Here is a 142,617-nt window from a genome sequence, read left to right on the forward strand (position 1 = left end):
CCTTCGTACAACAAAGGAGGTGGTGTGGTCAGGTAGCATAGTCGCCCCTAAGCACCCACTAGGGTGTGACGTGTATGGACGGACAGGAGGGAGGGGGATGGTGGAAGCATACTATGCTCACCATACTCTGGGAAAAGTAATATACTCTGCTGATTCCAACACGAAGATGTCCAGGAATTGATGGACCGAGCATTAACTATTAATCTCTCGTCCTCGTGGCCACTGGAGAAACCTCAAAATCAATTTCCCCGGCCTTATTCCTAAATGTCTTGCCTGTGTGGTCATCATTGACCACTTTTCCTGACTGTTCTGCCACCATGGCTGCCCACATCTTCGCTTCTGAGGTTGTCCCTCGCTGGGGCGTGTGTCGACAACTCAACTCTGACCAGGGCACGCATTTTACGAGCACGGTTATGAAACTCGCTTGTCTCCTTCTGGGTGTGAAGCGACGTTTTCACATCCCATACCATCTTCAGAGTAGTGGCCTGGTGGAACGTGCTAATCGCACTTTTAAGGAAAGCCTGACCTCTCCTCACCACCGGGAAGTCTGGACTGTTGCTCTCCCAGCTGTCCTTTTATAAACTGCATGCCTCCCTGTCACATCAGACTCCGCTCTCTCCTTATGAGCTCATGACGGGCCGTACAATGCAACTTCCTGCTGATCTTTGGGGCCCTACAACTCCTCTGCCCCATTTAAAGACTACCTCCATGACTATGCCCGTGCCCTCTCTACGCACCTCTTTTCCCTTCTTCAAGATACTCGGGACCAACTATGTATTCGTGATCTAGAATCCTCTCTTTCTTCTCCCTCCCTCCCTCCCTCCCCCTGGGAGCCTTGTTGTGGTTAACACCCTCACACGGTCCTTCTCACTACAGCCTCGTCTGTCTGTGTGGACGGCAGGGGAAGGCGGGGGGGTGCTGGGGGTGCTGGAAGCACTGGTCTCAAACCAACAGCACAGCAACAGTTAGCATATTCTCTCCCCTCTGAAACCTATATATGTCAGAATGCTTCCTGTAAGTGGCTTTAGCAATTGTTCTATCATTGGCATCACACACGCATACTGCACACGCTTCTGCCCATATACCACATCCCATAGCCACACGGAGGCCTTTAACTCATCCGTCCCCGCCACCAATGGCACATATTGGATTTGTGGCCTCAGAGCCTATTGGGTCCTTCCAGCAAATTTCACAGGTTGTTGCTATTTGGAACATGTACTGCATATCCTGCCTTACGCAACATCTCCACGTTCCCAGGCATCCCTGTCATCCACCTGTTAAGATGAGGAGTCCTATGTGACTAACTCTGTCCTTGTCTATAATTAATGCTGTCTGTACTTGACGTTCTTTATATAAAAATAGGAAAAACAAATATCCAGAATGTCTGCACCATATAAGGAGTAGTATTATGTGTTATGATAATGGACAAATTCCTGGTCTGCCCTGCAACTAGATCTGTAACGCTGTAATATGTCCTAAGGAGACTTACATGTCTGAAGAGATTGGAAGAGATTCCGTTGCGTCATGTACTATATCATATAAATGTGATCATATTCTTCTGAGCTGCTTTTATTGGCAATAAACTTCTATGTTCACATACTTTTGGTTCATCGGACTGACTTATTGGGAAAATCCATACTCAGATAAGAGTTGGATTCAACAGTGGGGCAATGCTCCAAGGAGGGGCAATACTATGTAGGCTGTGAACTCGCAGCTCTCCATTTTTGAAAGCATCTAGACCAATCATGGATCAATTATGTGAGCTCACATTGTGAGTTTTAGAAAGGGAAGTCAATGGATGCCTGGGGCTTAAATCATTTAGGATGAAATTGTTTCTCAGATGCTATTGGGACACACAAGCTAAACGCTTCATCTGTCATGGATACAAATTAAACTGTAGAACATTCCTGGGTCTGTGTGTCAGTTGGAAGCTTCTGAAATGATAACATATCTGCGTTTGCACAACATGCCTCCTGTTATTCAGGTATCAGTCTGGTCGTGTGGTATCAAAGATTTACTCACAAGGATACTGCCCACTTCAGAAAAATAAACCCTGACCTGGTACAACAGGGACTCGTGCTCTTTGAAATAAATATCTGGCGAGAAAAAGACAGGTGACCCTTAATGAGCTCCTGCAGCAGGTTATGCAAATGAAAATCAGATTCCAAATATTCAATATCCAAGGCAGTGACAAGCAGACACAAACGTGGATCATATCTATGACCTCCCCTTACAAAACAAGCATAGATTTGTCAAACACCATAAGAGATGTATGATCCTACACACACACCTGTACTGAAGAGTCACTACACACACACACCTTCATCGATGAGGGCAACAATTAAAAAGGAAACAGAGCTACATATGCTGGACACAGAGTCCTACCGAAGGCTCTGACGAGAACAGACTGAAGCCATAATCTCTGACCTCTGTTATGAGCTGATGTCATGTAAGATTCACACATCTACCAATGCATGTAAGGAAGCCCAAAATACAGGAAGCACTGCTGTGAAGAGGAAGTGTGAGACTCTCAGTCCACACAGACGCATCGCAGACATGGAGGGTCTCGGCAGAGCTGCAGTGTGGCTCCTGCTCTCTCTCCTCACCCTGGGGACACACGGACAGTCAGGTAAGGGACAGGGATCTCCACCAATCAGGGGACACGGACACATGCAGTGTAGAGGCCGGGTCACAGGGAGGGAGGGAGGGAATCGTATCTGTGTGAATTTGACACCGGAAAGGACAAAACCTAGTCAGTGAACTTGAAGACTGGCACAGGGAAGGAATTGTTGTGTTTAAATTTATTCTGTATTTAAAGTCATCCAAATTCACACAATGGCTGAAAGAAAATGAGGTGTGTGATTTTGACATGGACACAATATAAAATAAATAAAAACAACTGCAATACTTGACGAATGGTGTTACAAAGAGCATAACTATATATTTTGAGAAGGATCTTGAATGATCAGACTTTACTCACCTGCCCTGTTTGTTTGTGTAAAGTGTTTTACAAATGCACTGAAAAGGGAGGCCTGATCTGAAGCTGTGCTGAGCAGATCACTGAACACCACCGCTGCAGAGGAAGGCTGTGAACTCATTACAGTAGCACTGTAGGGCAAACAGATATAGCATACTGTGCACTACATATGGACTTGTGTCTTTACTGATCAATGCATTTTATTGTGTAGTTTTGATCATTATTCCCCTTGAAGTAATTAAAAGCATTATTATCATTAGTAGTACTGCTAGTTGTTGTAGTTGATGTTGTGGTGATTATCATGCAGAGTAAAGGGAAGTTGGCATTAACAGGCCAAGATCACAAGGCTGTGAGTGCTCAACCAGAAGCGGCTCAGGGACGGCAGAGATGTGCTTTCACTGCTGCTGGAGTCAAGCGGGTGCAATGCAAAGCTAAAAATCACATCAAAACTGACATACAATGCATTCTGTTACACATCGATCTGATTGAGTCCATTTCACTGACCGCTCGCCTGCAATCCCTGTCTGTGGGGCGATGTGCAAGCCTCGCTTTCACCCCAGTTTCTTTGCTTTCGATTATTTTTTCGTTACGAGTTTTGGCGCTGTTTTGCCATGAGGGCGGGATTTACAGGGAGGCTTGGATCATGGCTCTACATTGGTCCAGTAGGTTTGAGTGACGGTTCTTCCTAACAAATTTTGCTTTTGGTATAATTTTTTTTATACATTTTGTTTCGATTGTTTATTTTTTGATCTCAACATCAATTTTTTCTCAACTTTTTTTTTGGTTACAATATTTTTAGTTTTGAATTAATTATTTATGGCGCTAATTTGAGCCCATAGTGTTTGACGAGAAGATTCTGCGCAGAACATGTGATCTGTACGTCATCACACATCACTGGATCTGCGCAGAATCGACAGCGCCTCGACAGAAGAGTTCGCCCAGGCCTCCTCGGTGTTGGGGATGTGCAGCTTGTGAACTGAGGTGACATTAATGTGAGCTAAATTGTGAGAGATGTGCCATTATTTCCCGACCCTATCTAATCCTCCCACACAGAAGTTTAAAAATGACATGAGTCCAGTGGTGGGCGGTAGTACCGGTACCAGCGATACCTGAATGTAGCGGTTCTGATAGAGTGGACTGGCCCTGCAGTCGCGGTACCACCGGGAGACGAACAGGCCATCTTGCATTGCGTGTGCAGTCTGAAAAACTGAAGCATCAAGTCGAGCGACCAACATGTTCCTTAACTTGTAAAACAACAACAACAAAGTAATGCTACCTGTTTGATTTGGGATTATTGTGGTTTCTTGTGCACTGAAGAGGGCCGGACAGAAAGCCAACATGCAGAGAATTATATTCAGACAAAAGAAGGCAATTCAATTTGTTCAAGCAATGATCAGATTGACTTTCGGACCTGTTTGCAGAAGTCAAACAGCACACTACCACTAGCATGATACATATTATTTCCCCTTTCCCATAGGTGTAGCTTACGGTGTAATGTGTGGGGACTAGACCCCTAATTTTTTTATTTGTGATTTTGCTGACTAAAATTTTGCAATTCATTATTTGTTAGTTCTCTTAATTCTGTATTGTGCAGTTTGCTTTCTCAATTGCTGTGTCAGAATAAGAAAGTTATTTATTTACACACTATTTCTTGAAAAAACCAAAACTGTAAAACATGTTATGATTCGTTGTTTTAATGGAATATTAATACGAGTAAAAGGATTTCAAAATTACCAGGATCTCAATTTGTTTTATTACTGTTCTGCTAGTTATTTTTTCTAGTGGTATCCTGCTAGTATCGCGATTAGTAAAATTAGTAAAATTGGTATCTTTGAGCAAAATTGTGGCATCGCCCACCACATGAGTCAACTCAGTTGTGATCAAAGAAAGGGCCAGGACTGTCCTTGCATCGTGGCAAACACAAAGGCAGGATTGGCTGTGATATGATGGAAAGCTGTGTGCTGTTCTGCATGTAGAGCACTCGGGTCTATACCAAAACCCAAGCCCTTTCAAGTTGCTACAGACACTATTGAAATTATTATTATTATTATTTTTATTTCTTGGCAGACGCCCTTATCCAGGGCGACTTACAACATAAGTGCAAAACAAAATGCAAAAATACAGAGAAGTACAAGGCATCAATTACAAATTCAATTTGGCTAAAACAGCAATTCAAAATACATTTTACAAATTCCAATTTACAATTTACACAAGTACAGTAAGACTTCCCTGGACGGTGAAAGCTAATTGCTGTCAAGATGTAGGGTTACAGGCGAGGGCTACGGGAAAGGGAGCAAGGAGGAGAACAATCAAGAACGCGAGGAGCATAATAAGCTGAAGTGCTGTCTAGCAGGGATGGGATTTATTGAAGGATTTAAAAAATATATTTTTCAATAAACCTTTCTTTAAAAAATGCACTAGTGTACATGTATTGATTTATGTCATGTAGCTTTTGTCACAATGTAGTGATAATATTTTGGGCTAGTAATGTTTTAGTTTGGCTAGTAAAAATTTCAGGGCAAAAATCCTTCAGTTGCAGCCCTGTTTCTATTATTAGTTGAAGAATTTGGATACTTTAGTTAACTTTGTGATAATCACAGTGTTATCTTAACTGCTGTGGTAGCCTAGTCTTATGCTAGTTGTCAGTTGATTACATTGAGTAATATTTCATGCTGTCTTTCAGTGTAGCTGTATAAACAAATGCATTAAGATGTTATTAACATGTGAATTCTCTGTCAACTCAAATGCCGCCGTATCCAGCCTTTACTTTAGAGCAGATTCCATGGTGTCTTATGTACACATTGTCTTGTTTTCCAGTTTCACACTGTTTCTTGTAAATAAACCCTGTGGACATGAAGATCGAATTTACGGATTATTATGTGAAGGCGTTTATCTTGCTGTCAGAATATGCACAGAAATGCATACGGAGGACAGTCCTGGAGGGGACAGAGAGAGAGATGGGGAGGCAGGGTGAAGACTCTGTATAGGAAAGTTGAAGAAAGTGTTTTGTGATAATTATATAATGTTTTATATTAACACTAGCATTAGAAGTACCTTGTATACAGACTGAGCAGATTAACTTTAGCAGGCTAAGCAAAAGGTCAACAAGATTCATTTGTTAGAAACTCCTGTCAGCAATAAAAGATCACACAGTGCCGAACTAGCCTACAGCTGTTTTGTTGAAAATCTGTTTGTGACTTAATTGTTTCTCCAGATAGGCAGGAACTGTTTCTGTTAATGAGCGATTGACACTAGGTAAATGACGACCGTGGGATCACATCTTCCTAGTGCACATCAAAGACAGACATCTGCTTTTTGGATCCATCACCTCTTCACGGGAGGACAGATCGTAAACGGACCCGGAATTGTACCTTCTGATTGGATGAACGACCATAAGATTTCACGTCACTTTCCTATAAAGCTGCACTCATGTTTGCAAACATTAAGTTCTCACTGTAGGAATTTTCCTGACGTGGGGCTTCCAAGCCGGCTTGATTAAAGTTCTATTTGCTTTATCTCGACGACTTCTCCACTTATTTCAGAGACGGTTCTACACAGGGTGGGGCAGAGAAAGAGGGAGATAAAGGGAGATACAGGGAGTCAGGGGGGCAAAGACAGAGTGGTGGGGTGAGAAAGTGGAAATGAGGAAAGATAGACAGATGAAGCCAGAGAGAATAAGAGAGAGAGGAGGTTAGAGTGAAAAGAAAGTGATAGCAAAGGTAACAGGGCAACAGAGAGAGAGAGAGCAGAACATGTATGACTATGTAAAGGGATACCCATTCACTCCATCAATTACTCCTTCATTCAATCAATTCCTCTCTCACTCTCTCATTCACTCCATCACTCATTTACTCCCTCACTCCCTCAGGGTATTAATATCTGCCTGAACAGATACTGAGGCAGAGCTGGCTGTTAGACAGTAGTCTGGTGTTGTGTGGGTGTCAGTGCAGTAATGATGTTCATCTCCACACTTTGTCTCCACAGGGCCAGTGAAATACACTGCAGCAGTGGGAGGACAGGTACTCCTGCACTGTGGGACCTCAAGACTTCCTTCACACAATGAGAGAGTGCAGTGGACAGTCACTAAGGGTGGTGCTGATTTCACTGTAGTGACCAGAGATGAGAATGGAGCTGTAAATAAAGGTGTTACTGATCCACAGAACAGATTCTCACTGCTCAGTGACGCCTCCCTTCTGATCACTGCTCTTCAGCATGGAGACGCTAGACAGTACAGCTGTAACCAGAAGCATGTGGCAGATCTGGAGGTGGTGAGAGGTGAGCAGTTAAACATGATCTCTCTCTCAGTGCGTGTGATCAGGCACTGTTGTCTGTGTGGTGTTGTGAAGTTGGCCCTCCAATTCTACACTGATGCTTCTCCAATGGAAGGGTGTCACATGTGGGGTCGGGACACAAGATTTCTCCACCAAAACTTTTGATCCAGAATTCCTGATTCACCAAGATGGCCAACCTGTAATACAGTGTACAGTTGTGTTAATCCTGAACAGTGTTATTAGATGATCCATTAGATATTGTTCCTTAAACTTCGCTTATTTACCATAGAAAGCAAAAGAGAGTTAGTCCAGTTCAGTCACCTGGAAAACTTCACCTTCAGTGTTCAGCAATCTCAGACATATATACAATAATTAAGTGGATTACACATTGAACAATTTAAATATATATCAAATATTTCAAATATTATAAATATACCACAAATTTGGGCAATTTTGATGTTTGAATAATATAAGCATCATACTTGCAACCATACATTAAAGACATATGGTTGTGCTATATAGGGTTTTGTTTGTGATGTCCAGTGTGTCTCATTAGTCTGTATCAGCCTCTCTGTGACCCTGAGCCCCTGTTTCCCCAGAGAGAGTCTCAGTGCCTGAGGGGAACCGTCTCTTCCTGAACTGTAGTGTCCCTCCTCCAGCAGAGGGCAGCACAGTGCTGTGGACACACATGGTTGCTGGAGGCAGCAAAGAAATCATAAAGGTGACAAAGGTGACATTAAAATATAATGGAAATAAACCTGCAACCACACTGAATTACCACCAGTTTCCTGATGGCTCTCTATCCATTAATAAAGTCCAGCCAGTGGAAGCTGGGCAGTTCTACTGTGATGGTCAGCATGTGGCAGATGTGGAGGTGCTGACAGGTAAGAGTGTGGATGATCAACCACTGACTATCAGTGTGTATTAATGAGTGGAAACAGAGACAAGGATAAACCAGTCAGTCAGTGAATGTGTTAGTCAGGGTTAGCACTCTTACACTGAAGGGCTGTGAAATGTCAATGCCTGTGTTGCACATATATATATATATATATATATATAGTCTGTATTATACTGAACTATACACTGTGCTATACATTTGTGTTTGATGATTACTGTGATGTTTATTTTCCTTGCATATAAAACACAGTGTGACGTATTGTGTTTCACTCATCCTCCATCCTGTTCTAACAGCATCTCAGAGCCCAGACTCCTCCAGAATGAAAACTCAGCTTCACTGGGTCTGTGGTCCATCAGTGGACAGGAGCCCGATGGTCTCAGTGTGCGCTCAGCCCTGCTTGGTTCAGCCCTGTTCACTCACTGCAGAGCCTCGGCCTCTTCACCTGCTGGGAATCAGGCAGCTGCGCCCAGGCCTTGTGTGTCTGCAGTGTTGGGGTATCTGATCACTGGCTTGTTCATCTGTTGACTTCTCCACAGGTCCAGCTCACTACACTGTGTCAGAGGGGAGAACAGTACTGCTGCCCTGTAATATCTCTCAGCCTCCTATACCCAGTGAGAGAGTCCAGTGGACATTCAGTAAGAGTGGCTCCAACTCCGAGACAATCCTGACCAGAGACGAGAAGGGAACTGAAAAGAAACCTGGTCAAGATCACAGGTTCAGCCTATTGTTCCCTCCTACTGACCTCACCCTGGTGATCAGAGCTGTCCAGCCCACAGACTCTGGGCAGTACCTGTGTAACACTGAACATGCTGCCCATTTACAGGTGATAAAGGGTGAGTCGTATAATATTTAATTTCTCTTCTCATCCTGTTTCTCTTCCTGGTATAGAAAGTTAACAGTTCAGAGTTGATTTCTGATCCCCATCCTCCTTCAACACTACAGTCTGTTCTCGAACTACTTCTCCTCCTATGAAGGAGATCAGGTACAGCATTGTAATTGAATTGAACAGTTCAGTCTGCATTGCCTCTAGGAGGATACAGACCAGAGAGCTGTGTGTGTTCCTGAATACGCCTCTCAATGAGGGTTGAACCACGGCTCACTGAGCCTCACAGGCTACGGGTTCGATCTCATCATAGTTTGGCCAAGAAAAAACTCTGCCATTGAACTATCTTCATTAAAGCCCCAGTCTCAGTACTGTCAGACATGTGAGCGGTTAAAAACAGTGTGTGTGTGTGTTTCTCTGTACAGGTTTTTGTGATTTATGGGGCCATTCTTTAGGTTACAAACTGGTAATTACAAGGTTATTATGCTATAAATGTGACTTGTGGGGACTTTGTCTAGAGTCCCCATGAGTCAAAAAAAAAAAACACACTAAATGATGTTTTATTGAAAATGTAAAAATTCATAAAGTTTTTGTGAGGGTTAGGTTTAGGGGATAGAATCTATAGTTTGTACAGTATAAAGATCATTGTCTATGGAGAGTCCCCATAATGATAGCAAAACAAATGTGTGTTGTGTGTGTGTGTGTGTGTGTTTCTCTGTTCAGTGTGTGTGTGTGTGTGTGTGTGTGTGTGTGTTTCTCTGTTCAGTGTGTGTGTGTGTGTGTGTGTGTGTATGTGTGAGAGTGTTTGTTCAGTGTGTGTGTGTGTGTGTGTGTGTTTCTCTGTTCAGTGTGTGTGTGTGTGTGTGTGTGTATGTGTGAGAGTGTTTGTTCAGTGTGTGTGTGTGTGTGTGTGTGTGTGAGAGTGTTTGTTCAGTGTGTGTGTGTCTGTGTGTGTGTGTGTTTCTCTGTTCAGTGTGTGTGTGTGTTTCTCTGTTCAGTGTGTGTGTGTGTGTGTGTGTGTGTGTGTGTGTTTCTCTGTTCAGTGTGTGTGTGTGTGTGTGTGTGTGTTTCTCTGTTCAGTGTGTGTGTGTGTGTGTGTGTGTGTATGTGTGAGAGTGTTTGTTCAGTGTGTGTGTGTGTGTGTGTTTCTCTGTTCAGTGTGTGTGTGTGTGTGTGTGTGTGTGTGTGTGTTTCTCTGTTCAGTGTGTGTGTGTGTGTGTGTGTGTGTGTATGTGTGAGAGTGTTTGTTCAGTGTGTGTGTGTGTGTGTGTGTGTGTTTCTCTGTTCAGTGTGTGTGTGTGTGTGTGTATGTGTGAGAGTGTTTGTTCAGTGTGTGTGTGTGTGTGTGTGTGTGTGTGAGAGTGTTTGTTCAGTGTGTGTGTGTCTGTGTGTGTGTGTGTTTCTCTGTTCAGTGTGTGTGTGTGTTTCTCTGTTCAGTGTGTGTGTGTGTGTGTGTGTGTTTCTCTGTTCAGTGTGTGTGTGTGTGTGTGTGTGTGTGTGTGTGTGTTTCTCTGTTCAGTGTGTGTGTGTGTGTGTGTGTGTGTGAGAGTGTTTGTTCAGTGTGTGTGTGTGTGTGTGTGTGTGTGAGAGTGTTTGTTCAGTGTGTGTGTGTGTGTGTGTGTGTGTGTGTGAGAGTGTTTGTTCAGTGTGTGTGTGTGTGTGTGTGTGTGTGTGTATGTGTGAGAGTGTTTGTTCAGTGTGTGTGTGTGTGTGTGTGTGAGAGTGTTTGTTCAGTGTGTGTGTGTGTGTGTGTGTGTGTGTGTGTGTGAGAGTGTTTGTTCAGTGTGTGTGTGTGTGTGTGTGTGTGTGTGTGTGTTTCTCTGTTCAGTGTGTGTGTGTGTGTGTGTGTGTGTTTCTCTGTTCAGTGTGTGTGTGTGTGTGTGTGTGTGTATGTGTGAGAGTGTTTGTTCAGTGTGTGTGTGTGTGTGTGTTTCTCTGTTCAGTGTGTGTGTGTGTGTGTGTGTGTGTGTGTGTGTTTCTCTGTTCAGTGTGTGTGTGTGTGTGTGTATGTGTGAGAGTGTTTGTTCAGTGTGTGTGTGTGTGTGTGTGTGTGAGAGTGTTTGTTCAGTGTGTGTGTGTGTGTGTGTGTGTGTGTGTGTGTGTGTGTGTGTGTGTGTGTGTGGCACAGGCTTGCACTCTTGACCTCATTCCTCTGTGATTCTGCTCTCAGGGAGTCCTGGACACAGCAGCACACAGAAGACTCCCACAGCAGGTACTGAGAGCGTTTACATAACAACTTCATTCTCTCTCTGAATGCAGACAATGTCTCTTTGGCGAGTCCGACTTATTCACAGACCTGCTGGTGCTGCGATAATAGAAATGCTGTCATTGCCCCAGCGACAGGCTACGAGCTAGAGTTTAAAGTAGCGCAAGCCTAAGTGTTTCGTTTTATTTTAACCTTTAATGCCTTACTGACAGACCAGCAGACGTGCAGAAGCTACAACCCAATTCTGACACCTACAGGCAGATTAATATAAAGGAAATGCTTTTCCTGCAGCAGCTGCCTGTCTCTGCTTCCTGTACTTCACAACACACTGACCTCCAGGCAGCAGTGCTCTTGTATTGGGGTGTCATGTAAGCTGCTACCTGTTTGAATCCACTAAGTGCTTATTTTCAGAGAAAGAGCGAGTCTTAAAAAAAGGCAAAACAATCTGTGGTTTGGATGACAGAGCTGCACATAAAATGCCAGCTGGTCAACGGCACAGGCTCAGACACGTTTCTGAAACCCCACCCTGATGACCAGAGCTGGACAGCCAGTTGTCTCGGGGCGGCACCGGCATCTTAAGGCACATGCTGCCTGGTCTCAGGCTCAGAGGGTTGAATCTCATCTCATACATCCAGACCTGAATTTAAACTTGTACACCCCTAAGTCATGGCAATAACTCCAGTTCTCCTCAAGGCTGACTGCTGCCAGGCCTGGGTGATCAAAGACCAACAGGGCTCCCACGGATGAATACACAGCAGCACCCCCTTGTGGCCCTCAGGGCACCGCGCTCCTCTGTGTAAACGAGTGAGAGAAGAAGCCCCCCCTCGAGTCAGTGGACCTGATTAACAGCAGCCACTCTGACCTGAGCAGCTCTGCGTGTCCACACGGATAAAACCATCTCAGCAGCTGCAATTCAGACAGTCAGTCCTAATGGACAACTCTAATGTGCCTGTGCTCTATTCCTGCTCTCCTGCAGCGACTCCAGGGAGTGAGGACAGCAGCTCTGTCTCTGCGTCCCTTTTCCACACCGTCTACACCTCCTTCATCGCCTGTGGCCTGGCTGCCATGATCTCTGCGGTGATTGTGACCGAGATCAAGAGCCGACAGAGGGGAGAGAGCCAGAGGGAGCCTGGGGAGCTGCCATAGGGACACGGACATTAAACATCTACTTCTCATTGCAAATCTCTAGAATAAATTGATAGGAATACAGGAGGATGTCCTAGCAGTGTCTGAGGGATCTGGTCTCAGTGTCCCTGCAGGTCAAGGCTCCTCAACTCCAGTCCCTCAGAAGTCCAGTCTAGCAGGTTTTAGTGTCCATTTTAAACAACACCACTACAGAGTCAGTGTTTTACCCTGGAAATAGTGGGAGAGCAAACCATGAGTTCATGGAGAAACTGAGGAGGAATGAAAACCTGAACATCCTGCAATAATCAAGGACTGAAGTTCATTCTAATTATGTTTTGCGTTGTTTTCATGCTTTCACTCTTTTGTGTATGTTTTTTACAATGTGTGTCTCTTTTGTAGCAGGAAATATGTCAATATTATGAGTCATAGAGACAAAACTCTGCAGCCTGCTTTCAAATTTGTGTTTTGATCATTGTCTCCCATTGACGCAGCCTGGTCTCGTTCTCTCTTTCTCTCTCTCTCTCTCTCACACACACACACACACACACATAGTCTAAACCACTATCATTGTCCTGCAGTCCTCCTCTTTCTTTTTCCCTCTCTTCTGTACCAAAATAACTCCTTCAATCTCTCCTTCTCTTTCTCCTGTAACTCCAAAACTATGTCAAGCTCTCCTCTCTTCCCCTGCCTCAGTCTTCTGCACTCTCACATCACATCACTAGAGGGCCGTGTGAACTGAGTTAATATTACATCTGCTTTCACAGAGAGGTTGAACCTGAGCTCTGTTCCCTTCCAGTTCGTTCCTTTGGCTCGTTTATGACATCACTGGGAAATACACCTTTGTTGGAAATCAATAGCTACACATCCAGATGCTCTGTAGCAGAAATCATGAAAACAGTTCCTCATAGCATGACTTGAGATCACAGAGACAAGAAGGTAGTACAGTCAGTGTGTGTCCAGGTGTATATATACAGTACAATACAGTCAGTGTGTGACTCTAGGTGTATATATACAGTACAGTACAGTCAGTGTGTGACTCCAGGTGTATATATACAGTAAAGTCAGTGTATGTCTCCAGGTGTATATATATAGTACAGTACAGTCAGTGTGTCTCCAGGTGTATATATACAGTACAGTACAGTCAGTGTGTGTCCAGGTGTATATATACAGTACAGTCAGTGTGTGTCCAGGTGTATATATACAGTACAATACAGTCAGTGTGTGACTCTAGGTGTATATATACAGTACAGTCAGTGTGTGTCCAGGTGTATATATACAGTACAGTACAGTCAGTGTGTGTCTCAGGTGTATATATACAGTACAGTCAGTGTGTCTCCAGGTGTATATATACAGTACAGTACAGTCAGTGTGTGTCTCAGGTGTATATATACAGTACAGTACAGTCAGTGTGTGACTCTAGGTGTATATATACAGTACAGTACAGTCAGTGTGTCTCCAGGTGTATATATACAGTACAGTACAGTCAGTGTGTGTCTCAGGTGTATATATACAGTACAGTACAGTCAGTGTGTGACTTGATTAGGCATCAATTGATTAGCTTTATTTTTTATTTTAAGCAACACATTTATTTCCCCCTCTAATAATATATCAAATGTATGTATTTAGTTTTAATGGAGAATTACCAGGTTCTACATATCACAAAATGTAGATCTTAAATTATTAAATGTAATTTACTTAAAGGAAACTCCACTGAAATTGCAAATTTTCTCGGGTTATTCTGTAAGTAGAAACGCATTCCGTTAGTTTTTCACGTCCAGCTCATACTATGTACCAGATACCAGAGATCGAGAAATATGCCGTGATGTCACGGGGGCGCTAGCTCTGGAGCTGCTTTGCTGAGAGTCAAAGGGGGAGATCAGAAAAGTCATGAAAATAATTAAAAATTAACATTTTAGACACGTTCAATGGTCCCATCACCATATTTTTATTCTAGATTTCTCAATACTATTATCATAAGATATTACTACCTTTTTAGACCTTAATCTCCAGAGTTCCCTTAATTGAATAAGCACCTAATTAATGAAGAACTAGAAATGTGTGCATATGTGATGGCCTGTGAATTTAACTAGATTGAGGGTGTCCGGGCTCAGGGTGGAGCACATTGCCCCCTTACATTAGTACACTGTGAACCTGTGCTCTACGAGTCTTAGAAATCCACCCCCCGAGTTCTTCATTCCTTTAAATGGGATTCACCATTCTGTTCAGCAAACCTACTGGAGTCCTCTCCTTGTTCACATCGTACATCAGGAGGGAATCCATTTAAAAGCAAACTCAAGAAAAGCGGCTTGCTTGTTGGCCCCTCCAGGATGAGACTGGAAGACCAAGGTTATAAATGAACTCACTCTCACACAGGTTAGAGACCCAAGCACATAAAAACACACAGAACAAATATTACAATATTCATCTGTATTCATTAGAAGACTCTAAATTAGGAAATGCTTAATTTTAACTTTTTGTTTTTTTATTTTGGAAATGAAGCATATAAACATCGGACCTGAAAGGCAATACAATCAATATATAGTTTGTGACAGAATTGGCCCTGTTTAAGTAATTTATGAGCAATAAAATGCACAAACTCACCACATTCCTGGAGTAACTCTGTCAAGAGAAACACACACACCCGAACTGCTGTGAACGGCTTCATTTCACGCTAGCTGCGCAACAGACCCAGGCAGGAGCTCTCTTGTTGTGCTGACAGTGAGGGCGCTTTTGCCATTCTGTCACTTGGAGATGTTTGATAGGAGTCTAGAAAGTGTATCATCAAAGGATTGGGTGTAACTTTCTTTGCTTACAGTGGATGGTATTTGCTTTGGAGGACATAAGCGTGGATCGTGTTGTGAGCAAGTTGTTTTTGCTGTTTTAACAAACGCTAATCTGCTACTGAAACACAGCAAACACAGATAAAAACCAGATTATACACAATGACAAACTCGTTAATGATGTAAGTAAACAGATGTGTGACATGCAAGAATTGTTAATCTGCCAGTAAATTTCAACCAATAGCCAACATATAAACGCAACATGTAAAGTGTTGGTCCCATGTTTCATGAGCTGAAATGAAAGATCCCAGACATTCTCCATACGCAGTTTGGAGGGAGTTTGTTCCAGTTCCAGCAACTTCGCACAGCCATTGAAGATTTGCGGGACAACATTCGGCAGGACACGATCCACAGCCTGACGTGTTGTGCTGCACAATATATATATATATATTCTTCTGACCTATAGATTCACAGTACTGCTCTGTCAGCTGGAATGTCCACCTGTTTTAGAATGTATAGGACATGAGATTCCTGTCTGAGAATCTATGGGGTTTCAGTGCAATGGAGGGCCAAGATGGGAGCTATGAATGGGAAATAGGCCTTATCAGGGCAGTAAGATCCAGTATTCATAGAAATCCTCTTTTAAAATGGTTTCTTAGTTTACCATTTTTTTTCTCCTATGGAGGCTAGTTTTCCATATCTGGTCTTTGCCACCATCTTCCTACTAAAATAAAACTGTAATTCATTAAATATTCACAAGAACAGTATTTTCTAAGACTCTTTTCTGCCCTTCTTGTTCCTCTGGGTCTCTTTGTCCCATAAATTATGCCTATGGAGGCCTGTATTTCTCATATGTACTGGTACTTCTGGTAAATAAACAACAAGGCATGTACTTATTGTTTATGAGTAACTGAAATGGTTAAAAAAATGATAATGAATGTAATACATATGCACACATTTCAAGGATGGAAATGGAAACCAGCTAAATTAGTAGAGTAGCAAGTCTCCAATCTACATTTGTGTCCATCCGGGTGATGGAGGGATGAACCAAACCCATCTGCAAACCTGCATGACTCAGCCATGAACCGTGTTCAGCTCCTTCCCCCTCGTGATGAAAGCAAATAACGGAAGCAAATACCTGAAATCACTCCTTCTTGACAGCTCTGCCAACTGTAAACACCATAACCAAGCAACGGTCCACTGGGCACACTGACCACACAAAGACCTGGCGTGGTTTAAAAACCGGGATCTGAGCTTTACACACATGGGCTCAAATGATGAAATTATATCTTCTGAATTCAGCTTCCAAGAGCGAACCTATACTCCCAACTCGACTGAAAGAGAGAATGAGTATCGCTTTTCGTAACTTGAACTCAGCAGTAATGGAAGTCGGTGTCCAGTAAGGAAGTGAAGTGAATGACTACAGATGAAACCTTTTGTCCCCAAGAAAGCAATGCTCACTTCAAACCCCATGCACTTGGTAAAGAATGCCACTGTACACCGAATAGGAGATGTGAAAAAGCACAAAGAATAATCTTGCACCTCTTGTACCTCCTGGAATCAGTACATGTACCACAATCAGAGGCGATATCTCTACTGTGTCTGTTTGCTATAGAGATTGTTTACCAACATATCAATAAGGTTCTGTACAGTTTGCTTTAGCATTAGTTATCTGTAACACATTGACAGTCAGTCTGTTTGAGCAGCATTTTTATTTCTTCATACACAAGGTTTATGTTAGTCCTGCTAAACCACTTGTCCAAAGCCAGTTTATCACCAGGTTAGATCCTGAAAATCAAATCATGTTTGATATTGGATATCATATTTTTAACACTGTTTTAAATGGACATGCAATAAAGGACAACATCACAGCAGAGCAATGTAAATGGTATTAGCTGAAGCTCAAGTCATTGTAAGGTAAAAAATATTTGTAATAGAAAGTGAAAGTTAGGAGTAAGATCTTTGTTCAAGAGAGTGTTATTATTTAGAGAGTGCCTCACATACACACGTCCAATACATCTGGAACAAAAGCATTCTCCAAGAAGTTGGGATGCACCGATATCAACATTCTGGGCCGATACTGATAGCCGATATTCATATAACACAATTGGTCAATAACGATGCCGATATTTTGCCTGACGAGAGCAGTCTGTTTGTGTTATCAAAGCCTTGCCTACTTTTATAAATGGAGGAGATTGGCCACATAAAAAAAGATTGACAAGCATTTCCTGCAATGTGATTGGCTGCATAAAAACAATGGCCAGTTTCTCCTCCCACATTCCATGGTGTTCAGGTCTGCAGCTACACCCTTCTCCACACAGCCGGCGTTCAGCGTAACCAGGCACATTCAACGCATATAAACAAAGCTATGGCACTTAATTACCATGTCAGCTTGTGCATGCCATTCATATTTTGTTAAAGGCACACAAGTAGAGAAAATCGGATGCTTATTTAGACGCAATAGAAGCAGCACTATCAGTCAGAAATATCAGTGACTTTAAAGCAATCGACCGATAGCCGATACTGTACAGTTTTGCCAATATCAGCTGATACCAATAGGGGGCCGATATATCGGTGTATCCATATCAAGAAGCATAATCAGTCATAAGTACATTGTGTATAAAAGGTGAATCACACGGATGAATGCTAAAGATTAGCGCGAGAGTGTTTCTCACTTCCCAGATCATTATGTCCAGAGGCAATGCTACCACACACTGACCAGCAGCTTCACCAAACACTGACGACAGCAGCTCCTAAACCTCGGATAAGTCCGTGGTCTCCAGCACTGCCGCCTGCGTGGGGGGCCGCTGGGCAGTGGACGTGTTCCTGGGGACCTCCTTGGGGACCTCCAGTCTGTCTCGTTTGCTCCTCTGGGAGGGCAGTGCGGTCCTCCGTCCCGTGCGCTGTGAGGTCGGGGCCACCTCCGGGCCAGAGCTCTCGGGTGCCTTCTCCCCGGCCGGGTCTCCTCCACTGCGGGTCCCCGGCCGTGCCTTGCCGCTGCGGCTCTTCTCTGGCACGGGGCTGGGTGGCTCCACGGGGATGATCAGGACGCTGCTCTCGGGCTGCTCGAGCTGCGGCTTTGTCACGATCTGCGTGTCCTTCCACCGCCGCGCGCCGGACTTGGTGTTGTACTCATAGACCTTGCCTGTGACTGAGAGTGAACGATGTGAGTGTGCGGGCTCTGGGTCATACTGTTAGTACAGACTGGTTGGTCATGTTCATTATGAGACATAGTAGTGTTGTTTGTGCTTACCAGGATCGACAGCTTCTCCATCAAAGACTGTGTTGATCTTGGTCATTTCCTGGAAGAGCAAGAACAGACATCATCAGTGGCTTTAAGGGATTTGAAATTGGCCAACAGTTTGAAAGCATCTACCACCCAGATAGAGCAACTTACCATCACAAGTTCTTTCTTGTGATTATTATCTAAAAAATATAAAATAATAGTGAGTGAATGAATGAATTCATGTTCAATCATATCATAAATCATAATAAAAATGTAAAAGTAAATGTTTAATAGGAGTACCTGTATCAGAGATCCTGTAAAAAAATGAAAATAATTCACATTATTATCTGTAGTATACATAATATTCTGATGAATAAGAAGCCAAGCACTAACTTTAACAAGGGAGCAGAGACTGATCCCAGACTGAAAACGTGGCCACAGTTCAGACACACAAACAGATTTTGCCGGTTTAAGGTGTACAATCAAGCGAGCGACATTCAACCAAACTCACAGCGGTTCCTTATATTTCTGAGCCCTGGGCAGGCAGCAGCTGCAGTCCTTGGTTGACAGATATCTTCCCAGGCGATACAGCAAGTATCCCAGAAGTCCGAGCAAGAGCATGGCGCCCAGAGCAATGATGAAAGGGACATACCAGGCCGTGGGGGAATAGACGTTCTCTTTCCTGGTGACGTATGTTATATGTGGCTAAAAAAACAAATTGTGCATTAATTGGCCAGTGCTTCCAGTGCTTTCATCTAAAAGTAATTTCTCCACACGTGTCACCTGCCCAAATTGCTGATGGAGTGCATTTGTGGTGTTGAATCGTTATAAGTAATTGTATCAGACTTGCAAGGCATGAGCAACATTTGATCATCAAAGTAGGTGAAAACAAAGCTGTGAAAATGAAAAAACTCTTGACTGTGGAAGTTCTCTCCAAAGATGATAGTAAGTACAGAGGTGGATACTTACAGCTGTGGTAGTTATAACTGTGGTCAGATATGGGTTCACAACTTGGATATTGATTATGATTGTACCCGTCTGCACCAGTCCTTTTGGCTGCGAGGCTCCCGCTAGCAGATTATCATCAGTTATTAAAACAGTGAGTTTGTAGGCCCAGAGTTTGTCCAGCCCACTACTGTAGTCAAACGCCTCTTTTAGTACCAGTCTCGTGATGTTCGTTCCAGCCGTGGGAGTAAAGCTAAAGTGGTTGTTCACATTACTATTGCCTACAAAAAAAAAGGAAAATAATGAGTTTAAAGTAGCGCAGATTGAACGAGGTTTGTTGGAAACATTTGATTTATTTTACAGCTGAAGTGGATCAGATCTGAGCCATAATTCTCAAGCAGGATACGTCACAAATTAATCTAAAAATGTACCAAAACATATTAAGAAAATCTTATTTAAAGTGATTTGGGGTGGAAGTTCGGTTGCATGTATTATGGGTCAGAACTCAGTTGGCCTGGTCTTGGCTTCTAACTCAAATGCCAAGATCCCATGAGGTAAATTTACCATGGTAGACTCATGTCAGGGCAATCGCTCAGGCGTTTGGAGAAATTCAGTATTTCTTGTTAAGATCTTTCAGAATAGATAACCAAAAACATTCTGCTCTAATGGACCAGATTTCACTGAGGTGAACAAGTGACTTCCTTCACCTGATCAATACCTTTCAGGTGTTCCCACTATAGAAATCATGTAGGGTGACCAATAAGACTAACTGGCACAGGGTTGCAGACCACTACTTCCCAGACATTGACCCACAGGACCTTGTATTGAGTATCTGAAGGCTTGAGGAGGCGAGTCCAGGTCTGTGCAAGTCATCATGTAGTCCTGTATGGTCGTGCCGGGGTAGAGGTTCATGGGAATGATCAAGATGGTGCCATTGGGCGAGCACAGTGGCGGATTGACGTTCTGTTGTATGATATTAACTGTTACCTTCAAAACAAGAACACAAACAAACAGGCCACACAGGTTTACCAAGGGCTTTACATAACGGCAGATTTATTTTCCAGTGCGTTAATTTCAAATGAGATGAAAGTGATGCGGTGGCCATTCACCTATTCACAGTTATAAGAGCATCAGAACATAAGAAAGGTTACAATTGAAAGGAGGCCATTTGCCCCATCATGCTCGTTTGGTGTCCATGAATAACTAAGTGATCCAAGGATCCTATCCAGATCCAAGGATACTATCCAGTTTGTTGGGTACATAGAGGAAGTTGGACCAGACCTCCTCTATGCTCTTGCTAGATTGTATGGAGAGAGAAGGGGTACTAGGGGGGGTACTATTGCTTCCATCCCAGGGATTCACTCTGAGGGAAAAAATCATGAGGGGCCCACTCTTCCTATTGTGGCTCTCGCATTGTTTTACAGCCTTGCCAAGCCTGCAGCAAAAGGTAACAATCCTTGCAAATATCCCAAACCTATAAACACTCTGGGTATCTGCTTAACTAAACAAGCCTGTGGTTCAGCTGGCCTCCCTGTCAGCTGTGCATACGTACCGTAGCGGTGCCGGTAAGGGGATTGATGGGGTCCCCGTCCACCGCCTGTACGACCAGGACGTATTGCTGCGTCACTTCGTAGTCCGGTTGCACCAAGAGCTGTATGGAGCCTGATTTTGGATTGATCCAAAATATGTTGCTGTAACCAAGCATGCTTCCCCCCGCTATGAAGGAGTACCTTATCCCCACGATGGGAAAGTCCCTGTCAGTTGCATTCACCACGCCAATGCTGGCTCCAGCTGCCAAAACAATAATGTTAAATACGCAGCAAGAAAACAAGAGCAAATGAAAGCTTTTAACTGAGCAGTGCTGCTGTGGCACAGCGCTCACACCCCCAATGTGGGAATGTACCAGAATGCACTAGAGAATGGCTCAGTCCATACACAGCAAGCAACATTTCAACCCAGGTCTGGTCCAGAAATATTTGTTAAAGACATATATTTAAAACCTCACTGCACTGGGTAAACAACAAAAATGTGCAGCTCTTAATGGGTAAGTAAAGGATAAAGTAAACTTCCTTCTAGACCTGGGGTCTCACACTCTGACCGAGGAGGCTGCAGTGCTTTCTGGCTTTGTTCCAGACAAGTTCCCAGTTACTGAATTGGTTCTATTAGCTGATGAACTGAATGAAAGTAACACTTCTCTAAAGACTGCAAATGGTGTTACAGGCGATTGCACCTCGATTTAAAACAATACTTAAATATCAGAACTATTTCAGCTTGTTTTTAGAGCATAACATAGTATCCAATGTGGCTAACTGATAAAAAGAAAAGAGAGATTAAATACTTTGAAGTCCACTATCAACAGCTTCCCAGAATGCACCAGATAATTGCTCAGTCAACCAGAGGACACCGCAGGAACTGATTCCAGATGGTCAGGGCTGCTTGAAGGGGCTCATGGTCTAGCCTTGCCAATCTGTGAAGCAGGGCAGTTTACGAATACAGATTACTTACGTCCGCTCGATTCATGTACAGGGAAAACATAGGAAGTCGGGTGGAAGACAGGAGGAAACTCGTTCACGGGGATGGTTGTCACATAAATATACACTGTACCTGCAGATGACAAAATGTCACAGGATGACGTATACTGAAAACACCTAGAGTGGATGAAACCCTCCCGCCTGCAACTAGCTGAAGGAGCCACATACCGGTCATATAAGGAGAAGCTGTGTCTTCAGCAACAACAGCCAGGCTGTATTCGTTGCCCACGTACAGATTATTAGGGTCCTCGAAGTCGAGATTGCCCTTTAACTGTGGAGGGAAATGAACAGCGTCAATAAGAGCACACATGCAAGGACTTCTATAGTGCCTTCTGAAGAGCAACGCACTGGGCTGCAGTAAAACTGAAGCCCAGAAATAAAGATATTAACTCCAGTTCTCTCTGGACCACTTCCATTGACATTATTATTACAGTCTTTATCATCACAGACACACACACATATAATACACCTGTAAGCCCATTTACCACAATGTTCCTGGATCCCAGCGGTTCCAGGGCAAACATATTATTGCAGTTCAGGCAGGACAGGCTTTTGAATGTGAAATTGTTGTACACAGGGTCCACGTCTATATCTTGGCATGTCACTGAGGCAATGAGAGCACCTGTCACTTCTGTCTCCGGTACCTGCACTCTACAGAAAAGAGCCCCCACCCCCAAAGAGAGAGACTTATAGATACAATATTGTTTTGTAACAGAAGAGACAATGGACAACACTGCACAGTGTCTAAGGTGTTCTGAGCTTATTTCTACAGTAGGAGCTGTGGCGGTCTGTATGTTGTTTAATTCCTTGCCCCCTCCAAGTCTACCAAGTGGTGAACTACAGGGTGTCTTGCTGGATGTCATGCTGACTCCTCGCTCTTATCGCATACTATTATCTCCGTCAGGTGCATTTAGAGGAGTGATATTTCCTGAGTGACACTGCCAGGGCAGGCCGATCTGATAAAACCAAAGTACGCAGGACTTCAAAATCATAATCTTTGATTCAAGTCTCAACATGCCGCTTGGTGATGGCAGGTCCGGAGACAGGTCACACACGCACACATACACACCCCACAGTCAGGAAGAGGCAGGGTACACTATTTGTCTTTGCACATTCTAGATTACATAATGGCTGATAGTAAAATATTGAGTTGTGTGGAAAATCCTGTTCGCTGTATCTAAGCTACTCAACACCTGAACCACACATGAACCACACCGAAACCTCAAGTGCGTGGATTTATCCATATCGAGAAAACAAACACGATAATGAAACGGTGGTCAATAATAACAGTACCTCAGGGCCCCAGGGTGACAGATGGGCGGGTTGTCGTTCATGTCGGTCACGTTGAAGGTGATTGTGATGGAGCTGGAATGCAGGCCCGTGGGGCTGTCCCTCACGGTCACCTGCACATCGACCAGCGGGCTGTCCCTCAGAGGCTTCGAATCACGGTCCATCCGCATCACCACGTAAATGGCACCCGTGTCTGGAACACAAGTGGACAGTCACTGCGGGAGATCCTGGTGGCAAAGCAGGCAGGGCGACAGCGAGAAGACCTTCACAGGGACTTCTGTTTGTGCCCTTGCTTCCTGACTCTTTGCTGAGGTTTCTCTGGGCATGGATTGCTTGTTTTGGCACCTCAGTGAGTTGACCAAGTGGCGGCCGATTTTCTTTTTTCTAATCCATGATTGGATGAATTGAAAGAATGAATAACGGAGCCGGGCTTCAACAGGCACAGTGTCTGCTCTTCTCTGTAACCATCAGGAAGCTGGAGAAATGAGTCTTCAGTAATCTTTGCATACTTTTGATCCTTTTCAGCACCATTAGCACAGTGTTTAAAAACCGAATAACACTGACATACTGGCTTTGTCAACTGAGTGCATGAGACCCCGAAACCACTGCCACCCACACAAACTAAACCTGACACAGACACCCAGCAAACAGAGGTCCTTACATTTGTTGATGGCAAAGTACTCGTTGGGACTCAGACTGTAGAGGAGATAACCGATATAATTAAAGCCATCTGGGTCGACAGCGGTGATATTAGCAGCCACCGTCCCGGGAGGCAACTCCTCTGCAATCTTGTACATTCTCGAGGTACTGGAAAGAAGGAGACGAAAACCAGGCATTATTACTGCAGAGAATTCAAAAGATGCCACAGATTCTTAAACGGTAAGGAAAAACCTCTTTGCTACGCAAATCTGTGAAACATCTGTGGCATTAGTTCCCAGGAGATCTGTTCGCTTTTGATTTTCTGCTTCTGTTGACAAGACAGCGTCCTGTCAGAGTGGGTGAGCAGAATTATCAGTTCTATAACATCACAAATCAGCAAATCAGTCCTGCATAACCTTCTTCCACACAGAGGCCTGCACAGGTTGCATCCCCTTGTCTAATGTTAAATGGTTCAAGAGGTATTGGGCTCTCTTTGTCATTGATTAAAGCAGATTTCAGATTATTGTGATGAACGGTTCTTGGAACTCTGAAAGTTCACAACAATAGGTTTGATATAAATGACATCGCATGGGATGGGAAAAGGTTTGGATATTAGTATTAGATGTTCAGTTTTACATTACATATGTAATGTAATAATAGCTATGAGTATTGGGGTGTATGCAAGGTGGAAACCGGGAGAGAAACAAAATGAAGACCACAGTAATGTAAAAAAGTAAACTTACATGTTAAACACGGGTTTGGCATCATTTGTGTTGACAATGTAGACCATGAAAGTAGTGTTCACCACATTAACTCCATCACTCACAGAGATCTGAAAAGTATAGCTGCAAGCCAAGCAAATACAGCTGTCAACAATACAGCAGAGCATGATACATACATGACGGATTCTGTCTAACACTGATAATAATTTAAAGGACTCTTCAGGCAGGTGTATATGATTTAACCCTGAACAGACATTCACCTGTTACTGATGTCTGTGCAATGTACATTACATTTTCGTTATTCAGTCATTCATTTTTGCTTGGATTGGATGGGACCAACCCTAATATATATACCAGCCATGCATTACCCTTTCTAATCCAGTTGGCAGAGGGAAAGGTCTTTGGAGTTGTTCATATGCTCTGTGACGTCTGGAACTGGCAATAATTTAGTTTATTTAGGCCCAGCCCACATCACAACTTTGACTTACTAGGCACCTTGTAAATACAAATGTGAGTCCTATGGCATTTTGATTTATGAGTAGTAGAAAGTGGCTTCTGACAATACATTAAAACACGGTGGAAGTTTTAGTTGAAGTTTGCGATTTGTAGGTAGGCCAAAGTTTTGATTTGGTCTGGCCCTTGACCTGCGATGGCTGTAATATCTAAACGGTAAGATGATTAGGATAGGTATCAACCAAACTAGTTTTTTAACTTTTTTCTATTGTGATTTCTTCCCATCTAAAAAACAAACTATGGAATTAATACGTGATCAACACTCTTCCCTTGATTAATCACTTCCCTCTGTCACAACTACGACTAATATGGAATGATTTAACATTTGTTTATACAACAATATTTTAAATTTACACCCCAGATATTACATTTGCAATGACAGACTCAATAGAATCCGTGTTTTACCTCTGAGGGCCTGTTTCATAATCAAAAGTTTCTTTTGACAAGATGTATCCAGTCGCAGAGTCAATGATGAAGGCTGGATGTGCTGGTGTCATTGTAAACTGAAATTAACAATTCAAATTAAACTTAATATATAACAGAAACATTGTGTTTCCAGAGATGAACCCTCTGCAGTGTGTTGAGCCCCCTTCCCGTGTCTACACACTGCAGGTGAGGAATCAGGGCTGCTGACCTTGTTGCCAGGATGTGGAAATATTCTGATATCTGCCGTAAACGAGAGTACCTTGAAAAATGTACCATAGGTTATTTAACATGATTTTACAGCAGCTTTACTGCAGTTTTACAACAACTTCTCTGCTCTGATCATATTTTGCTAATGGTGGGTGTAATTCCTGAATGAACTGGCACTCTTCCACGATTCTGGATGTGTTTTTATAATCGATTATCTGCAATTTAACAAGAACAATGACTTCCTCGCCTTGTATGAATCAAATAAACATTATAAAAATGGTATTCCTTACCATTGCTGTCAAATACAAAAACAACAAAAAAACTGGTAGCATTTTTAAGATAAATAATCTGAAACGTTCCTCATACAAAACAATGCAAGACTTACAGTGAGAGGTTTGTTTTCAGGGTCAAAAACCATTTGCTGAAATACAGGTCCAGGTGGGGCACCCTCTGGGATGTAAGCTGTTAAATTTAAACATTTAAAATATGAATTTTAGTGTAATTGCAGTTCAGAAAGGTTACATCGGCTCAAAAGGTCTCTGGTGAGTGACGGGTTCCTGCAAATACAAACTATAATAATAATATGATAAGAACATAATAATGCTCTATATGGAGATAAAGTACAAATCACTGTGACATAAAACCCAAACAAATCCAAAAACTGAGAAACAGACCCTGCTGGCTAAACTCTGTGAGCATGCAGGTGTGTGTGAAGGCCATCCTATGCAGTTTATAGAGAGTGCCAAAGCCCAGTGAAGTGTACAGAAGAGCAAACACAGATATGGGCATGGTCTTCATCCACCGCTGTGCAACAGGCATGCAGCTACACAATCAACCACAAAGGCTGCGTTCACAGGTGTGCCAAACATTGTGTTTAAAGCGACATTGAACTGGATTACAACAGCGGACAAGTCCTTCTCATTCCTGTCCATTTAAGCAGGACATTTGGCACAACTGACACTCGCACATAAACACAACCAATCGCCACTTTATTCACTATATAGAACCCAGGAAGTCCCAGAACCAGCCAAACACTTTTATATGAACACCTACTCTGACTCTGTATAAATCTCTGGTTTTACTTATAATACAATCCATTGTCTTTAAGCTCATAAATAAACACCCTGTACTTTTTACGCATTATCATAATTTTCCCTTTTTTCTAAATCTCTACAAATGTTTTGGAATTCGTCTTTATTATTATTTTTATAAAATTGCATTTAGTTTCCCCTTTACCTGAGAGTCATTCATTTCTATCTTATACAGCTGATCACTGAAAATCAACCTTCGTATTATTTTCCATTTTCCGACCAAGACAAAGAATGCGTTTCTGTGTCATATGGTGAGGGTGGCGCCATCAAACAATGTATAATGAAATCAACACATGAAATCGTTGGAGAGAAATGCCAGTCACTGCTGACCTATGATTGGCTGGTTGTCCCAGAAGACTGGCGGCTCGTCCACATCGGTGAGATAGACAGTGAGAATCTGCAGGTTTCTGTCTCCATTGCTGTCCATAGCAAGTATTGGCAAACTGAAGACGTTTGGTCCTGTCTCAAAGTCAAGAGTTGGGTTGCCAGAGACTGTCACCTGAAATATACATAAATAGAGATGATGAACTAAAATCACACAACATTTTCAATGAGTGCTTTAAGGTTAAGGTATTTAATATCTGCTGTGTATTACATGGCATTTACATGGTTGGAGGATTCAATGTCCAGCTGTTCTTCTGATGCCTTAAACCTATAACCAAGTGTAACTCTGTGACCAACTGTATTTGAAGGGACTGTGGTTTCAACTTGAATGCAATAAGGATGCTAGGTAAAGAAAAATACATTCATTTTAATTAAGGGTTGCTGCACAATAGTTAGTATAATTACATATTTTTAAACCCGACTGCTTGCCCAAGCCTGCAAAATTAATCTTTCCGTAATATATATGGATTTTCGTTTGCTGTTACCTAGTGATCATTGTCTTTTTATAACAAAAACAAAAACCAAGAATGCAAAAAAACAACCTGCACGTACCTTGCTTCAAACCCGCCTTCAGAGATATTTAGATCATGATTTAATGACACACTTCCTCTCAATATATAAGAAAACGGCCCTGACAAAAGATTGGTTATATTTATACACATTGGACACAATATATTCAGGGCAATGTATATTTATTCTTACCACACCGTGTGCTCCCTGGATTGAGACTTGAAAAGCCGTGGTGAGAGGATTGGAGTTCACTATCTCTACTTTTATGCTTTGAGGTGTTGGAGAGGAATTCACCCCGAATGTGAACACATGTGTCCCACTGACTTTGTTCTCCGACACATTCACTGTGTTTGGCAAATTGGTAAACCAAATGGCTCCTCTTGTACCTTAGACATAGAAAAATAGATTTACATTATTACACGTTTTGTTGTTGTTATATAAAAGCCATATTTCATATGGTTTTATTAAGTCTGATGTTCAGTGACAATCAGTATGCCTTTCAGCACATGTTTTAGGATTACAATATTTAAAACTATTTCCTATATATATATATAAACATTGAAAAACACAAAATTAGTTTAAATCTCAAAGTGACTAGATTTTAACAGTCTCTTCCATGACGCAGGCTCGTGTAATAAAAGTACCTTAAATTATTATTAAGTGTCAATGACTCTAATTTATTGACTGAGACAAAGATACATAATCTGAAATCAAATGCCCTAACTGAAACAGAATTGACCAGTGAAACACAATACAAAAGATGCATAAACAACCATATTACCTTGTATAGCGCCAAAGCCTAATAGCAGATATAAGAAAAATAACTGTGTGTGATCCATTTTGAAGTCACTAACTATATGTGCATTTCCCCCTGGTATTTTCCGCATTGGAGCACTGTGCGCTCCTGTTCATGGAGAAAAGGTGCCGGAGTCACTCCCCCTGCGTTTCTACGGCACCTGTTTGTGTTGCCCTTACTGAGTATCTGCGGAGCGTTCGTGTTGCGCAGATATCCGCAGGGCTGCGCTGATCCACCAATAGGATCGCTGGGAATCCGCATATCTGCGCAGAACTGCGGGAATCTGCGCTACAAGAACTCGACCGCAGAATCGGCCCTTGTGCGTCACGTCACACCTACAGCTTGGCACGCTGTCTCAGCTCCCCGGTCCCGGGTGCGTGAGCTTGACCGCAGATGAGTTTAATTGCTGTGAGGTAGAATACAAATGTATGGTATTGATAATGTTCTGTTTCTCAACACTGTCGGGAATTAATCTGATGCACTTTCAAATGAATTTAAATTGATCAGTTCAAAAACCTGCCGGCACTCCAGATACTCTCAGTGATGTATGATCGATATTGTGCTGCACTGACAGCAGAAGCACAACATGCATATGATGCAGAGCTGCCACTGGGCCAGTGCTGCTGGACTGCTGTGATTGAATAAACACTTTCAGATTAGAAAGGTCGTGTTTGCTCTCGCCTTGGAAACCTAGTTCTCGGAGATGCCGTGGCCTCTCAGGGCCACACAGCGCTCAGATGCCACTGCTGGAGAAACTATTGACTGTAGTCACGTCATAAAAATGTCTTGGAAAACAAATACTAGCAGTCATCATTCGAGGCAGCAATAGTATAATATAAGTAAGGAGTGGTCTGTAATCGTATGTAAAAGTAAGTAGGTTAGAAACTAGTATAACAGCAGGTATGTTCATGCTTATGATAACATGTTACTATAAGTATGTGTAAGTATTATTATTATTGATCATACAACTGAAAGAGCCCCAATTAATCCCTTTATAAAATGAAAATACAAGACCATATGATATGAATATGATAAAAATGTGGTAAAAACATTGTAGAAACATAGTAACATGATAAAAAACATGGTATAGTATACACACGAACATATCACAGACCATATGGGCCAACATCTGTAAAAACTCTGTCCCATACAACATGCACCCCCCCGTCCCGTCTCCGTCCCCTAAGGACTCATTTGGCCTCTACAACAACTTTAATGAATGACTGATTGATTAACACTAATGACTGATACACTAAAACATTATTGTCTACATACACTACTATGACTATACAGATCATGACGGTCATATACATCACTAACATAGTAGCATGGCATTGGTCTCTATCCATTTCAAGCATCCATGTCTCTACAGCTCCTCCATAACTCCCTTTCTCTCTATCCCATTCATGTAGGCTTCAATGTTGTAGCAGTGAAAATAAACACATTGCAATAATCAATTCTGTATACTTGCAGTTTGACATCAACACAGATTGTGGCTACTGTTGAATCTTAATTAGAGCCATCCACTTCAACTGCATCCATTGACTCAAAAGGCAGTGAATTAACTCAATTGCGCATGCTATGTGGACTCAAACCATATGCAATTAAATATCGACAGCAAAGTTTTAACAGGAATGCAGAGAATATATCACAGGCTGATTTAGAGGTATTTAAACCCAGATTTATTTTTCACAGGCTGGAGACGATAGTGCGCAACTTATTACAAAGTAATACGATTTAAATGAAAGTAATACTTGTATTAAAGTGGTCGTTCTCTGAAACACTTCCATATTTACATTGGACTTTTTAACTTAATTCATATTAATATCAAACCACTGTGATTATCTAAACTGAATAACGGCAGTTCAGTGACATCTAGTGACCATTCATGGCATAACACAGAGGTACCCAAAGTGCAGTGTTTTACTTCGTACAGGATGTCAGCAGGTTTCAGTTTTCAATTCACTTGACAACCGAAATTACATACAGAAAGTAGCAAAGTCTGCGGATCTGGCGGATACGTGAAAAGGTGGACAACCATGTTATAATTACAGAATCGCGAATTGCTTTGGTCGGAGGATTATGTTGGTGCTCTACGTCTTATTTGGCTGTTATTGACATATTGAAAAGCTCGATTTTAAAAAGACTGCAGGGGTTTTCCCCAAGGTTTTAATTAAGGTGTAGAAGAAATGCATATATGAGTTCAGACAGTACAGGGGATCCTTGACTCTCCCGTGCGATGCACCGATTTTAAGTGCATTTCCTACAACACTCATTAAACAACGCCATAATAATGAACGCATGGCAGTGTATGACATATGGTAATTAAAATGATCATTTCCAAGAACTTGCAAACGACTTCCTGCATATTTGAAAGCAGTAAAACGAGAGTGCGAGCAGCAGCAGCAGCATGTGCGCCTCCGTCCCCCACACTGACAGCGCCGCTGCCCACACTTCCGGCAACAGCGGTGGCCACGCCCCCTCGCCTCGTCACGGCAGACGAGCGGCGCCGGAATTGACCGAACGTGACGTCAGGCGCTTCGCCAGTCCCGTGTCGCTGGCTGCCGAAGGAAAGGGGTGAAAAAAAAGAAAAGCAAAAAGCAAAGCAAAAAAAAAAGCAAAAAAAAAAAAGCAGCAACAAGAAGGAAGAGCAATGGCGACACTGGATCGCAGGCTGCCCAGTCCGGATGCGTTCCTGTGCAAACCCTGGTCCGCCTTTATCGACGCAGCCAAATCACACTGCTCCGACAGTAAGCGCCCGACATAATAAAGCTCGTTTTCCACGCAGACTCATTCAAAGTGCACCGCGGAGAGAGTGGCCACCGCTGTCCTCCATGCTGCTCTCTTCCTCATAAACACACAGGCAGGCAGGCAGGCAGGCAGCCGCACAGGGGCTGGGCGCACTCGGGCTGCAGTCGCGACAGTGGCGGCGACACTGACCCCGTCCGGCACCCGTGTGCGAGTTGCGTGCGCACCTGTGTGGGCCAGGTACCCCAGCCGGCTGCAGGTCCGGAGGAGGAGTGCGTCCGGCGCTGGGGCGGGGGGTGAATCACACCACACACCTCTGACTGTGCTTTCTTTGCGTTTGTCCGCAGATGTGGAGGTGGAGGAGACGGGCAAAGAGGTTGGCACAGGCAGGGAGGTGATGAGACTCGGCAAGGAAGGTAAGTTTGGCGGCTGCAGACAGGGAGTCTGGTGCAATGCTGTGCTGTGGTGGCATGGGGTTATCAGGACCCCGGCACACTTCTGCAACTCTCTATACGTCCCCAGTTTGAGTTCACCTGCCTGGGCCAACTGTGACTGGATGCCACAGCTGGATCTGCATCTGTCCAGGGGGTGGGTCTTCGCTCTTCTGCACTGCCCCCCGTGTGAGCTGTGGTGTTAGCTGGGCTGGTGGCCCGAGGGAGTAACAGGTTGTCCCAAAGAAAAGTCTGGTTTCAAAAAACAAAACGAGACAGATGCATAGACAGACGTGTAGGTGTAGGTGTACCGTAGTCTGAATTCGCTGTCGGCGTGTGAGTCTCGCCACTGCCTTATGTGAGAAACTTTGTCAGGTTTTAAAATCAGATGACGCCCATTGTTGGCGCGGTGGAGGTTTTAGTTTGCCCCTGCAGGACTGGCCCGGATTACACGGGTCTCCTACAGCAACAGCGCTGTTCTCTCTGGACACAGACGGAGACCCGGCGCCCCCACAGGACCGGGGAGCGGCCAGGACTCCGCACACCTCCCTGCCCGGGTGCTCGGTGGCCCGGAAGGAGAGAGACCCGTGGGGTGGCGCCGCCTCTGTGCCCGTCCGTCGCGGCTGCTGGACGACCCGGACCTTCACCGAAGGAGTCGTGTGTCTCGCCGCTTTCCCGCTTGAATGCCTGGACTCTGGACACAACGAGGGGTGGCTTCTGTGCTCAGTAACACCGGGCCTGGCCCAGACGGGTTTCCTCTGCCCTCTACACGCCGCAAGGCCTCTGTTTCGGTTCTGGGAATCCTGGATGTGGGTTTAGGAATATCTGCCGTGGACACAGGACTGCCCTCGATCGGCCTCAAAACCAGGATATTAAACGTGTGGCAGGATCACGTCAGTCCCACACGGGGGCCCCGGACTTCTGTCAAGTCTTCGGACGTGTTCGGCACCGATCTCTGACGCTTTCTGTTTGTTTGTGTGTTGTTCTCTAGTCACAGTTTTCTCCTGTAAACGCTGCCATCTCTTTTGCAGGATGTGTTATTTCTCTCTGCTAATCCCACAGTCACTCCCAGATCCAGTTTGAAAAGGAGCTATATTAGTCAAGTTGTGGTTTAAAGACCATTTAAAGAGTCGCACTCCCTTGTAATCTCCCTATCAAGTTTCAGAGAACATTGTGTTCGAATGAAAGGCGTTGTGAGGCTATTTCAGTCGGTAATCTTGAGAGGGGGAGAAAAAGCACAACGCCAGCTTGTGTAAACCAGCTTATTCTGTGTACCTAAATGAGTCCCGATTGCTGCCAGCGGTGAGGTGTGCTAGGTGTGAACGCAGAGTCAGAGGGGGCTCCGGCAAAGGAACAATAGCAGAAATGAGGTCAGTGTGGGGGAGAGGTGTGCCCCCAAACACTCTCAGCTCTGCGGAAATGAAGAAACGTCAGGTATTAATCATACTGAATGACGTGTGCTTTCTTCCCTCTCTTCTGTTTCAGATATGCACTTATTTGGCCACTACCCTGCGCAGGATGAATTTTATCTCGTCGTATGCAATATCTGCAACCAGGCAGTGAAACCACAGGTGTTTCAGACGCACTGCGGTGAGTATATCGATACGGTGAACATTTTAACACGATACACGCACCGTGCTGTACTGCATTCCGGTTTACTACAGAGTGACGTGCCCGATCCCGGTTTAAAAATGTCCGTGGCGTCGGCTTCTGGCACCGAGAAGGTCCTCGAAGGCACGGGCCGTGGCACAAGTGGACGGACCAGATCTGCACACGGTTACGGCGCCCACGAATCGGCACCTTGCGTTCGTTGAGAGCTCGAACGTGGTCAGCGTCGTCTCGGATTTCCGTTCTTTGGGAGAATGGTGGGAAGCCAGTGGCTGAGCCGCAGCACGTGCCGAAGCTCAATGTCGTGGGAATGGGGCCCGCCTCCGTTCCTGCCCAGTGTTTGCATTCCGGTCCGACGCGTTTCGGTAATTCTGTCTTAACCGATAGTTAAATAAGGTCTGTCACATTCACATAAACGTCGATGACAGTTTGCAGAATATCTCCAGTCCTGTTCTCTGGACTCTGATGTGAGCACGGCTATCTGGCCAGTTTCCCCAGTGTCTGCTGTCAGTCCTGTGGGCCAGTGTTGGCCTGTTAGAGACTGGAGTCATAACAGGAGAGAGCAGCGTCCAGCAGAGGGCGCTATAGAACTACCTTTCTCCACATTCCTGGTTTCCTTTGGGATTCACAGCTTCTGTTACCTCACTGTTACTTAATACTGTTTTCAGACACATTTGCTGTTTTTTTTCCTCCATTGTTTTTTGTTCAAGCAGCAAATTATTTGTCTCTGTGACGTAAGAAAAGGAAGACAAGCCCATCTCTCACAGACAGCAGGATGTTTTGCGGGGGTTTTCTGTGTATCCCACTACAGGGGCCGCCCACCCTGGTCCTAGAGAGCCACGATCCCACCGGTCTTACGGCGCTCCGTAACTCGCCAGTCAGCAGGACAGCTCGATCACAGAGACATCGCGACTCATTCATCCCAACCAGGGGCTCAATTAAGCAGTTTAATGCTCATGTAAACGAGTACCCAGAAGGCACTGGGGCTCTCCAGGAGTTGAGTATCGTTGCTCGACCGCGGTTGGATGGTAGGGCATTCCAGAGTGTGGAAGCCTGCCGGGAGGATTGTGGGATATCGGGATCACAGAGAATGTGTTTTGGGAACAGTACTGCTCTTAGTTGTGCATCCTGTTTTCAAGTGCTGGAAATCAGTGCTGTAGCGGAGGAAGTCACATGATTTCAGAAGGCAAATATGCAGAATAGTTACGAGCTTCCTTAAGAATCCGTAATGTTTTGAAGTGTTCAGAGAGAAACATCTGTGAGTGCGTGTCAGTGCCGAGCTGCAGGGGCGGGCCTGTGTGTCAAGTCGCTCTTACTTGGTTGGGAGTCAGTGTGTCTTTGCCCCTCAGGTGTGTGTGTGTGTGTGTGTCTCTCTGACTGTACCCCTCAGACAGGTGTGTGTGTGTGTGTGTGTGTCTCTCTCTGACTGTACCCCTCAGACAGGTGTGTGTGTGTGTGTGTGTGTGTGTGTCTCTCTCTGACTGTACCCCTCAGACAGCTGTGTGTGTGTGTCTCTCTCTCTGACTGTACCCCTCAGACAGCTGTGTGTGTGTGTGTCTCTCTCTGACTGTACCCCTCAGACAGCTGTGTGTGTGTGTGTGTCTCTGACTGTACCCCTCAGACAGCTGTGTGTGTGTGTGTCTCTCTCTGACTGTACCCCTCAGACAGCTGTGTGTGTGTGTGTCTCTCTCTGACTGTACCCCTCAGACAGCTGTGTGTGTGTGTGTGTCTCTGACTGTACCCCTCAGACAGCTGTGTGTGTGTGTGTCTCTCTCTGACTGTACCCCTCAGACAGCTGTGTGTGTGTGTGTGTCTCTCTCTGACTGTACCCCTCAGACAGCTGTGTGTGTGTGTGTCTCTCTCTGACTGTACCCCTCAGACAGGTGTGTGTGTGTGTGTGTGTCTCTCTGACTGTACCCCTCAGACAGCTGTGTGTGTGTGTGTGTCTCTCTCTCTGACTGTACCCCTCAGACAGGTGTGTGTGTGTGTGTGTCTCTGACTGTACCCCTCAGACAGGTGTGTGTGTGTGTGTGTCTCTGACTGTACCCCTCAGACAGCTGTGTGTGTGTGTGTCTCTCTCTCTGACTGTACCCCTCAGACAGGTGTGTGTGTGTGTGTGTCTCTGACTGTACCCCTCAGACAGCTGTGTGTGTGTGTGTCTCTCTCTCTGACTGTACCCCTCAGACAGCTGTGTGTGTGTGTGTCTCTCTCTCTGACTGTACCCCTCAGACAGCTGTGTGTGTGTGTGTCTCTCTCTCTGACTGTACCCCTCAGACAGCTGTGTGTGTGTGTGTGTGTCTCTGACTGTACCCCTCAGACAGCTGTGTGTGTGTGTGTCTCTCTCTGACTGTACCCCTCAGACAGCTGTGTGTGTGTGTGTGTCTCTCTCTGACTGTACCCCTCAGACAGCTGTGTGTGTGTGTGTCTCTCTCTGACTGTACCCCTCAGACAGGTGTGTGTGTGTGTGTGTCTCTCTGACTGTACCCCTCAGACAGCTGTGTGTGTGTGTGTGTCTCTCTCTCTGACTGTACCCCTCAGACAGGTGTGTGTGTGTGTGTGTCTCTGACTGTACCCCTCAGACAGTTGTGTGTGTGTGTGTGTGTCTCTCTCTCTGACTGTACCCCTCAGACAGGTGTGTGTGGTTGTCTCTGTCACTGTCTCCTCAGATATGTGCGTTGTGAAGGAACTCCAGCCTGTGCATACCGATCCTGTTTTTGTAAAAAGAATGGGACTCCAGATATGTGTGTGTGTTTTGAGAACTGCTTCTAACAGTTGTTACCTAAGAGATACACCGAGGACTAAGTGAATACATATACAAACATATGTGGATAAAAAGAAAGAACCAGTTAGCAGGAGATCAGGGTGTAGTTTAGGGTGAAGTCTGTGTGTGTGTGAGACAGAGAGAGAGATTTGCACGCATGTGTGTATATGTGCGGAGAGATGGGAAAAGGCAGCCCAGTTTCAAACCTGTTATTCTTGGCTGAAGGCCACACCGCTCTAAGCCAGAGAGGTGCCTGAACACAGTGCGACCTGACACTGCTGTTTTGGTGTGTTTGGTGCTGGTGCCAGTGCAGGCTGGTGCAGCTCGCATTGCCTCCTGCAGGACGCACGGCAGGGTTTGCTGCGGGGGATGTCATGCACATCTCTGGGATCCCTGTTGCAGTGTCTGTGGCCAGCGAGCTGACGTGCTGCAGCCCGGGGAAGGGCAACATGTTTACACGTTTGTGCACAATCTGATCAAGCTGGCAGCCAGTGTAAGTGCCTCTGGTTTTGCATGTGTCGTTCCCCCGTCAGCACGGATGCATTGTTATTGATGTTTGCATTGCATTTATTTGCTCAGGTTTGATTTATTAACGCGTGAAGTGTTGATTTTTCCTGTCGTGCATCTGGGACGCGCAGTTTTCGCCGAACTTGGCAGTGCTGGTGCGGTAGTGAAGTTCAGCCCTGACCTTCAGGCTGGGTAGTTGCACGGCAGTTTTGGAAATGTCTCCGGCTCTGCAGTCGGAGTTGTATAAACAAAGACGGTTGACATTTTTTTAAGCTGCGTTGCTGTACTTCCTATGGCAGCGAGCGAGCTGTGTAAAAGTGAAAGTGCTGCCATTTCCTCTGTAGTTGAGCTCGGTTGTGTGCGCTCGTCTCAGCTCAGCCCCTGCGCCTGTTTTGCATGTAAGTGCGACTCTCGCTGATCGTGCGTGCAAAGCCCTGGTCAGATACGTTTGGACAGTACGACCAGAGTTTATTTCAGATCGATAATTTTGTCTTTAGAATCAATGTCGCCATTGCTGTCTTTGCGAAATTCGTTGTCGTTATTATTTAACAGCGTACATCTGTTCATGTCAAGTGTAATGGCAGAGAATTGGTTGTGAGAAACCCACGTTTGAAGTGCTCTGTGACGCAGTAGCCTGTGTGGTTGTGTGACGCAGTATGTGCTTGTGTGACGCAGTAAAATGCCATGCGTTGGATAGGAGCCGCTCCAGGGCTCTGGAGTGACTCTAACTCACAGTTTTGTATGTGGATTAACTGGATGCTTCAGTAACTTGCATAGTAAAAGTATGACTGACACGTCATTGTTCAACATTGTATGTTCTGTTACAGTTTATCCCAGGGTGCTTTTCCAAATATCAGTTGCACCGTAATAAACTACTCTCTCTCATCCACATTTCCTGTAACGTGCTATGCTTGATTCAGTACCCTTCCAGCTTCATTCATTAACCAGTAACAGTAATATATGCATTAAAATGAGTTATAATAAGGGCTCGTGGTTTTCACGGATGTCACAGAATCTTTTCCTTCAATAATTTGCATTTTTGTTTCTCTTTAATTTCTTCATGGACCCAAAGCAAAACATGCTGCTAATAGTCTATACTTGTATTGATCAGACCACAGCATGCCCTATTAGCAAGCATGCAATCAATAACTAGAGAAAGCCGGGCAGCATGTATTGCCTTTATTGAATGCATTGCACACCTGTGTGCACAAGTGGAAGCTGCGCTCCAGACTTGCCACATAGTGAGCGCAAGGTTTTTAAAAGTGTTTTCTGCAGCTAAAGATTTGAAGCGTGTTTTGGGCTCAGGCAATTATTATTCTGGACTTCCCCTGCGAGTTTTTGTGCTGTATTATTTTATTGAAGAAGAAAAAACATGTAAAACAATCGACTCAGTGCGGCTTCTTGAGCTCTTGTAGCCGTACTGCTGCGAGCTACTGATATTGTATGTTTACAAACCGTCAAAATCAGACATTAGGTTTCTAATAACTTCTTTGGTGAGAAATAAATTAAGTAGGTTTAAAAAATGTCAATCTTCTGTTACAGTAATTGAAATGCCTTTAAAAAATAAAAACAAATCTTAATCCTGGCATGGGCAGTTCTCAGAAGTCACGCAGTTTGTGGTGCCGTGCAGAATAATCCAGTTTAGCAGCTCCAGACCAGACCTGGCTGCCCAGGTTTGAGGACTGTTGTTTACACTGTACTATTGTTTCCACTGAGACTTGGGGGACCAAGTTAATACAAATCTCCAGTCAGGCAGTGCTTTTTTAATTGCTCTATTTATGGTTTTGTTTTATGAGAATTAATAGCTTCTTTGCAAAGTCTGATGGTCCTAATTGTACACATGTTCGTTACTCATTGTAGTGGCCGAGAGTGATCAGATAAGAGCCCTGCTGTTTGTGTTCATAAGTAGTAGAAAGTGGCCTCTGACAGTTAAATAAGCAGTAAGATTTCGTAATTAGTGATTCATGTGCGAGTCTAGGTTTTGATTTGTTCCAGGCTAATGTAAAATAAATGAGTAGATGGATCAAATTAAAAAAGTGTAGCTCTTAATAAGCCCCAGGTCTCGTAGTCGCAATGGCAGCCGCTGGCTCGTACGTGTTCGTTTCCTTCACCGAGGTGATCCCAGAACAGCTCTCCTCGCTTTGTTGGGGAAACGGTCCTTTTACATCCACTCACGCACTTTCCTGGCTCTGTGTTGTCTATATTTCATTTCACTCTTTCAGTCATCCCACTTGTGTGCCTCATCTCTGTCCTTGTAATGGTTATGCTAAATTTCCGGGAATGATGGGCAGAAGTAACAGACCAAAACAAAACAATAATAAATAAGAAAAAGGTCAAGAACACAAATCTGAGGCCTTAAAAATGATCAGCAAGGGATGAAGGTCAAGCTCTGTGTGTGGCGTTGGTGCTGAGGGAAGGCTGGATAAAGCAGGCCTGTACAGAGAAGGCCCGGCCGGTAACCTGATGGCGCACTGCTTGAAATTAAAGGGCCACCCACTGAAATCCCCCCTGGAGCACAGGTCCTTAGCACCTGAAACCAAGGAGTCATCGTGCTTCACCTTATCCAGCTTTAGTTTGGAGTCCTGGTCCCTCACTGTGGGTGCTGTCCAGCGCCGGCCCTATCGGCGCCGTCTCTAAACTTCGGACAGATATGATGTAATTTCTGTTTGATGTGCAACCCTTTGGCTCTGCAGGTAGCCGGGGAAGAGTGGCACTGAGCTTAGAGGACCGCTCTGCCAAAGCCAGGCCTGGCGGAAACACTCCGGTGTGTAAGCATTTTACTCTCCCACTTCTGCTTTTCAAATGTTTCTGCAATTCTGTAATGCATAACTTAATTATTTCAAATCTGTTGGCCAATGTTGTGAGGGTTGTGATGCACGCCGGCCGTCGCAGAAGCTGCTTCGATGCTGAGCAGGTGTGTCGGGATTTTAAACCGTTTCTCTTAAACGGCGGTTCCCTGTCCTCCACCTCTCTACCATATATATTATCATTTCTATCCTATGTTTTGTAATATAATATCTAAGATTGTCAGACATGAAAGTGTCAGTCGGTCTTGTCTGGTTTTCTAATCGGCTTTTCATAAACGCAGAACTCGGGGTGATACCTCAAACTATTATTATTATTATTATTATAGTTTGTATTTTGAGTCTAGACCTGTATAGGGCTCACCTTGCCTGAACTGAAAAAAATGGCACAGTTAATGATCAAAATGATCTTCTAGACATTGATTTTGTGTTAATTTATTCATGCTTTAGCTAATTTAACGCCTTAATTATCACATCTTCTGAATCATCACACCCACAAACTCGAGGACAGGATGCTATCAAAGGCTGCTCTCAAAAAAAGCGCCGCAGGTCTGTGTATTGGTGTGCATAAACTCTGTATTCCTGAGGATCTGGATCCATGTATTTGGAGAAGGTCCGGTAGAGCGAGAATGTCCCGGTCACCGTTTACCCCGCACCACCGTGTTTGTCACCTCTGACTAGTGCAGAGATTGAGATGGGCCCATACAGAGACATTAACGGAAGACGCGCTGCTCACTTGTGGTGCAGTCCCCGGAGACGCACGGCGTGGGCTGTGAGGAGTCGCTGAGACTCGGGGGAGACGGGCAGAGAGAGAGCGCTGTTGTCCTGGCAGCGTCGAAGCCTGCGTGGTGAGCAACGCAGAGCCGTGTCAGTGACTCATCTCTCCTGACGGCAGGGTTCGCAGCATCCAACGGGTGGGTCGGTCTGCTGTCTGGGGCTCCGGTCTGTTGCGGCTGGATTCACAGTTGTGGGGAAAAAAAAGACATAAGATCAAATTGTGTAATAAATTTGGCGTACGGTGAAGCCGTATCTAATCTGCATAGCTTACATCTCTCAGGTAAGCCGCCTCCGGATGCAGAGACGGCTGGTAGTGTCTCTGAGCGAAGCCAGTTGAAACCGAGTGAGGTTACTCTGGTTACTGCTGCAACAGCCGTAAACGCGCCGGGATTGTCCACTCGAGCGGTGCTGTAATGTGGGAAAAGAGTTTATTCATTCATCCGCTAGTGCACTAAATAAAACGCTCACTTCTGGGGAAATACTGCCGTCTGGGATTTCGTTTTCTAAAGATCTCGCCAGGGTGCCGGCTGGCTACAGGCTGGCTACCCCCCAACACTCAGGGCAGCTTTGTGACACAGGGCTGCATTGCACAGTTGACATCAGTTTTTTTTTTTTCTCCCCAATGAAGGGACAAACAGAAACACATAAACAACGGAGGAGAGAAGTGCCAGGACTTGTTAATGAAGTTAATGAAACGCCCTTCTTTTGTTTCAGATTTGCGCAGATTTTATTTTTCTCCTCTTAAAGGTACTTCTCCACGGTTCTTTCTGAGCATGGGGCCTCAGTGTGTAATCTTCTCCCTCTCGTGTGTGTGTGTGTGTGTGTGTGTGTGTGTCATGAGGTTTGTCACCAGGCCGCTCGGTGACTGTTGCTCAATCTCCCTTTACGTTTGCAGATCAAAGACACGGCTCCGTGGGTAAACCCTCCCCGGCGCCTGTTTCACCCCCGTGCAATTCCAGGACGCTGCTCGTCCCCATGAAGCCCAAAGTGTGCGTCGGCGGCAGCGGCAGCAGCAACGCAAAGCCATTCAGAACACCAAAAGACAATCTACATACCTCCATTAGTAAACCGCAGCACACAGCCTTCCCTTCGAAAGTGCCACGGGATAAGCCATGGTGAGTATCGCACGTTCCCTCTCGACTACACGCACCAGAAAGTTGCGACCCTGGCTGAAACTGAAAAGGTGACATTTACTGCCCTACATCTGCAGGAAATTAAGAGTTCAGGTCCTTATGTGAGTTCGTTCACCCCTACGCCCCGTATCTCCCCCAAATGAACACAGACAGTCTGTCTACTGAACTTCGCCAGAAAGGGGAGCTGCATTAGCGCTCAGGCCAGCCGAGGCCAAGTGTAGAGGATTCGGCAAAGTGTGGATTCTCTCCACGGCTTTGGGTCGTGATGATGCAAGCCAAGAGAAACGAGCAGAGATCAAAGAGGTTGCATCAGAGGCGCAGACTGTATTTTCACGCTCTGGGCCTTTGACTGTCTTCTCGTGAGTGCTCTCTCTGACCAGGCACCAAAGCCGCGTCTTGAAGGGGTTTCTCGGCTAAAGAAACAGTTTAGTGGTGTCTGAATGTTCACAGAGATGTTCGTACATGTCTGATCTGGGGGTCCGGGTGTGCGATACACACACACACCCCTGACTACCAGACCCATCCGAGAATATCCCCAGTTTGTGTCTGGGTGGGAAACCTCTGGGCACTAGCTGACTTGTCCGGTCGCTGGCTTCCTGTTCAGGGTCAGTGATTTCTGCTGATGGGAAAGAAAAAAAGGGAAGTGGAATATGAATGGAAGTCCACAGATTTGGGAAGCGAAATTACATGTTTGTGCGAGAGGCACAGTTTGGCCTGGACCCTGCTTTTAACCGTTCACCATGAAGACAGACTAATAAATCTCATGGTGGCTGCCTGGGCTGCCTGTTGTTTGTGGGTCGCCCTCTGGTGGCAGCAGTATGACGTGGAAATTAAATTGGAAAGATTAAAACATGATGTGAGGGTGGGGGGGGGCTTGCACAAGAAACAGTTGTGTGCTGGAGGTAGTTTTTCTCCCAGGTGGGGGGACACTGGATATTCATGTCTCACTAATGTGTGTTTATGTGACTCGAAGGATATCTGTTCAGTGCATGGAAAGACACAAACGTTCATAAGCATCAGTATATTGTCAGCTTGATGCGTTTCTTTTTCCCACAATAAGATGCACAGGAGATTTCTGTGCGGTTAATTCTCCTGCCGCTGTCGCCTCCTTGGAGATGGGGTGACTTCTTTAGGTGTGTGTTCAGTGTTTGTTTAGTGTTCCAGCTCCCGTCATTGGGAGATGTGTGGGAACAGCAGTTTAGCGCTGATGGACCGCGCGGTTTATTACCTGGCTTGTATGAAATACCGCTGCTCGCCCCGACCTCCCGTTGTGTTACTTTTGCCCCTGTTATTTTTTGGGGGCATGGATTTGGATGTCTGTCCTGTTAGTACAGACATTTGAAAACCAAGACTTGTTTTAAATGAGGGAATAAAACTGACTTTTGTGCTTTAAAAACAAACAAAACAAAAAAACACGTTGTCATTGAACATTCCATCTTTAAGTTGTTTTGTTCTGTAGTTTCTTCATTGGTCATCCATTCCTCTTCTACAGGACAGCTGAGGGATTCGGCCAATCTTTCAGGCTTCCTCTTATTTAGGGGGGACATTTTTTTATGACAACATCTTATTCCATTACTGCGGTAGAGGGGAAAATAGGCTAGCTATCGTGAATAACAGTGAACTCCCCCCCCCCCCCAGGGTTAACAGAGTGTGTGTGTGTATTCTATATATATTTAGATTTAAAAAACTGATCATGCAAGCTATAATCGCAATCTTTAAAAAGAGACAATCTCAGTGTAGGAACTGGACGCAGAGGGATGTGTTGCCGGACAGAGCGATGTTTCAGACGCACTCCCTGTCCAGTCCGGCCGTCCACAGGCCTTGACCTCGGCCTTACTTTTCCTGTTCTTCATCTCTGTTGCTCTCACCCTGTAGACTCAGGTCAGGGCCGCGTGAAACAGTCCTCTGGCCAGGAAGTGTGCCTCCGCCACCAGGTCTAACGAATAGGCGTTTTTTCTTTCAGTGTCCCAGTAGTGAGCCTTGAGAAGATGCCTCACCCGATGAGGGCAGACGGTGCCAATGTTAAAATGAACCCCACCTCCACCACCACCACCTCCACCTCCTCCGCCTCCTCATCCACCACATCTCCTGCCGCTTTGGTTAAACCTGCTTTGACATCAGCCGCACCCAGGCCCGTGCCTCCGTCGGACGAGCGGACCTTCAATGGCCGGGGCCTCATAACCCCCTCATCGTTAGACAAGAAACACCAAAATGGCAACAAAAGCAGTAATAAGCCTTACAAAAGACTTTCTGGTGAGCATTTGCACCGCATCTGTTTTGTTTTGTTTTGTTTTTCTTTCCATGTAATCTGCTCGGTGTGGTTTATCGTTTTCTTGATAAGGCCGGGGCTGTGCTCGGAGAGAAGCCTGCAGATCTAGGTCTTTGGACCTCTTACCCCTTTTCCACTTGCATATCCGACCCGAGCCGGAACCAGGCCATGAATTTCCAACCCTGCTCCTTATCTGGTGCTAGACTTATTGTCAGTCTACCCTATTACTAGGTTTAAATACTTAATACATTAATAAAATACATTAAAAAAACTGAAAAAAACTACTACAGCTATTTATATACTGGTAAAACTTGTAGGTTTGATCTACACAGTGATTTTAAATTAAATAATGTGTTACAGGTCCTTTTGAGTGACAGTCCTTCATCTGTGTTTAACCTCCAAGATCCGGCAACTAATTTAAACTCGTTTTCTCGCCTCTCACGATAGATGCGTTTATTTTATGATAGTATAAGCTGATAGGTTTTTGACAAGTTAATCTATGATAGAAAGGATCAATCCACACATTTAATGCTGCAGCACATCTTTTGAAAAAGGCGCGCTTGTGACATCAGTGACCTCGTCTCGGCTCGTGCGGTGGAAACGCGTCCGACCAGCACCAGTCGGCTCGGATCGGGGTTGGATGTGCCAGTGGAGAAGGGGCATCTGTGGCCCGTTCACTAACTGTAGTTCCCGGGAAGCAGGTTTTAAAAGTCTCTGCTTCTATTTGTGTGTGTTTGTGAAGCTGAATCAGGTTGTGTCCCTGCCTTGTCATAGCTTAAGTTTGACGTGAGCTCATTTGCATATTTACAAGATAAGTCTTGTTTTTTTTTTGCAGAAGACTTATAGTCAGATCATAGAGGAGTTATTTCAGTTTAGCATAATTTCACACTTTGGTTGGAACTGGAGATGTATATATTTGTACATAGATGTGTGTTAATAGTGTATAATCTGTTGATTGAGGAGATATTACATGCAATATGTTAGAAATGTTACATGTGTGTGTGTTTGAAACGCTACATTAACACTGTTGCTGTTTTGTGTTTTCCATTCATTAAATGGTCGCTTTCCCAGTCAATCACTTTTCAATTGTCACGGCTGTCAACCAGAACCAAAACCAGGTGATTGACTGTGGAAATGAGTTAGAGCTAATCCATTTGATTTGTCTTTTCTTTAAGAATGTTTTTGCATCCATCTCTCTTGTTTGTGAATTTTAATTTGCTCATATTCTGGCATCTCTCTTAACTCTTACTGTGGAGACCCAAGACTCGGTCAAGTAAGATTTTATTGTTATAGTCCTAGTAGTTGAGCACTTGAACACTTTATCTGTAAACAGAAGAACAGAAAGCAGTGAATTATCTGCAATGGCTCATATCTAACTGATCAGTATCTGACTTCCTTTTTAACAACTAATTATCGCATCCTCCCCGTCTCTGATTGGGCCGTAAATGGGTTTCCACAATGTGAACAGTTTCGCTTTAGACTCGATAACACAAACCTGATCTTGGTATGCAAATAAAATATTAAAAAGGGGACAAACAGAATGGAAACTAGTTATTTTAATTCTTTATTTGTTTACTATTACCCGGCTAACGGAGCTGGTCAGTGACCGGATTTCCACGGATTTAGAAAAGGTTGTCCATACGGTTCAAACTGAAGGTCAAATCCATAAGAGGAGATATTACCTCTCTGTCACAAGGCAAAATAACGGGAGTTATCAGTTAAAAACACATTTACATTTCAGTCCCGGGACCTGTTTGAAATGAGAGCCACGTGAGAGTGTATTATACGTGTGCATATCCATCTGACGGCCCTGATTTAAAAAAACATCCACTTTCAGTTGCTAAATATCCATACCATGACAAAAACATTGCTCTACGTTGTGCGTTGTATTTGTAATGTTGCAGTAAAGCGGCAGCTCTGCTAACTCCACTGCGCTGGTGTGTGTCAGTGTTCAGCCGCACTGAATCTAACGCCACTCGACTGCCGCTGAAAAGGGGAAATGTTGGCTTTAGCGACGCTGTGCGTGAGCAGGGTGTGCCGTCAATTCCAGTGGACTTAGTGTGTGGGATAGGGAGGGAGAGAGAGTGGAGACAGAGGAGCGAGGGAGAGGAAAGACCCGGACAGCCGATGACCTGGATTGGAAAGTTGAAGTGACTAGCTCTGTTGTGTAAATTATTCACACTAAACACATTAGTCTTGTTATTCCTCTCTCAGCATTGACAAATCCCCGAACAGCGTGCGCTTATCGTTTAAATTGTACACATTTAGGAGTGCGTCAATAAAAAAACTAATTAAAGCAGCCTGATTTGTCACTCGGGTTGTCGAAACCTCGCAGTGTAGTCGCCAATAGATTCAGGTGTGCAACGAGGAGAAACAACTTGTTGACCTTCAGACAGTTTGGAGAAGCATGTGTATCCCATGGTGGCTGTTGGAAATGAGTGATTCATGTTACCAAAATGTTTTCCTCTCTATCTTCTCTTCAGAACGGGAGTTTGACCCGAACAAGCACTGTGGAGTACTGGACCCAGAAACCAAGAAACCTTGCACAAGATCACTCACCTGCAAGGTAGGCAGCGTTGGGCGTGATCTTCACTCGCCAGGGAAGAGTCTGTTGTGGACGTTTTGTGTTATTTGATTTGTATTGTTTGTACACCACATACAACCAAAACTAACCGGTTGGACGGTGTCCCTCGGGCTTCAAAGGCACGATGCGGTTCTAGTTACTCAGTAATCTGTAATCAGTTTGAGTGTGTCTCGTCTGAATCCCTGTCCCTAACTTCAACCTGGCCCTTTTATGAAGTGTTACCCCACCATTGTACAGAGACTGTTCCCACGTTAAGGCCCGCTCCGGTCTCTGTCCCCACAGACTCACTCCCTCACCTACCGGCGGGCAGTGCCGGGCAGGAGGAAGCAGTTCGACATCCTCCTGGCTGAGCACAAGACCCGGGCGCGGGAGAAGGAGGAGGTGAGGGTCCGGGAGCCGCCCGGGCACAGCCACGCCGCGCTGGCACACGAGCCCCCGGGGGGAGCCGCCACCTCTGCCGCCACCCACCCCGGCCCCAACGGCAGGACTGCGTCGCCGGTGAAGTCTCGACTCGCCAACTCCAACCCGGCCAGGTGAGGTGATGATGATGATGATGTAGGTGTTGATTGCAGTGTTGACAGTTGATGGCAGCAGGCCGGCGACCGCGTGTGTCTCTGTCTCTCCAGGCCGTCGCCGGGCAGCTCGGTCAGCGGGGCAGCAGCGTCGGAGCCGCCCGCCCCGGTTGGGGCAGGGGAACCGGGGGGCGGCCGGCTCTCGAGTGACGAAGGAGAGCCGGAGCTCCCCGAGGAGAGTGAGAGACTGGACTGCCACTACTCCGGACGCCACCCCAGAGCGCAGGGGGTATGACTCTCTCTCTCTCTCTCTCTCTCTCTCTCTCTCTGTGTCTCTCTCTGTGTCTCTCTCTCTCTCTCTCTCTCTCTCTCTCTCTGTGTCTCTGTCTCTGAATTCAAATTCATAGTATAGCAAAAGCAGATACAGATGTACTTTCAAACAATACAAAGATTTGTGGCCAGTAGGTCTCCCTGATTTGTGTGTATTTAGGGCAGGACAGCAGGAAGTGCAGCTCTGTTTCAACCTCTCCCAAATCACAGTGACCGCACAACCGCTTCTCTCTGGCGATCCAGGTTTTCTTGTGTCGGCCAGTTTCTATGGCCAGGCTGTGGTCACTGAGCCTGGATCTGTCTGTGTTTTGTGTTTTTGACCCTGAACAGATACTCTGCCAGGGTGAACTCTTTCTGTAGGGCAGAATAGCACTGTAGTTTATTATTGGATCCAATTTCATGTTTCCAGTGTAATTTGTAGCTGGTTTCCAGATTGGTATTAATAGTTTTCATTGTGCTTGCTGGGAGTTTTTTGCTGGTGGTGCTCTGGAGCTCACTGGTGTTGATTTGACTCAATTGGCTGAGCTCTAGCACCATGCTACTGAGGGGGCTCTCTCTCTGTGTGTGTGTGTGTGTGTGTGTGTCTCTCTCTCTCTCTCTCTCTCTTTCTCTTTCATTTTCTCATTTTTTTATTTTCTCCTCTATATCTCACTCTCTCCTATACCTCTTTATCTTTCTTATATAAATATAGTAGCAGGCTGAGGGGTAGATCGGTCTGGACCTGTGAGTAGGTGGGGCTTCACCACAATGTCACCCTCTCCCAAAAGTGCAAGGTTTGAGCAGGACAAACGGACACACACAAACTATGAACAAACCCCAGCTCCTGACTTATTGTACGTCGAGACATAGACGGCTCCCTCTCTCCACCCATGACTCATTTAACAGCAGCACAGCAGACACTCTGGGCAACCAGTCCACGATCACAACCCGTCACCAGGGTCCAGTCCATTGGCCAGCTCTGTTGGGCGGTTTCCTCGCTCTCTGTGATGCCCGCCGGCCCACCCTCCCTGGCAAACTGCTCAGAGCTTCATTAGTTGCTTGATGAGCCCCACCTGTGAAATTCCCACACTGCTGTCCGTGGTCCTGATGCTGGGAGAGCTGCCTGTGGCTCTCCGTGGTCCTGCGAGACAGGAAAGATGGAGAACGGGCAGGTAGACAGCAGTGGTCTATGACCCAACCTCTCATCATGGTACTATATATGTACTCTAGTATCTTCCTTGCTCTCCTCTCTCTCTCTCTCTCTCTCTGTCTCTCTTTCAATTAATGTGAATTTGAATCTAGCAGTGTTTTTGATTGATTTCTGCAGCTCTGCTGACAATGACTCTCGTCTGCTTGCTTTGCAGTTTTGCACTTTTGGTAGCCGGTTGATGGGCAGAGGCTACTATGTGTTTGACCGGCGGTGGGACCGACTCCGCCTGGCACTGAACTCCATGGTGGAAAAGCACGTCAATTCCCAAATGTGGAAGTGAGTTCGACACACCGTCCCTCACCCCCGCCTCCTGCCGCTGGCTTTGTCTGGTCGTAACTCCTTTGGCACGTGCACCTGAATATCGGGACTGTGTTTTTAAATCCAGTGTAGCTATGTTGTGTGTCAATAGAGAGAGACGCAAACAGAGGGAGAGAGGGCAAGAGAGAGAGAGAGAGGAAGACAGACCGTAAACCATTTTAATAGCATAGCTTAGAGGAGAAAGCGAGACAAATATTTTAGGATTTAATAGATGAGTTGGCTTCAGTTTAATTAAAAACTTTAGTTGTAGCTCCACGCGAGCTCTTAATTAGTGAACTTAATTAGTTAATTGACCTAGCGTAGCCTCTCTCCCCATGTCTGAGGCAGTTCATGAGAAGTGATAACTCCTGATGGAGGGGGGAGCACAGGGACTGCAGACTGGTGCTGCTCGGTCAGGCAGGTTGATAGTGAGTGTCAGTATGTCCGTCGATATCGGTGTGTCTTAAATGCGTAATCTCTGTGTCAGTGTGTCGATGCCAATAAAACATTGTTATTTAATTCCCAGCTCCTCTCTGTGTTGCAGGAAGATCCCCCCCGCAGCAGAGAGCCCCCTGTCGTCCCCCGCAGCCCAGCTGGCAACCGCCCTCCCTGTCCTGCAGGCCCTGGGTGGCCCCGGCGCCGTCTACCTGTCCTCCTCTTCCTCTGGCACCCCCCCCTACCCGGTGCCCCACTCCCTGCTATCCTCGGCCACCAGCATGGGGGGGGCGGACGGCAGCCCCGTGACGTCTCCCTACTCCGCGGCCTTCCCCCACGGCGGGGCAGCCTTCAACGTCCTGGACCCGCCCTTTAAGAGCGCCCCCACCCGGTCGCAGCCCCGGACCAAAACCAGCAAGACGCCGAGAGTGAAGGACCTGCCTCCGCGGGGAGGCAGCGCCGCGGCCAAGAAGAAGAAGCCCCCGCCTCTTCCTCCTCCTCCCGCCCCCGCCCCACTGCAGTCCTCCTCTGCGTCGTCGTACGCCGGGGCTCACCGGAGGAACTGTGTCCTGGCGCCGGGCGCCCCGCTCAACTCTCGTGGCGGCAGCAACAACGGGACGACCCCACTTAGTGCCAAATCTGAGCCCTCAGGACGGGCTGTTCTGTCGGGCAGCTCGGCGGACCCTGTGAAGCGCGTGGGCACCGAGGGGGGCGGCGGCAGCACGGACCCGGCTCTGCTCATGCCCCCACTGGCGCACCTGGCCGGGGACCACGCCCTATCTGCGCACAACACCCTGTCCGGTGTGACGCTCGCCTACGGGAAGGCGGACGGGAAGAAACGCAAGAATGCCGGCTCCAGTGGCAAGCCCAGCAAAGTGACCAAAGTGACCGGCGTGAACAGTGTTCACCGCAAGAGCACCGCCAGCCTTCTCTCCGTCGTGCCGGGGTCCCCCAACAGCACCCTCTCCAGACAGGTGTGTAGTCTTCTCCCGATTGTTTGTTTCAGTAGCTGGAACGCAAGAAGGAATCTGAGAAAGAGTCAGCCCCCTCGTCTAAAAAGGATACGTGCCAGAGTGCGCCGTGCCCTCATTAGGAGAGCTTTGCTTTAGGTGCAGTGACAAACAGTCTCCCATTGTCTCTGCCATCTGTTTCCTTTCACGCCAGCAGAGGGAGAGAGGGAGGGGGAGAGAGAGAGAGAGGGAGGGGGGGTGGAGAGGGAGAGAGACACATTCCTCTTGCACCCAATATCATTTTACAGTCTGTTTGTTTATCAGTGTACTGGTCAAGTTTTAAGCTAGCCTGCCTGATACCAAATCATATCTCTATTTCTATCACAGGGCCTCTCTCTCTCTCTCTCTCACACACACACACACACACACACATGCACTACAGATTGTGTTGCAAGACTTAGTTTCCAACGCTTTGAGTCTTGGGGCTTCGGCAGGCCTCGGTACCAGAGAAGCCACAGGCCGTGCTGTGCAACTACAAGACGCTCCTGTGCGCTCCTGCTGCGCTGTGTTGATCGCGGTGGCCGTTTTAAACCTTCGCCTTATTGTCACGTGTGCAGCCGAGATTAGGACAGGGCAGAATTGTCGGATACACCTCAGAGCTGTGCACCACAACAAAGCCAAGAACTTCTACGTTTGGCGATCGGCAATCCTAATATTCCGCATCGGCGTTTACCGCAGTCCTCCATTTAAGTTTCTCATTTCCCCTCTTCCCACAGCCTAAGGTCCATCACTGAAGGAGGGCCAGCGAGGGATCGGAGGAGCTGCCGGGAGTGGAGACGGCAATCTGGGGTTCAAGGCGGGGGGGGGGAACCCGAGGGAGGGTCCCCAGGGCCGAGCCAGACGGGCCCGGCAAGCGTGAGTTGTTTACAGTCCACAGATTGGAAGGGGGGGCATCCCAATGACTGACACTAGAATGTGCTCCCTGATGAAGTACCGGACCCGTGGATGACACTTTAAAGATGCAAGCGTCGCAGCGGCGTCGATGTACTCGGCGTACGCTCTCGTGTTTTGAGGTCTGGTTTCTGTTTAGTCCAGAAGGTGGTGGATGCGTTCATAGGGAGGATGGTACAGCAGTTGGCCCTGTTGTGTAGTCTTGTATTTTGTCGGTGGCCTGTCGTCGTTATTCTGTTGCACACGTGATGGCCGTGTGTCTCCGTCAGTCGACCGCGGCTCCCTCGCCAACGCTCGACACAAACAGTGTTAAAGTGCACTTACCTGCAGGTTTCCTAACACCTCCAGAGGAACAAGCAATTGAAGGGAATCTATTACTGTTGACGATCACAAAAAAACATCTTCATTCAGTCGGGGTTTGCAGGGGAAGAATAGACATTGCAATGCATTCAGACGTGAGGCTAACACTTATCACGTGCGAGGAAGAGTTTTTATAGTGTTCGTTTTTGTAATAATTTATAATTTACCGAAACCCTGCGCGTAGAGCCGGGGAAAGTTACGTTACAGCAGTGGAGCAGAGATTATATTTTTATTTTATTTTTTAAGATCTGAAAGTGTTACTATACAGTTCCTACGGATGAACAAATGTGTACATATCTTTATTACTTTTGCACAGTTTTATTTTTTGGTCTTGTTCAGTTATATATCTATATCTATATATTTATTTTAATGTTTTCTGAAATACAAGGGTTTAGGGATTCTTTTTGGAACTTATTTTGAAACTGGGTTCTGTGAAGGACGGCGAGTTATTTTGTGTAAGTGTAGGAGATCGTTCCATCGTGGTTCTGAATCGCATGTTTGCTCTGAATTGGCCCCTCTTCTGTGGACGTCCAAGACGCACGCTGACGGCACTGAAGCGTGAGAGAGAGATGCTCTCCGCGGCTGAATGTTTCAGTGAGGTTTTCTTTAAAAAGGCTTCTTTACTGAGTTATCTTTCGTACTTCTGATACACTTTCAACTCTGGAGGCACCTCCAACGATCTGATAAGAGCTTCGATCTTCCTTCCCCCGTATAAACACGACTGTTGCGCGACCTCGGACAGGTCCGTCAGCTTCAGTGCACTTTGTCCTATTTCTGGCACTTATTTATTGATATTTATTTTATTGATATTTTGTGGCTGAAGTTCGGTTGGCAGCGGTGAGGGGGTGGGGGGTGAATAGACCAGTGTCTGTCCGCACAGCTCCCTCCCCCTCTCTATGGAAGCATGTTGAACTACAGGCGTGTTCCAGACAGTATTGATAACAAAGATGTGTTTTTGTTTGTTTGTTTTGTTTGTGTTATATTTTAGTTTTGTTTTACACTATATAGAAGCCTTTAAATTCAGGTGCCTCGCTTCCGTTTCAGCAGCTGGAAAATAGAGATGATCAGTTTAAAGTCTGGCTTTCTTCAGGATCTGGGCAAAAATATTCTCTCTCTGACCCTCAGTATCCAATTAGTTTGCCTTCAAGACCGAATCACCTACTTGTGGGCTTAAATAGGACACAGTGTTTCTTATTAGTATTGATTCCATTTGCTGTTCATGGCTCTATGCAGAAGGAAGGGCAGGTCTGGGTTTGCGTGTCCCGGAAGTGTAAAGCCACTCTGTCTACTCGTTGCCCTACGGTTAGTAGCAAATGTATTAGAGCAGGGGTGTCAGACTCCAGTCCTGGGGGGCCGCCGTGTCTGCCGAGTTTTGTTCCAGCCCAGCTCTTGGCTCCTTAATTGCTCTAATTAAACAATTAACTGGATTAATTGAACACTCTCCAGACTCTGAAATGTTCTGTGGGTTCAGTGTTTTGAATAATCAACACATTGTTAGGCATCAACTACACAAATAATAGAGGAACACAAACCAGCAGACACTGCGGCCCTCCAGGACTATAGGTGGAGACCCTTTATTAGGGGAAAACTATTACTGAGCCTCCCTAGTAGTCAAGTCCCAATCAGTAACCATTCTAATTATGCATTCTAATTTGATAATAAGAAGACTGATATCAATCCACATGTTTGCATTGAGTTAGAGGTTTATTGAAGGCGTTAAAATTGATGTTAATGTGTGTTAGGAGAGGGCTGAAACCATTCTGTCTAGAATTTAAAAAGAAAAGAGCTGTTATGTGATGTCTGGAAGTATTTTATGCAACCACAGACTGCGAGGGGAACGTTTCACTGGGTGAGCTCGTTTGACAGGTGGTCCGGGACTTTTTTTGGTTTGGATATGTTATTTTTAAAATCCTTAGGGAGCGTCACTTTGAAACCAACTTGAAAACCCTCGTTGCTTTTTCTACCTGAAACGTGGCCTCGTCTCACATGTTAAGATGCTGGCATTCAACAGAAAGTGTATTTCCTGGTTCTCTTCCTTGTCGGCGTGTACAGATATACCCCTGCCTTACATCACCACAATGCCCTCCGGTTCTCCAGTCATCCTTACCTCTTGTACAGATGTATCTTATAGATATGACAGGTGTATCTTATAGATATGAATTGAGCCTTGTACATTGTTTTCTTTGGCGGTCTTTGTTCAACATATTGAAATGTGTGGCCAAAGCAATTCTATGAAATGACCTCAAAATGTACAGGATTCGTTATTTCCGTTGTCTGTTTGTGGGAGAAGGGGTGGGGGAGGGGAGTGGTGGATTCAGTGCATGTAATGTTTTACACCATACAGGTATTTTAATAACATTTATGGATTTATCAAATTTACGTTGTTTTTTTAAATCCATGTGTCTCGCACCAGTTTTAATCGCTTAATCCGCACAGAGGTGCTGAAGAGGCAAGGGGACTTTAGTGCAGTCCTCGCCTGCTGTGCCTCGGGGCTAGATGCCACCCCCTGTGCGCGAGACGCTTGGCTTGTCCTCCCGCTGGCCTTTAGTGCGACGGTCCCGCGGCGTCTCTCTGTTCAGCCCTGGAGCCTGCTTGAATTTCTGGTGTGTGTTTTGCTTTCAACATTTCGTCAGAGTGGGAAGGGGGGCGGTGTCTGGTTTTTAATTATTTGCCTTAAGTAGATCATCATTATAATAATTCTGTATTATACTTGAGTGTTTTTTTGTTTTCCTGTCTCAACCTGATGGGTCTAATTTGGTGGTTCTCAACCCTAGTCCTGGAGGTGTCCCTACCCTGCTGGTTTTGATTCCAATTGAGCTCTTAATTACTTAATTGGACCTTAAAGGTAGGGTATGCAATCTTATCCAGAAACATTTTTTGTTATACTGGTTGAAAGTCTCATCACATTCTGATAGCAATCAATACTTTAAGTGGTCTAAATGTAAATATATATATATATATATATATAATCTTCTGTGGAAGGGACAGGACTAAAAAAGGGTCGACCAATCATTGCATTCGGTCTGAAGGTAATCATAGGATGTCCTTCCTGTCTGTCAGTCTATATTTGCGTACCGCCGCGAAACTTGTTCGCGCAGACAATCACACGTCATCAGCGCGGGAACCTTGACTGTGCAGAGCGAGCACGAGAATGGAAGGCTAGCCGCAGCTACTATTAAAAAAAACATTAAAACCGTAAATAAGATGTTTATGCTCGGTATTATTGTAATGTCTAACCTGTGAATGAGACATGAGGTAATCTGAACCCGCTGCGATGGATTCCACCCACACGTCTCTCCTCCTGGCGCTGAGACTCCGCTCTGTGTGCACATGTGTGATGGAGGGGGCGTGGCTTTGGAGATGCTGTGAAGCGAGGGCTCTATGCTTTCAAAACAAGCTGCTACTGCTGCCTCTCAGGATTGCACACCCTGCTTACTTGTGTTCTGTAACTGATAAAAAAGTTGGTTCCTTAATAAGATAAGTTCTACAATGTTATACAATGTTATACTAAACTTAAAACCCCTACTGTTTAAAATCATGAAAAGGCTCTGATTTATGAAATGATTCATTCAATTAAGGGTTCAATTAAGTAATTGAGAGCTCGGCTGGAACGAAAACCAGCAGGGCAGGGGCTCCTCCAGGGACAGGGTAGGGAACCACTGGTCTAACTGCTCGATCGACAGTATATAAAATAGGAAAACGCACATCGGGTATGTTCAGTGCTGGATAGGAAGAGAATGTGGACGTGAACTTGTTTTACAGTCTGTATCTTCCGGTCGTTGTCCACATGCCGCCAGCGAGGGGGAACAGGAACACACCTGCAGTTGGAGACTAGAGACCCCAGTTTCCTTGTGTTCAGCGATGGACGAGATCCTCAATTAGTAAACCTGTTATTGGGATGTTGCTTTATAAACGGGCCGCACTGTTCGTGGCTGCTTCAGTCTCTGCTTTCTACCAGGATATGGCCATTGACCTGTAACAGGACAGTCGAGGGGTTTCACGTACACCACTTCACATGCAAACGGCTGCAGCCATAGGAAGGGGGTGGGGACAACTCTATGCCTTCTTTTGTACTTGTGTAACAGATGTAAATAAAGCTGACCAAACTTTGTAGAGGATAGTTTATACGGCGTCATCTGTTCCTGCTGATTCTCAGTGAACTGGTGTGTGTGTTTATTTTTTTATGTTTGTTTTCTCTTCCCGATTGACACCTTTTCAATATTATTTATGGCACCTTTAACAAACCCATGTGCTGGTTTGTCATGGATTGTGTTAACTGTTCTTGCACAAATACCGATTTGCACCCGCCACGTTGTGCTTTCCTGCGACGGATACAAAATACGAAACATAAAAACTTGGAGCGTGAGGAAAGAACTTTATTTTTGCGTTTATTTTTGTGTATTGCTATATTGTACGTTGGTTTCCTTTCGATTCTGTTGTGTTTAGGAACACTAAGAAACATCTGGGCACTTACGAAAAAGTAGATTTGCTTTTGTTTTGGTTTCCTATTCGCAGTATCAGGTAGCACCTCCATCCCACCCTCTGGACGAGAGCAGACTGTGTCCGCAGTCGGTGTAAATATTCAGGATATATGGCTTACTGAAGGGTTACAAAAAAAAAAAATACAGAGAGAGAACAAACGATTGAATCGATACTGCCATGGTTCGGCCCCGACCGCAGAGCCCTCCTCTGACTGTGAGGGGATCTTTTTTGTTTTGTTTTGTATCTGGCTTTGTAAATAAAATAATTTATATGTTTGTAAGAAAACGCAGCGTCTGGTCTCTTCATTTGAAAGGGGAAGATGAATTACTGGAATTTTTTTATTATTACTACATCCCTGAAGCTCCTCGGAAGAAAGGGCAGCTTACACCGAGAGAGGCAAGGGTTGTGCGCAGGCAGCGGGAGCCACACCCCCACAGATCCTCTCCCCATCTCTCCAGCGCTTTCGAATGACAGGAAGGCCCTTCCGCAGCCGCCCACCAATGTCTGCTGCTCTGTTCCAAATGCATAATCTTCCATTAATGAGACCTAAGAGGATTCTCTTGTTTTGCCGCGTTCAAACAGGTTAATTGCCTGTGAGCCGCTGAAGGCCAGCGTCCCGAATGAGTCGTGCCAAGCTTCCTCGCCTGCTGAGCTTCCAGATCCAGTAGTAGCAGCCGAGTTACTCCTCTCATACTACTTTGAGTAGTACTTCGGCGCTGGCACCAGCAGTTCTAATGGTTTCCTGTGATAACGGCCCAGCTCCTCTACCAAGGAGGTTCAGATATGAGTCTGTTAAGCCGTTTCTATTAATCCAAAGCATGCTATTTTATCACCAGATTATTGTTTTTTAAAGGGTTTTATAAACAGCATGTTGGTAGTTGCTACAAAAATACATCAAAACCACCCTCACCAAGTGTTGTTGCCCCAGCTGTCCAGTAGAGGGCGACAACTTCCCAGTGTGTGAACCCAGACAGCAGATCCTTCTCCACTGTGTTCACTGGCAGGGCTGATTACAGAGGACTTAACCCCAGATTTTGTTTATTCTTTTTCCATGCATGTTGTTCTGACCTGCATGTGGGAATCTCCATTAATATTTCCTGTGCCACCGATGGACCAGGACGAAAGCAGGACACGGACAGAACCGATCCCCTTCGATTTGAAGTCTTTGACACGTGTCTGTGGTCCAGTGGTCGACTGCCAAACATCCCGAGACACTCCGACACGCCTGCGCCGCTGTATTTTTAGGACAATTTAAGCTGCTCTTAAGTGTCTGGAGAGGCAATTAATGTAGCCCTAAGTGGATGAGTCCATGCCAGGTTTATTCTGAGGCGGTCCGGTCTCTGAATGGACTGGCCTCGCTCCACAACTCACTGCAGCTCCTGTGAAACAACATCTTACACTGAATTCAGAGCCGGCGTTCACTTCCACGGCATCGCTCTGTCCTTATGGTAATGGATTAGCAGTGACCTTGTAGCTGATTGTGTAAGCGGGGGCCTGGTGACCACCTTTTGTTGCGTTCCCTCAGGGGGAAGGGCTAGGGTAAAGGGATTAAAACTCCCCCCTCCCCAGGAGCATTCCTCTGATACTATTCACCGCTGTGATAACGCCAGGCCTGCAATGTTAACTCCTCGAAAAAACTCAAAAGGTACAAGACTACGGGGGCCCAGAAGGGAAGGAACCACGAGGTTTCACTGGATTTCACTCCGGTGTGAAGGCCCTGCGAATATGCAAACATCACAGAGGGTGTTCAGACCATTTATCTACAATTAAAAATGTGATCTGTTGCAGTGAATTTGATAATTATGAGTTTGTGTCCACCGTTAACTGAATCTTTGCCCCCTGTGTACAAAGCATATGCACAAACGAATAAACCAAACCCATGAATTTGTACCAGGAGTTTTTTCTGTCTTTTTTTCCAGCCATGTTGATTTGTGGAGCTCCATACGTTCCCATTGTGAGCTGTGTGTTAACAAAAGGAGAGGCACAACCCCCCCCAGCACAGTGATTGCAGAGTGGGGAGGAGGGGCCGACTTCCCAGCCATCGAACCAGGGGAAGAAAACTGACAACCGCGTGACAGGTAAAGCTTTATCTGCAAAATAAACAAAAACAAGTGCTAGCAAACGGCTGCATAAACTTACCATTCAATTCTAATAGCCTTATAACATCACCGCCCCCCCATAAAATGTTTATAAAATGTGTGTGTGTGTGTATATATATACACCGATCAGCCATAACATTATGACCACCTGCCTAATATTGTGTAGGTCCCCCTTTTGCCACCAAAACAGCCCTGACCCGTCGAGGCATGGACTCCACTAGACCTCTGTGGATGTGCATTGTCATCCTGGAGAGACCACTCCCATCAGGATAGAAATGTGTCACCATAGGATAAAGGTGATCCCTCAGAATAACTGTGTCATGATTTGCAGTGACCCGTCCCTCTAAGGGGACAAGTGGACCCAAACCATGCCAGGAAAATGCCCCCCACAGCATAACAGAGCCTCCAGACCCCCTCACTGTAGGGGTCCAGCAGTCAGGCCTGTCCCGTTCTCTTGGAGTCCCACACATGCACTTGCCCACTTGTCCAGAACACGAGCCAGTTGAGCGTATTTGTGACTGAAGCTCCTGCCATTCGTGCCCCAATAATGACCCCTCTTTCAAAGTCACTTAGATCCTTTCCTCTTGCCATCATTATACAAATCGAGGTCAGCTGGGCCTGCTCAGCATTTGTATACATGCACAGAGCATTATGTTAATTGCTTAATTGTATCATGCAGTGCATTATGTATTTCCACTCATTTATTCAGGTTTTTCCTTTAATTTGTCACCCATCTGTATATACACACACTACATCTTCATAATGGGACAAGCCTTCCTCCTCTAGTAGTGAATAGTAGAATAAATTAAGAGGTGTTTTTGTTAAGGGCACCAGAGCTCCTCTAGGGCGCAGTGATATTTTGGACAGTGGGTCAGAACTGAATCAGTTTGATAGTCCATGTCACCGATACTCACAATAACACCCTGGCACACAAGGATGGCAGCGATCATTGACGGCAAGGTGACCTTATTAAGATCCTGTTCAACGCGATGTGAACAGCTGGCAGGTACTATTTATTGGGTCTGTGTTGTACAAAATACCCCTGGTAAGACTGTCTCTGGACTCCCAAAAGTATTGGGACAAAACAGCTAAATTCACACATTGGGTTTAAAATGTGGATGTGTGGGCACTGAGCGCTACCATCCTTTTGGTATCTGCATTACAGGATTAAATGATCAATCAAGTGTTGAAGCTCTTGATGGTAAACCCGTGTTGAGCAGCCCTGCTGTGCGCTGCATTGTGTGGTGTTGATGCTGGTGCTTCCAATGGAGACTTTGGCAGAGACTTTGACAGCGACACACAGGATGTCCCAGCAGTGTGCTGGAGGGGCTGCACATGCAGTGTCTGCGGATGTCATCTCCCACCTGGTGCAATAACACATCACCTCCCCCTGTGCTGCCTGCGTGGCTGTACACATGTTCAATGTATTTCCCTTACAATCCCAAAATGTGCGGCGTGTGTGATTCACGGGTCATGTATGACATGGCCAGACTGCTGGCTCCGGAAGCTGCGGTGAGGGAGGCTGACGCTTTGGGAGACGGACAGGTTGACGCGTCTCTCTCGCAGCGAACGAGCTCGGAATTGAATCAAGACGACGCGATGACGCGATGACGCAACCGGGCGCAGCAGCCAATCATGGCCCGAGACGCTCCCGTCCCCGAGCAGCGTCAGAGCGCGTGCGTGCGTGCGTGCGTGGGGGGGGGAGCTGCACCACGTGACTGGCGGTATCCTAGCGACGCGCCGACACAGTGCCGCTGCCATGGCGACCCGGGACCCTCGCGCACTCGGCGGCATGGCGACCCCGCGCGAGCAGCACGCGGCCCGGTACCTGCGCGAGCACCGCATCCCCGCACTGCTGCACGCGCTGACCGGCGAGCTGCTCTTCCACCGGCCCGGTCAGTGCGGGGGGGCGATTATTACTGCTGCGCTTCAGGTGCATGCATGCTTGCATTGTTATACTTCGGGTAGACTGTATAATCTAGTAACAGATAGTGATAATGTCTCCGGTACTAATACATAGATGTATGTGCGCCGTAAAGGTGGGATGCAAAAAGCTGAACCTGCTGCATGTGATGGTGAAGTACTGTAGTCTGCATTGAAATGAGTCTGGTGAACGATGCGTCGAGTAGGGAGATGCATCCTTCACTTATTCTGACGGATCCTTCATCAAATGCTTTGTGAATGTAAAGATGACCTGCTGGTTGTGGGAGGGAGGAATGGAGGACAGCGGGTGTGTTTGTTGTGGGTAGAAACCAATGCAAGATCCTAGGAAGTGGATGGTGATGTAATATGTAGGACAGCTGTGGCACATTATTGTTTTCAAACCACCCTGTCCCCTCGGACCGGCTAAGGACGCTCTGCTGATGTTGAAGTTGTCCTTCTGTGGCTTTCACAGTTTTCAGCTCTCCTTCAGTCGTTCTTCCTGCCATGTGTCCCAGTCTGCCCCTGTGTTTGATAGCAGGGATCAGACTGGTGACTTCTGTTCCTCTGTTTGCGTTGCACAGAGCGGCCCCGTGAGTTTCTGGTTTCGAAGCTGGAGATGCTCAAGTCCACCCACACCCACCCCTGCCTTTTCAGTGACTCCAACCTGGACGCTGTGTTTGGGATACTGGACACGACAAAGCAGGGGTACATCAGTCTAGCACAATATAAAGAAGGTAAGGCATTGGTCATACTATAACTACTACTGTTATTATTATTACATTTCGTATCAGTTGTTAGCATCTCTCACAAGTATATAATATATTAGTATACTACTAATAACGTAGATGGCACTTGTTAAAGATGTAAACTATCATTGAACTCTACAGCCCTGAACACTCTGGGAGTAAAGGATTTTGACGAGTCTCCGGAAGGAGCCGAATTTAACAAGATATCTCTGGACACGTTTAAGAAAGAGGCGTAAGTACCAACTCCGTGATCCCAGCCCCTCGCAGGATAGACACAGAGGCTGCAGCCATGAAGTGCCTCTGCAAAGATACGCAGGAAAGAAAGTGTGATTGGAGGTTTATGGAAGCTTGTTTAAAAGAATAGGCTGTGTTTGACGTTTTTTATGTCTTTATTTATCAAGCACAATCAATTAAATCATTTTAAACCCAGCAGGCCCAGTCCTTATAGTCTGCAGGGCTTTGCAGAGAGGTCTCCTGTATAAATGGCACCAGCACTTCAGTGGCTGTCGACTATTTTGCCATCTATACAATGTGTTAAAGAAAAACAAACACACGCACGCATCCTCCAGGTGTAATCTGAGTCGTCTCCACTCTCCAGTTCTGCCCGGCTGTCACTGGGAGAGGTAGACCAGACCTCGTGGCTGCTCTCCAGTTTTGGTTACCTAACTGCAGACGTGCCTGCAATCCCAAAACAACTGAACGACATTGTGACACTAAAGGTGTTGACACCTGTGTGCAACCAGTAAACTCAACGTCACATTTACATGATGGCGTAGGCCTCCGATCCCCGAACCCTCACAGACACCGTCGCTATCCAGCGCACTTCTGGTTCTGCTTCATAACCCGAGCTACAACCGGCGCTTCGTTTTCTTGCGTCTTCCTGGCGGCGGGGCCCCGGTGCGTGGCTGTGAAGAGCCCGTTCCCGGTTTGTCGCACTGACCTTCCTCAGAGCGCAGACGCCTCGCTGGGCGCACGATGTAGGGGCGTATCGCAGCAGCCACTGATTGGATTTTAATTAAACTGCAGCTCTTTGTCTCATTGGGTGTTAAATGGATGTGTAGAGTAATGGACTCATGAATGATAGATTTAAACTCGTGGCCTTTGGAAGGAGCAGTTCAGATCCCATTTGCTCCCTCACCTTGCAGAGGATCACTGTGAGGGGGTTTATATTCATTACATTTATTATAGGCGTGTCAGAATAGATCCTTAGAAAAAGAGTATGAAAAGCACTGGTTAGAAATGCATGAAAATACAGTGAATAAAAGGACTTTGCTAATCAGGTTTTCAAAGTTCAGCAGGCAAGCCAGAGAGACTCGTTAGTTATAAAACATTGCTTTTTTATCAACTAAAATGTTAAAAACCCTTTTTAATTTCTCTTTGGGAACATCTCTATATTATGTGCAGAGAAATATCTTCAAAGCACGTTCAGATGACAAACCTATCCACGATTTATCCGTATAACATTCCCTTGTGATATGCATTACTAGACATTACATTTGTACAGTACTTGGAAGGAAAAGACAGCCCTTGTCCTCAATTGTGTCCGGCGACTTTGAATTGAAAACGATGGAGCTTATTTTTTAAAATGGTAGCAGATTCAAAGTTTTATTCACTGAACCTCAATGGCCACCGTATCAGCAGCAAAGCGCCCGGAATTGAAGTGAATGAATCTGTAGTTTGGCCACTTCCTCAAAAGAGAAATGAAGATGAATGTGGTTTAAAACACTCGTCTGGTTTTGATAGGAGACCATTCAAGGCAAGGGTGGGCTTTTCCTTTCAAGCCGGCTACAGGATGCTTTTCTTGAAGCTAATGACATGTCCTGTATTCTTGTTTTATTTTCCCAGGAAGTCCGGGTTATTGTCATTCCCAGCAGCTCCGAAAGTGTGATTGCTGTGCAGTGTCACAAGCCGAGGAATTGTCATCTGTGGAAGTAAATGTGCATCTAAAATTGTTGTTGTTATTATTGGTTTTATTTAGTTTTGATGTTCAAGTTTGATTTCTGAGTTGAACATGTTCTCTTGAAACAATAAAAGACTGAAATGTCTGTTGTAGTCGACTGTTTGCTGTCTTCACGCTAATTGAAATCGGGCTCATGCTGACAAGTGGCACGTCCGCTCCCATTGGCCGGCCGGTGAGATTGATGTCTGAGCACGGGCAGTACTGAGCTGCGTGTTGCAGTCAGAATCGAAACGGTAATCTCCCAAAGAGAGCATCATGATGATTGGTGATGGTGGGAGTCAATTAATTCCACGAGAGTGTCAGGCTGTTCATCAGATCCAACAGTTCTCTGTCTGCTCCGAGCATACAAATAAAACCAGGACGCGTTTGTCGGCATTGGAGAACAGTGAGGATGAAAGGACATCGGCTTACGGATGTGGCCTGCAGACCTGCCTGGAGAGCAGATGACTGTGTGTGTCCCTCTGCCCTCAGGGAGCAGTTTGTGGCCTAATCCTGAACAAAAACAGTAATATTGTGTCAAATCAAAAACCACACGCTGAAAGGGGAGATCGACAACTTTAAAATACGTGAGTTAGAAACAGTCAATCGATTATAAGGCCTTGTGTGGCGCACACCCACAGGGAAATACGTGTGAAAACTTAAAATAGTAAAAACAGGAAGACTTGGGATCAACGTGGGCGCCGAAAATCTCCCAAGATCATATCATAGCTTGTTGAAAGTGAAAGTGAAACACTACTTATTGCAAACTCAGGATTTCAAAGCCCTTCAGCTAAGTCTGACCGTGTAAATTACCCCCAGTCTGCAGAGCGGATTTTCTGGGATATATCATTTCCAGAGCTCAGGTCATGTATTTCCCTAAGAGACAAACGCTCTTGGAGTCTATTTGCGAGCCAAACCGCGTCTGTGATCAAAAAGCGAATTACTTGTGCCTGTAATGGATAGGGGAGTGATCCACACCAATACCTATCCAAATAACAACGCAATAAATAACAAATGCGTGTTGTGGAATTTGATTCTGGGCCAGGATCTTGAGAGCATCGTAGGGGAACCAGAATGGCACAAACCTCAAATAAGTTGTTATAAAGTTGTACACATTAAAAACGAGAGAAAAGGTCAAATGTAGGGATATAAGATAGTGTGCAGCACAAGCAGGAACAAAACTAAACCCATTCTGACAGCTAAAGTAATTCATGTGTCAAAACTGGAAGACACTGAATGAATGAATGAATGAATGAATGTCTGTTTGTAAAGTTCCCCAGCCTCATGGCCAGAAGCAGGAAACGACGGGGTCACATGACCTCCGCGCGGCCTCAATGCCCGGGGTCGGTCGGGGGCGTCACCGGGACCGCGAGGGTGATGTGCAGTCTAGACTTGCACCGAAACACAGGGACGCATTTCACAAACAAACCTGGCTTTCAACCCAAACAAGCCACACGAGGGATGTGCTAAATTTACACTGACGTGTGACTGTGAGTTCATGAGTTATGCCATTGTGTAGTTTTTATTTTGATTTAATGTGTGATATCGTGGTATGATTGTGTATTTGTATTCCTCGTTTGACACAGAAGCCACTGAAAGTGAAAGACAAATAATGATAATTACTGTTATGACTATTATTATTATTACTGTGGATTGCATAAGTGTTCACCCCCCAGGGACTTTTGAATACTTTGTAGTGTTACAATGTGGAACCAAAATTTATTTCCTTGGGATTTTCTGTCACCGATCTATACAAAGTATTATTACATAGTGTCGATGTTGGGAAAAATATATATTTTTAATTAACTACAAATACAAAAATGAAATCTTAATCGCATAAGTATTCACCCCTTTGTTATGGTGCAGCCAAGTCCCTTAATTAGTTGAATAGAGTCCACCTGTGTGCAATTAAAGTGTCACATGATCTCAGATTAAATACACCTGTTTCTGGAAGACACCGTGAAGACCAAGGAGCTTTCAGGACAAGTCCAAGAGAAAGTTCTGGAAAAGCACCAGTCAGGGTTGTGCTATACAAAAAATATCCCAAACTTTGAATATCCCCCGGATCACAGTTAAATCCATCATAAACAATTATGGCACAACCACGACTCTGTCTAGAGCAGCCTGTCCACCAAAACTGAATGACCGGGCAAGGAGGTCAGTGGTCAGAGGAGCCACCAAGTAGCCAAGGTCATCTGTGTAGGAGCTTCAGAGTTCCACACCAGGATGAGAGAAGAAAATCCATCACATCAGATCTTGTTTGGATTTTTTCATAAGGCATGTGGCAGACACAGCAAAGATGTGGCAAAAGGTTCTCTGGTCGGATGAGACCACAATTCTCTTCGGCCTCAATGCAAAATGCCATGTGCTCATCTCCCTGAGAACAGCATCCCCGCGGTACAGCAAGGTGGTGCAACATCATCTTATGGGGATTCTTTTCATTGGCAGGGACCAGGATTGAAGGCAAAATGGATGGAGCCAAATATAGGAAAATCCTAGAGGAGAACCTGCTTCAGTCTGGAAGAGACCTTGGACTGAGGTTCACCTTTCAGACAGAAATGATCCTAACACACACTGTGCAGTGGTTTAAACACAAGAAGCTGAGTGACCTAAAAAGGCCCAGTCAAAGCCCAGACCTCAAGCCAACTGAGAATCGGTTGCTATTAACTAATTGTGCCCATCCAACCTGAGAGAGCTTGAGCAATTTTGCCAGGCAGATGTGTACAGCTGGTAGACATGTACCCAGTAATTGCTGCCAAAGCAGGGATGTGCAGAGACACTGTGGGGGGCAGTGGCTCAAAGTATACAAAAAAATGCCCCCAGTATTGCAGTCATGTTCAGGGGGTGAATACTTATGCAACTAACACATTCCCTTTTTCTGTTTAATTGACTTTCGTTTCATAATAAAAACTATTCTGCAGCTTCAAGGTGTTGTGTATGTGCTGTTAATCAAAGGGAGAAAATCCCAAATAAATCCATTTCCATTCCAGATTGTAACATAATAAAATGTGAAAAAGTCCCTGGGGGCGAGTTCTTATGCAATCCACCGTATTGTATATGTTAAGTAGATCAATCGATCAAAAAAGGCATCAAAACGTTTTTAGTCAAACCAAGTAAAATGTTTAATAACATATTTTGCTTCATGCTGACACATATTTATGAGATCCTAAAATACAAAAACTAAAAAAATGTGAGATATAAACGGGAAGTGTGAATTTTTGGGGTTTGAAATTGTAAATCGTTTTTTGCTTTATTAAACAGAATGAATATTGTATATATGTTTTGTTGCACTTTACATATTTGTTACGATGGCCTCGATTGACTCAAACGCGTGTGTGCTGGTCTGAATATACTTATTTTTATTTAAAACAAACTGCAGGAAAATGCAGATGGTCGACTTTGCGGTAGAAGAGTTGGAGCTGTGACACTGTTCGAGCAAATATACAATTATAATAATCAATATTAAAAGATGTACACTTGGGTGTCCGGTCACAACATGATGGAACACGTTTAACTAGTAAGAACAATCCCATTTAAATCCATGGCTGGCTCATCCATCGATATCTCTTGAATACATTTGAAACACATGCACAAACAGTCCCACCAGAGAAAGTTTTCATTGCAGGTTTTTAAAAAGTTCACCTGAATTCAGTATCAAAGCAATAACAAACAAACAAAAAAAGAAACAAACAACAGAAGTCGATTTATTTATAAATATATAATAACAATATAGTGAACAACACGTGTTATTGCATTTGCATCTCACGTTGGTATGCATCCTTTGGCGACACTATAAACAGTAAGAACTAACTTAACTTTTTTGAAATAAAGACCTGCAGCTGCGCACCCGGGCCGGGGTCAGCTGCCCCCTGGCCAGCCCCGCAGACTGGCAGCTCCTGGGCACCCGAGCGGTGGAGCCCAGCCAGCACTGCACCTTTGCGCAGCGGCAGCAGCAGCTTTCCACCGAGGTCCCTGTGTGCACAAAGGCTGCTGCTGGGGACACTCGCACCAGCCCGCACAGCGGCGAGGAGCTCTCCACCTCAGAGACCCAGCCACGCCGGCCCCGCACGCCGCCTCACCCGCACCCCAGGCCCCGGACAGGTAAGGACTCTCTCCGGCACCTGCCGAACCGGCTCGGACGGGGATCCTCGGGCCTGGAGACGCGCTCAGAGCGACCCGATCCCTCGCCTCCGTTCGTTTCCCGTGCTGGTTGTTTTTTGGAAGAAAATGGCGTCACCGCTCTCTTGTGCTGTGTCTCTGCGAGGAGGGGAAACGCACGGGTTTCTCGGGCCGAAACTGACCCCCGACACCGCCGCCGGAGGCCAGACGCGGGGCGGCCGGGCTTCGGGGAGGCTCGGCTGCCCGTTTTCTCCCTTTTTAAGCACTTGGGGAGACATTGTAGGCAGTGGGAAGACGCGCAAAGCCGGAAGGGTCGCCGGTCCTGTGCGCCAAGCTGCTTCTTGGAAAAGGTGGCACCGAGCCGCAAAACGCAGCCGTCGCCAGCCCCGGTTCGGCCCGTTTTGGAGGGGTTCTGGAGAGCTGGGGGGTGTGTGAGCTGATGGCGGGTCTGGATCGGTTGGGCTGGGCGGTGAACCGCCGCGCAGATGGAAAGTGTTTCTGTAAACACGGCTTGCTCTTTGGAGATCCTTTCTTTGGTTCAGCCCGCTTTTACGCCGCACTCCCCTGCCATGCAGCAGTCTGTAGAGGGGCCCACTCTTTTACGGTTTGAAAGGTGCGTTTTGTACTTGGCTTTTCCTTTGATCAAGTTAATCTGGCCCTTTGTGGCGCAAAATAGGGGCGTTTTGGGGCTGACAATATAGCCGTGTAAAGGAGATTTCAAGGGATAATGGGGCGATGCAAATCGTGCCATGAGAAGGGTAAAGTATTTTTGCGCTCCGGATTGCAGAATGCCAGCAAAGAAAGGCTCTGAAAACTGTGTGCCGGGCAGTCGTGGTGCACAGAGCACAAAAAACCCGGGTTTGTGTAGCTGTGGCTGCGCAACGAGGCTCCTGCTTTGCGCACACCGGCGTACTTGTCGTCACGCATCCACTGTTTAGCATATATTTTGGTGCTGGTTAACCTACCCAAAGTGCTGGGATGTTTCGGCAGCGGAGGAGCAGCGTGTGTCTGGGCGCTGGTTGTCTTGGCATCCAGCAGCACAAAGTTTGTGCAGATGCCCCGTCGCCCGCCTGCCCGCGTCCCGGCTGGATGTAGCCAAGCATCCCCGCACCCGCCCCGGCCCCGGCCCCGGCCCCGGCCCGCCGCGACGCCCTGCCCGGCCGCGGACACAAGTGGGTGCTTTTGCAGAAGTGCTAGTGCGGGCACTTGTGCTGCCCATCGGAACCACACGCACAACAATAAAGCGAAACAATACCCCACTGCGCCCGGGTATGTCACATAATCTGAACTTAAAAAACAAACAAACAAACAATATTGCTCCATTTGGATTTTAAGACGCATCTCAGTCACCCCGAGCGCCGGGTGGCTCCATCGCTGTGGATATATTTGGGTTTGGGACTGACATGCAACCTGCTACACTTGCAAATGCGCCGTGCCAATTGCGTCATGCGCAGCGTCTCGAAACACAACTTTGTTCAGGGGAAACTAGAAACTGCTGCTTTGCAAGCGACGCCAGCCGTTCAGATATAAAGGGGAAATGCAAATGTATCTAAGTGTATCACAGCTTTAGCGGCAGGGGGACTCCGTGTTTCCCGTATGACACAGCCTCTGTTGTGGCAGGAAAGCGAGTGTGCAGCCACGGAGCGGGCGGCACACATGGCTTTTCCCTTTTTTACAGGCTCCTCCGTGTCCCCCGTAAATCATAATTAATGCCGCGGGGTGGCGGTGGGACTCGCTGAAAGGAAACGTGCCGAGGCAGCGGTGTCCGTGTTGCGTCACAGTGGCACTGTGTAAACAATGAGGCTCGGCTACGTCACGCCTTACTCCACCGACCAGCCTGCTCCGAAACTGTACCGCCGTGACGTAATGCCCGGTGTGACTGACCCGCAGCCTCCCGACTCTCACGCTGCCCTCCAGCCCATTTCCCCCCGCAAACTGTGCTCAAGTTGACGCGCAGAAACAATGAAGCCGATGTCGTTAGTGTCCCTGTTCACCGGTGTGCGCGCACGGGTGGAGGAGCAGTGTAGTTGTGTGTGTGTAAGTGTGTAGTGTGCGGACCCAGCGATATGATCTGTTTTGCTTTCGAAATGCACGACCGAGCAGCAGCAGCGCCGAGCCCGCCGTCAGTGTGGAGAAATGGTCCTGTCAGCCACTATGTTACGGTCTAGTTCAGTCAGGCGCGGCTTTTGACGTGTGTGTCTATTAGACCTGATGGCACACTGGCTGTGCTGTAACCTTGTTTTCAGAGCTGTGTGGAAACGTGTATTGTGACGTTTTGCAGCAGTGGGCGACGTGACGGTGGATTCGCTCTGCTGTGCGCGGTTATCAGATCTGTGGTGATTTCTGAAGCCTCCCCATAGCTGGAGCACATGTTGCGTTACACACACGACTGGCTTTTTATTTTTTAAATGGCATGCACACATTTAAAAATATGTATTATTAATGATTGAATAAGAAACACACTCATACAGACATGCATACAGAATGTGAAGCTTGTTTTCATTTCTGAGGAGCTATGAGAAAGTAAGGAGTGATTGTGTAGTGCAGTGTGTGCAGTTGCAATAGTGGGGGTCTCTGTCTGGCAAGGAGAACTGAACTCCTCCACAGGACCTGTGTGGGGGCGGCACCCTGCTGGCTCAGTCCTAGTGCAGTGTTTGATATGCCCCTGGTCCTGGAGTACTACCTAACCTGCTGGCTTTTGCTCCTTAATTACTTAATTGAACCATTAATTGAAGTAACAATCTGCTTAGATTTGACTTTTAAAATTGTGTAATAAGAGTTGGTTCTTTAATATGTTATTGAAACAATTATAAACTTAAAACCCCTACTGATTAAAATAATTGAAAGGATCTGATTTAGGAAATTATTAATTCAATTAAGGGTTCAATTAAGTAATTGAGAGCTCGGTTGGAACAAAAACCAGCAGGGTAGGGGCTCCATCAGGACCAGAGTTGGGAACCCTTGCCCTAAACAGTGACCCTACAAAGATGACAATTCCAGCTCCCTGCTGTTTGTCCACTTAACCGTTTGTACCCTTTACTTGTGTCAGTGTGTGACAGACAGTGAAGGATGTCCAGGTTATTTATTGTAAATGTAGCCCTGCTCAGGCCTTGGTTTATTTTATGTTGCTAGACAGAATTGTATTTTTGTTTGTTTTAAATACATAATTTCAGTGCATTGGACTATAATTCTGATGGTGAAAAGTTAGAAATGTAGTCATATGGGTTTATGCATGTTCTGCACAACACGGGGGGCAGGACAGTAAGCATGAACCCGTGTAAAAGACAGCGATATCGCTAGGCTAGGTCATTAAAATAGCCCTGAAAAGAATAGGGTTTCAACAATGTATACTCTGAATACACACACTTTTGTCTTTTAATACTTTAATACTGCAGTTAAAAGAGGGAAATAGTGAACAATGCACTGGAACTGGGTACGCTTGTTTGCATTTGATTTAATAAGAAAGTGATGATATGACATAAAAGTGATGGGTCTGTATTCCTAAAACGTTTATGGGCAAGTCAACACCTGGCTTCCCTCATGAGGAAGAAAAACACAAAGAAGTGGAGAAGTGTCAGAGAGATGACACTAGAAGGACTTTGTCTTTTGTACCATCAGGTGTTGGCTTGTTTTTTAAAGGGGGGGGTACATTTAACAATGAAGTTTTATGAATATGGGCCTCAAGCCGGAACCAGAGCTAATCTTTCTTGTGTAGGATTTTGTGTATCGAAAGCATTGTGCGTTTCCTGGTCTAGAAGCTTACCTTTGTGAAGGGGGCAAATAAAACAAAAGCCGTCTCTGATCCTGGCGGCCTGTTGGAGTGTCAGCAGAAGCAATTTCCCACTTTCTCTCTCGCCTGGCGCTCTCTGACCCCCTGTTGCTCGGCCTCAATACTCAGAACAGGAGTTGGTGGAAGTCCAAAACAACAACTCGCTCTTTTCTGTCTGGCTAATATGGTTGCATGTACATTTATGAATGGTAATGACCGCTCCTGAGTGCTGTGGTATTGTGCCGGACTGTACACGGCCTGTGATATGATTCACTTTATCCTGAATCTCTCTCCCTTATCTGGAACTGGTGGCCGTTCTGTCTGCTGGCTGAGGCCTAGCCGCTCTCTTTCTTTTCTGGGGAGTAACGTGTGCTTGTGAAAGGTTTGCAGTAAAGAAGTAGCCATCCACTAAGGACTCTTCTGACCCACACTGTGATTCTGTTGGCAGTCATCCTGATCAGCAATGTGGATGTATGACGAGGTATTAGTCAGTATTTGTTGGTAATTGTTTTTTATTCTTGAGAATTTCATGGGAATGCCCATGATTTGAAGGATCAGAATTGAACTTCACAGAAATGTAGCGAATGTAGCCTTTCCAGGTGTTATTCGAGTTTGGTTGGACTTGTGTTAAGGAGGGAAACTGATTTTAAAGCAGTGAGTGGAGACCGGCGCTAATCGATCCAAGAGTGGAGGCAGTGTTGTGTTTATCAGAAAAAGCGTTTATTGTGATCTCATATTTGGCCCAACCCTGTTGATTTGTCGGTCAGCCATTCAAATTCAAATCCGAGTCCGTTACGGCATGCGGATGTTTTCACGTGAGGCTTTGAATTTGTTTGCCCTGTTCATGTCATTTTATTACTTTATTTTCAAGCGGTGGAGCTGTACTTTTCAGCATGATTCATTTTATTTAAAGTGAGCTGTCAAAAGTCAAAAGAAAAAACGTCTTTTCCTGGGTGTGTTTTGATGCTGTGCCTGGGTGTTTCTCTCATTGACTCTCCTGCTTTATTTTGACAAATTGTGTCGAAGATTGTATCTGTGAACTGCTGAGAAAAAGGTTAACTTCGCTACCAGAAAGAAGCCAAAGTGAAAAAGCCACAGAGAACCGATCTTGCTGTTCTCTAGATGCTGCACGTTTGTTCCTCCTACATTTCTTGGTCTTTGAAACTGCACTTTGCACGGTATCTCCTCGGGACTCGCTTCAACTATAACAGTTTTTTTTCCCTGTTTGTTTAAACAAGTTGGTCATTAAAAAGCAATTTGGGCATAAAGCGTCGCAGCTCGATATCCTACGCCTTAGTGGTCCCGAGTCAGTGCTTAGATCATTACTGTGAGCCCTGACTTCCTTATGAAGCCCAGCGGGAGACGGCAGGGTCACATTAAGACCGTCTACTCAGCATCAGTAGCAGCAGAACAAAACCCGTCTCCACACCTCCTGTGTAGTCAGTCACCAGCTCTCAGAGATGGTATGGTAGCCTGTCAGGGACGTACAGTGAGGGGAAAAAAGTATTTGATCCCCTGCTGATCTTGTACGTTTGCCCACTGACAAAGAAATGATCAGTCTATAATTTTAATGGTAGGTGTATTTTAACAGTGAGAGACAGAATAACAACACAAAAATCCAGAAAAATGCATTTCAAAAAAGTTATACATTGATTTGCATGTTAATGAGGAAAATAAGTCTTTGATCCCCTATCAATCAGCAAGATTTCTGGCTCCCAGGTGTCTTTTATACAGGTAACGAGCTGAGATTAGGAGCACTCTCTTAAAGGGAGTGCTCCTAATCTCAGATTGTTACCTGTATAAAAGACACCTGTCCACAGAAGCAATCAATCAATCAGATTCCAAACTCTCCACCATGGCCAAGACCAAAGAGCTGTCCAAGGATGTCAGGGACAAGATTGTAGACCTACACAAGGCTGGAATGGGCTACAAGACCATCGCCAAGCAGCTTGGTGAGAAGGTGACAACAGTTGGTGCGATTATTCGCAAATGGAAGAAACACAAAATAACTGTCAGTCTCCCTCGGTCTGGGGCTCCATGCAAGATCTCACCTCGTGGAGTTTCAATGATCATGAGAACGGTGAGGAATCAGCCCAGAACTACACGGGAGGATCTTGTTAATGATCTCAAGGCAGCTGGGACCATAGTCACCAAGAAAACAATTGGTAACACATTACACCGTGAAGGACTGAAATCCTGCAGCGCCCGCAAGGTCCCCCTGCTCAAGAAAGCACATGTACAGGCCCGTCTGAAGTTTGCCAATGAACATCTGAATGATTCGGAGGAGAACTGGGTGAAAGTGTTGTGGTCAGATGAGACCAAAATTCGAGCTCTTTGGCATCAACTCAACTCACCGTGTTTGGAGGAGGAGGAATGACCCCAAGAACACCATCCCCACCGTCAAACATGGAGGTGGAAACATTATGCTTTGGGGGTGTTTTTCTGCTAAGGGGACAGGACAACTGCACCGCATCAAAGGGACGATGGACGGGGCCATGTACCGTCAAATCTTGGGTGAGAACCTCCTTCCCTCAGCCAGGGCATTGAAAATGGGTCGTGGATGGGTATTCCAGCATGACAATGACCCAAAACACACAGCCAAGGCAACAAAGGAGTGGCTCAAGAAGAAGCACATTAAGGTCCTGGAGTGGCCTAGCCAGTCTCCAGACCTTAATCCCATAGAAAATCTGTGGAGGGAGCTGAAGGTTCGAGTTGCCAAACGTCAGCCTCGAAACCTTAATGACTTGGAAAGGATCTGCAAAGAGGAGTGGGACAAAATCCCTCCTGAGATGTGTGCAAACCTGGTGGCCAACTACAAGAAACGTCTGACCTCTGTGATTGCCAACAAGGGTTTTGCCACCAAGTACTAAGTCGAAGGGGTCAAATACTTATTTCCCTCATGCAAATCAATGTATAACTTTTTTGAAATGTGTTTTTCTGGATTTTTTTGTTGTTATTCTGTCTCTCACTGTTAGAATACACCTACCATTAAAATTATAGACTGATCATTTATTTGTCAGTGGGCAAACGTACAAAATCAGCAGGGGATCAAATACTTTTTTACCCCACTGTATGTCACCCCGCCACAAAGCATGAGGGGAACTAATACCCCTTTATAGCGGTGTAGGGATACTCTGTGTGTGACGGGAGCGCTGGGGCTCATTAGGGTATAATTGTGGGAGGGTCCCCGGCTAAATGAAGCCCCTCTTATGCTTCTGTTAGTATCTGATTGGGTTATGATGAATGAACGTCAGTGGGTTCATGTTATATAAGAGAGAGCTGTGGAGCTGTGAGTTTCTCTGTGTACAGCAGCAGCCAATCAATTGTACCTTTTAAAACAGCTGGGTCTCAGCCCTCGAAGGCTCACCTTGCACTGCGGTGAGTCATGTGCTGTGAAACAAGGACACGTCAGTCTCTGTGGATCAGTGGACAGTGCTGCTTAAAAGATATTCCCCCAGGAGTCGTGCGTCGTCTCTTCCTCCTCCTCAGAAGTGTGAGTGTGACGCAGCCGGAGGACGGGGAGATGCGAGTGTTCGGGGAATCACTCGTTTGTGAGCGCTGTCCTCCGCAGGGACCGTGACACGTCGAGGCCAGGATGATTAGTCCGGGTCACGTGGGTGCCCAGCTGTGCGATGTCGTCACTGCCAGCCTGAATGACTGACTCCCATTGTGTTTCGGGCCAAACCGTACGGGGCAGGAGAGTCTCCACAATACAGCACGGTCAGGAACGATCATTAGTGAAGTTGTTGTGCGCCTCACGTGGAAATCGACGGCCTCTAATTAGTTGGCATGGTTTAAGATGGAGTGTGGCTGTGGGAGTGAGAGCTGTTTTCTGTTGTGAACCTCGCTCACCTGTGGGTGACACTTCCCCCCACACGACAGTTAAAGCCCTGTCCTCGTGCGGGACTTGGTTTAATACGAGAGACGGCTTTAACAGCGAGCTAGTTGGTGTGAGAGAGCCAGCCGTGTTCACCACTGCCACGTCTGATGCTTTTCAACGCCGATTTATACAAATCCAAGGCTAGGGGCTGGCACATCTGAAGGAGACAGTATTAAGCTGTATCTGCAGAGCCGGGGAACACTGTCTCATTGTGCGTCGCGCAGACGGGTTTGTCTCCCTGCCCGTCACTCCCTTTCAGCTCAGCACCTAAATCTCTAGGTCCGAAGCCCCGCGTGTGACAACTTTGCCGAGCAGCTGAATTAATGGATTTCGGTACAATTCAAGATAGCAGCTCTCCATTGTGGGTCGCGCTGCGCCAGGAGCGGTTTGCGAGCGTTCACAAAACGACCCAATTATGTGTGTTATTGAACAGTATTTACACCTGCAGCGGCTCATATGGTCCACACCACAGCCTTGCACTTTATTGTGCACTTTCTCAGTCTGGCACGGGGAAGTGTTGGCTTTGAAAAGAGCATCTGTATTCTGCTAGCAGAGGCTTATCAGTCGAAGTAGGAAAGAAACAAAATCTGATGCTTCTTTTGGGGCTTTAAAGATGCGATTTACTGCCCAGGCATCGTCTGGAAAACAAACACACAAAAACAGAGTCTCTGCACATTGCTGTAGTCAGTCCTGGGCTGTGCTTGTGAATGAAGTCCTTCCCCCACCAGACACACAACATAGAGTGAGATTTACAGTTGTGTAAAGGGGCGGCCGGCTTAATTTTCCTGCTTGAGCTCAAGGTGTAAAACTAATAATCTGGGGGTACATTGAGTTCATATAACACAGGATACCATTTTGAACTCCCTTTAGAGATTTTCCAGAAGCTAAATGAGACCAAAATCAGTTCCTCTAAAGTTTCAGCCATGTTTTATTTCATGAAATCATTGTCCAAGAAATATGTTGGTCTAGCTTTAATACAAGAGACCTGCAGCTAGTGCTGATCATGATTGAATGGATTCTGGTGTGTTTTGTAGAAGCCAAGATGAGTCACATGTTCGTTGACTTCCTCCATTTGTTTAGCGGTTATCTGTGTGCGAACAGCGCTATTCATAGTGTGACAGATTTATTTCTCATCGTGGAGAGGTTTATTTGTGTGGGTAGAAAGTGCCACTAACCAGGTTGTGAGGGGCTGTGCGTGAGTGTGGTGATGAATCTGCTGGAGAGAGCGGAGAGTTAGATGGGGAAACCCTGTTACAATCGGCTGAATCCTCTGCTGCTGCTGTGAATGTATTTATCAATTAAATTCACTTCCCTTTTTGTATCTACCTCATGTGTTTACACTGCTAAATCTAGATGCAGTTCGGCGCTCCAGCCTGCCTGAATGACTTCCCGTGTCAGTGCTGGCCTCCGCGTTTGACTTTCATATTAATACACAACTTGTATTGACGTTTTTATTTTTTCAGACTGTAATTTGGGGAGTTTGTCTGGCAGATATTCGATACTAATCTGGGCAGCTGTGTCGTGTATTTTGAGAGAATGAAACTGCCCTGTATTAAGCACTGCACTGAGCAATTAGACTACAGGGAACATTGCCTTGATAAATCACTCGACTCACTTGGCACCGGCGCAGCTGCGGGATGTTACAGCTGATCTTAGTGGCAAGCTTGTGTGGGACGGCGCTACTACCTGTGTCGATTGTGCGTCAATTGTGTCCCCGGCCACCGAGGAGACGGCGCCGCAGAGGCGTAGGAGAGTCTGGGATCCCGAGGAAGACCACAAAACCAGGAACACGGATGATCGGAGCGCCCACAGTGCACACGTCAAGGCTAATGGGAACGACAAAGCGGCCAGGAAGCAGAGGAACTGTGGAGCTGCCCACGGTCATGTTAATTAAAAGCTCGTACCCCTGGGAGACGTGTAATTAGTGCGAGTCCCTCGTGGTGAACATCGCATCCATCGCTCTGCCTACTGGGGCAAACAGAGGTCAGACTCCTTCACCGGGCGGGGGTGGGGGGCTGCAGGGGAGGGCCGGCGCACTCCAGTGCAGTCGAGGGAAATCCTAACCAGAGCGGACAGTGTTGGCCGGCTTCTCTTTCCAGAGAGGGCTGTTATTTATAGAGCGAAGACGTGCGCCCGTGATATATGGCCACAATTAGGCCGTGGCGAGGCAGGCCGAGGAGGAAGGAGGGCCGTGTGGGGCAGCTGGGGGGCCGCAGTCCCTGCCCTGGTCTGTCTGGGACAGGTCTGCTCGTGCTGGACTGCCCGTGATGGCGCTGCCCAGGGGATAGATCACCGTTGGCCCCCGTACGGCCCTGCGTGGCCCTCCCTGCTGCTCGAGCGCTAATGTAGGCAGGATGAAGCTTGAGGCTCTCCTTCTGCAGGACAGGAACGATAACACTGGCTGCTGTGTGTCTTTCTTTATTTAAAGAAACAGGCTGCTGTTGGTTGTGGTGGTTTCTAATTTAAACAAAACTACCCACGACGCACCTTCTCACCATGTGCAGCAGCAGCAGAAGGCTTGTGCCGCAGACACTCGGAATTCACTCAGTCTGTGGGAGCAGCGAAGCGGTTGCGGCCCTCGGGAGGGGTCGGCTATGCACTGGGAGCGGTGCCCGGGTCAAGGCTGGCATTTATACCAGTGGGGGCTACAGTACATTACAATCCATGGCATTGCCAGTGGTGGTTGCAGTTCTGATGGACAGAAAGCGTCCAATACCTGTAAGCCAATTATAGTCCCCACCATCGCATCTGTCGTGAGCCTTAATTAAATTATGTTTAATCCATTTTCTGTGCCGCATCTAAGCAGTCTAGCGATGAGGCTCAGTGCTGTCCCTTGCAGGGGGGAGCGGGACCCACAGCGCCGCATCTCATTCCCCCTCGCCTGCGGTCTCAGCACGGCGCATCAAGAGCTTTTTGTTTCCCTCTAGTGGGCATTTTTAAGAACTGCAGACTGATCTTTATATCTGAACACTTACAGTTGCGATGCTGTTGGGAAAGTTTCAGTCAGATTATTAACGCTTCGTGGTTTGCTTTGTAGAGTATTTTAAACCTGCTCTGTTGAAGGGGTAAGAGGACAATTAGTTTAATGCCTGCCCCCCAACATGCATACAAAAATAGCCTAAATACAAGTTTATAGAATGTCATTTGAAGCTTTTATGGTCAGAGCAACTATGTTTGCAATGAAATGTGCATTTATATGAGTGGTTTACAATCGGTATTACATAAATAAATTATAACCCAATATACTCTAGTTGTGTGTTTGTTTGGAGCTGGGCTGTTCTCAGAAACAATGTGTCCCAGAGCAGCAATGTGCTTGAGATGAATGTATTCAGTCTGCTGGTAACTGCTGGCTTCAGCTGGTCTTTTACAATTACATAAATATAAAACCACAATCGACAGCAGATCACTATTCATTCAAACCATCAGGACTGCCGGGGACAATAATGAATAAATAACAGAACTCTTGTCTGGTGGATATCAGCCAGACTGGGTGAAGGAGAGAACAGAACTTCGAATTATTAATAATAATAATAATAATAATAATAATAATAATGTTATTATTATTATTATTATTATTATTATTATCATATGTGAACAATTACCGACTAAACACAGACTAAAGCCTATCTCGGTGTAGTCTGGCGAGGTGGAGGTGTGGCAGTGTATTGGTGCAATACTGTTGTCCGCTATGATATTTTAGATCTGGTATGACACCTTATGTCTTGTACCACTCTGTTTTTTCCTTATCGGGCTACTATTTGCATATTTAAAGGTTGAGATGTAAAAATGACTCAATTAGCCTCCAGGGCTCTTTCCACTGTGTGATCAGAGCTGTAGGAGGAGAGCTTGTATCAGTTCAGTTGTGTAGTGCAGTTATTTAATGCAGTGTAGTACTGTAGTGCTTTATGAAAGTGCAGTAGTGTATATACTTCAGTACTGTCGTTACACACATACTGCTGTATGTACACTGTACTGCTCCTGACACACACACTTCGACTTACACACTACTGTGGACACTAATATACCCGCTACTATACTACCACTACTGACTTACTAACTGTCACTTATGCAGACTACTCCTACTTACACTAACCCACAAACTGTCACGGATGGTAACAATATCACACACACACACACACACACACACACACACAGTATCTTCAGATGCTTTCCGTTTGCTTTTGTAATTTTAAATTAGGAAGTGTATGTAGGTTAAACTTCAAACAACATCTCTCTGTCTCTCTGTGTCTCTCCCTTTGTCTCTCTCTCTCTCTCTCTCTCTCTGTCTCTCTGTGTGTAAGCAAGATCCTCCTGGCCCCAGAGAGCACTTCTGAGAACGGCATTTCCCCCATGAAAAGCCGAGCGCGATGCGTGTGTTTCTCCTTCTATATATGTTTTTATCCCGCGCTGATGCACTCGTTCACAATCGAACGGCTCCCGCTGATTTAAAAGGACTAACAGACGCACTGTGCGGTGCTGACCATCGATCGAAATCAAACAATGCGGTGTTGTGGTGGTGGTGTTGTTTTTTTGAGGTCGGTGCATTAAGCCTTAGAGTCTCTCGCTGCTCTCTTGAATGCAGTTCAGAGCAAAACATTTTGTGCCGCGATCGAAACTCTCGAAGCTCAGCGTGATGATGGTGGAATTGTGTTTTAAAGACAAGGTACAGGAAGATCTGGACTTATTCCTGACACAGGACACAAAATGCCGTCCCCTACTCTACTATATCGGTGTGAGACTGCAGCTGCTAATTCCCTGAGATCACTCACAAGATTTCTGAGATTAATTGGATGAATGAGGTGTGTCAAACCGGGCCGACCTTGATGGACTGTGCCGCATCTTTTTGGTGTTTTTATTATTAATATCATGATTATTGCATTTCTGTGTGCGTTAACGATCCCCGTGTGTCCGTCCCTCCCCAGGTGGACCCCGACCCTGAACTCAGACCCTGGGAGACCCCCACGGTGGGAATCATGGAGAAATCTCACATCGCTCTGAGGAGGCATTTCCTACGCAACCAGGTACTGGACTCCATCCGCCGAACCGGTCCTGGAGTCAGGTGTCACACAGAGAGCCTCGCGGAAAAGCTCCCGGGTCGCCTGCGCTCAACGGAGGCCGTGCCGTTGCGCTCCCAGCAAGCTGCAGATACGATCGCGGGCTCCTCGGGAGGCGCCTGGACCAGCGCTCTAGCTGTCCGGCAGACGGGCCGTTACTCACTCGCGATCTGAGAGTCGTAATGAGGCGTTCTGTATGTAGACATCACGGAGAGTAATGGAGGGGAAACGTATGTCGTGGGGATTTATTGTGCTGATGCGTCTGCAGACGTATGGCCCGTGTCTCGATCGCCAGGATTTATTGCTGGGACACTGTTCCCCCTCCTGCCAGGCATTCTACAATCTGTCATCCTTGTGCTTTCGCTGTTATTTATCATTAGTAGTACTCGTGTTAGTAGTAATAGTCATATTAGTAGAAATAGTACTAATTAATGAGTACATTTTTAGCAGATGCCTAAATACCAGTGGTTCTCAACCCTGGTCCTGGAGGAGAAACTACCCTGGTGGTTTTTATTCCATCCAAGCTCTAAGTTACTTAATTGAACGAATCATTTCCTAAATCAGAGCTTTTTAATTATTTTAAACAGTAGGGGTTCTAATTTAAATATATCATTGTATAAATAACTTATCTTATTAAGAAACCAACTCTTTATCAGTTACACAACTTAAAAAGTCAAATGTAAGGAAGTTATTAGATCAATTAAGCTTCAATTAAGTAATTCAGAGCTCAGCTGGAACTAAAACCCGCAGTAGGGGCTCCTCCAGGGCCAGGGTTGAGAACCACTGCTTTATACAATCCCTAACATGGACAATATTAATTCTATACACAATCCTGCAAGGCTGCACCACAGTGTGAACAGAATTAAGGTGCCAGAGAAGCACATTTTTCTTAAATATTGACTCTGTGACCCAGAGAGAGGCTGCCGCGTCCTCTCTGCTTGGGACTGTTGCGTGTGGTGCACACACAGGAGGCGTGGGTGTGGATGTGATTGATGCGTGTCTCCCGGAGAGCCCCGGCATGACCTCATGTCTCCCATGTCGCAGCATGCCGGCAAGACGGACTGGGAGACGGAGGACGGCAAGCCCCGCATCCAGAGAGCCGCGGTGAAGGACAAGTGCTGCCAGACGGACCACCACCACCATGGCTGCTGTGAGCCAGGTAACCCCGGGGGCGCGGGGCTCCCTCTGGCAGGGCCGGAGGCGGGGCAGCAGAGTGCCCGAGACGTGAAAGGTATAGTGACAGTCTCTTGCTTCCACAAGGCGACCGGTCTTTGCGAACGCCGGCAGCCGGGCCGTCCCACTAAACGCACGCGGTGCTGCACCTGTTTCTCTTTGAACGGGGGGCACTTCTGGCATTTCTGGAGGTGCTGATAGAGTGCCTTTGCTTCCAGCACGAGCCCTAACGTCACCTCATACTCATGAACACTTTCGTTGTGATGTCAGTGCACTAAAGCAGTCATATCACCTGGAAATGAAGTCTGTGTTCGGCTGCCGTTTCTCATCACCCCAATCCGTTATGTCCTTTTTAAATCTGTTTAGTGAAGATCACACTTCTGCCATGAGGTGAATAAAGCAGCTCGTCTCATCTCATCATAATTAAATAGCACTCACAGCCGGAAACACGAGGGGGGCAGTAGAAAAGGTACAGATATACATGTTAACGCTGCAGAAACACCCCGTATGCATTCGGAATGACTAAATTCGTAATACAAATTAAATCTTCCCTGCCTGCTCTAATCTACTGTCTCCCGGCCCGTCCATCTGTAAAATCGCTACCCGCGGCCTGACCCTCCTCCCCGGCACCGGCCTGGGGGGGCTGGATTATGCCTGACAGCTTGGCAGTTGCCTCCGGCAGGTTTGATGCTAATACCGGCCTGGATACACTTGGTTAACTAGTACCTCTGTGTCCCGCAAAGTAGGCACAGGGGATGTCCACACCGGGCCTTTCTGTTGAAAGCATTCGGAGGCTTAAAGTCACAGAGGCCCGTCATTAATTAAGGTCAGGCATTGCGTGGCTTTTGACCTTTTACTGTGTGAAACAGAGCTTGGCTGAAGCGGAGGCCTCAGGCAGTGGCAGGCCAGCGAACACTGAGCCAGAGGGAGGCTCCGGAGCAGGGGATTGTGGGATACCTTCACCACCCCGCCGGGTGTGTTTGTTGTTGTCGTCTCAGCCATTGTACCGATAGTCATGGCGAAGGGAGGGTCTACGCTCTTCCTACCTAAAGAGCTTTGAGATGCGTCTGTTGCCCGATTACTTTTCTGAATGTAGTGCGTGTGTAGCAGGTCCAGCGTAACTCACAGTTTACACTTCAAACACAGTCTAAATTTAGATGACTAAAGGCAGCCGAACGCGAGCTTGTGTCAGATTACCTTCGCTTGAGTACTCGTGTGCAGAATCGCGCCCAAGAGTCTCATAACATCTGCGCTGTTTTTGAAAATTGCAGGCTCAGGGGGTCGATGTGATTGATTTTCGTTCAGGTGGCGTTCTCTGTTATTATCGCTCGGTATCATCAGTGTCAGAGGCCCTTTCGGTGTCCTGGATATGAATCACTTTGGGTTATGCTGTAAGCTGTTCGAGACCATTAAACCTGACATCCTGGACGTGTGTTTTGCTGGGAGCTGGGGGAGAAGGGGTTAAGATGTGTGTTTTGCTGGGAGCTGGGGGAGGAGGGGTTAAGGCAGGGGGCCGGTTGGAGCCATGCGGCTGTCAGGTCACACGTCGCGGCCTGGTGGAGCCGCCGCAGACCTGAGCCAGAGGGCTCTGCTCTCCCTCATTAGCGGTATCTCGCGCAGACAGGGCTGCGCAGGGGTTTGTCTAAGGCGGCCCGGGGAGATAGTGCGCCCTCACAGCGCCGCTAATTCTCATGTCAAGAGGAACACGGAGAGTCACAGGACTGGAACAGGGTTTCAGACGTGCCGATGTGAGGCAGAGAAAACCTCTCTGCGAGGCGTGTGGCAGTGAGAGGCCCGGCACATGCTGCTGTCAGAAATAGAGAATCTTGAATAGAAAAAAAAGGAATTGCAAATAAGGGAGGGTGAGGTTTTTTTTGACATAAGAATAGGGAGGGGGTTATTATCAACATTATATTGGGTTGTTTATGTTTATGTTGGTGTATATGTTGAGTAGGAATAGCGTAGTGTCCATTCCTGCCTCTCCGGATGGGTCCTGTGTCTTGAATCTCCTCGGGCAGGTCAGTTTTTTACTGCAAATATTACTGGGGAGATTTCTGTCTGGTCTTCCTCCCTGTGGGTGACTGGAAGTGGCCGGTGAATCCAGATGAGCAGTTTTGTCGTGGTTGTGTTTTACAGTTCCAACACCCCCGCCATAAAGAGGCTTGTGGGAGAGGGCATGACTTTAGATACCATCTGCCCGGGCTGCAGCCTCTAACCGCTGGCTGGCTGGCGCGCGTCAGCGAGGGGGTGCCGTGCCGTGTCTGAAATCGAACCTGACTGACGCCCTGCTTGACTCCTGCCACTGTCAGTTCGCATCTACCCCGCGTGTCGGCTGTGTTGTCTGTGCCTTCGGCTCCCCTGAAAAAATACAGCCGCTGTGTATTACTTTTTTTCACTTTGTGACACGGTCATACTGTCGTTATTCCTGGGGCTCAACATGCCTGCACTGGTGCATGCCTGAGGAACATATACTTTGGTATAACATGGTATTCCCACACCCCCTCCAGTGTAGTAAAGCAGTGAGAAGGCATGTTGAACCCATAGCAGTCCAACGTAAAGCCGCGGTAAAGTGCAACAGATCCTGTGGTAAAAGTTAAAGGGTAAACGCGCATTAGCTTAGATGAGCTACAGTCTTGTAGGTTGTTATTAACCACTGTTGTGTGAAGCCCTTCTCAGCTCAGTGTGGAGACCACAGCTCTCTATTCACTTCCTGCAGTTCTCACGCTGCTTTTAAACTCTCCTTTCTTGTGGACGGAAGCGAGTGGCACTTCCTGTTGTCAGAGTCTTGCTTAGTCGGTTCGCTCTTTTTGTGTTTTGTGTACTCTCTCGGCACAGATACTCTTTAATCTAAGCCCTCTTGCGTGCTCGTGCTTCCTCTCCGGTGTCAGGTTTCCCCCTCCCTCCCTCAGACTGACTCGGGGGGGTTTAGGATGACCCCGACTGCAGATCCCTTCCCTGACTGGAATGTGGCGGGTTCCCCTGTCCTCGAGCTCGGCTGAGTCACCGCGTGTCTCCGTCATGGCAAATGCAGTCAGTCAGAGGTCGTTAGGAACCCACACCCCAGTAACCTTCAAGGACCAGCATTTTATTTCTTATTTTGAGAGAAACACTTGGCTGCGCACTAATAAACCTGCGTTCCCCGTGTTTGGGGATTGCCCATGTGGAGTGAGCTCTGAAATTTTATTCTGATACAGACAGATATCGTTGAACATGTTCTCCTGCTACAATAATTCCAACATCTCCTGAGATGCGTCCACGCCGGAGTGAGGATTGAGTCCGTGCGGGTTTGATTTCCACTTTCCACAGAAGATTGATTGGCCGACAGCTGCCATTGTGCGCGAGGTTGCGTAGGGCTGTTCCTGAGTATTTCTATGATTACTACAGTGCGGGACTGAGATCTTTCTGACTCACTTCGGACCGCAGAGGAAGTAAATACTTCTGTTGTTTGCTAGGCCTGAGGGGGCCCCTCTTGAGTATCAAGAAAGAAAATCACGTCGAGGACCTGTTCTATAGACCTAACGCTGCCAGTCAGCGTGAGAAGAGACTCGTTCACGAGCCCTCTGAAAGAAAATCACCGGTGCTCAAATTGTGCTTGATTACTTGAAGATCAGTTAAGGTCATAAAACAATAATAGAACTACTCATTAATAAGGATGTAGTAGAACCGTCTTGTCACGTGATGGTTCTTTGCTATGAGAACACAATTTGGGGAAACGCATGAATTACAGAGGGTGAGCAGATATGTGTCTGTAGCTGGATAGAGTGGTAAACAGAAGAAAATACAAAAAGAAAGAGCTACAATTGCCTCTTGGGAGCTGATTCCCTGGCAGGTGAGTGGCTCCCGTGGGGCTCTCTAACCCACCGGTGACAATCTTAACAGACTCAACTCACCCCTCCCGTCCCTTACTCAAGCAGATTGTATAGAAGGGTTTGCGTGCGATGAGTTTACATGCCCAGTTTCAGTCTCCCACATTCTGCCTTTCACAAAGAAATCAGCACATTGGAAAAGGCGGCGTTTCAATGCTCTCTCTATTTCTTTGTTGGTTCATGGTCCTGTGACTTCGCACACACACACAAAAAAAAGACACAGAGGCAGCCCGGCGACAATCACACACCGTGCCCCGAGACGGCCGTTATCTGGCCTGAAGAGGAGGATTGTCACGAGCCTGTCAAATAGTGTCAGACTTCAAGTTTAAGGTCACTGCCTCCGATGGGGTGAGTCTGTCGATGGCATTGTCTGCCACGCTGTTGACACACAAGGACTCCTTTCATATGATAATTAATTGTGAACGGGGCGAGCTGTTGACTTCACGTTTAAAAAACCAACCTTTCTGACATTTTCAAGTGTCCCAGACGCCACAGCCAGGTGCTTGCAGTGCCCCAGCATTGTAGTAATTCTCAAACAATGGCTTTTTATTAATTTTTTTAAGGGCAAATGGGCCAAAAAATGCACTTGAACTTTGGTTTGCTAACAATCTGTGTTTACATTTTGACACAACATTTAGAGATGGCTTCCATTTAACGTGCTATTGATCATATACTGCCCTACACATAAAAAAAAAAAATGTTGTTGCTCGTCTCATTGTAAGAATCCTTTTTCATGGTAAGACGGGGATGTTAAGTCAATCTGAGAACAAGAAATAAGTATTTTGCCGGAAACAGCTCATGAAACCGATTGTCTTTGTTCTGCTTTCTCTCCTGAACAAGACTTCATATCTCCACGCACCTTTCTCAGTTTGCCCCTCTTACGGGTTCAGCTGCTAGACTCAGTGTGCTTCATATATCCTACACATTTATTATGATCATTATATACAACATAACATACCTAGAATTAACATATATATGTATGATAATATATGCACAGCTTTGGAAAAAATTTAGACCACTCCATGTTAAGTGGTCTCTTAATTTTGTCCAGAGCTGTATATATATTTTGTGTGTATTTGCAGAATTGTGGACTCATCTCATCGTGTGCAGTTGCATGAAAGCTTGTAGCAGAAACATAAACATAAATAAGAGGCGAACATCAATGCTTAAACACCTACTGTATTGCATCACAGTCAATGTAGCAACACAATTGTGCATTTGATTTATTTTATTTGTAACAATTAATCTCATTGTGCAATAACGAGAACAGGATTCCTGCCACAGAAGTTCAGTTTGCTCAGTAAACATTTGTAATTGTATGCAAAAAATAAAGTAAAAAAACCCAGTATGTTCAGTCGACATCTCAGAGATACCAATTAAAGACACGTTACTGGCGTTGTGCACCCAGAGGACTCGTCGTGTGGAGCTCAGAGATGCTCCTGTCCACAGATTACACTTAAACTGTATTCACAATAAGCACACCGTAAGGGTTTCCAGCAGTTAGAACCAGGGGGAGGTGGTGGTTTACAGCTATAAATGAGGCACTTTGCTGTGGAGATCTAGTGTTTGAAGCTGTGCATCTGAGCATCATTGTTTGCCGTTGTTTCTGGTTGAAATACACTGTTTTAAGACCATCACTGGGCCTCAAGGTGTGAACGGTCAGGGAAAACGTTAAATACGCAGTACCATGAAAAACATACTTTGTACTGAATTAAGTTAACAGGTATATTTATTATTTATATGTTACCGTTGACTCCTGTAAAGATGAGGAAGATTAACAGAGAAATGGGGAGGTGTCACGTCAAGTTAACAAAAGCAAACTGTACACTTGTTGCATATAGATCAAGTTCGATAAAGGGAGTTTGCTTGCACGTGTGTGTGTTTTTGGTTGTGTGTTTGTGTTTTGTTGCCATGTGGTTGCGTGTTTGTTTGCGCCTTCACTTCTGTGCGTCACCTCGTCAACGTATTGTTTCTGTAGCTTACGGTGCCTTTAGACTCTAGAGCCCCTTTCATGTGCGATGCTTGTATTCTGAATTGAAAAGACGCGCGCTGTTGTGTAGCCATCAGGAGTCTAGCAGCACCGACACGGCCGTGCTCGCCTCACTGTGTTTCATTTTTCTGTTCTATGCTCCAGCTTACGCCGTGGAGCCCGGGGACCCGCCTCTACTGCAACAACAGCTCCCGACGTCCAAGTCCGGCATCCAGCAGATCATCGAGTGCTTCCGATCAGGTGTGTGGGAAGAACACAGCACCACGTCAGAGCAGAGGGCCCAACCGGTGGCGTGGTGTTGGTTTTGATGTATTGCCCCTGCCGTCATCATAAGGGTTGCCTTCAAGAACCGTAATCGTAAACCCAGACATTGTCCGGTTGTCTAACACGTCGCCTTTTTCCGTTTGTGTGTTTCGTTTAAGGAACCACCCAGCTGAAGCACATACTACTGAAGGAGGTGGACACCATCTTTGAATGCAAGCTGTGCCGCAGTCTGTTCAGAGGCCTGCCCAACCTCATCACCCACAAGGAGTTCTACTGCTTCCCCAGCCTGTCTCCGGCTGACGGTGAGTGAGGCCGCTCCCTTAACGAGCTCTGGTCTCGGCGTGCTCGGCCCCGGCCCCTTTGCAATGTCCTCGAGCCTCTTGGTGCTGGCAGGGATTTTAATTATTGCAGGGTGTGGAGGATGGAAATGGAAATGTGCTGAAACAACTACAGTAATTAACGATGCTGTGGTCAAACCTGCAGCTCAGGAACGAACATACAATATCTCCTCTGATACCGCAGTGATACTCTGTTCTGGGACAAACAGAGACACAGCTCTGAGGCGGATTTAGAATTGGGTTTGAAATCCTCTCCCGCTTTGTCCCCAAAATTCAGGATCCTTTTACCTGCTGTTCTGTATGAGGCGTGAAAAGCCTCCCTGTGTGGAGCGGTTCGAGTGTCTGGTCGTAGTGAGTGTTCTAGCTGTTATCTTGACTTCTGAAAACAAAACTTCAGGGGGTTCTATATATGCCAGGCACCGCGCTGGAGTTTGTCAACCTTCTGTGTCTCATTATCACATCTGAAAGGGTAGGCGGGGGGTTTAAATTTGTGATCACACTGGCTCAGCTCCTTGTCGGGGGAGACGGGAACCCGAGATGCCGGGTCTCGCTGGCACTGCGCATCCCTCTGGGCAGACAGACGGCAGCAGGTGCCGACGAACTCGACACCTCGGATTCGTCTCTCCGAGCAGGTGTGCAGGAATCGTAAACGCCTTTAAATAGAGACAGTGGCACGTTATTTAGAGATGTCATAATTACCTTCACCCCAGATTAAACATTTACAACTGCAGACGCTCTTCCCAGTCCCAGTCCCGGTCCCAGTTTGCACTCGCGATCACACCAAGACGTTGTGTTTCTAAAAGACAGCGCCTCACAAATAGATTCAGCCCAAGTTATATATAATGGCTTTTGAAACTATTGAGACCGAGGTGATGGGGAGGAAGTCGCCTGGTTTATTTTGCCGTGATGAGAGACTAACTTTACTTTCATCCTTTTGCAGACTCCCTGGGTGCGAGTGACAAGCAGAGCCAAACCATCAAGGACCTCCTCGAAGCCATTTACCCCAGAAAGGACAAGCAGGAGTTTGTCGTGAGGCTCGAGCCGATCGCGTCCAACCAAAACGCGGTGTTCCAGTTCGTCTCGGGAGAGGATGAGCAGAGCCAGGTCCCGGAGAAGCCCGGCGCGCCCCACGTGCTGGAGGAAATCCCCGTCTCCGAGCGGCCGTCCCCGGGCGAAGCCCCCCAGAGCGAGGAGGCCGCCGAGCCGCTCCTGAAGGAGGACCTGACCGACGAGGAGGTGACAGCGGCTCCGGAGATGGAAAGCGAGGAGCCGTCCCTCCCGCTTACGGAGAGCTACAACAGCGACGGCTCAGACATGAACGTGGCCTGCCACCTGTGCGGGAAGGACTTCAACACCCGGCGCAGCCTGCGGCGCCACGTCCGCAAGGTGCACATGAAGAAGCGGGAGGCAAGGGTGAAGAACACAGAGACCAGGAGTGCCTCCCAAGGCCTGGGGACAATCGGCAAGGGCCGTCCCCGCAGCCTGCTCACGAGCTCGGGGAGGAGCTGCCCCATGTGCAACAAGTCGTTCGCCACCAGGGCCAACGTGCGGAGACACTTCGACGAGGTGCACCGGGGCCTGAAGAGAGACTACATCACGCCAGACATCGCCACCAAGCCGGGGCAGCTACTGTCCCTGGAGAGCAGCCCCTCGCCCCAGAAACCCGCCAACTCCCCGGGGCGCAGGCCGAAGGCGGAGTACAATGTGACAGCGTGCAAGTGCCTGCTGTGCAAGAGGAAGTACACGTCTCCGATCATGCTGAGGAGGCACCTGCGCATCGTCCACAAGATAACCATGCTGGAGAACGGGGCGGCGCCTGTTTCCGGCGGCGGCGGTGGTGCGGAGATCAAAGTGAAACTGGAAGCCTCGGAGATGGTGGATCCCCACGTCGAGTCGTCGCTAGGCAGCCGGTCTCCGCAGAGCGAGTCGAAGCGGGCGGTAGAGCGGAAAGGCGCGCACCCCGGCCCCAAGAGCAAAGCCAAGGTGAGCGACAGCCCCAAGTCCTCCAGTCCCAAAGCAGTGCCGAAAAAGAAGGGGAGAAAGCCCAAGCTCTCTGTGGGCTTCGACTTCAAGCGGCTCTACTGCAAGCTGTGCAAGCGGCAGTTCACCTCCAAGCAGAACCTGACCAAACACATAGACCTGCACACCGACGGCAACGACATCTACATCAAGTTCTACCGCTGCCCGCTGTGCAGCTACGAGACGCGCCGCAAGAGGGATGTCATGCGCCACATCTCTGTGGTGCACAAGAAGACCTCCAAGTACCTGGCCAAGGTCACGGCCAACCTGGAGAGCCGGGCTGTGAAGAAGCCCATGGAGGTGGTGCTGAGCAGCGTGGTGAAGAGGGGCCCCCAGAGGGAGGCGTCCGGCTCCCCGCCCGGCCGGAAGCCGCAGCAGGAAGCGGTGGAGGTCGGGACAGAGGTCAAGTTCACGAGAAGCTTCTCACTCCACACATGCAACAAATGCGGCAAGGCCTTCGCCAAAAAGACTTACCTGGAGCTGCACAAGAAAACGCACAAAGCGAGCGCGCAAAGCGAGCCTGAGGACAACAAAACCAAAGGTCGGAGCACACGGTCGAAGAAGGCCCTGATTTGGTGAGTATGCAGGAGATCTCCAGCCATGGTCCTGTAGGGCTACAGAGCCGCCGGCAGGTTGAGATATTAATAACTCTATTAATAACGCTGGCATTATTATAACCAGAAACATTTTTATATCATGTTTTATATTGTTTATCACTGGAAACTAGAGACTTTGGGCTTTCAAATGGTGCCAAGATTGTTATGATACCAAGATATGATGTTACTGTGAGGAGAGTTGAGTTCGAGCAGTAGGGGAAAAACTGCTCGAACCCAATCAACTTTGGGTCAATTTTAAATAAATGATCGTAACTCCTTCAGTTTTTATCCAATTTTCACCCAGGTTGTTTGAAAAGTTGTATTTTGACTAGTACTTTAATAAGTACAATACAAATAAGTTCCTACATGCTTGTGGCCCTTATAATGGAGAAATGGCCCTTTTGCGAGTATTGTGTGGTACACATTTTCTCTAAATTGTTCCGCATAGGCTACATTCTTTCAAATGCACATTATTCCTTAATTTCTTAATTCTTATGTCTTAATTTCTATTTTTACCCAAACACTTCTACAAATTTCAATATGAGTGGTATTTCAACATGAAAAAACCCGGTAGTACAGTAATATAGGTTGTCTAATCATGATCAGCTATGCAGAAGTACAGGTTGTCTAGTTTCATTTGATAGGTGTCACAGACATGTACTCCTTATAATGTCCATATTAATCAGTTGCGCGACTAAGAAGTTTAACCAGACGAAATGGGTCTGAGTTCAAAAAAGAGTTAAGAGTTCAGAGACTGTACTCGATTCGTTGATCAATAACTAACATGTTCTACCATTTGTCTGAATACGGGTGAAATCAGACCACTGTAGGAAAGTTAAACTTGCATCGTATTGACTCTGTAATATCTATTCAAAGTGATTTGACTAAGTGGTCGTCTTCTCCTGCTCCTTCTCATTATTTATTCACTCACCAAATACCGAAAGGCGGTTTAGACGGACAGGTTGCAAGCGCATTAAAGATTTTTCACACGGGGCGCAGGCGGCTGATCTTTATCCATCTGTATATTCTTGTACCAATCAGTTTTTTGGTTGTCTTTTTGCATGAGAAATACTTTTGAATTTCCCGTCGCAAGCGCGGCAGACAGCTTAACATGTGCAAAACAAATGAGATCATATCTGACTGATTTGTCTTGCCGAGGAAACAGGAATATTTTACACGTTTCAATAATGTTTCTGTTGTTTCTGCCAGACAGTCCCCCCTCGCTCGTGTCGAGTAAATTGAAGTGTCTGTGGGGAGCAAATTGAATCACACTGGAGAGCGATGTTGTGCAATTTTCTGTGCTTGCCTCTCAGACCCTGTTTTTATTCACCGCGTTTGGCTCCCAAACACAGATTGTGTGTGTGCATGCTGTATTTTTATTTAATGCAGCACTGAAACAGGGGCTTCCTGTATCGAGGCCTCTCTCCGAGCGCCACAGACATAGAACCAGGGCACGGGCCAATCTCTGCTTCTATTTCAATCAGCTAAACAGATCAACCTGCTCTGTTTGTACAATACATGTTTAATTGGAAGCTTCTATATAAAAAACTCTTTGACTCAAACACACAAAAAAAAGCTAAAAAGGGAAAAAACCTGCTTGTGCATAGATTAAATGAATTTTATGGCGTCCCAGTAGTTTGGAGTTTGGGCAGCATCTTTCAAAGTCTCTGCATGTATATTTGCATAGCATCATACACAGATAGATACAGTGAGGGAAAAAAGTATTTGATCCCCTGCTGATTTTGTACGTTTGTCCACTGACAAATAAATGATCAGTCTATAATTTTAATGGTAGGTGTATTTTAACAGTGAGAGACAGAATAACAACAACAAAATCCAGAAAAACGCATTTCAAAAAAGTTATTTCCCTCATTAACATGCAAATCATTTTATAAGTATTTGATCCCCTATCAATCAGCAAGATTTCTGGCTCCCAGGTGTCTTTTATACAGGTAACGAGCTGAGATTAGGAGCACTCTCTTAAAGGGAGAGCTCCTAATCTCAGCTCGTTACCTGTATAAAAGACACCTGTCCACAGAAGCAATCAATCAATCATATTCCAAACTCTCCACCATGGCCAAGACCAAAGAGCTGTCCAAGGATGTCAGGGACAAGATTGTAGACCTACACAAGACTGGAATGGGCTACAAGACCATCGCCAAGCAGCTTGGTGAGAAGGTGACAACAGTTGGTAGGATTATTCGCAAATGGAAGAAACACAAAATAACTGTCAGTCTCCCTCGGTCTGGGGCTCCATGCAAGATCTCACCTCGTGGAGTTTCAATGATCATGAGAACGGTGAGGAATCAGCCCAGAACTACACGGGAGGATCTTGTTAATGATCTCAAGGCAGCTGGGACCATAGTCACCAAGAAAACAATTGGTAACACACTACGCCGTGAAGGACTGAAATCCTGCAGCGCCCGCAAGGTCCCCCTGCTCAAGAAAGCACATGTACAGGCCCGTCTGAAGTTTGCCAACATCTGAATGATTCAGAGGAGAACTGGGTGAAAGTGTTGTGGTCAGATGAGACCAAAATCAAGCTCTTTGTCATCAACTCAACTCGCTGTGTTTGGAGGAGGAGGAATGACCCCAAGAACACCATCCCCACAGTCAAATATGGAGGTGGAAACATTATGCTTTGGGGGTGTTTTTCTGCTAAGGGGACAGGACAACTGCACCGCATCAAAGGGACGATGGACGGGGCCATGTACCGTCAAATCTTGGGTGAGAACCTCCTTCCCTCAGCCAGGGCATTGAAAATGGGTCGTGGATGGGTATTCCAGCATGACAATGACCCAAAACACACAGCCAAGGCAACAAAGGAGTGGCTCAAGAAGAAGCACATTAAGGTCCTGGAGTGGCCTAGCCAGTCTCCAGACCTTAATCCCATAGAAAATCTGTGGAGGGAGCTGAAGGTTCGAGCTGCCAAACGTCAGCCTCGAAACCTTAATGACTTGGAGAGGACCTGCAAAGAGGAGTGGGACAAAATCCCTCCTGAGATGTGTGCAAACCTGGTGGCCAACTACAAGAAACCTCTGTGACCTCTGTGATTGCCAACAGGGGTTTTGCCACCAAGTACTAAGTCGAAGGGGTCAAATACTTATTTCACTCATTAACATGCAAATCAATTTATAACTTTTATGAAATGCGTTTTTCTGGATGTTTTTGTTGTTATTCTGTCTCTCACTGTTAAAATACACCTACCATTAAATTTATAGACTGATCATTTCTTTGTCAGTGGGCAAACGTACAAAATCAGCAGGGGATCAAATACTTTTTTCCCCCACTGTAGATACTATTGATTCTAGATTAGAATTGACACCGCATGCAGGGACAATCCTATGTATCTTAGAAAAGCAACTTTGTTTTCTTCTGAAAAGATTAGGCCGGCCATCGACGTTTCCCCCATGCTGTAAAGGAGAGTTCCCACCTAGCTGTCAATCACAGCTCAGAGACGCTTCACACAAAACGCCGGATCCCTGGAACTCGTAACGACAGCTGGTGAAAGTGTCGGCTCCGGCGTCACGGCTCGTTGGGACAGCCGTCGGTGCGCCTCGGTGCCAGAGACACTCTGAATCACGCAGATCTCTAGGGCCGGTTGTCACTCGAGAAACTACTAGCACTCGGCCGACAGATCTCTCCATGGTTTAAAATTTCCCGGCTAAGAAGGATTCACCATTGCATGAATTCATCAGTCGTGTGTGTGGTTTGGATGCGTTCCTAAATAGCAAACTAATATGATGCACCACTTATGTAATGATATATGTATTTTTAACCAAAAATCAACACCTTTACTGCTGTCTGTTTATAAGATCGAATAGCAGACGTACAGTATCTCACCTTGAAAGTCTGAGCACTGTCTCCTCCGAGCTTTTTCACGGCTCTGTTGACAGTGTAATTTAGTCCTCTGGTGACGAGTTGTTACTCCGGTCCCCACGGTGAGCCAGTTAATGAGCAAATATTAAACAACCCTCCCATTGGGTTATTTTTGCCATTTAGCAAATTGATTTTCCCATTACCGCAAATGACACATCGGCGTGTTCGTGAGCTGAGGGCTCACAGTGGCTCCTGGCTTTTAATTTAACCCGTCTGTCCTGGCTAATATGTATTGATTGACATTAAAGGGAAGGTTATTTATGACTGGGGTTTATTTTATTTTATATTGAAGGGGATGATACTAATAATAATCAATTTTCAATAACTGCTCTGTGCCGTACAGGGTCACGGTGAATAATAATAACAGTAATGATGATAATACTAATAGAAGAATATATAATCAGCATCAATCATTACCATCATAATAGTAGTATTAATAATAATGTAGAGCAGTGGTTTTCAAACCGGTCCTGGAGTACCCCCTGCCCTGCTGGTTTTTGTTATAACTGAGATCTTAATTGCTTAATTGAATCCTTAATTGCACTAACAAAGCAATATACCATTCAATTAAGTAATTAAGTCCTAGGTTGGAACAAAAACCAGTAGGGCAGGGGGTACTCCAGGACCGGTTTGAAAACCCATGATGTAGAGAAACTGCAACAGCATATTTGAAGATTTTATTATTTGAAAAAATAAACAGAAATGCAGGCAAACTCAAACCTTCCCTTTGTTGACCCTTGCGTTCACTATAAAACTACCAGGGTGACCTTGAAACAGTTGGAAGTGGGCAGTTTCCATTTTATTAGCATTTCTTATTGAGCAGCTCTCCGGAGAGAGGAGCGGGAGGCGAGCGAGTGAGTGAGGGCCGGTGAGGCAGAGAGCTTTTTTATTTGAGGCCCAGCGCCGCGGCTCGCTCTCCGGAGCCGCTCCAGCCGGTGGTTTACTGCGCGGTAATGAAAAATATGAATCTCAAGCCAACTCGGGGGGCCTCTTGAAAATTAAGCAGATATATTCTAACCCTGAGATTTATACGGGTCCTTCTGGGATCCATTATTCTGCCGTGCTCTGGGGGAGCTTAGATTGCATCGTTCAAAGAAAAGGCAACAACAGAAATGAGGGCTGCTTCTCCGCGGCCCGCCTGGCGCCGTGTGGGGTTTTGTGCGGCCGTTCCTTGGGAGAAAAACTCACACGGACGGCTCTGTAACGAGCAGAGTATCTTACGATCGACACCTGTGGAGATACTCATATTCGCCTTTTTACAAACTAGTTTCATCCCGGTCTTCTGAGCAGGGTTTTGCTCCTTCAGTATTGAGAGTGTCCTTAAATCAATGGCAGTTGAGAAGAATATCGTAACGTAAAGATTAGTCTCCTAAGTCTGACCACATATGAGAATTATTTCACAAAAAGAAATGGAAACACGTAACAATTATATACATAGATTCAAGCATCTTTACCTTCTTGCAGCTGTTCCTTAGAAGAACACCTGTGGGAGGCTCTGTACTGAGCAGAGTATTCTTATAATTGACACACATGGAAATATTCACATATTCTGTCTCTGTGAATAATCTGTATCTTATTCTTGTCTGTTTCTAGCAGTGAATTATTATTATTATTTTAACCTTTTACACTCCGCCCCATTATTTTCACATCATCAGCGATCTGAGAAATTGTATTTTTATCCAAGCTACACGAAATATAGAGGATTGTTAGAAACTAGAGACCGGGAGCTTTCAAACGATGTCTTCCTGGCCTGAACTACAGGCTTGCGAAGTCGTTTTTTTACTCAGTCAGCGGATTAACCCTTTATAATATGAGAGGCCACACATTTTTATTTCATGTGATATAAGATACATGCATGTGGCACAAACTATCAAGGAGCGACACACAAATAAATAAATAGGCTGCAGTGTAAGTTAAACTAATTTACCTGACGCACAACTGGGCTACATTAATGCCGTTGAGCGCCATCTCATGAGTTTTACTCTCTGTGCTGATTGGTCCGCGTCTCCACTGTCCAAACACTGGGCGAGAGGCAGTGCCAAGAAACGCGTCTGAACGGGTCGATGCATTACGGCCGACCCGGGGCCACAGCCAGGAGGAGACGCGTGGATGATTTGCGGATAAGTGGAGATGCCTGTTACTAAGAATACTGTAAATCAATTTAAGGTGGAAATACCATTTAACGCCAACTCTCAGTATCCTTTTAAGAGCTAAAACATTTCCGACATAATTAAATCAGCAGCAGAGAAAGGACTGATCTTCCCTTTATCGACATACAGTAGCGGATTCGTCCCTCTATCCTGAGCAGGGTTTTACCGTTAAGACGAATCTCCCAAATCTGACCACATATGAATATGATTTCACAAAAAGAAAAGGAAAAAAGATAAATAGCTTTGTGCGTTCTTTCCACGGCGCTCTCCCTCTATCCGAGTTGGTTAATACCGGGACACAGTGAGGGGGAGCTGCAGCTCAATACCCCCTGCTCTCGGAGCTCGGATAGAGAGCGTCCTCCGAGGATTCGCGTTTCAAGAGCAGCGGAGGAAGCAATGCATTGAGAAGAAGCTTTAATTGACGTAAGAGTGTAATTAAACAGATGCTGTTGTCTTACCTTCTCTCCCCAGATACCTCTGGAAGATGTACAGAACACTTGCACTGGATTTTTAATTGTTAAAGGATATATATATATATATTTATATATATATATATATATACCGAATGGGAAACCACTAAAGATGCTGCAGAAGATTCTCCTTGACTGGAAGCCAGTTGGAAGGGTTGTGTGATATGAACCGATGGCGTTGATCAGCAGAGGATGTAACAACATAATGCACTGAGACACTCGTGAAGCAGGCGTTCAGGCCCGTGTGCAGAAGACTGAACACGCTGCACCTTCGAGTTCACTGTGGATTGTACAACGTCTCACCATGGAAGAGACTGGTTCACAACGAAGGTTTTATGATACCTAAAGCTAGGGTATATAGACACACACACACTCACACTCACTGTGACACACACATTGTACCATACATGATCTCGGCTGTGGGTTCAAGGAGCTTTTGGCAGCGCAGTGACTTACACAGGGTTGGGGAGACCAGGGTCCAATTCTTATAAAAGAAGTATACAGATGTCCAAACGTGTGTTGTGATCAATCGACTTATTTCTGATACACAACCGGGTGCCAGGGTCACACACAGCTCATATTGAACATATAGAAACTGGAAGAAACATAATAACTTTCGAGTTACATTGACATTATTATTTATGTATCAGAAATATGTAGTTTGATCACAATATCTATTGTAAATCTGTATGCTTTATTTTCATAATAAACCTGTGTGTGCAGACAAGGAAAGAACTTTGTATTCAACGCTGTCAACATGGTCACCCGACTCAACACAACTGATGACGAAATTCACACTAATTGTTAGTGGATGGGGTGCCTTTTGTTGGAGGCTTGAGTGTGGTGAAATCGGTGGGAGTCGTCCCTCTGTAGATGTTGGGAAAACAAACCTTTCCTGGGTTCAGTTTGTCCTCTGGAGTTGAAATCCTCCGCAACCCCCGGGTTCAGTTTTGAGACTGCAAATGTCATTGGATCAAAGTCTTGTACATTTCAATTAGTTCGAAGTGGAAATGAGTCGGCCCGTTTCTCAGTAGTGCTCGTGTAGTGAGAGGGTTGTTACTGTAGACTCACACTTTAAATCTCTTTAGCCACAGTGCGCTTGAGCCAGGTCTTCGCAGTATTTCTCTCGCCAGACCACACAGAGATGTTTATTTAAGTGTACAAAGGAGAAGGATTATTTTTGTAAAAGAAAGTATTATTTTGAAAGAAATCGTTTTCATTTCGCAGGGTGTGAATGGCTATGTTTCTTCTAGTCAGGTAATGAAGTATGTGCGTTTTGTTTGCAAGGCGAGGGTTTCTGTTCTGTTGATTATATATATATATATCTTCGAAGTGAAGAGATCTTGGACTTCGGTTCAGGTTGTTTTGTTTATGATTTGCCTACTGTGATTGTTGACAGGGTCTTCTGTGTAAAAGACGTTACTGCTGGAGTCTGGAGCCTCGGGCGGGAGGGAGGGACGCGCTGTGGACTCATCGAGAGACGCTCCTAGTTTTTAGTTGAATTAATTCTGAAGCTGCTCAGATATGATGAAATGTGTGATCGCAGGAAGGCAAGCATCACGTCACAGGCTGAAGTGTTTTCTCTTTTAACAGGCATTGTCAAAGCTGAAATGAAGTTAATTTTAATATTTTGTTGTATTACTTGTATGTCATGTAACTAATATGATCTTGATTCATTTTTCAGCTTTGTTTTCTGTTCTACTTGAGATGAATTGATCTGAATTGATATTTACCCCCCCCCCCCAGTAACTCATCCAGGCCACATGGCAGACGGGCCTGATCTCAGCCGGTGCCAAGGATTGGTGAAAGATGCGCTCCGGTGTTGAGCAGGGTTGGGGGGGAAAGGGGACGTAGTTTCCAATTCATATGAAGAAGAAAGGTAACGGCCAGTCAGAATAATATGTGTCATGTGGTTTCCTTTATGTTCTTTCAAAGCTGTTTTGTTGAAGACGGATTGCATATCACACATGAACTGTTATTGCAATGCAATCGAATGAAAGTAAAGAGAAAAAAAGTCTTAGAACTCGACGACTCCACACACCAGCGATTATTCATCCAACTTTATTTTATTTTTTAATACGTACAGTGTCAGCCACTAAAGCGAGTTAGGTCTTCTACGTGTAACAAAATAACTGTAGTCTTCCTAGTGCTTGACACTTAACCAATGCAATGAATAGAAGAGGAGGAGGAGGAGGTAGAAACTGTCGCTATTTCTGTTGAAATGAATGTATATGATGCTGGATGAATGGACTGTATAACAATAAACTACGATGGCTTAACGCTGTGTTTTAATTCGCCTCGTTCAGAGCATCACACTGAAGTCACACGATGAAACAATGAGTTCAGGAGGGTGTTTAATAAGATGTCCACCTAAAACACCTTCAAATGACCTGCCACCAATTCAGATGTGCAGCAGAGAAACTTAGCTCGAGTTTAAAATCGCAGGCACAACTTGGCCCTTTGAAGAATTCGTTCAAAACAGCAGAACAACCAGGAATATTCTGAGAAGTGTAGTTGTGAAGCTACTTTTGTTTACATGAAAGCATTTCTTCATGTAATTTTATGCTGCATAGCCGGCTGTTTGCTTCTCAGATGTGTATAAAGCTGACTTCACTCTAAATGGTACTGCATCTGGATATTGAAGTGCATCATGGGAAAGAGATAATACACCAGGAATTTCAAATATAATGTCATACATCCCCAACATCATCCTCCGGTGAGTGACAGCTCAGATCGGACGATCCCTCTTGTTTGAGCCTTCAGAGAGAGCCTTCAGCCTCCACAAGCAAGCCTGCTAAGCACGCAGCTCAAGCCATGCCCGCTCTCGCCACAGGAGCAGTGTCCTTACAGCCCTCTTGACATTTTGAACTGCTAGTGTCTGTCGCTAATTTACACACAGGACGAAAATGAAAATGTTCTTGGAGATGCGGTGTTTCATGGAGCCGCTATCCGGATTAAATTTAACTTCCCCACCTGTGATACAGGAGCTGATTTCTGCTGCCACTGCTGCGCCTTTTCACAGTTCAGATGAAGAAATACTGCTTTTAAACTGGTACTGCCTAGCGCCAGTATGTTCTCTACTGCTGTCTTACATAACCACCGTCAAAACTAATGGGACAGAAATTAATTGTTCATCACTTCCCAAAGGCGTTTGAAGGGAATTGAATGTGCTATTATATGTATGCTAATTTGTACGAATAGACAGTTTTCAAAACTCACTGGGAAGCGTATTATTAAGCGGCTGCCCGTCATGCAAATCCACGGAATGCAGAATATAAATAATATAAATGTGTCCCGTTTGAGATCAACATCATAATAATGGTGTGTAGCTAATTGTATAGTTAGACATCATTGTGGGGGATAGGGAGCTTCAGAAGGAGAATATTATGCGACCACCTCGTAGACACCGGAGTTTAGTGTCCAGCTACAGGATCCAGTCAAGGCAATGTCAAAGCGCATCCTTCTGGACCACAACCAAATATCTCTTTACACAGATGGTAAAAGCATGGTTTATGAGAATAATGTGTCTGCGTTTACCCCTGTTGATTGTGAGCACAGTGAATTGTAATACTTGAATTTATAAAGATATACACATTTTTTTATGTTCTTGTTTCTTCTCCTTGCTTTGCATTCCCCTGCCATTTAACGAAAACGATTCTCTCTCTGGAGATCGTCATATTTTGTATCTTTTTCTAAAACACAGGTGGAGCTTTTCCATAAACATCAGGATTAATGGCATGTGGTGAAGACATGAGCAGACATTATGCTCCGCCGGTTTATTAAAATATGTATGTTGCACCTCTGGGCATTTGCTCTGTCTACACACTGTGTTGCTCACAAATGTATGTGAGAAGAAACACCGACGGAGTCGCACTTCCACTGCTGCCGTACTTAGTGTGAGCAGTGGAGGAAAAAAGAGAGAGAAAAATGTATTAGAGGAAATCTTCTTATATATCTAATCACCAAAGGAATCGCACTGCTGCCAGTGATTGAAATGATAAATGTAGCTGCCTTTTGGTCAAATCCCTTAAAGGCAAAACCGTTTTATTTTATTGTATTTCCTCTCCAACATTATCACTCACACAGTTAAAAAATCATTAAATCATTAAAAGCTTCATGATACTCAGTTTATGTCTGTTTGTCTGTCTGTATGTTTTAAGAATGACAAGCAACCAGTAAACAAACAAGGACATTATTTAAATATACAGTTCCTATACAAGGAGCCGTAGGCTGTTTGAAGTTGCATTTCTTAACCACTAGATGGAAGTGGTCGACTGTCCTCGTCAAGATTTCCCGCATCTAAACTTCATGCCAGACGAAGACATAATCATTTGAACCCTGCGTAACAGCACAAAGATGTATCATACAGAAAGTATGACAGTATGACAGTATGACAGCATTCCTGTATACATCAACAAATACAATAATAATAATAATAATAATAATAATAATAATAATAATCATAATCATAATCATAATAATAATCATAATCATAATCCATGAACATTAATTATTGTTTTTGTATAGATTATCTTAAATGTAAAAAAGGAATAGGCAACATTGCATAGATGTTAAAATAAACATGGACATAATTTTAAAACATTGCACAAGGAAATCATCAAGGAATGTAACATGAAAATGAACAAACCCTTCAATTAATAATAATTAAAAACAACACATATACCATGTGTACTTAAATACACAATAATAATACTATTATTAATAAAAACAACAATAACCACAATAATGATGATGATGATGATGATGATGGGCAGAGGCTGAGACCAGTCGCTTTCGCCGACAGCGTGCTTTTGGGACTTGAGTGGTGTGGTGTGTGTGGATGTGCGTGTGGACGTCGTGTCCCCCACAGTGGTGGACAGGTGTGGACTCGCTGCCCGGCTGCGGCCGCACCTGCCACTCATTACCGGCCGTGGACTCAGCAGCACACGGACTGCGCCCTGAGCGGGGCTGCAGATGCCTCCAGGCCCGTAGTACACACGGTTGTCTGTCCAAAACGGCTTGTCTTTTTGTCTTTCATGGATTATGCATTCGGTATTGTGCTGCTGGGACGCGAAACAACCTGTATAATGGCAGCTGATCGCGGATAGAGAGCTGCCTCGCCGGTGCGGACCGATTGAACGCTTGATGAGCAGCTGAGGTGGGAGAGAGAGAGAGAGAGAGAGAGGGAGAGAGAGAGTGAGAGAGGAGAGAGAGAGAGAGAGAGAGAGAGAGAGAGAGAGAGAGAGAGAGAGAGAGAGAGAGAGTTGGAGACCAATCACCGCCGGTGGGAGTATTTTGTTCTGCAATTGCGAGAGACGCTCCTGCTTCTCCAGTCGCTGTCCCTTCAGCACCACCGACTCCAGCAGCTCCCAGCCGGCCGCGGAGAGGAGACCCACTCGGCACCAGGTACACTTAAAAAGCCTTTATTGGACTGCTTATTCCGCCAGATCTGGCTCTTCGCATCTGAGGTGTTGGAAGGGGATGAGTCTGCATTAAATTGACCTCATCTGTAGGTTTTTTTGTTTTTGTTTCTTGCATACGAGTGTCTGGACTTGTGAGGAGAGAGCTTTGCTGAATAGAGGTTGGTTTGTCACTGGGTCACCCCAGCTCTTTTTAGGCGACACGCACTTAGACTCATCTGTCTGCAAAAGTCATCACGACTCGAAGAAGACGAGGAAGAAGATGAGGCTCAGATGCCGACCAAGGGGTTAAAGAGAGAGATGAGCTGTGGCAGTTTCACAGTGTTGGTGTATCTTGTGTATCGAAGTGCCGGAGTCCGCAAGGAAGTTGCGTTAGAGAAAAACATCGGCGCTTCTTCTTCTTCTTTTTCTTGTTCTTGTTGTTGTTGTTGTTCTTCTTCTTCTTCTTCACCTTGGCATGATGGACAGATAGCGCGTTTATGTGGGGACTGTCTTTTACGCATTCCGCTGCTGTGGGAAGAAGCCGCATGCATCGACTTCTATAAACTTTATTTCCCGAGCGATATGAATCCATGCCAGGATGATATCTGTCTTTAATATCGTGTCAACATATTGGTTTTGTTATTCATCACTGCATGGCTTTTGTGTAAACGTGTGAACCGCGTGTTTTACAAATCCTCAATTCTTCCCAATTCGCTCATGATCAAATGTCAGCTGCGGTTTTTTTTTTTTTTTTTGGGGGGGGGGGGGGGGTGGCGCGGTTCATAATATGTTTCAGTTTGCGGATCTATTTCAATTCTTGAGATAATAACTGAAGGGCTTACTTTTTATTAGAAGGAAAAATGCGCAGCTTTCTCTGCTCACATTTGAATGAGTCGTTTTATTCCTCTGCACGGTCGGCTATGAAACCGTATGGAGGGATTCATATCTGTCCGAAGCTGAGGTATTCAGCACCGCTGTGTATGTCATGTTCATGTGCAATACTTTGGAGTTATTTCACCAATTTATTCAGTGCATATGCATATAATATGTAATACACCAATATATACTATATAGAGAGAGTGTCATGTCTGATCACAGGTTTATTCGTGTGGATTTCCCAGGATACGCACCTTGGAGCGCATCTGCCTGTGTTTATGACTGTTTTCTTTGACCCGCATTAGTATGCAATGAAATAAGATAGCATATTCACAGCAGCTCTACCACTTTTTAATATATCGAAGGAAAAAAGTATATTGTATTTTTCTATTAAAAAAATGGAGACAAAAGCTATCAGTTCCAGAAAGACGCAAGACGTTCCCCGGAGAGAGGAGACAATGTTTCTGCTTGACACCCACGAATTGGTGTAAATTAAAAGGAGAAGGGGAGAGCCCGTCTCCTGCAGGTATACTTGTCTTTTGGGAAGGGTGTTAGCGTATTCTGTGCTTCAGATCGAGATAACTCAGTTTCTGGAATTCATTTCTCCCTAATGAATTATAGTTTCCCTAATTAAACTGTACTCAGCCCAGATAGTCGTGCTTTTATAGAAGGGAAGGTATAGAACCACCCAGTCCGTTTTTACTAATATTACATTAGATACCTCAACTGGCACTATTGGAAATTGAATTAAAGCACAAACTGTTATATATTAAATAATCAACTTTATTAAAACATCATTAAATTTTAAAAATAAATAAAGACGTTGATCAATATGCTAAGGTTTAATTTCAGGCAAAGTGCTGGAATAAACTTGCAGATCTTGCAGAATAGGGATGATTAATGTTATAACCAATGCAATAAGGGGTAACATTATTTTGTTGATAACGGATATAATTATATATAACTGGTACAATGCAAAACGAATACATTTATACATAAGAATATTATGCGTTTCCCAGAATAAAATGAAACACATTTGATATAGCGATTGAAGTGGCCTTTAGCAGTACCAGAAAAGACGGCTTTTAATTTTGTCAACGAAGAAAAAAGCTTATTTGCCTTCCACTAAATCTCTTATAATGGGATTTCGGAGTCATGGGCCTGTGGTAACTGTAATATAGACAGAATATAGACAATGCATTTATAAATGTGTTATTGGTCTTCAATACTACGGATAGTCAGGTAAGTAACGGTTAGTTTGTTATATTTGCATATTAAGACGGACATGCAAAAAGGGGGAAGCTTCAGTTCCTACGACGTTGGATAATAGACCAGTAAATGTAAAAACCGACAGGAAAGATCGGCTAACTGCATCAATATCTACTCACTTCACTGTTTTGCGTCAAAGCCCTTACGGAGTTTCTATCTACAGTTATTAAATGACAGAACAGTGTTTTAGAAAACGTGGATCTTTTTTCCCACCGTTCATCATTGAAATAATGGCGATGAATAAGGAATGGTAATAGCTCCCATAATTAATGCATGAAGTGTAAGTAAGGAGCAATGCCTGAAATGCATTTTTTTAATACGCTGGCCTGCCAAAGAGTGCGGGCCTGCCTCATACACAATACCAAGCACGGAAAGGAGCTGCCACAAACACGGCAGTACAATCAGTCCTCATTCTCCTGCAGGGAGAAATCAGACATTGATGTCAAGTCAAGTGGTTTGGGAATTTACAGCGCTTATCCCCTGGGTTCCAGCCAAGGTTTATTACGTTATTATGGCAGGACTTTGTGGATTCAAATAAGAGCATCAAGTTAGTTTTACACCCCAGACAAGAATAGAAAGTAATTGCTCTCCAGTGCGTTCCCTGGTTTACTGATAACCACATTTTTGCAAGAAACAATAACTGCATTTTTCGAGTTACTGAGAGAAGAGGTCACCTCTAAAAAGTTTGCTTTACCTTGGCACGAAGTGAAACACAAACAAAAAAACAAACGACAAAACTGAGAGAAACAACAGCAGTGGTCTGAAGACGGTTGACATTAAGATAATTCAATTTATCTTCTTGTGGACCATTTCAAAGCAAACGGGCTGACACAACATGCTTTCTGTGTCTCAGAGGAGAGAGGCACAGATCAGTGAACTAATTTTACTGGGTATTTTGCCAGTTTTATTCAGAAAACTGACACCACAAAGAAAAGCATAACAGCTGGAGAGGTGACGAGGGATGCAGAAATAATTCAGTATGTTTCTCCCTTTTACTATTTGGCTAATTATTTATTTTTTAAATGCAGCAAAACATCGAAGGACATTACAGATTGTTATGAGCATGCTGGACATGTAAACCTCTGCCAGTAAGCTGTTTCAAGCTCACTGGATACCCGTGTGAAATGTCAACGCTATGGGTGATACCTCTTAGACTTAGACTTTAAGAGACTACAGCAACTGCATCAACACAAAGCTGCTTCCACGAGTAATTGAATTGCCTAGTCCTTGATTCAGCTGCAGTAATAAACCTGTACTTCTGGACACGAGACAAGGCACTGCTGCCCGTGGGTGTCTGGGCAAACATCTCATTTTCCCAAGGCGCATTTGAGTTACATTAGAATTAGCTTGGACCAGATGCTGTCCCATAATAGAGCAGAAAACATGTGGGCAGAATAAAACCCAGCAACAACAGTAACAGGCTAACTGGATCTAACTCGATGTTAATGAATAAACTTGGTATGCGTGGTATGCTTGGTATGTTTCACTTTCGCAGTGTTTGGGACAACGGTAATTCAAAAAATACAAAATCAACTGATTCCGATCTGCTAAAAGATTGTCTATAGAGTATGGCACAAGAAAAGGGTGACATTTGTTTAATGTAGCAAAATAAGATTCGTATCACAGTGCATCAATTCCTGGAGGGGGATGAATTTAAACTATTTAAACTTTAACACCTTTCATTAAAGTAAAATACATTTAAATAGATCCAGTGTATGTTTTGAGCATGGTAATTATCAATGGTTTTTAAAATGCCCTTTGTCACAATGGATTTATCAATATTCGGGCCTACTCTCTAAGATGTTTATTGCATGTGTGTGACAGTGTGGTTGGATGCTTATATCTGTATCTATATTTCCATCTGTACTTATATCTTTGTGACAGAACACTACAGGTGATACCCTGAAAGCTGTAAAACGGCTGCTATTGAAACAGTATTTTCTCCACTGTGTCCCCTGCAGGGCTGTCTCAGACGTGCAAGATCCAGCACTATTAACCGCGGATCCCTTATTGCAAGGTCCGGCGGTCTCTCCTGCCTGGCTCTTCGCGGGCCCCTCGGCACCACCGGAACCTTCCCCCAGTTGTCCCTGAGATGCCCAGCCCATGCGGCAGAGATGTGATGGCAACTGACGCTCCTCGTCCTCCCGCGCACGGCACCGCTTCCCACCGCGGCTCCATGGCCCCGCACTGATCGCGAGCTGGGGCAGGCGGGTGGCTGGGGGCGGGGGTTCTGATGATCGTGTTCATGCTGCGCACCCACAGATGGTCCGTCACATACTCTAACCGCGAGAACCTTCACCGTTGCGAGCCGAGCTCCACTTTCCACAAACATGGCCGGGGACAAGAGGCGCTCTGTTTCCTGCCACTGCTTCTTCCTGCTCACGGCCAAGTGCTGCTGGCTGTTGACCTCCATGCAGAAGACGGAGGCGCAGGAGCACGCCCACTCCATCCGCCTGGAAGGTGATATCATCCTCGGAGGACTGTTCCCCGTGCACTCCCGGGGAGAGCGTGGGATAGCGTGTGGGGAGTTAAAGAAGGAGAAGGGCATCCACCGACTGGAGGCCATGCTGTACGCCATTGACCAGATCAACAAGGACCCGGACCTCCTCCCCAATGTGACCCTGGGTGTCCGCATCCTGGACACCTGCTCCCGGGACACCTACGCCCTGGAGCAGTCGCTGACCTTCGTGCAGGCGCTGATCGAGAAGGACGCGTCTGACGTCAGGTGTGCCAATGGGGACCCGCCCATCTTTGCCAAACCCGACAAGATCATAGGAGTAATAGGGGCGGCCGCCAGTTCCGTGTCGATCATGGTTGCTAACATATTGAGACTTTTTAAGGTAAGAAGTAATTTTTATGTTATGATTTCTCTCTGCCTTTTGATGTTGGGTGCACGGGGTGTGGAAAATGAGCTTAGTTCCATTACTACGGGTACATGAGCTTTAAAAAAAGGCGGGGGGTGCAGTTTGGTAGAGAGAGATGCTTGCAGGGCTTCATTATTGGTTATTCATGCCGCGTCAAACCCAGTGGGCAAGCTTTTGTTAAAATGAGATTGTTCTAAAATTAACTGTGCCATTTCGCCGCGGTTGTCAGCGGATATTAGAGGAAATGGCATCTCTCCTCTGACACTACGGATTTCAAATGTTCCATTTAAGCTTTTGCGCAGATATCATTGAAACCGATAAGTTGGGATTCTGACTACCAATTAATATGCTGTCAATCTGATGATAAACACATTGTCCCCAAGCCGAGGCTGCGGATTGCGGTGGCAGTCGTGTCCCGGGGACCAATTTTGTGGTACCTGCCACCTGCTGGACTGTGAATTGAACACATCTCGAGTCAGGCAGATTACAACACAAGCTGACAACGTTGGAGGCATAGTCTGCTTCTGTTGGGTTTGGCTGTCTGTGTCTTGTTCAGGGACTCTGGATGTGTGAAACTGACAGTGAGGGGAAAATTGTATTTTTGCTGCATTGGAACAAGAACCAAAACCCAAAAATATTTTGAGGGGAAATTATATTTAGATTACATTTAATTTGCTTTTCGGTTCCTTGGATAAGGCATGCATATGAATGTAACAATACTGTTTTAAAGTCAATAATTGTAGATAAATCATAGCGTTCAGTGAAATAACGATCGATTAGATTGATTGATTCGATTGTCACTATATGATCAGTATAATAGTGACTAGAGATGTGTGGATGCTTTTCCTTGCATCGGCGGAGTGGGTGTCTCTTTAGTGGTGGTTTAGGATGTGGAGGCTTTAGCATTTTACAGCTCAAATTAGAGGGAATGAAGAAGACTCACCACACATGATACTGCAGATCATTAGTTTGACTTAAGCCACGTATATTCAGTGAATCACAGGAAAGGTCTTGAGCTGTTTTTGGTAAATATACTTGACATTTGACCACTGTTAGCAATCAAACAAACAGAAAAAAGTTGAATAAATCCAACACCGTCTTGCATTTAAATTCAGTTCAACTGGAGTTGTTCAGAAAATTCAATTTCATAATAATAAAGAAAATCATGCAGTTTATTTTTAAAAACATTGTTAAGCTGTAAATACAGTGAAAGTAATTTTGAACAGAAGATTATTATATTGTGTGGGATACATGCTTATCAGAAAGACCTTGTAAACCCTCTACAAAATAACATAATAAGAAAATAATCCACAATATTTATAAATGTATGCATCGTGCCCCGGGCTCTGGAATTTGCATTTTCCAGTCCATTTACCTACATATGCAGGTTAACTAGCTTACCCTTACTGTTGACTGTGAAGCCAAGGGTGTCTAATTACATTGCTAAATAGGTAATGAATGACTTAAGGATGTATACATTTTCCTTTATCTTAACATACCGATTCAGTCCTTTGAGATCCACAGACCTATCATTGCTAATGGCTGGCTGTGCTAGAACTGTTTGAAATGTATCGAAAAATAGATAAATCGATGAATAAGTAATAACTACATATTGAAGATTTATTCAGAGAGAGTGTTGTGGGGGTTACAGTTACATGTTTCCCTGCTTCCCGTGAGATGCTCCTTCATGGTGGCTTTTCCAGACCAGTATATGGGACTGTGTGGCACTGGTACCACAATCGGCTGCTACACAGAAGGTCCATTGTCTGTCGCTGGCATATCATTTTACGTCCCTGTAGTTGGTGCACTCTGTCCCAAACGGACCACCATCTGGGGGATCGGGATGGTTACCTAGTGTGAGGGGGTGGTCTGTCACGCTAAAATCACCGGTTATCCAAAGCCTTCAGAACTGGAAGACTCCAATGTCACAGTGGATCAACACAATGCTCTACCTTGCCTCTGTGAGACTGTTTTAAGTATTTTTACGTAATCTGAAAGGCCTCTTCAATGTCCTCAAAGAAGGTAAATGGAAATGAATCCATTCTGGCGAGTGTTTTTCTTTGAACAAATGGATTCGTGTCGGTTTCTCCTCCAAAGAGAACAGCCTGGCTGCACCAGCAAGCGGCTGACACGCCCGGTGATCACCAGAGATGTCTTTATGTCTTTTCAGTCAACCCCCGCACAAGATCCTCCCGGACACAACCCCTGACAGAAACGTGCAGCTCGCAGGCATGGGTGCCGAATCCTCCTTTGCTGTACTGGAGCTACAATCGGATGCGATTTTCAAAGGGAATTTCCTGCATTGTTGCCTTTGGGGGAGGAGGGGTGGTGAAAGAACTTGGCTTTATGTACTGAGGAATTACTGAATGCGCATCAGTTGTTCTCAGGGGTCTGAATCTATCCACAGTGTTTAGGTGGAGAGTCAGATAAACAAACGGAGGGCTTCCAGGCCTTTCGTTATTGATTCGGTGTAAACTCCGGTTATTTTCGGGTGCTCATGGAGGTAATTGAGGCAAGTTCCAGTGGAGCCGCACAGGCGTTTGAACGGCTAACGCTGTAATCGTTAAAGACTTGGAGATAAAACCTCGCTGGAGGTGAAGAGCTCGTCCAGTTTATTGGCTGTGAAGACACTGACACTCTTCATCTCATAACCTGCTTCCACCGTTAAAGACTTGGTTTAGGATCTCTGCTTTCCCTTGTGCTCAATGTGCTGTAGTAGGAGATTGGGAATTAATACAGAAACCCAGCCAACCACACAAGCAAGAAAATGAGTATGGTATTTGTTTTTGATGGAAGAATAAATAAAAAAACAGACAAGATGGATACTATAATGTGTTTCCAGAAGAGGTTGGTTTCATGCTGTAGATAAGGACACTGTCATCGTTTGGCTAATTATTTGGTGTCCTTAAGATCTGAAAAGTTTACAGTCAAATCAAAAAGTGTCTTCATCTGGAGAGATGGGGATCTTAATTGTGGTGAACACGTTTCTACCCAGTTGACATTAGATTACACACTTCATTACACATCAAAAACAACAATTAAAAGTTTCAGCATATTTAACAAACAGATGCACTTACATTTGTGTTGCGCTTGCCTGTAACACAAGCTCTACATATGTTTGAAACCTTTTAAGACACCAAGTGCAAGTTTAATCGTCCCCATGAAAGACTTCATTGTATGGAAGAGAGGAGAAATAATGAACCAAACTGGGATCGTAGCTTGCAGTCAGGAAGGTACGCTCGCCAACTTCAGAAATGAAAGAGTAATTTATAAAGCAGTAATGAGCCGGCATATTTGTAATCTTTAATCGGCCCATCTCTCTTTTTTGTGAAGTCATACATCTTTTATGAACGGGGAGGTCATGAAAGCAGATATTTATAATTAGACTGCTGCTATAAATTGCTAGAGGTAAAGTATCAGGAGTTGCTGATTCTGCAATTATCACCCACCTGCTTGAGGGTGTTTAGCGTTTAATCGCAGAGATGCGAAGTCTGTTTTTCACATGTTTTCATGGAAGTCCGTAACGGTAGCTATAAAAACTGTCACATGTCTGTCGATCATTCATGAGAAAAGTTATAAACTGGGGTGTGCAAAGAGAGGCAGCCTTTATTTTTGTGCGTTCCTTTAGCTTTAAGGGTTGAGCTGAAGTCGCATCCTTGTTGTTGGAGCTCCGGAGTTGGAACTCAGCTGGAAGACCTTCAGGGGAAGATAAAGCAGTGTTTTATGTCCTGTGCTTGCCGTGCTGATGAATACAGCTCTCCTGTGGTTCTGCTGCAGATCAAACACACCTGTGCTGAAATGATCTTGCTGCTGAATTATGACGGGTTGCATCCCTGTCTTGGGAGGCCTGGGACCTCCTAGGTGGTGTCATCAACACAAATTGTTGCTCTTCATAGAAGGGGCAGCTTCCCTCTCTCCCTGTTACGTTGCGGATGGAGTCACAGTCAGGGTACATGGGCAGCTGGGACTGTGAAGCACTTTCCATTCAGTCAAGAGTGCTGTGCTTTATTAGGATTGATCAAACTAGTTTTTAAAGAACTTACGAGAGGTTACAGATGAAAGGAAGACGTTTTTGCCCTTCCTGTTGCTTGTAGCTCAGTGACCCAATAACAAGCTCACTCTTGGCGTACAGTGACTCAGAATCCACAATGTAAGCAGGCAGCTTGTTCAATAAACCTGAAACATTTTGTATGAAGAATAGCCTGTGAGGGCAGCTGAAACAAGAGCACATCAGACAATATCCACGTCTGGAGGGAATGTTGTACAGATTTCAAGGCAACCGAATCTTTTTAGTCTGGAAACAGGGATGATTTACGTGGGGACTTGGTTAAGGTCTCTGAAATTCTGAGAGGTATTTGGGAGCAAAAAACAAAACAAAAATCAGTCCATGACACGAGGAACTGGGGAAAGCACTCTAACAGGGGTCCATTCATCTAGAGATCTGCGAGGATCAGAAACAAAGTCCTGGTGAGATTATTGGTAGTTCGTAGACACCAGACTAGCATGATGGTCCAAATGTAGCTTGTTTTAAATCTCAGGTAGAATTATAACAGAACCTCTTGTGTGGCCAGTAGGGTATTTCATCACTGTCCTGTTAGAAAACCTGCCAACAAGGAAATGTTTTGCCCCTGCTTTGAAATAACTAAAACCGGGATCTTGTAATTAGGAAAGCTCTTTTCTTTTTTAAATAGCCATGAAGCTGCTGTTTGCATGAAATGGTGGGACAGCTTGCCAGATAACAGCCTTGCATGCCCAATGATCACAAGATAGAAACATTCAGTGCAGATCAGCCCCTGAGAAGTGACCCTACACAGTCTTATAATAAAGTGACTACCACTTATTGATTTGGATCAGAAAGAAAGAAAAAAGACTTTGATGACTTTGAATGAGATGGAGTAAAACCTCTCGAAGGATGTCATTAAAGTGATTAATGGTATGTGACAGAAGCAGTGTGTGCATGTGTGTGTGAGATGGCATAGTCATTTATTGGCACCTGAATTTGCTTTCATTTTGTGATTTGTAATGATTCTGAAATACAGCTATTCCCAACATGGATCAATACCCCAAGATTACAGTGTTGCTCCACTTGCAAGATGACAGTGAGATAAAAATGGGATAGGAAAGAAATACGTGTACATTTCATTTGAGTTCAATTTGATTCGCATCACTTTTTGAAGTTTGCCAGCATAGTTTTTCAGAGATCCGGTCTTGAACCGAAAGTTAATGATGCTTTTATGTCTGTTCTCAGTGTCCATAAATTCCCTTATAGTCTACATATAAGGAGCATACTGTCCCCTGTTGTGAAACAATCATTTGAATCCACCTATGCATGTATATATATGAGTATGGTTTCTTTCTAACCTGCGGGAATGTCAAAGATGCTGTAGTCTGTTAATTTCCCTACTAGGACGTGCAGCTCGGCAGGGCAGGGACTCCTGCTGCTAGCTCAGAAAAGGGAAAAAAAAAGCCACTTGTGGTGTATCAGATAATATTCTAATTTATCCTGCTCTCCTGTGGGGGGATCCTGCTGCTTCTTTTTATCATTGAAAAAACCAAAGAGAAACCTTTAAGAATAATTGCTTGCGATCGAACTCAGAGTGTCCAGAAAACCACCTTTCCACTCTCGGCAGCCAGTCGGCAGCATCGAGGGGTTCGGCGCCGGGTCACTGAGCAGAGATCGGCATCAAAGTGTTTGTGGGGCCCATTCAGATGTGTACAGAAGCACAGTAGCATGCAGAGGGGCATCTTGTGTCTCATTCTCTCCTGGCGGGGGGACGGCAAACTGGTCAGAGTCCCCCCCAGGGAGCCCTGCCAAGAGGTCATCGAGCAGGCAGGGGCGGGGGAAGGGATGAGGGAGGAGATCAAGAAATGGACGGGAGAATGTGGTATCTATCCTGCTGGCACACTTGATGAGAGACTTGTGTTACAGTTGTGTGAGCCTCAGCTTACAAAACGCATTAGGGTTCACAAGAGTAGTGCCACCTCAGTTGGCTTTGCGGTATTTTCATCTCACTCCTTGTTTCTTTATACTGTTTGCATTTTTTCAAAGCCTGTAGTCTAACATATATTTGAATTGTTATAATGGGCTTTGCCATTCTTTATTTATGAACTAAAATCATTCCTGTATTGTTTACACAATATCTGGTGTTTATATTAATGGACACCTCCAAGTAAGATAACACTGACTCCTCCTTTTCATTAAAAGGGCTTTAAGTGTATTTCAGATTCACCATGTTGTCCATATGTATTGTTAATAGTGTGTCCTCTACGACGCTGAATTATTCATGACTGAAAATAGTGGGGAGGCGTTCAAGGTAATCAGAGATGTAGTGGTCATTGTAGCATGCCCACTTAATGCACGGTCACCTAGCTGAATTTAATTTATATTTTTTGTGGCCATGTTTTTCGGTTCATCCATTAGTGTGAGTTCTCATCAAGGCTGTATGAAAAAGCCCCGGCATTACAGGTCAAAGCTTCAGGATGTTTGCAGGACAGTGGAGATATTCCGGTAAAAGGGGCAAGAGAAAGGTGAGCTTCATCTCAAACGCCATCGGCGCGTCTCGAGAAAGCATGATGGCCATTTCCCCATATCCATTATGAAATTAAACTTGTGGACCGCTGCAGTCACAATCAATACAAGGTCACATGCGGCCTCCTTTGGGAACACATCTATTTACTGATGTAATTGATGTAGCACACCTCCTGGCAGAAAAAGGAAACGCTTCTTTGGGGAATTAATGGCAATCAAATCCCATTTGGCTTTATTAATGTGGAAATTACATATAGGACATCTTAATTTCTCCACCTTTTTTAATGGAAGATGTAGTCCAATGTCATGGTGGAATTTATGCATATTGACATTGTGTCAGCAATTAAAAACACTTTCAACACATCAACAGCTCTGACCTGCGGAAGGTTTGGAGAAATCCTATGTGCAAGGGCAAGCGTGGCAGTGTATTTTAATTAACCCACTGTCATGTGCAATGTGTGTGCAGCGCGTGATTGTCAAGGATGCTGTTTGCCGATCTGTAGGCTTGTTCCCTCACACAATACCACAGACACACTTCAGCTGAAGAGGCAGAAGGTGCCGTATTTCTCAGGTAATGATGCTCTGAAGAGGGAAACATCACAGAAGGTGGTTTCTGAAGGGTTTTCTCCATTACAATATTTACGCGGCCAGTCGCTCTCAACTTCACGGTAACATAACACTGGCAACAGGCTTTCCCTAACCCGTCCAACAAATAGATTTATATTCTCCCTGTAATTGTTAATCTGTTGTGATGTGCCAGTCAAATTTGAGTTTTTTGCTAAACCCCTTAAATTGTTAAAACAGGGATTAAAACATGGATAGGCACATGTATAATCTGGTTCTATCTGTTGCTCATTAAAGTATAAGATGAATGCAAGAACTGAAGTGTATCTATGAAGAGCACAATGACACCTGAATTGCAAATTATCGAGGAAAAGTATGGTCTTAACCTGCCTTTAAAAGTGCATGCATTATTTCAGCAATGCACAGTTTTGGTTTGGCCATTTTTCTGAACGAGAGGATCATAAAAATATGTGCTGAGTGCTGACCATTGTGGAGAAACTGTGAGACAGACATCCTTCTTGTGTACAGAATATGTGGAGGACCATTCTTACAGTGGTCTTGCATGTCTCCATTTCGAATTCGTTGCATGTCACTGTTGCCGAGGGAAATATTCACAACAACGACAATAACACAAAAAAGACAGACCACTTTCTGGACATTTAAATAAATCCCTGGAACAGCCAGTCTTGCCAAGTGTCAGGGTGAAATCCTCAGCTTCAATGTGTGCCGGGAACCATTTAGAAAGTACCTATGTGAGACTGAACTGGTGATTCTGACTGAGGAAAGGAGAGACTCTTGAATGGACTGATTAAAATGCATGTCATGGCTCTTGAGTGTACGAGACCGTCAAAGGGAACCTGATCCCTAGAGTGGGAAAAAAAACCCAGAAAATAAATCGCTTAGAATTCTCCCAGACATCGAGGGAGGTTTCTGAAGGCCACCGCGGCTGAGGGTTCTGGTTCAGTAAAAAGACTGAAAGCTAGAGGGCATCACCAATTACATGCTAGCAGCTTCAGCACAGAGGATGAGGTGCTCCTTCACACAGACTCAAATTACCAAGCGCGGTCGTAGCTGCCAATAAATCGGGGTCTTCGAGCGGCAGCTCCGCGTTGGTCCGATCAATAAGCCACTATCAAAATGAGCAAGTTCCATCTGCCGAGAGGCCTTGCTTTCGCTCTGAGCTTCACCTGTGTCGTTGAGGAAGTAGGTTTCCGCATGTAAGCAGGGGATTGCATTAGACACTTGAGTGTTTCCAAGTCCTCTGAGTTTGAATGAAAGATCTGGGGCTGCTCTTTCCCCCACGGTGCATACCGGAGGGTGGCAGAGGATTCTCAACACTGAGAAACTGGGTATTGATTTATTTATATTTCTCAAGGCTGCAGAACGCGAGCAGTTCATTTTAAAAGAAAAGTCTTCTTCGTCAAAAAAAAAACACAAACAAAAAAGACCTGTAAGATTCTCAGCAACCTGTGCAATCCCGTATACAGTACTGAAGTACTGAAAATGTGTAGAAAAAGCCTCCTTATTTTGGTACGAGTGGTCAAGGTGGTTGTATGTTACCTTATATTGTATCCACTACATAAAAGTTTTTTCCTCCAAACATGTTCTTCCAAATGATCTCAAAATGACAGGTTTCACAGGAACACCAGCAGTCCAACTGCCCACAGTCTGATGCTTGCCCAGTCTTTATCAATAATAATGGTTTATGGTTTGTGGAAAGAGCACCTGGAAGAATGGGCGGAGCCAGTTGGTCTGAGCCCGCCCTCCTGCCGTTTCCTCTGCTTCCCATTGGTCAGCAGGGGCCCCAGACACGGAGTCATCACGATTCTTGAAAAAGTCTTGAAATCCAGTTCAGCTCCTCCAGATAACTTGACATAAAGGATAGAGAACAAATTGAATTGAAAGAATTAAATACCTCGAGACCACTTAGTTGCTCTATGAAGAGTAAATTAAATTAATCATCTGTCTCATCCTATTTGCTCTGAATGCACCAACAGTTCTAAATTGAAGGTTACAGCAAATTAACTTACATATTGTTCTCCCATACCCCCCCCAGGCGGCATATTGTGAATGATTTTTCAATTATCTATATGATTCAAGTGCCGAATTAAATGGGAATTATTTTTAAATTAAACTAATATGGAATTAACTGTTCATTAATTGCTGTAATTGTTTTCCCTGCACCTCGTATTTACCCTGTATAACTGTAACGATCCGTGTGTCTTTGCTGAGCACAATTCTGCTTGTTCTCAACATTCGAGATGTCCATCGGCCCAAATTTAGCGGCGGCGAGAATATTCCTTTCTTTATACTGTGTGTAAAATTAGACTCCTGACAATGTGTTTTCTAAAAATAGCCCATAAAATGCATCTCTCTTAACCGAATACTCCACCACCGTAGGCTGTCTGTGTCGTTGCAGCCGTCTGAGGGTTTTGCAGTGCAATGTTCAAGCGGAGTCCTTTTCACAGAGATCCTGCAAGCCAAGCATTTTAATCTAAAGCATTTTCCGTCACTGTCTGTCGATGGTTGACAATATGGGTGAGGGACGCTGTCCGGCGATAAAGACCAGGGCAAATACACCATTGTGCATTTGAAATGATGGGTTTCTACATTGCATGGTCATGTATGATATCCATGCACAGACATGCACATGCAAATGCAACAAATAAACAAATAAGGACACACATATGGTCAAATCAATAAATAAATTGATTGATTGATTGAAAGGAAGATAGATGAGTGAATCTATTCTAAATATACAGCATATATTGGTGCCTTTGTATGAATGTGTTGGCAGAACTAATTAGCATTGGATTAGCACCATCTTTGCTCTGAGAAAAGGCTAGATCAGTCAATGTAGAATAAAACCAACCCCTTGCTGGTCTGATAAGTAATGAAGTTATTATTCATAATGTATAGACCATTCTCCCATTCTACCAGCTGTTTAATCTAATCATGACCTAGATAACTTTGAAGGTAGTTTGCTGACAAACCCGCAGTTACACTTTTTGCTTGTAAGCAGTATGAATGCCTTCTGCGGGAGAATGAATGAAAAGATTCCCTTTGTAGAGATGAATCAAAGTATTTAACAGTTTCTCCCAGAGAGCTTTGTGTTTGTTATGGCAGGAGAAGCAATGCAAAATATTAAGCTTCCCAAAGTGTGTTTTATTTCTTCTTTTTGTTTATTTTCTCTCTTTTATTAGTCTCCGTATAGTGCCTCTGGAAAGCAGTGGTACAGAGACACAGATACATTCACAGGCAATTGGATTCTCGCTCTCTCTGCATGTGTGACTGCAGGAACAGTAGTCAATCCAATAAATGACAGGAAGGAAATCGAATTTAGTATTACTATTACATTTGTGTAGGATTTACTTACTTAAAATATCGCTTACCGGCATGCACTGTGCCTTCCCAATGAAGAGCTGTGTATTCGTTCGGTGCACAGAGTGGGAGTTTGCATGGGATTGCTGTAGGAATAAGGAAGGCAGGAAAACAATACCATAAAAATACATAATATCTTACCTGAAGTTCAAAACCACATATTGCATGAGCTCATCAGTTTCACCTCTGCTACAATCTGCCTTATGAAACAAACATATATCTTTAATATAAGGTAGATGATGGATAATCTTTCAAATTTAAATACCAACATGAGTCTCTTTTCTTGGTGTATTTAAAATACATTGTAAGATCATCCATCATCTACCATACATTATGAATATATAGTCTGTGTGCTAAACGCCCAGGGCAATGCGTTTCTATGAAAGCCATTGCGGCAGGGTCTGTGGTATGGCTCTGGGTGGAGCTTCTTCTGGGTTGGGTTACCAGTCTTTTGGTGTAGCTGGTTGGTCTGTCACCTATTTGGAACTGTGTGGATCAGGGTGCTTGAATGAGGTCTTACTATGCATGCCACCCCACCCCATGCCACACCATGCCACCCCACCCCACACCATGCCACCCCATGCCAATCCACACCATGCCACCTCACACCACGCCACGCCACACCACGTCACGTCACAAAGGCTTCATTGGCCGATGTTTACCTCAGAAGAGGACTGCTCTAGACTCGGGTTCAACGCAGAGATAATCAGTTCTGTGAGCATAATCTCCGAGCCAGTCATCAAGAACCCCCCCCCCACCCCCACCTTCAGCAGTAATACAACTGTGCGATTGGAGGATAAAAGATGCAGTGTCTGACTTGCGTATAAAAATACAAAAACAAGAGGATAATGTGATAGGAAAGTGCTACAAGCTTGAGAAGTGAGTATCAATCTTTATAATCTTCCACTTATCAGCTAATATATTCAGGATTCAGTTCATTTTGTCTTGCCTAATGAAAGTTCAGATCTGCACATTTTTCCCCCCTCAAAAATAATTGAAATTAGTACTATGTCTATGGCTGTATATTAAACATATACAGTCAGAATGTAATTGGTTCCAGAGCCAACCTCTGGGAACTTACATTCATTTGCAAGTTTATAAGCCTGTCCTTCAAGCTGTGCAGTTTATTTATGTATGAAAGGTTAAAGCTGTATTTTAAAATGTGATAAATCTCCCATTGCAGAGAGAAAGTCACACAGAGAACCTAATACCTCGAATATTATACATATCCAAAAATGGTATGCGTTGGAAGCGTGCTCTCGTGGAACGGTTACATTGTGTCAGATTTAATCATTTATAATTGTGTAATGAAGCAGGTGGTGCAACATTCAGTTTGGGATTTTAATCGACTAAAACACATGTCAAGTTCACAGTTTGTCTCTATGACAACACGTACACTGAGAACAAGGAACAATTGTACTCATATGCAATGTTTATTTATTTAACAACACACTTATTTTTACAACACACTTTAAATTGATACACTTCCAACTGATATTAACCAAAGTGATAAAGTATCAGGATTATACCAATGCATTTACACCCATATTCCCCCTCACTAAGTGTTGGTAAGTATGTACTGTACAATTAATAGATCAGTAAACGACATTAAAGCATTCATTTTAAAGCCTGCAATGGTAACGTTGGTTTCTGGGGACATGGATAAATCACTTGATCTTCAACCTCATCATTTATGTTGCCACAAGAAGCCTTTGATATGATTACAGGCCTATCACACACAGTGGTTAGATTTATTAATATACTGAGGACAAACTGTTTTTTCCACAGCTAAAGAGAGAGAGTGAGAGAGAGAGAGAGAGATGAGAATATGACTCAGAGGTGTTAAGACTCAATCCATTTTTTTCTGTTAAGGAAGGACATTTATTTATTCTTTATTTTCTTAGGGTAAAACAAACCGTTTCATGGAAATTGGATCTCGATGCTTGTCTCGTGTGATGAATGCTGGAGTAAGTGAAGGCAGGGCATATCATCCGCCACAAAAGGAGGTGAAAATGCATTCATCAGGATGTGCGAGTCCAGAGTGGAAAATACGTTTGTCGTTGGAGGAATTTCCTAAACTATATTTGTATATCAGCTCTGTCCTATCCTCTGGGTTTCCCGGAGTCGTGGCAGCCAACGATTGTGTTTATATTTTGGATGCAGGTGTCCAAGCACAACTGACAGCTTTCAATTTACATCATCAGTAAGGGGACTTCATTTGTCATTTGCCATGAGTGCGTTATGTGAATCTGGTGCATGTGGTTAGACATCTGGTTCAAAACTGCCCATGCACATTGCCCATGAGCCACAAACCTGCTACGCCACACTGCACTACACCACACTACACTGCACTGCTGTTATCACATCTAAGACAGTGACATCATCAGAGCAGGCCCCCGGGCACAGTTCAATTGCACAGATCACTACAAATCTAAGATCTAATGTGTTTGTAGATTATTGGTGCTGCTGTCCTGAGTTAACCCTTGCCTCTCTTGCACATGGGAGACGAGTGTTGGCAGCGTGGCTGACAGGGGCTGGGCTCCCCCAGAAACAGCCGCTATACCCAGCCACCGACCCCCCGAGCCGCTGCTGAGGCCAAGAAATCACTGTTCCGTCACGAATGTCAGTCTGTACTGACATTTCGAAACTCTCCACCGCGTGATTCCACTGTGCTTTTCTCTCCACTGCCACACAATACTGCGTGCTGTTCGGTTGTGTGTCACACAGCTGTATGTAGTTCAGGCGAGACTGGACTTTGGAGGGAAAGATTAGAGGGTCAGAGTGAAGCAGAGGATCAGATTGAAACTGCAATGACATCAAGCAAGACCAGACTTTGTTCTCCTTCAAATGTAATTTTGTTTACTGACAGGTATGTCAAGTCTTTTTTATATCGCCATCCTTCCAGATTAGAAAATTTGCATTATGAATCAAAACCAAACAGCAAACTGGTATTGATTATCTGCGCTGTCTTTTACTCTTTACTGGATTGAGAGCGGTGTTATTGACAACACGTCAGCAGGACAGGAATGTGTGCAGAAGGGTATTGTCTGTGAAGGTGAAAAGGTGACCATACCCTGTGGCAAATAACAGCATTTATGTATTTATTAATTTCCATTAAGCATGCTTACTGAGTACATTACTGTGACATCACTCCCTCAGACCTACCATTGCACAAGTTCAATGTAGTCTATTGCCGATCACTGGTGGGGTCAGGGTTGCGGTTGGGGTTCAGAGAGGGATTAAGGTTTGGGTTAGGGTTAGGAGTTAGAGTTGGGGTTGGGGTTGGGGTTAGGGTTCAGAGAGGGATTGCATCATTGCAAATGAGGTCTTGACACAGTGCAGTGCCATTAAAAAACATTTGAAAAGTGTCCAGACCACAAGACCCAGAGTAAATCCCTCTTAAGACATTTGTCAAATCTAATCTACTCTTGGCCAGCCAGGATCAATTTCCCTGGGTTCCAATTCTCCTTCCTTTCTGTGGGTAAACAAAAACCATGAGGTCTCATTTATTTTTTGCTAGCTGAAGCTTAAAACAAAACCATAATCCAAACAATCTGATAGAGCAATGTGTTTGTTTTGTCTTTTCTTTTTTTTTGGTATTTCAACATCTCCCCGTTGTGTCAGCGAGAGGGTTGTGATTGATGGCTCCGCCGTGTCTCTGTGAAGTGCATTACAGTTGCTGTTGGCTTTCCCGGGTCTGCTGGCGATCCTTATTTTCCTTCACATGGCCCGTGGCAGTGTGGGGACGTGGGGCAGGCTTTGATTGCTTACATATTCGCAGGGCACCTGCACAGTCTTTGAGGAAACCCACACGGACATCTGAGAAGACAGAGAGCTCAGATTATGTACATTCACCCTCGCAATTCGTCTCTTTACGAATCTCAAGCCGGTCGGGTCAGTTTGTTCCTCTGATGGATCAACAACACCCAATTAGGCACCTTGATGCGCCGTCACAAGAGGAGGATTTCATGTCTGGATTAGCGGGCAGAATAAATCACCGTCTCTCGGCCAGCTTTTCCCTGTCCTGGATAGTCTCACTTTCACATGTTTATCAGTCAAGAGCCTATGAATCGAAAACAAACCGAGACAGGAGCGAATGCCGGCTGCGGCAAACTTCTCGAGGAATATCGGATTTGTCACAGCTCCTTCCCACTCCGTCCTTTGATTTGAGCCGCGATATGAATAATATAAATATGTAAAAGAGGTTTCCCATTTCTCTGTGAGGTAAACGAAGCATTCCACTGTTTGGGAGAATTATTCTTTCTTTCTTTTCCTTGAAGATTTGCCCCTGCCAATCTTGAAACACCTCTATTTTTTAAGCTGTCAGTAGAAATGACAGCTTATGTAAAATGCAAACAAAGATGATATGCCTGCTTTTCTGTAGTTCTCAACAATCTTGCTATCACAGCACAAAAACAAAGCCTGTTCCCCCACATGGCAGGAACACAAATATTGCAAATTGAACGTTGCGGTGCACAACATGTCAGAATTAACGTCTCCGTATAGCGCCGCATGTTATTATACATGCAAATATGTCAGCGGCCTGTCAGTTTTCTGAGGGACTATTCGCTGTGAATGTGTCATTCAACTGGATTTAACTTGCTGATCTTAAAACTCTGCTCACAAGCGAGGGAGGCGGGAATACCAATTGTCTTGGGGTGCGTTGTGAATTGTCGGTGTTACATAACAAGTGGAGACTGGGAATGTTTATTTTCTGAGGAGTTTTGATGCCGTGCAGATGCAGCACATTTTGAAGTCCACGGCAACTGGAAATCTTGTTGACGATTGCCGTCAAAATCCTAGTCACTTATACCTTTCGAAAACCCTTCTAGCCTTTAAAACAGAAACGAGTGCTAACACTTGTGAAGGAGAGCACTTGTGTGTCCCCAGACAGCAGCCTGCAGATCGGCTAGGGATTTAGACAGAGCAGGAGATGACTATTCAGTGAGTGAGTCACTGTGTACACGAGTTGGCTTTCGTTTCGTTGACGTAACCCCTCTGTGACAGTAGAGTGCATATAACTTCCTGCCGTCGTGGACCGGTCTTTGGCTTAGCAAGTTTATCCTCTACTGGGTGCAATTCGAATCCTGAGGGCTGGACTCTGACCTGCACAGGCTTCACAAACATGGTTCCAAGGAATTGATATAATATGATAATCGCGCCGAGAAAACTGCAAGGAAGGGGGTGGTCTTGCACTGTGGGAGACAAATTGTCAGCAATCTGGCACACGAACAAATAAACAAATGAAAAACGTACAGACGCATGCTGTTGACACTTCACAGAACAAAATAAACACGTTTCTCTCCCCACCCTAATAGTGACTAGGCCAACGCAGCTTAGCCGACACAAGGGGTTAAAAGTACAATTGGTGCGCTTGCTCGCCTTGCAGCAAAATGCCTTTTTTTTTTCTTTCAATATGTTGCTCTACCCTCCCTGGATATGTGCTTTGATGTCCCTGAGACAGCCTCAGTATGAGACACAGAGAAAATCAGACACACACGGAGAGCTGAAAGCTGCAGTCACTGGGAAACAACAAACAAGAGAAACACACAAACTAACTCATCAGCTGCCCATAGTTGCCTCATTAAATCAGAAGTGAACACTGGAAAAATGATGAAGCTGATGATTATTATTATTATTTAAATTGGTAGCACAGTGTCATCTTGTTTTGTTTAGAGAGCCGATTCCTTCCCATTATACAACTGTGGTGTAGCAATAAGTGACATCATTTAATATTGAACATAAGTATACACAATATTATACACATCTGCAGTCGTTAAGAATGTCACGCGTCCACTGTGATGAGCGCTGAGGATTATGGGTAAACGTCCCGCACAGATAAAGCAAAACAACGAAGTCGCTGCCCGGAGTGAAGAGCTGCTCTCTGCGTCAGTCTGTGGGGTTTGACAAGAAACAGCTCTTTTTCAAATCCTTCGTCGCAGTTAATTGTCATCAGGCCAAGTTAATAGGCTGGGGAGCTGCAGTAAGAAACAAAGCACAGGCATTGATAAACCATAATCAATACTTGGATAGGAAACACAAGGCAGTGCTCCCAGTTATATAAACAGATGCAATATTGTATAAAGAACCAACTAATGGCATTTAAATTTACTCAAATGAGCGGCCGGGTGCTAAGGCGGCAGTGAATTACACAATGAAGTTCTTATGCACACGATTCCTCTCCCGTTACTGTATTTTATGTGCACAGTTATCTCCGGTTCTTATGGAAAATAATAAACCTATTTACATTTCCATTGAATAATAGTTGTAGAAAAACAAAACTGCAACATGTTCAGTATTTGTAATCTTCCTCTGCGGTGTTTGCTAGAATCCGTGACAAAAACACAATCCTAGCGCTATTGTCTTCCCAGCTTCTGCAGAAGGTCTACCATTACATTAACTGACTTTGTGTTACTCTTGTTTTTTAGACAGTGAAGCAGGAATGAAATAAAAAAGCATTCCAGTCCAGCCGATTTTTCTCCCAAATGCGAACAATATGAAACATATTATATTTTAATCAAAGAATTCTGTCAGATTAGATCATGATGATTGTATAACTTAACAAAGGACGTCTTCCATAAAATAGATCAATGCAGGTAATGCATACATTGATCCACAGATATTGTCTTCTTGGCAGCTCCTGAAAAAACAGGTGAATTTTAAATACAGAGACAAGATGATGGTTTCATCTTATGGACGCGGTGTTTTCCGTGCCTCGTGTCAGCGCGTCACGCAGAGCCGTGTCCCTTTGCATTCGCACATCACTGTGCTACCCTGCGACAGAAATAAACCTGTTTTTAATCATATCTTCATCCCGCTCTCCAGAAGCGAGCACAAAATCCACCGACTGGCCCGTGATGTTATATTTCTGAACTGTAGCTCACCCTTCTCCACTGGCTGATGAAAGACTGGTAGAAACCTACGAAATTTTGCTGTTATGATTTTTATGAATCCCATGTAAAATATCACTTGCTGAAACAAGGACAGGTAGAAAAAAACTGAACAAAAATCAGTATATGGCTAAAAATAAGTTGTATTGATCAAGTTGAAGGGCATTTTATATTTTTTCAGAAGGTCAGTTTGGTGTGCTTCAACATATCTTATCTGAGCCTTTCATCTGCCATAAAGATCTGTTAAATGTGAGACTTAGGCTTTATGCATTTTTATTCTATGATTTATAAGGAGTCTAAAACATTGTGTTCAATACCAATCCACCTTTATGAACGAGGACATTTCACTCTGATAAATCACTATCAACCAATGAAATAAGACACTTTAAAACATTATTTTGTTAGAAATTCTTGCTCTAGGAGCCTTTTTTACTTTCCCTGTGTGCCAATCGTCCTATAGAATTTTGAGGAGGCCATTGCATGCATCCCAGGACTCTTTGTTTCTCTGTGTGTATTGCAAACAGCTTTTAATGGCTCTAATGGCAGCTATAACAATGTTTCGGGGCTCAAAATGGAGTCTCTTATCAACTGTTTTCAATGCCACATATTCCCCTGTTACAACAGATTATAATGAACGTCGGGGTGTTAAGAGACCGGTAATGCAGCAGTGCCTCGGGAAAGTTGTGTGTTGAAAGACTGTGATTACAAACGCAGGTAACACTTCAGAGCAAGGGCTACAAATAGCATGAATACTTTCAAATGACTGTAATCTTTATTTCTTATGCAGGGTGTCTTACAATCGTCACCAAATGTACATGTTTTTCACAACGTATCACAGTCTGAGCCAAACAAAATAAAGTGTACAACATACAGTCCTAATTTGAGTAAGAAGACAATGAGTACGAAATATAGAGCAAAACTATGTTAAAGGGGCAGTTGAGTCAAAACTGAAATTTGAGGATAGTTACATCAATGCTACATGTCGACGTAGACATAACCATCCATGGCTGAGAAGTAGTTACAATGGGAGCTGAGAGCAGAAACTTGTGGATAAAGTATGAACCAAATGTTACTAACCAGGTACTAACTGACACCCACTATTGATGAACTGCATCTTAGTAACAAGTCACTGCATTGTGTAGTAACATTATTACTACAGTCACTGTGTAACTCTGTGCTAATAGATGGGGCATTTGAATCGAGGTTACAGTGCAATGACAGTAGTCTCTATCTTGTTACAACAAAGTACTGCTTATGAAATTCAAAGCGGACCAGCAGACAACACCAACGACAAAAAAACAAGAAGTTTAATAGATTCTGTGACTTTCAAAGAGACAACCAAAGGAATGGGATTATGCGAGACTGTCAGCTCACTGGGATGTGAAATGACAAACATCGGGCTAAATGGAGTGTGAGATCGTTCTGGGGGTACGTCTTGCCGTGCACCTCTCCTCACCGGCACAATACGAATCCTGGAAGATTAGAAGGAAACAGGGCCGGGTAGTGGTGAGGTTTTAAGTCTTTATGTATTCCGACAACGATCCATTTGATGACAATTCATTCCTTCCTCCGAAAAACAATAAAAAAAGGCAGATTGTACCCCTGTGACCGTGTGTGCCTTTTAAATCTGAACAGCAGGCACCCTGGGACGATGATATTACTTTCTGTCCATTATCTTTCAGTTGTCTTCTTTATTACCTGTAAATAAAATTGCATAAACGATTTTCCCAGAGAGCCATCGTGGCCCAGAGTGTGCGGGGTGGAAAGCGTGCCTGGGAAGCGGGCTCAAATTTAATTCCCCAGCCCATTGTGCACTTACACTCCACTCCTTTCGATCTGAAGTGACTGTTGGCTTTATTAAACCGAACGTCTTCATGTCTTTCTACTCGTCCACACGATACACAATGAATATCATTATAAAGCTGAGACAATCGGCGTTCTCCTCAGGGACGCTTTACTTGGCGAACGAGGAGAAGTCTAGTCTTTGGGACGGGAATCCCGCCGTGATGGTCTCGCTCAAGAGGGCCTCAAAGACAAACACTACAGCTTGCCATCCGGGTCCCTCTAATCCATCACACCCCCTCAGACAGGGTTGTGTAAGTGTTTGCATATAGTCAATAGGGTGTGAACGGCAAATGCACCAAGTACAAATGAACCTTGAAATTCGTTTCTTGAAGAACATGAAAAGTTTTTATTTTTAAATGACACTTTTGTTCCAGCCGCCGTAAAATAGTGTGATAGTGGCAATTTTTGCTTGAACTCCCCGTGCGATGGATAATAAATCATCCCTGCGGTGGAGAAGAGAAGGGGGCTTTCACCCATATCAAATGTGTTTTTGAACCGTTGGTGTCAGCCAAAGCTAAGTGACTGAGCCTTTTCACGGAATTACAGCAGATATCAAGGACCTTGTGCTACCAGGTACTGCACAGGATAAATGATGCTGTTTGGCTCCATGACTGAACTCTTGGTATTGTTGCAAACCATGCTGAAGTCTCGGTAGATTCGACATGATTCTCAAAAGTGGGGTAGTATACGTGACAGAAACTAACTGTAGAAATACTACCTCCATAAAGGGCCTTGGACCTTAATAATTGCGTGCCGATGAGGCAGTTTGGGGAATTTGGCATCTGTGCTGCACACAACCCTGTCACAGAGCTGGGACCATTTGTCCTAGTGGCAGGGAGGAGTGAGAGAAAAAGAGGGGGAGAGAGAGAGAGAAAGAGAGGGAGAGAGAGGGAGAGGCAGGGAGAGAGAGGGAGAGAGGGAGAGAGTTGGAAAATAGCTATGGGTTACACGCACAGTGAATAGTTTATTTATTTATTTATTTAATTGAATGGTTTTAACTTTTGATGGTATGGGAATGTTATGAAACCGTTACGTCATTTATTTGTATATGCTACAGTTTGGCTACAGGTCATTTGGACAATTACAGATCCATAGGAGGGTCTGAATGTGTGAGAATAAAAAGATCCACGTAAGTGCAAATAAAAATCATGGTGCGTACAAATGAATAAGGCCCTGATGCCGGCAGAGTCTCATCACTACTGTAAAATAATCAGATTTAGCTTTTATTTACTTGTAAGTGTTCAGTGGCACTCGGTGTGTGGAGTGATACTATCTGTGCAGCGTTAGTGCTCTGCTTTTAAAACGATTAAAGCAGATCATGAACTCGTGTTTTATTTAGGCTCGGCTGCTCCCCGGAATCTCAATGCAGGTTTGGTGCTGAAGTGTTCATTTGTAAAGCAGTGTCGCTGCCAAGGAGTTACCAGGGGACGTGTGAAGCCGGTCTCACGCAGGCGCCGAGCTGCGCCATCACGGCCTCAAACCTGTTTAATAGATGTTTGACAGTTATCACAGAATGGGAAATACCCTGGGAGGACGAGCTGGAGTTAAAAGGCATTTGGGGAGAGAGAAAATAGATGAATAAACATCTGTCTATGTATCCATCTATCTATCCATCTAAATAAATGTGGAAATATATATATTGCATGGTTGATGTTTTTTGTCAGCCAAATACTTTAACCTTAACAAGGTGTCTTTGTTTAAAGGGTAAATTGTCTTCACCCCAGTCTTGGATGGATTGCAATATAGTCACATGGTGTTGTGGGTCGCTCTACTGCCTATAGTCCTGCATACTCACCACAACCAACCAGAGAGAGACCTTGTGTGTTAAAAGGCAGCACAACCTCAAACCCTACTGGTAACCCGATACAGTCAAATAATCATGATATGATCGTGTTTCCTTTAAATTTCAAACAGATAGTTTGTAACTTGGACAATCTTGGTCGGCAGTGATCAATATTTATTGCCGTATTTAGGACGATCAACTACAAAAACTCATCGCAGAGTCCAAAACGGAGAGTATTTTAACCAGAATACATCTGAGCTGAAGCTGAACTGTTACCCATGGTGTGTGGATGCATTATGAGGAATTCAACTGGTGCTGGACAAGTGTAGACATCTTTTTTATAACCAGAACCCAATCTAAAGATGATCATGAGGAATAGTGTGTGTAAATGACTTTCATAATGACACTAAACAAGTCAACAAAACTGTACAACCTGGCAAAGCACAGTTGGGACCACACACACACACACACAGCTGCTGCAGAGGACTTTCACGAGTAATAATCAAATAAATAAGAACACAGTGTTGTGCTCACTGTCGTATGAAATAAGTGCAGCAATAGCATTCATCTTAATCTCGGCAGATTGCAAACCCATATGGACGCCCTGTATTCAGTGTGCGGATATGGGCGGGCAGGTCTGAAGACAGTCGTTCAGCAGAACATCGCTGGGAGTGGGAGTTTGGGAGACAAATCGTTTTATTCCTTCATGTGTGTTCTAATTCCCTTTGTTGCGTTATTATATCGAGGCAGAAGGGCGGAAGCGAAGACGATTACTAATTTGAAGAGGGTGGAATATATAGAAACTGTGTGTGTGTAGATATCTCCAATATCTTCTCTTTAAAATGAAATATCTGCTTTCTGCCTTCACTTTTTGTATCTCAAAAGATACTCTTGACAGGCAGAACTGACATGAACCAGTCGCAGGTCTCACCGTCTCTCTGGCAGGAAAGCCCATGTTGGTAAGCCTCCTAGCCTGACCGGTCCCCAGCCGGTCTGTCCCCGGAGCCTCCAGTCCTCATTCAATGTCTCGAAGCTCAGAGGGTCTCTCTCTGTCTCCGTCTCCCCCCCGTCTCTGTCACCTTTGCCAGCTCAGCCCCGGGACCCGGTCAGGGAAGGCTATTTTTACAGCACTGACTCACATTTTTAATGATATCCAGTAGTACGACCGAGAGAGTTATTTCGGGTGGCTCACCTGCAGGAAGGTATTTCAAAGCTCTGGAGACAATAAGTGTGATGAAACCGGAGGATGAATAGCCTTGGACTTGGCACGGAAGAAGGGAACAATCAAACACAAAAAACAAATCCTGCATGAGACACTGTATCGGTGTGAAATATCATATTTTACATTTCGGTTGGCCGTGTTTACTAAACTCTACTAAATAAAATCCCACCCTTACGTACGAGGTGGGTCATTTTAATTTGCTTGTGCTGTGAGGATTTGAGTCCGTTTGGGCTGTAGCCCTCCACAGAGGTGACTAAATGGTCCGGTTGGTGCTTTGAGATGAGCTGCACTTCTGTTGAATTTACCATGTGATTTATATAAATTTGTAACTTTGTAGCGTTGTATTTATGTTTCAAATCGTTTGTTGCGTTTCCTCAGGAGCAGCAGACGTTGTTCTGAAATACAAATACAAAAGTCTCTGATTCCCCTTAAAGGAAACCATGTATAAAACATGACGATTTCACACAAACGCACACAAGCACAGCCCGCTAATGGGTAACAGGGGAGAAAAGGATTTGCTTTCAATAAATGTGCATTTATACCCCTATTTGATGGGGATTTTTTTAATACCAATTGATTGTCTTTTCTTGCAATTTCTTCTGGTAAACAACACACAAATAATTTCCCCTTGAACAAAACCTTGCACTATATTTTTTAAAATACTTCATCCTATTTAATATACTTAATTTAGTACATTGTATATTTTGTGACAACTGTAAATTGCCTTGGGTAAGGGTGTCTGCTAAGAAATAAACAACAACACAACTATAATTTCCTTTCAATCCAGATTGCTTATTAAATCTCACTTAAAGCCATTGTAAGCACCTCTTGTGAATTACCATATGGCGTGTAAGAGATCATATACTCATATTTTCAAATAACACTTGTCGAAGCTCGGCAAATAAAACCGAAGGAAAACCCAGTCTATTGCGATAAGTATTATTAAGGCTGCACTCAGTTCCTTTAAAAGGTTATTTTATGTGTGCGTAAATGTGCAACCCCTCAGCACTTCCAATTACAGCGCTTCGGGTCTTGATTGAGTAGATTATTACAAACCTCATGGAAACTGCCTCAAGGTTACGTGTTAGAAATAATGGCTGTTTATCAGTATTTAAGAGCCATCAGAATTCTTTCCTTTTTTTTCCAAGGTTCTCCGTCGAATTGTTACGAGCTTTAATCTCGGTTTGATTTACAGGTTGTAAAAGGTTGTCACTGTGGCTGAAGAGAAACAATTACAATTTGATGCATGACATTTGTTTCCCTTGATCTCTCCCCCAACCCCCCCCACCCCTGGTGTTAGCTATAGTTTAATGTCACACACTATTCGCTTGGGATACGGAATTACGATTTCAGTAATTCCGCCAAATTAGATGTAATGGCACTTATATAATTAGTTTAAACCAAAACATTTAACACGTGCACAGAAGCAGAAACAAAACACAAATAAAGGGCAACCTAAATATATACGCGTTGCGAGCCCGTGCAATGAAACTAAAACATTTTAAATTACTAATGGTACACAGAGAATGGGTCTTAATGAGCAGTTACAGTGGGGAGATAACTTACAGGAGGGGGAAGAAAACATCACACTGGCAATGGGTGCGAAGTTTAAATTAGATCACGGTTTGCCGACACCTCTGGCTGTGAAGACGGGTCCGTCTTACTTTGTGACAATGTAGCATGTTGTAAGGTCTGATCAATCTCACGGTGAAGGCCTGTGCGAACCGGGGATCATGTGGCTCAGACAGTTAACAATTCGGTGGGAAATTGCAAGTGCTTAATGACATTGGAAGCCTAGAAGAAATGCAGTACTCCACAGACGATTGTTGTTTTTTTTATCTCCCAGTGACCATACATCCAGACAACCGAAGTGTCTGTAGAGCTCGGCCATGTTTTTCAGTAGTCCTGCCAAGACCTTTTTTATTGTCTTTTGTTCTTCCTCCTTGGCGTCCGCTCTTTGATATATGAAGGCATGTTTGGTTGAAGATGGACTGATTTATTTAACCTTTCAGAATTACAATTAAGGTCTCACCGCACAGAGAAGCACACTTGCCTGCAGAGTAAAGAATCCATTGACGAATGTGGATTTTTCTCTGCAATGCAGAGAGGAAACTGGCAACAAACCACACCTCCATGGTACTGGAGAGAAGGCCCACAGTGTGCCCAAAAATAGCCACAACCCTGGGCCTGGTCTGCCGCCAGATGGACAGGAGGGCAGCTGACCAGACCTTTGACTGTAACCAGCACATAACCTTCACTGCGTCTCCCTCTGCTGGCACCTGCGATCCTCCCAGCAGGCTTGAGAAACACCCTATTCCGAAGGTATTTGGCAGTAGTTTTTATGTTTCTATAATTATATTGCACCAATACAGCCCGCAGGATCACCACCGGATTCCATGGAGTCGGAGATTCGGTCCTTGTGTCAATGACCTTTAAGACGTCTCTTGGCTAGACCTTAAGAGCACAGGAACATGTTTTCTGTCCCTCTGTTGTTGCCCTCTGGTATTCCTGACCACTGACCAATCACTAAAAGGCTGATATGAAGGGCAGAAATACTAAAACCACCAGAGGGCAACACTGACCAATCACTTAGGGTTAATTAACCATGGTCCCGCAACTCTGACCCCAGGGCTGTAGACCTCTCTCTGTGGACTTGACTTCCCTCGCCCATTGAAGAAGCCAGTGCAGGCCCGGTCTACATCTCCCAGTTACACCCAAACATACTCCACACTTTGAGCCCTGTTATATGTCTTCCGTTGTCCAGACATCCATCTGTTGTTATTGTTGTTGTTGGTGTTTTAATTGATTTTAATGGGGTCCGTCCTGCTTTAACTGCTGGGCCTGCATTATGGATGGCCATGGACCTTAAATGCCTGTGGCCTTCATGTTTCCTCTCCACTTTTCCTACAAGGGCGTTGTGATATTCCCAGCTCATACCAGGAACTGTCCGCAGTGCGTGCTTTCCCACAGATTACAGGGAATGCGATTCTCTTTCGGTCTGGCTTCTCTTTGATCTTCGTGGTGCGACATAAACATGGGCTGGAGGAACAGGTTATCTGGAGGCGTCTCTTCGGCCTACATGAGGTCCCAGTCCTGCTTTCTCTTGTCATCTGTTTCAGTGCATTGTGCTCGCGCAACTGTCCCAGAGTCCTCTCTGTCCTGGGATCAGCTGACTGCACTGTGGCAGCCTTGCATGCATCCATCACCACAATGGTTTGAAAGCTGGGACAACAAGCATGAGTTTGCCAACATTACAAATTGCATTAGAATTTCACCTAGTGCCCATCTCTTCGTCTACACACACACACACACACACACACACACACACACACACACACACATATATTGTGCTTCTGTGCAGGCTGGAAGAAAACAGACTTCCAATCATCTCTTGGCCTCAAGGGAATATGAAAAAATAATCCAACTTCAACTGAGGATTTCCCAGCACAGCGTCTAGGTCTGAAGTCTCCAGCACTGTATAGATTATAAGTGGGAAGTGTACTAATGTACAGCAGGTTTCTGCAGGGAATTATATGCTTTATGACTAATACTCAAAAAGGCAACAAGCCAAGTGACACTTGTAACGCAATACGTCACAATATGGTGTGCAATGGGACGGGTTTGTGGCATTAGACTGGGTATGAGAGATGTGATTTTAATGCAGAGTGACCTGTTAGATGTTGTACAACAACTTCCAGTGCTTAAACACTGAAGCGCTTGTGTGAGCTCGTACTGTAGTGAAAGCCATCGATCTCTGGTCCTGTGACTCTGTGCTTTCTGATTTGTAATAGATGCTGAAAAACAAGACCGTTTCATCTCCGCACCGTAACAAGAATAACCTTTAAGAAGCATCATTCCCCGTAAACACATAAAACCTCTCTTCGCTCGAATAGCTCAGGGTTTCTATACTCAGAAAATATTTTGTGTTGCAGAGGTTGTTGTCACTGATACACTTCTTCATTGCAGACTGGCTTCATCTTGCGCCGGTCAAATGTTAATAGTCTGCCCAGGTTTTCCTGCAGTGAGTGCATATAGATTTTCAGTACTTTATCTCAGATAACTGGCCAATCAATGCCCACACTTCAATTAGCGATGATAGCGTACGCTCTCTTGATCACGGATTGTCATCTTAATTTAGCATTACAAAATATGCCCTCTCTCTTGCCACACAGGCAATTTGTTAGTCTACGACACAATGTGAGAGAATGTGTTAAATTGGCCCGCTGACAAGACGCACGGATAATGGAATACAATTGCGGCACTAATCTATACCACTCCTTTGCCGGCATGTAACCTATGTCTGCATTTATCAGCAAACAAAGCAATTGGGAACAAAACTGGAATTGCCCCAAAAAAGTTCCTTTATGCACCGCAGAAAGCATTTGTTGTTCACTTTGTTGCTGGCTGGCAATGTGAACCAACCTTTAGTTATATATCAAGGGATTTCTTTAGCATTCTGTAGTAGGACTGTAGCATCATTGTGATTAATCAGAAAAACATGTTACAATATAACGCTGTACTGCAGTAAAACCTCGTCTGCAGAGAAGGTATGCACAATACATGAGGCAATGTTATGGTTCAGTTGGGGGAACTGCAGTAAAACAGTACGGGAGTGCATCAGATATGCAGATCATCTACTGCACATTATAACCATCTTGTGGTTATTTCTATGAAGCTTGACTGTTCATTGCTCAGCGCAGAGTGTGTAAATGTAGAGTGGAGTAACACAGCACAGTAAATACATTATGCAGACTACTTTAGGAGACTGTCGAGACTCCTGCGGTTATAGAAATGGTTCATCCACAGGGAGAACTGAATGTTGTTGAGTGTGTGTGTGAATAATTAGACAAATGGGAATGTTTTCCTCAAGTGTTAGCATGAATTTATCTGACTGTTATAATTGTTCCTGTTGGTTCTGCATTCTGAATGGTTGATCTAGGGTTTTGTTCTGACGGGGAGTGATGCTGCTAACAGCTGACGAGTAGGGAGCTATAAAAATACTCCTTTTGGGAGATGTACTCTTCAGTCGTAAATACAGTCATTTTTGCGGCGCGCAGTTACAGTTTATTATGCGGTTCTCAAGCTGGAGAGATGAAGCCGACCTCTCTAGGTTTTATACGCATGTCGTACGTGGCGTTCTGAATTGTTAACCATGTCCTGCACCACTCGAAATATTGATTTCATCGTTGAAAAACCCGGGGCTGCAAGTCAGAGCGAGCACCCTGTTCAAACACAAAAGGGCCAAGTCTGTTTTCTAATATTTGGTGCGCAGGGATTGAGCTGGGGAGCGCCCAGAGCGATGCTTATTCATGTATTTTGTAATAAAGGTTACACGGAGTTATCCCATGTGAATATGGATGAGGAGGCATGAGCTGGAGCTGAGCCAGAGAGTGGAACGCCTGTCGATGTAAGACAGTAGGGGTTCAGAAGGGAAACTGCACAGGAAAATGCACCGTTGACTTTGCTTCCTTTCACAGTGTTCAAAGAGGAGAGATCCTGGGGGATATTCTAATAAGTGTTTCCCTTGTTTCAAATAATACATGGGAGGCCTGAGAAAAACATAACTTGAGAACATTTCCATCAACAGGACTGGTAACTTTTGACTTGTATTCTTGTGATGCCTGTCTTTTGGTGTTTACCAAGCCGTTAAGAAGGGTGGAATCTTTACACTAAATGAGTCATTCTTTTCACTCCAGGAATTATGCCACAGCTGTATCTTGGTGTGTTGCAGTGTGTCGTCCGATTTAAAGAGCTTCTCTCTAGTGGTATGAAGGAATTCATGGTAAATTGGTCCAACTGATCCTTGGATTTAACATAGAAACGGACTTGAGTTACTAACGATAATTGTAGCTCTCGAGGCAGGTTGGGACAGCAGAAAGAAACGTCAAAATTAAGCATGCCTACCCATCTATTATCTACGGCAGAACCTGTGCAGATTGCAGGGCATATGGTCCTGTATTTGACAATGCTGTAAAGATATGGTATATATATTTACTGCTGCTGGAACTGGATATATCTAAAATGGCATTCGTTTAGTGGTAATATTCTCCTTTCCTCCACACCATGAACTGTCTTCTGGGAGTCCAGGACAGCATGCAAATGAATATGTATGCAGGGGCAAAGAAGCATCCAGGCCAGTGCAGTCTGCACCAGTAAGTGCTGTTGAATTATCAGTGTCTCCCAGCCTGCCTCAATATAATTATCTCCCTCTGCTTCAGTCATAGAAGAGACTGAGACATGGCTACGGCATCTTCACGGACACGGAAAGCCCTTTTGATGGAGAGCTCCCTTCAACCCAGGGGAGATGTTTTATTTTAATTTTATATCCCCCATCGGCTTCAGAACGCATCTCCACGATCGCGATGCAGAATAAGCTGAAGAGTGAAGATGTGTTTAGCCACGGCCTTCAGTGTCTCACTGTTTTCAAAGTGTCACTCCGGCACAAATGGTGCCCATCCTTCTCCCGGTTTCTAATCAGGTTATTTTCACATAAAGCAACGATACCCTGGAGAGGCTTTGAAATAAATAAATATCTACCGAGAAATGACAAGTGTAAGCACTTTAAGCAGATGTCAACGTGGAGGGGCCAAGAATCCAGAGCCAGACGCTGACTGAAGCACCAGCAGGAGCACAGAGGTGTGGAGAGCTGAGCCAAGCTTCAGGTTTCATCAGCGGCCATGGCTGCCAGGGTCCGAATGCAAGGATCTCCTGTATGATGTTATTACATCGACAGAGCGTTTAGAGAGCTGATTTAGAGTCGCCCAAATGGCCACCTAATCAGTCTCGTCCAATTGGTCCATTCAGGGTCGAAAGCAATTCCAGCAAATTGAACAAATTAGCAAGAATCTCTTCATATGTAGTTCTATTAACTTTATGAATCTGAATGAGATTCAAATAAGTCATTTTCTGTACACACACACACACACACACACACACACACACACACACACAGATACACAATACAGTAAAATAACTACTGTAGTGTACAGTATAATACTATTTTTGTTTTGTATTTTTAGTGTGTGTGTACGTATATATATACACATACATATATAAGATGAGAGATAAAGGGAAAAAGTAATGCATTTTTAAAAGCATGAAACCCTTTTTGATTTTTGATAATTAATTTATACAGTTCAGTGGTCATGTTGCTATTATTAATTTAGCACACTAATGAAACTGTTCAAAAGGACAATCCTCTGAGCTGTGCTATTGGCAATCGCACAAACAGCTCTCAAAATAAATTTGGTTCGATTCCTTATTGATCGCAGACTTCTGCTCCTTCAGATCATAGGTGTGAATTTGAGAGAAACAACAAAAGCTACAGTATGAGTATTAATATATATATATATATATATATATATATATATATATATATATATATATAAGAGATTCATCATCTTGACCACATTTGCATAATTACTAGTCATAAGGGGTTATACTGCAATTACCTTACTGCTGGTAGCCAATCTATGTTATTAAACGTTAATCAAAATAGATGCTGTACTTTGGAGAAAACCTATTACCGTGACAAACCTGTGTTCATGTCATTTGTTTCTCTAGCTTTTCCAGAAATAGTGAAAGTGCTGCCAGGGACACGGCGGCAGGACAGTAAACCGAGACTGACTGAAATACATTAATTTATCAGATAGGTGTCATATTTACAGGTGAAAGCACTGAAAGCTCTTCACACAGTTGTAGTTACTAAGGAAGACTAAAATAGTTAATCATAAGAGAAATGTCTGTGACCAAATGTATAATAAAAACAATCAGTGAGTCTCAAGAGCTTGAGACAGTACCCCTTGAGTTGCATTATAGAGTTTATAAAGGCACTTGGATTAGATCTTTAGGCAAGGAATCTGTTGCTTTTTATAGTGTCCATTAATCCAGCACAGATTCCTATCCTTATTTGATAGACAGAGATTCCCAAAACAACAGGGCTTGCTTTTCCTTTATTTATGCCTTATTTAACATTCCACAATACTTCCCTGAACATATCAATACAGACAAGTAAACAGGAGGCTTTAAAAACAGTCCTTATTTGGGACATTTGAGAATAGAGTGACTTAGCAGACATAAACCACTCTGCAAATGCTAACGTGTGAACAAATAAATAAAATAGACCACGATCGAGTAATGAGACACCCCTATTAGAAATTCCCCCTTCCTTCTCCGTATCCTAATAGGTATTTTTAAATATCCCCCAGAGTGCTCTGCGGAGCTGGGCTCAGGCTGATGTAATACTCTTTGACAAGTCTTCAAAGGCACTAAGTAGGAATTTTAGTAAGGCACCCTCCGGCTACTGCCTCCCAGCAGCAACTCGCTTGGCTTTTCACGGGAGGTACAGCTCAATAGAAATGAATAGACTCATACAGACATACATATATACATTAAATATATACATACATACAACATGTGTACTAGAAGTATTGCATGCTGGGTACAATCAAGAACAGCGACCTCTGGGGCAGTTGTAGGGGTGTTTTGTGTTCTTGCTTTTGGTGTTGATGCCAGGACCCTGCAGGGCTGTGCCCCCCCACACTCGAGTTGTACCTTAACACTGTTGAATTCCAGCCAAATCTGGGGTACTTGAATTAATGTTCTCCCCAAGTTGTATATAGAAACCCCCTAGTGGTGAAACATGGGAGCAACAACTATCTAGTTCCTGTTCTGGGTTCTCTTCCTGTTTGTTGTTTGTCCTGGGGTGAGCGTTGTGTCTGTCCCTATCCCTAATATTTCATTTTTAAAATCAATAAACCATTCCTTTTCATGTGAGCTGCTCTGTATTGCTATGTAATCAATGCATCGTTGTAGTGTTAATGCCACAACAGTGCACATGAAGAATTAAACTTATATTTTAAACATTTCATAAGATTGCGACCTTCAGGCATGTGGCGAGTAATAGATCTTACCAGCCTTTGCTTCGATTCAATAAGGCCTCAGCAAAGCATTTATCAATATTAATGTCTTGGTTATAGGTGATAGGGCGAATTCTGAAATGTTTGATTTTATTTTTCTGATGATTTACAGGTATGTTGCTCTCCCATTTATCTTGAATAATTTATTTAATTGATTTCTGTAAACTGTGTTACCAAACGTAAGTAAAATATAAGGGTTACATATCGACGGCAGGACAGAAGTTATAATAAGCATCTTAAGTAGATTTTAACTTTACTTGTGTGGTCGTAAAACATTATTTTGTTTTTCCAGTGATTTACGGTCTTGAGAATCTGCTACCGTCCATCGGCTGTGTCATCGATGAATCACACTTTCATCAACATGGACAGTGGTTTATACAATTGATGTACACTAAAAGAAAAACACAAAGCCTTGTATTGAGCTGGTGAAAGGAGAGACCGGCCACAGTGGCACTTCTAGTCTTAAACTGCTCCTCACTCAATATTATTTATAGTTCTGTCTTTGATGAATGTTGAACACTTCTTGACACTTTCTCTGTAAAAATGGCCCATAGGTGGCAAAGTGGGTTGACGAGAGGGGACTGGGGAGGCTAGCAGAGAAGGTGAGTCTGCTGTCCAACCAACCACATTGGCATGGAGCATTTGGAGACATAGATGTAGATGTCACAGTATGTTCGGATCTTCCAAAGAAACCAAATCAAACCCATTGCATTTTTTCCCTCCAGATTATCTCTGGAGAAAGTCTCCTTTCAGTTCCGTTAGAAATGCGTCTCTCCAGCCGTTTGAGCTCCCAAAATAAATCAAACCGCCCTCAGCCTGACAACTGCCCAAAAGATACCAAGTATGAAAGCACCATTATCACACAACCCTTATCCAGAGATGGCTTCTAAACCACCTCTAATACTCGCACAAAACAAACGGGGAAAAAAAGGCCTTAACATCTTCTTGACGACGCACGTCCCCAGACCTTAATACTCCCACGGCAACGCCACACAGTTGTGACAGCGGTTTTTGGAGTGAAAAGCCTCATCAACTCTCCTCCTCACGAAAACCTCCAGCACAGAGCGGGGATTGAGTGGGATAGGAACTGTGATATAACCGTCTTTTCTGAAGCGCCGTGGCCGTCATTATAGTAGAGCTGGGCGAAAGGGTTTCATATGCAAATCCTGTTATCTCTAATACTATTGTCGTCGGTTTCCTACCATATTATAACTTAGCATGCACCAGAGGAGGTGTACTTCACATCGGGGTCCCCGGTGTATTTAAATACTGCACATCCCTGTTTGGTCATATCTAATTGGCTCCTTGACCATGTTCTGTTCGGAGCTGGATTCCTGAATATTCCTGGATATGTAGCAGATATTCGCTGGGGTGCCTGCAGTTCAGATATAATGCATTTCAATTTAATATTTCATCGCTGCCTTTCAGTCGCTCTGCAATAACAGGGCTGTGTGAGATTGTTCTTTTCACAACGGTGGTGTTATCACCCCCCCGAGTAACCATTCTCACTCAGGCCTCATAAACACCCACCCCAGCTTTCTCCTCCGGTCCAGGGTGTATTCCTCACAATCCCCCACTCTCCCGGTCTGGCTTTTAAGGCTCCGAAGGCGAGATGTATTTCCGTCATCTTAGAGTGAGGCTTTTTTCCCCTCTTGTTTTTCTTGTGATTCCTGGAGAGGTCAATCTGTGAGTTACCGTACCGCTGTGTTCCTGCAGACACATCTTTGTAGAGTGATTGTTTTTGTGTGCTGCTACTTCTTTCTTTCTCTCTCATCTTTATCTGATACATAGATTTACATTTGGGACATTTTTGTTTAACCCTCAGCGCACAAACCCCTGGCTCCGTACATGTTCTAGACTGTGGATGTATTTTGTTTGTTGCCTGAAAGATGTACATTATTCTCTCCCTATGAACGGGTTTTTCATTTACAGAACGTGCGCTATACAAATAAATATTTCCAGCCCTGCGATAATTGTGTGAGGAGCATTTCATCATACTTTCGGAGATAGTCTCATTCCACCAGCTCCCTGATATCGCCTTCATTACCTCATTTAGTCATTTACTCTCTGACATGTAATTTGCTTGACAAACAGCCCCACTGTGGCGGAAAAAAACTTATTTTGGTTTAATCTCTGTGGCTAGAGGTCCTGTGATTCCGGCAAAAACTATGAGGTGCCTTTCTAGGTAGGAACTATTTTATTTTTCACTTCTTACAAACCTCCTTCTCTTCCTTCATGGGTATTAAAAGACACACAATGTTGTTTTAATGCCCGCTTTGGGTTTCCTCAGCCTTGCCCCCATAGCAATGCAGCCGGATCTTGTAGCAGACCTAATTGAATTACATTGTGTGAGACTTGATATTTTACAGCACAAGTCTATTTTTTCAACGCCCGCATGCACAAAGAAACACCTGGCCCAATAACCTTGAAAATATGCTGATGACGGCCCGGTAGTGTGATAGAAGAAAAGGCCTCTCCATATCTACATATCTGGGTTCACCCGAATTATAATTTCTCCAAAAATGAATTAGATGGGAGGCATATATTAGTATATCTTAGTCTGGACACTAATGGACACATCAGAGAGAGGTTAATAGGTGTAATTTGCACCACTTAAGGTGTCAATGAGGCTGATATGGCAGGAAGGAGCACTAGGCAGGTGTACAGAGTCTGAACGCCTGCATCGTCATCAGATCCTCTACCGGCTATCTGTCAGGATCTGGTGGACTGAGATGAGAGGCATTCGCACCGATACAATTACATATATACTGCAATTTTATGACATGGCCGACATCTATACAAATTTAAACAAATAAATAAGAAATAGATCTAAAATACAACCTGTGTAAACAATAAATGGGATCATAGGTCTGTACTGTAGTAAAGTTATTCTGTGTCACCCTCAGATAATGCCACGCTACAATACCAGGATAATTAGAAAATGATTGAAATCTTGGGGAGGTTGTATTTTCTCAGTGTATTGTAGTATAGATTATCTGGTGGGGGGGATGAAGAAGAAGGAAAAAACCTGCAGTGTTTAGGGAGCTACAGGGCGTACGGAAAATATTATCACAGGAAAAGAACTTGGACATAAATTGTCTTCTATTAGGAGCTGAAGGCAGCGGAGGGTATTGGATCACGGAGGCATGCTGCGTTCGAGAGAAATGGGCCTTTATTTTAATTTCAGCAACGGAGCTGCAAAGCCATCATATCCGCAGTGTACCGGGGCAAAGTGGACCCCTGCAAGGTTATGGTATCAGAAGTGTTTGGCTGAATGGTTTTTAAAATTAGAAACACACACACAGAGAATTAAGTGAACTTGAAATATATAAAAGTGCAGTAGGATCCTGGGAAACCCCGAACGAGCCGCCCCCAAAGAACGACAAGGCAATCAACACATCAACGGAGGCTGAATTATATAAGATACCCTCTGCGAATGGAAGGGCAGTTGATGGTTGATGCGCAGTTGATGTGTTAACGTAGAGAGGTCTGCTTCTGACGCATCTCACTTACAAACAAACGAGAGCAGCAAACAGACAAATGGAAATTGAAAAGGAATGATTCCAATACAGCCGGAAAACCTCGTTAAACAATTACTGAATATAAAACAAGCTTCCTGGAGAAATACACTACCAAAACACTGATTTGAGGTGACCCAATATAGGGAGCTGATGTAAATACATCACAAAATAACAATTTCAACCACATTCGTGTTACCTCACTCCAAGAGTCAAACCAGGCGACATTTTCTTGAGTGGTAACATCAAATGCATTCCCGCATCTTTCAGGCAGCCCCCGTGTCTCTCCTCTCCTTCATTATAATGAGAGACAGCGTCGTTAAGCAGTGCATCTTAACGCATCAATTGCGGAATGGAAACAATTGCTCTCCCTCATCGGGGAGGTATTTTACAGTTGTCCGGCAGCCAATGTATTCAGTGCTTAATTATCCCACGGATCAGTTTCATTGGATTGGCTTGGTCGACAAACACGGGGTGAGACTCACAATGCAGAAGAAGTCATTGTGCAGTGATTCACTGTTGCAATACACATAACTCTCACTGCAGTCTCTTTGTTATGAGATGTGGATAAAGTATTAATGCTAGATGTACATAGTTTATACGAGTCCGACCGACTGTAAACACTGAACAAAGTGAGATTTACGGTTATTGATTGAGTTGGACGTGCAGGATCAAAGAAAGCCAGTGATAATTACTGCACTTACAACACCATAATAGGAGCTGAATCCAGTGTAAGGATATATAGAAGGTCACATAATCAATCTGATGAGGAGTAAGACCCAGTGTGGGGAAGGTAGGCCTTTTGCGGAGAAAGGGACAATTAGACAAAATGCCGCCGCTACACTTTTACGTATGGTGCTTGTCTCGCCGGCCGACAGATGAAACGAAGTGCACATCCTTATCTGCGGATGAAGTGTGAATGAGCCGACAGACGGAGGGAGGATGCCTCCGGAAGAATTATAGGCTATAAGATGAAATCTAATACTGCTGTAATATATACGCACTGCACTGTTTTAAAAGCAAGCAGCTGCATATACGGAAACAAAGGGCAACATTTAAGTGTGGCATTTGCGTTATGGTGGCACGAGAAGTTATGATTTTACCACTAAGATGCACATTATGAATTCATTCTTTAAATCCATTGATCATGGAGTAAATCTACATTTAAAAATAAAGTATAATGTGTCCATGTTTGGCCATGGTCACTTTCAAACAAATTATCCTTGCATGGTTATTTGCTGTAAGGACATTATTGGGAATTGCACTTCTGACCTGAGGGCAGAGCTAAAGCATCCTGTAAAATCCAGATTATGGATTAAATAAGCTATTTACATATCCAAGTTGGCAATGGCCAAATAACTGACACAAATACGTAGTAGCTGTGAATGTCAGAAAACAAACCAAGAATGTATGGCATCCATGTTACAGAGTTGTAGAAGGAGCAGGACGATTGAGAATTGATGGTGTCTGGGGTTTCTTCTGATTGCCCTGGAGTGCTGATTGGAGCAGGAATCCAATGGTAAAGATGTTTTGCTAGTTGTTGTTTTTTAAAGGTAACATTTAGAATTTTGGTGTTGTTTTTATTCTATAGAATTAGTTCATTTGATTTAGAATTTCTACCATTGGAGCTGTATCTTTGAGCTATTGCCACATTGCCCAAGAGACAGAGTGTTAGTGATGGTCCACAGGTGCTACTAACCCAGACTCGGAGACATCCTAAAGATGGTATATGCGCCTGCTGCGATGATGTCACTTCAAGAGATTTGGAAGAGTTCGCGTAGACTCTCAAGGGAG

General features: G+C 44.8%; 7 protein-coding genes across 12 annotated transcripts; 5 read left to right on the top strand and 2 right to left on the bottom strand.

The window, feature by feature from the left end:
* The first annotated feature begins 2,543 nt into the window (after positions 1–2,543).
* On the top strand, positions 2,544–12,735 carry LOC136771931 (roundabout homolog 3). 2 transcript variants are annotated; one of them, XM_066724510.1, is made up of 6 exons: positions 2,544–2,629; positions 6,962–7,252; positions 7,848–8,132; positions 8,683–8,979; positions 11,140–11,181; positions 12,152–12,735. In XM_066724510.1, the coding sequence occupies exons 1-6, from the start codon at positions 2,557–2,559 to the stop codon at positions 12,319–12,321; spliced, it is 1,158 nt and encodes a 385-aa protein (XP_066580607.1). In that variant the 5' UTR covers positions 2,544–2,556; the 3' UTR covers positions 12,322–12,735. The 2 variants fall into 2 exon arrangements, with proteins under 2 accessions (XP_066580607.1, XP_066580608.1); XM_066724511.1 differs by lacking the exon at positions 11,140–11,181.
* Positions 12,736–16,787: 4,052 nt separating this feature from the next.
* On the bottom strand, positions 16,788–18,583 carry LOC136772039 (cadherin-related family member 3-like). Its single transcript, XM_066724713.1, has 3 exons — positions 18,478–18,583; positions 18,334–18,382; positions 16,788–18,231 (listed from the first exon to the last, which is right to left on the bottom strand). Exons 1-3 carry the CDS (start codon positions 18,568–18,570, stop codon positions 17,834–17,836), a joined length of 540 nt encoding a protein of 179 aa, XP_066580810.1. The 5' UTR covers positions 18,571–18,583; the 3' UTR covers positions 16,788–17,833.
* A 29-nt stretch (positions 18,584–18,612) lies between these two features.
* LOC136772037 (cadherin-related family member 3) lies at positions 18,613–30,922 on the bottom strand. The gene is made up of 15 exons (XM_066724712.1): positions 28,346–30,922; positions 27,757–27,950; positions 27,001–27,169; positions 25,965–26,041; positions 25,352–25,449; positions 24,455–24,556; positions 23,734–23,879; positions 23,076–23,265; positions 22,268–22,433; positions 21,951–22,053; positions 21,757–21,855; positions 20,804–21,042; positions 20,070–20,238; positions 19,276–19,532; positions 18,613–19,011 (listed from the first exon to the last, which is right to left on the bottom strand). Exons 1-15 carry the CDS (start codon positions 28,449–28,451, stop codon positions 18,814–18,816), a joined length of 2,313 nt encoding a protein of 770 aa, XP_066580809.1. The 5' UTR covers positions 28,452–30,922; the 3' UTR covers positions 18,613–18,813.
* On the top strand, positions 30,909–55,773 carry atxn7l1 (ataxin 7-like 1). Of its 4 annotated transcripts, none has more exons than XM_066724708.1 (11): positions 30,909–31,110; positions 31,456–31,524; positions 33,025–33,129; positions 40,892–41,111; positions 43,093–43,382; positions 45,882–45,964; positions 46,265–46,515; positions 46,609–46,783; positions 48,168–48,289; positions 48,837–49,719; positions 50,472–55,773. In XM_066724708.1, exons 1-11 carry the CDS (start codon positions 31,014–31,016, stop codon positions 50,487–50,489), a joined length of 2,313 nt encoding a protein of 770 aa, XP_066580805.1. In that variant the 5' UTR covers positions 30,909–31,013; the 3' UTR covers positions 50,490–55,773. The 4 variants fall into 4 exon arrangements, with proteins under 4 accessions (XP_066580805.1, XP_066580806.1, XP_066580807.1 ...); XM_066724709.1 differs by having other exon boundaries at positions 48,855–49,719; XM_066724710.1 differs by lacking the exons at positions 30,909–31,110; positions 31,456–31,524; positions 33,025–33,129 and adding an exon at positions 33,158–36,401.
* A 3,550-nt stretch (positions 55,774–59,323) lies between these two features.
* On the top strand, positions 59,324–62,301 carry efcab10 (EF-hand calcium binding domain 10). The gene is made up of 4 exons (XM_066724714.1): positions 59,324–59,482; positions 60,092–60,244; positions 60,398–60,488; positions 62,102–62,301. The coding sequence occupies exons 1-4, from the start codon at positions 59,347–59,349 to the stop codon at positions 62,142–62,144; spliced, it is 423 nt and encodes a 140-aa protein (XP_066580811.1). The 5' UTR covers positions 59,324–59,346; the 3' UTR covers positions 62,145–62,301.
* A 3,858-nt stretch (positions 62,302–66,159) lies between these two features.
* On the top strand, positions 66,160–98,041 carry LOC136771640 (zinc finger protein 800). Of its 2 annotated transcripts, XM_066724063.1 has the most exons (7): positions 66,160–66,296; positions 78,886–78,984; positions 80,062–80,176; positions 86,191–86,286; positions 86,469–86,612; positions 87,589–89,242; positions 95,764–98,041. In XM_066724063.1, coding segments are annotated over exons 2-7 (2,058 nt in total). In that variant the 5' UTR covers positions 66,160–66,296; positions 78,886–78,936; the 3' UTR covers positions 95,765–98,041. The 2 variants fall into 2 exon arrangements, with proteins under 2 accessions (XP_066580160.1, XP_066580159.1); XM_066724062.1 differs by lacking the exon at positions 95,764–98,041 and having other exon boundaries at positions 87,589–89,246.
* A 7,234-nt stretch (positions 98,042–105,275) lies between these two features.
* LOC136711061 (metabotropic glutamate receptor 8-like) lies at positions 105,276–108,382 on the top strand. The gene is made up of 2 exons (XM_066687033.1): positions 105,276–106,149; positions 108,344–108,382. Exons 1-2 carry the CDS (start codon positions 105,640–105,642, stop codon positions 108,380–108,382), a joined length of 549 nt encoding a protein of 182 aa, XP_066543130.1. The 5' UTR covers positions 105,276–105,639.
* Positions 108,383–142,617: the final 34,235 nt, after the last annotated feature.

This window comes from Amia ocellicauda, chromosome 15, assembly GCF_036373705.1.
Source record: "Amia ocellicauda isolate fAmiCal2 chromosome 15, fAmiCal2.hap1, whole genome shotgun sequence".
In the NCBI taxonomy this organism is placed as follows: Eukaryota; Metazoa; Chordata; class Actinopteri; order Amiiformes; family Amiidae; genus Amia; species Amia ocellicauda.

Excerpts from the sequence above, each read along its gene's own strand:
- LOC136771931 (XM_066724510.1), top strand. The coding sequence starts at position 2,557 with ATGGAGGGTCTCGGCAGAGCTGCAGTGTGGCTCCTGCTCTCTCTCCTC. Across the intron at positions 7,253-7,847 it reads AGATCTGGAGGTGGTGAGAG|AGAGAGTCTCAGTGCCTGAG; the intron begins GTGAGCAGTTAA and ends CTGTTTCCCCAG. Across the intron at positions 11,182-12,151 it reads ACAGAAGACTCCCACAGCAG|CGACTCCAGGGAGTGAGGAC; the intron begins GTACTGAGAGCG and ends GCTCTCCTGCAG.
- atxn7l1 (XM_066724708.1), top strand. The coding sequence starts at position 31,014 with ATGGCGACACTGGATCGCAGGCTGCCCAGTCCGGATGCGTTCCTGTGC. Across the intron at positions 33,130-40,891 it reads GGTGTTTCAGACGCACTGCG|ATCAAAGACACGGCTCCGTG; the intron begins GTGAGTATATCG and ends TTACGTTTGCAG. Across the intron at positions 46,516-46,608 it reads GCCAACTCCAACCCGGCCAG|GCCGTCGCCGGGCAGCTCGG; the intron begins GTGAGGTGATGA and ends CTGTCTCTCCAG.
- LOC136772037 (XM_066724712.1), bottom strand. The coding sequence starts at position 28,451 with ATGCGGAAAATACCAGGGGGAAATGCACATATAGTTAGTGACTTCAAA. Across the intron at positions 22,054-22,267 it reads TGGGATCCAGGAACATTGTG|TTAAAGGGCAATCTCGACTT; the intron begins GTAAATGGGCTT and ends TTCCCTCCACAG. Across the intron at positions 20,239-20,803 it reads CCCTTACCGGCACCGCTACG|GTAACAGTTAATATCATACA; the intron begins GTACGTATGCAC and ends CTTGTTTTGAAG.
- LOC136771640 (XM_066724062.1), top strand. The coding sequence starts at position 78,937 with ATGGAGAAATCTCACATCGCTCTGAGGAGGCATTTCCTACGCAACCAG. Across the intron at positions 80,177-86,190 it reads CCATGGCTGCTGTGAGCCAG|CTTACGCCGTGGAGCCCGGG; the intron begins GTAACCCCGGGG and ends TCTATGCTCCAG. Across the intron at positions 86,613-87,588 it reads CAGCCTGTCTCCGGCTGACG|ACTCCCTGGGTGCGAGTGAC; the intron begins GTGAGTGAGGCC and ends ATCCTTTTGCAG.
- efcab10 (XM_066724714.1), top strand. The coding sequence starts at position 59,347 with ATGGCGACCCGGGACCCTCGCGCACTCGGCGGCATGGCGACCCCGCGC. Across the intron at positions 59,483-60,091 it reads GCTGCTCTTCCACCGGCCCG|AGCGGCCCCGTGAGTTTCTG; the intron begins GTCAGTGCGGGG and ends TGCGTTGCACAG. Across the intron at positions 60,489-62,101 it reads GACACGTTTAAGAAAGAGGC|GAAGTCCGGGTTATTGTCAT; the intron begins GTAAGTACCAAC and ends TTATTTTCCCAG.
- LOC136711061 (XM_066687033.1), top strand. The coding sequence starts at position 105,640 with ATGGCCGGGGACAAGAGGCGCTCTGTTTCCTGCCACTGCTTCTTCCTG. Across the intron at positions 106,150-108,343 it reads ACATATTGAGACTTTTTAAG|TCAACCCCCGCACAAGATCC; the intron begins GTAAGAAGTAAT and ends ATGTCTTTTCAG.
- LOC136772039 (XM_066724713.1), bottom strand. The coding sequence starts at position 18,570 with ATGATTTATGATATGATTGAACATGAATTCATTCATTCACTCACTATT. Across the intron at positions 18,383-18,477 it reads ACAAGAAAGAACTTGTGATG|GAAATGACCAAGATCAACAC; the intron begins GTAAGTTGCTCT and ends TTGCTCTTCCAG. Across the intron at positions 18,232-18,333 it reads TGGAGAAGCTGTCGATCCTG|TCACAGGCAAGGTCTATGAG; the intron begins GTAAGCACAAAC and ends GTTCACTCTCAG.